This window comes from Canis lupus, chromosome 5, assembly GCF_048164855.1.
Source record: "Canis lupus baileyi chromosome 5, mCanLup2.hap1, whole genome shotgun sequence".
Lineage (NCBI taxonomy): Eukaryota > Metazoa > Chordata > Mammalia > Carnivora > Canidae > Canis > Canis lupus.
In genome coordinates, this window is record NC_132842.1 from 4,295,000 (window position 1) to 4,439,178 (window position 144,179).

Sequence of the window (144,179 nt, forward strand, 5' to 3'; positions counted from 1 at the left end):
GGGCTGGCAGGATATATTCAGGGTCCTAAATGAGAAGAACATGCAACCAAGAATACTTTATCCAGCAAGGCTCTCATTCAAAATGGAAGGAGAGATAAAGAGCTTCCAAGACAGGCAGGAACTGAAAGAATATGTGACCTCCAAACCAGCTCTGCAAGAAATTTTAAGGAGGACTCTTAAAATTCCCCTTTAAGAAGAAGTTCAGTGGCACAATCCACAAAAACAAGGACTGAATAGATACCATGATGACACTAAACTCATATCTGTCAATAGTAACTCTGAACGTGAACGGGCTTAATGACCCCATCAAAAGGCACAGGGTGTCAGACTGAATAAAAAAGCAGGACCCATCTATTTGCTGTCTACAAGAGACTCATTTTAGACAGAAGGACACCTACAGCCTGAAAATTAAAGGTTGGAGAACCATTTACCATTCAAATGGTCCTCAGAAGAAAGCAGGGGTAGCCATCCTCATATCAGATAATCTAAAATTTACCCCGAAGACTGTAGTGAGAGATGAAGAGGGACACTATATCATACTTAAAGGATCTATCCAACAAGAGGACTTAACAATCCTCAATATATATGCCCCGAATGTGGGAGCTGCCAAATATATAAATCAATTATTAACCAAAGTGAAGAAATACTTAGATAATAATACACTTATACTTGGTGACTTCAATCTAGCTCTTTCTACCCTCGATAGGTCTTCTAAGCACAACATCTCCAAAGAAACGAGAGCTTTAAATGATACACTGGACCAGATGGATTTCACAGATATCTACAGAACTTTACATCCAAACTCAACTGAATACACATTCTTCTCAAGTGCACATGGAACTTTCTCCAGAATAGACCACATATTGGGTCACAAATCGGGTCTGAACCAATACCAAAATATTGGGATCGTCCCCTGCATATTCTCAGACCATAATGCCTTGAAATTAGAACTAAATCACAACAAGAGGTTTGGAAGGACTTCAAATACGTGGAGGTTAAGGACCATCCTGCTAAAAGATGAAAGAGTCAACCAGGAAATTAAGGAAGAATTAAAAAGATTCATGGAAACTAATGAGAATGAAGATACAACCGTTCAAAATCTTTGGGATGCAGCAAAAGCAGTCCTAAGGGGGAAATACATCGCAATACAAGCATCCATCCAAAAACTGGAAAGAACTCAAATACAAAAGCTAACCTTACACCTAAAGGAGCTAGAGAAAAAACAGCAAATAGATCCTACACCCAGGAGAAGAAGAGAGTTAATAAAGATTACAGCAGAACTCAACGAAATCGAGACCAGAAGAACTGTGGAACAGATCAACAAAACCAGGAGTTGGTTCTTTGAAAGAATTAATAAGATAGATAAACCATTAGCCAACCTTATTAAAAAGAAGGGAGAGAAGACTCAAATTAATAAAATCATGAATGAGAAAGGAGAGATCACTACCAACACCAAGGAAATACAAACGATTTTAAAAACATATTATGAACAGCTATACACCACTAAATTAGGCAATCTAGAAGAAATGGACGCATTCCTGAAAGCCACAAACTACCACAACTGGAACAGGAAAAAATAGAAAACCTGAACAGGCCGATAACCAGGGAGGAAATTGAAGCAGTCATCAAAAACCTCCCAAGACACAAGAGCCCAGGGCCAGATGGCTTCCCGGGGAATTCTATCAAAAGTTTAAAGAAGAAACCATACGTATTCTCCTAAAGCTGTTTGGTAGATAGAAAGAGATGGAGTACTTCCAAATTCGTTCTATGAGTCCAGCATCACCTTAATTCCAAAACCAGACAAAGACCCCACCAAACAGAGAAATACAGACCAATATCCCTGATAAACATGGATGCAAAAATTCTCAACAAGATACTGGCCAATAGGATCCAACAATACATTAAGAAAATTATTCACCATGACCAAGTAGGATTTATCCCCGGGACACAAGGCTGGTTCAACACTTGTAAAACAATCAATGTGATTCATCATATCAGCAAGAGAAAAACCCAGAACCATATGATCCTCTCATTAGATGCAGAGAAAGCATTTGACAAAATACAGCATCCATTCCTGATCAAAACTCTTCAGAATGTAGGGATAGAGGGAACACTCCTCAACATCTTAAAAGCCATCTACGAAAAGCCCACAGCAAGTATCATTCTCAATGGGGAAGCACTGGGAGCCTTTCCCCTAAGATGAGGAACAAGACAGGGATGTCCACTCTCACCACTGCTATTCAACATAGTACTGGAAGTCCTAGCCTCAGCAATCAGACAACAAAAAGACATTATTAAAGGCATTCAAATTGGCAAAGAAGAAGTCAAACTCTCCCTCTTCGCCGATGACATGATACTCTACATAGAAAACACAAAAGCCTCCACCCCAAGATTGCTAGAACTCATACAGCAATTCGGTAGCGTGGCAGGATACAAAATCAATGCCCAGAAATCAGTGGCATTTCTATACACTAACAATGAGACTGAAGGAAGAGAAATTAAGGAGTCAATCCCATTTACAATTGTACCCAAAAGCATAAGATACCTAGGAATAAACCTCACCAAAGATGTAGAGGATCTCTACCCTCAAAACTATAGAACACTTCTGAAAGAAATTGAGGAAGACACAAAGAGATGGAAAAATATTCCATGCTCATGGATTGGCAGAATTAATATTGTGAAAATCTCAATGTTACCCAGGGCAATATACACGTTTAATGCAATCCCTATAAAATCCATGGACTTTCTTCAGAGAGTTAGAACAAATTATTTTAAGATTTGTGTGGAATCAGAAAAGACCCCGAATAGCCAGGGGAATTTTAAAAAAGAAAACCGTATCTGGGGGCATCACAATGCCAGATTTCAGGTTGTACTACAAAGCTGTGGTCATCAAGATAGTGTGGTACTGGCACAAAAACAGACACGTAGATCAATGGAACAGAATAGAGAACCCAGAAGTGGACCTTGAACTTTATGGTCAACTAATATTCGATAAAGGAGAATAGACTATCCATTGGAAGAAAGACAGTCTCTTCAATAGATGGTGCTGGGAAAATTGGACATCCACATGCAGAAGAATGAAACTAGACCACTCTCTTTCACCATACACAAAGATAAACTCAAAATGGATGAAAGATCTAAATGTGAGACAAGATTCCATCAAAATCCTAGAGAAGAACACAGGCAACACCCTTTTTGAACTCGGCCACAGTAACTTCTTGCAAGATACATCCACAAAGGCAAAAAAAAAAAAAAAAAAAAAAAAAGCAAAAATGAACTATTGGGACTTCATCAAGATAAGAAGCTTCTGCACAGCAAAGGATACAGTCAACAAAACTCAAAGACAACCTACAGAATGGGAGAAGATATTTGCAAATGATGTATCAGATAAAGGGCTAGTTTCCAAGATCTATAAAGAACTTATTAAACTCAACACCAAAGAAACAAACAATCCAATCATGAAATGGGCAAAAGACATGAAGAGAAATCTCACAGAGGAAGACATAGACATGGCCAACATGCACATGAGAAAATGCTCCGCATCACTTGCCATCAGGGGAAATACAAATCAAAACCACAATGAGATACCACCTCACACCAGTGAGAATGGGGAAAATTAACAAGGCAGGAAACAACAAAGGTTGGAGAGGATGCGGAAAAAATGGAACCCTCTTACACTGTTGGTGGGAATGTGAACTGGTGCAGCCACTCTGGAAAACTGTGTGGAGGTTCCTCAAAGAGTTAAAAATAGACCTGCCCTACGACCCAGCAATTGCACCATTGGGGATTTACCCCAAAGATACAGATGCAATGAAACGCCGGGACACCTGCACCCCGATGTTTCTAGCAGCAATGTCCACAATAGCCAAACTGTGGAAGGAGCCTCGGTGTCCATCGAAAGATGAATGGATAAAGAAGATGTGGTTTATGTATACAATGGAATATTACTCAGCTATTAGAAATGACAAATACCCACCATTTGCTACAACGTGGATGGAACTGGAGGGTATTATGCTGAGTGAAGTAAGTCAATCGGAGACAGACAAACATTATATGTTCTCATTCATTTGGGGAATATAAATAATAGTGAAAGGGAATATAAGGGAAGGGAGAAGAAATGTGTGGCGAATATCAGAAAGGGAGACAGAACGTAAAGACTGCTAACTCTGGGAAACGAACTAGGGGTGGTAGAAGGGGGGGAGGGGGGGTGGGAGTGAATGGGTGATGGGCACTGGGGGTTATTCTGTATGTTGGTAAATTGAAGACCAATAAAAAATAAATTAAAAAAAAGATATTTGTTCCCTGTTTTACAGGATGAGATCCTTGAGGATAAGGGTAACACCTATTCATTTCATTGTTTCTAATACCCTTACAAAGACTTATACCTGTTAGAGACATAAGTGGGTTTATTTTTTTTTGTAAAGAATGAATAGCATAAATAATTTTTCCAATCTTAGAGGTTAAGCTAATGTGGAGAAACATCTTTGTATGATATTTCTGTTATCAGAGCAGAGTGAGATTTGGAATAATTTCTGTATTAAACTAATAATTGATGCAGTATTTCACAGTATGCAGAGAGCAGGGTGGTCAACTGCATAATTCAACTCAAACTGTGGTGCACATATTTATATTACTTCATTTCTTTTTCTGGAAGGTGTCAAGTTAGTGGCTTAGGGAGTATTAAGCATTTTACATATTTAAATTTGGATCTTCCTCTTAGATCCTTTAAACCCCACCCACATGGACAAGAAAATATCCCTTGTCACTTCTTCTGGAATTGTCATGGCTACATCCTATAATTTTGGGGAATTGAGGACTTGCTACATGTGGCATTTCAGAGAGGGATATCACCAAGGAGAAATATGTTATTGAAAATATTTTGGGGGGATTTCATACTATAAAGTTATCCAGAAAATTAATATTGAATATATTTAATCATATTTTCTGAGAGTGGAACTTCTCAGTTGAGGTTGAATGGGTGAAGGCATTGTACAATATTGATGACCTAATATAATTTGTATTTCAAATTATGTTTCCTTAATTCTTTCCTTTCTTCCCCTTTACTTAAATTTTCATTCCTTTCTTCCTCCTCTTTGCCTTCCTTCACCCACACCTCTCCCTCTTCTAACTCTTCATTCAATATATTACACAGATATAAAATATATATAGTTAGGTATCCAGAGGGTACATGAATTAGCAATTTGACAATTGATGTAAAAAAGCAAATGAAAAAAGCATGGGTTTCTCTGCTTTTCACCATGACTTCTGAACAACTGCCTCAGATAATATTGAAATAAGTATTTTGGTGAATTGAAATGTGAAGAATCACTGTGAAGGGAAAAAGCAGAATAAGTCTCTATGGATGATTTAGATTTCCTATCTGTAAGTACAAAAACTACTTTGGTTAAATATTTTCTGGTTATCCTTGATGATTGATTGTTTACTGGTTGATTAAAAAATGTTGCCCTCAGCACTCAGGAAGGATCATTTCTTAGGACTCACATTCCTTAGTAATACCAACAATTCACTTCTTTGCTTCATAGTTGTGCAAACTTGACTTTCATTGTAGGCTGGGCAAACAAAGCATTAACATTGGTTTAATGTTTCAACAGAGACTGAGTTATGAGATGGTGTTGGTGCCTCCAGGATGTCAGAAAATGTGTTAGCCAAAGACACATCAAATTCAGGTAGTAAAATTGTGAGTTTGAGGTAACTCAAGAACATGAGACCCCTAATAAACTATCTCAAGTATCAATTACACTGGGGTTAAAGAAACATCATTATTATTTTTAAAATCTGCTAATTTCAGAAAGTCAACGAAGTAGATAAAGAAGATAAAATAAATTTGGAGTGGATAAAATTCAACCAATAACATTTAGTGTACAGATAGGTATGCAGGACTGAATAGTGAGATGCTATAAACCTAGCTTTTGACTTCAAGCATAATGACAATTTGACTAATTAGAAATTTTAAGTGATCATGTGATAGTTAAGACATATTTGTTAAAGAAAAGCATAATCTTCCACTGATTGAGGGCCAAGAGGTATTTTGTTCAGAGTAAAATTAATTTTATAAAATAAATGTAAAAATAAAATAATTAATATAAAGACAAGCATAACTAGTTTTGCTGAAGTTGCCTAATAATATTTCCTTCCTGAGGGACCAGAACACTTTCTGTTTATTGATTACATTAAACATCAATCTAAGAGTCAGAATTATATTCTAGGAGATAGAATAATTTAGCTTCTCTTGAGTTCTAAACCTCTGGATGACAGCCTCAATTGAGGGTATAAGAATTGAGGGAACAAGGAGTCAGGAAGTAAACTATTTTCTTATTTATTTAATGAAAGCAGGTTTTGTGATCATTTCTAGACATATTATGGAAAAAACAATAGAACAAAATGTGTGTGTGTGTGTGTGCGTGTGTGAAGCAGTGAGGAAGATAGAGTTACTCATATCTGTGAAGTCCATTCCACCTATTGCACCTCTCCCTTAGCTTAGAGAGTCATTCAAAGGACACAGAAACTCCTCATGCTGCCCATATTTGGTGGTGTCACTGAAAAGATTGCTGACTCTGCATCTGGGTCATGGTTTAGAAAGCTCTAATAAGTTCTATTGTAGATTTATAATGATCATATTTAATTTTGGATTAAGGTCTTCTGACAAATACAAAAATTTGTTTTCAAATTATATATGTTTTCCTATTTTCCTGTGTTTCTTGTATATGTGTATATAAGCTTATGGGCACATATATTTATACTTTAATCTTTATTTTTTTTTATTTATTTTTTACTTTAATCTTTAAATGCATGACTTTTATCATTTTATATTTTTATGTCTTTATGGCATTGGAGAATCATGAAGATTAACTCCTGGGCCAACCAATAACAGATGGATCACTGTTTAACTGCCTGAAATGTAAATGACTAATTTTAAATGAACGTATATTTCCTTCTATTACATGTAGTTTACAGCCTGTGGCATATTGTAGTTTTTTTGCTCATGTATTAAGGCAGATATAATTTTTCTCTCTCTCTCTCTCTCTTTTTCCTTCTCAATTCTATTATATAGTCCCAGAAAAAAAATTGTTTATCTTTGCTTAGATGACATAATGCTCTCTGAACCAGCTGCTGATAGAATTTTAGGACTCTGAATGGTTCAGCATAGATTGTATGCCTGGCCCTAAGGCCAGTCAGAACTATTGGAAAAGTGATGGCTAAGTCCCCTAGAGAAAGACGCTTTGACAAGCATATTTATTTCCACATATACTCTTATAAAAATATTTCTACCTAAAATTAGAAATTATCCTGTATTCAATAAGAAATGCAATCTTTCTTTTACCAAAACAAAACAAAGAAAAACAAACAAAAAAAAAAAAAACAAAAGAAACCACTCAAACAAAACCAAAAACAACTTGACGCAGATTTTATCTAGTATTTTTTCTAAGCCAAGATACTGAGTAACACACATCTTTTGAGTCAGGTCTAGATGTGGCTTCTCATGATTTAGTAACTTGCAAATAAATGACCCAGTTTACATCCTCTAACATATTCAACATATCTCCATTAGAAAGGGAAATCTGGAAAGTTACTTACCACTTCTTGACAGTGTAAAGATTTCTTGGTTAACTAGTCTGGTCATCTCAGTTCTCCTACCCATGTCCCTAGCCACAAGATACTATCAATGATCTTAACCATATTGGATGTGCAGGTGAGTGTGTGTGTATGGGGATGTAACACTTGAGTCAGGCAGAGAATTGATAACAGGAACTGTACAATTTCCTCATTCCCTTTATTTAACTGAAGTTCCACTTGTCTTACTTTGTGTTTTGCTATCTCTCAGTCTTTGTTAGTATCCAGGTTATCTTGAAGCAAATAATTCATCTTTTGCAATTTTTTAAATTCATTGGATGAGGTAAATTGAAGATATTTAAGTTATAATAACCATGGTAATATAAATTTATTATCTAATATAATTTTAATATATTATGCTATCATTTTTGTAAGCAAAATTGTGCTTTGTGTTTCAGATATTCTAAGATGTCACATTTACATTTTATTTCTTATAGTTCTTGATTTCTCTGATGCATTTGATAGTGTTCTCTTTTTACTCCTCTTCACATGAGGTGCCTGATACTTGCCTTTGTTTTTTCAACACTTGTCTTCAAATGTTTCTCCCAACTTACTGATCACTATTCTTGGTCTCCTTGGCTTTTTATTTGTACCTATTTCATATTGTCTATCCTTAGGGTACTGTCCCGGACCCTCTTCTCTACTCAATCAATGCAATCTCCCTCAGTGATATCATAAAATAATAATTAAAAAAATTATCAGAGCCAACTTTTCATTGACTGCTCCAAAGCTTCTCAAATGTAACATGTTCTGCGTCTTAGAAAACACTATCCACCATCTTAGAAAATATTATCCTATTTACCAAGTCAGAATGTTGGGAGCTGTGCCTGCTTTCTCCTCACTCCTCTTACTCCTCACTGCACATGTCTACACTAAGAGCTGCTGATTTTACCAACTAAACACACCGGAAATTTTAAATATTTTTCTGTAGCCACTACAACTACAATAATTGTTTATTATTTAAATGCCAATGTTTCTTAGCAGTGTCCCATTAAAAAGCTTACCAGGAATTAATGAAAATTTACATGGATGTGGCTATACTATAAGTACAAACAATATTTTATGAATATTACAAAGAAACTATTTTGTTTTTGGTTCAATGACATTTTTATGGAGCAAAACCTGAAGTCTGATAAATTATGAGAAAACCAAGTCACTCATCACAAACAGAGGGTGTCTAATTTCTTTTATACAACTTTGTTCACTTCAACAAAGAAAACCACAAATTATTGATATTATTGAGCCCTACTTAAAGGATTTTCTTTATAATAATTATATTGTTTTTTCCAAAATGAAATTCTAAAACCACTCTTATCTTGAAATAAAAACTTAGATAGATTAATTTTAAAAATGACCCTTTGGGTCAATTGGTAAGACTTCAATTTTTTAAAATTTATTTTATATATTGTTAATGCTAATAGTTATCAACAGTCCTTTTGGAGCCACTAATAATATAACTTTAATGTGAAGAAAGTCAGCAATGGGAGCCATTTTATCAAGGGCCATAGCAAGCTTAATGGCAAAATTCTACATCTGAAGATATTCTTCTCTAGTTTAAAATCAGCTAACTTTAGTTCATTCATTGCTATACAGGTCTGGTAGCTGAGATTTGAAAAGGATATTTTTATTATGATTACAATAAAGCAGGAAGAAATATATCTTCCTAGCCATTTATAAGGAAAAGCCAGCCACTAAAATTAAGCACATGATGTGGAGGACCAGTATGTACTAAGACAGTTGTCCCACTACTTCTTTTGCTGCTTTTGCCTTGTATGACTGTCTTCTACTGTCAATACTATTTTCTTGACAACCAAAGCATAGCGTCTCATTTGTAGGGAAAATTGTTCTACTCTTGTAGTGGAGGAGAATTGGAGATTATATTTAAATTTTTCCCGGTGTCAGGGTGCCTGGATGACTCAGTCAGTTAAGAGGCCTACTCTTGGTTTTGGCACAGGTCATGATCTCATGGGTCTTGGGATCAAGCCCAATGTCAGACTCCATGCTCAGTGGTGGAGTCTGCTTCTCTCCCTCCCCCTCTGTACCACCCTTACACACAGACACTTTCTCTCTTTCTCTCAAATAGATAAATCTTAAAAATATATAAACAAATTCTTCTCATTATCAAAATTAAAGAAAAGATATATACACTTCTTCAATGGTGTATTCTCTAATATTTTTGAGGATATACTAAATATCCCTTAATATTCATTCAAGGAAATTATCTTAGCAAATGTAGTGCCTATAAGTCCAATGTTTTGTTTTGAATTACTTGTTGAGTATTTTTTTGCTCTTCATTTGTTTCCAAAAGAGTCAATAGACTTATTAAAAAAAAAAAACATAGAAAAGAACAGTAAAAAACATAATAATTGACAAAGTAAGCAACATTATAGAAAATAGTGGAAAATACATGATCTTAAGTAAGTTGATTACTGACTATATGTTCTAAGTAAGTTGATTATTGACTATATGTTCTAATTTAATTCTAAACTTTCTGGCAAACATTGACCGTTTGCCATCATTCTATTCTCAATGAATTGCCTCTCCTTCAGCTCCAAATGAAAGCTGCTATGTTTTTACTTAATCATCCAAAGTCTTTGGACTAGAGAAAGGCTGATCAAATTTATTCTGTGTGTGTATGTTTTTGTTTTAACTGACATAATTAGTTTGGTGGTTTTAGCCATAAAATATAAGGTTGATAGTAATAAATGTTCATGTTTTCCACAACATGAAAGAAGTAAGTGTGGAAAAAAATGGAGGTTGACATGCCAAGAGAACCCAATCAGGAAGAAGGGACAACAGCACTCAGCATTTGAGTCCATAATTCAAGTCTTCCCTGAGTTCCAACAATCCCATTTTTCTTGTTTTTAGTAGTTCAACACTTTTTTGAGATTCTGCAGGTCAATAAATTTTCCTTTTTAACTAAAGTACATCTATTTGAGTTTCTGCCACTGCCAACCACAAGGATTATGGCTGATAAACAATGTTTTGCATAACCTTAAATTTTTTGTGGATATTTTAATTCCCAATCTGCTATATATTTCTACGTCCCAAGACGCCATACACTTCACTTCAAACTTTTCCTAGCCTTCTTTAAAAATATAGTGATTGGAAAGGAAACTAGACATAAAAGAATGTAAATAAAAGTGTCTTGTTCAGAGCATTTACTAGACCTCATTCCAGGAGGCACTCACTTCCAATCCCATTCACTCTTCCACAGACCAATGCACACCCCTTATATGCTATTTATGACATTTGGGTGTGCTTGTTTTACTTATACAAGAGGAAACTAAGAAGAATTTTTTTAATCCAGAAAAGAGCTATATTACTTTCAGTCAGATTAACTTCATGAGCAGAGTATTTTTTCTTTTGTTTCTTTTCGTACTTCTAGGTCAAACCAGGGGGAAAAAAAGTGTGAACATTTTTATCAGTTTGAAAAGGGATGTCATTTTTTATCACACTTTTTATGTTTTCCTTTCTCCTTTTATGTGAGCCCCCTTGAGATTTCAAAACCCAATTCTCTTCCTGCCTGCAATTCTGTTCATGGTGACATGGCATTTTGCCTAAAATGAAACATCAGTGTAAGTTTATGATACTGGGAGGAACAAAGGAAAGAAAAGCATGTGTAAAATATGGGAAGACTGTGAACATGTTCACTCATTCACATATTGTTTCTGTATTTAGATGAAAACATTGGGGTTATATTTATATATTGTCTTAAGTTCTTGAAATTTTCCTTGCTTCCTCCTAATGTATTTAAATTGTATTTTCACTTGTATAATCTCTTTTTAAATTTAATTTAAGTAACTCTACAAACTCAAAGCATTCTTGTAAAACTAGTTCAGACACACCTAAAAGAAAAAAAAAACATTTTTATTTGCTTTGAACTTGCAATATTTTAGTACAGACTTTATAATTAATTTCTAGTTATTTTCCACTTTCAAGTGATCTAATAATATTTCATATGTGTGATTTCCATTTAAAAACAAAAGATAGGTGATGTCACCAAAATGGTGAATTCCCACCCTCCATCCCCTGATAACAATCAACAGGTAGATAGCTATCCATAAGCAAAAGCAGTTCTGAGGAATCACAGGAACCCACTTGAGGAAACTTGAGCAACATTGTAGAACAAAATAACTCCTGAAGTTAACCACACAAAATGGAAGGAAGAGCAGCTTCATTTAACTTGAATCATCTCTTCCCCAAGTGGGCACTATTCAAAACAAAGAGAGAACTCCCCAGATAGGAGATCCTCTTGCTAGAAAAATAAGATTGTGGTGAGCAACCATCTTCCCCAGACTTTTGGGGCACCCCTAGAAGGACCTAGTTCAGTTTTACCCCACTAGATTAGCAAAACTGAGACATGTCGAGATATCAAGTAATAAGAAAGAAAAGCAGGGGCTATAAGTATCAGGCACATAACACGAGTAGCAATAGGGGGTTTCTGGGTGGCTCAATCAGTGAAGCATCTGCCTTCTGCTCAGGTCATGATCCCAGCATCCTAGGATTGAGCCCACATTGGGATCCCTGCTAAGTGAGGACTCTGCTATTCCCTCTTCTGATCCACATGCTTGTACTCTTTTTTTTCTCTCTGTCAAATAAATAAAATCTTAAAAAAGAAGAAGAAGAAGGTAACAGTGACCTGTTCTGCAGAGGACTCAAGATGTTTTGCCAATAAAGATACCAATGCCCAGCAGAGCTGTCAAGGATCTCCTACATATTTTGTTTGTTGCCCCTCAGTATTCACAGTTGCAGAAGCCTGAGTCTTTTCCTGCTCATCATCTGCCTCTGAGAGTTGGGAATCTACACTGGTAGCCAACCTCAGGCTTAGTGACTGCATGAGTACAACATAAGTGTTGTTGTCAACACACCTGTTGACATATCCTGCCATGTACATGCACCTGTACCCCCTCAGCCTGATTTCTGTCACTGGTCTCCACTGCAGTGAACTCTACCATAGGAAAACCATGAACTAATATGGTGTATATAAACGTCCAGGGCCCCTATAACTTCCAGTGTAAGTGTGGTTAACACTGGCCCTTCCATGGGGATCCCTGGGTGGCTCAGCTGTTTAGTGCCTGCCTTCGGCCCAGGGCGTGATCCTGGAGACCCAGGATTGAGTCCCACATCAGGATCCCTGCATGGAGCCTGCTTCTCCCTCTGACTGTGTCTCTGCTTCTCTCTCTCTCTCTCTCTCTCTCTCTCTCTCTCATGAATAAATAAAAATCTTAAAAACAAAAACAAAAAACATTGGCCCTCCCTGATGGCACTGGCCTCAAATACTATGCATATGTTTGCAACCAGCACTTGCCACTCCAAAGCAAATGCACCTGGTCCCTACAGTTTATCATGTGGACACGACTAGTCTACTCACCATCACTGCCAGCACTGATATATAGTCACTGAATCTGGAGGTTCTGTTGTGGATCCAATCACTTCTTGCAACAACTGTAGATACCTTACACTCAGCACGCAATTGTCAATGTTCTAGACACAGGCAGACTGAAACAATGACATATTATGCCTTCTCAGATCCACCAGATGCTTCCATACTTGATGCCCTGCAGAACTAGACCCAGGGCCACAGTATGATCTACTGTGATTCCACATATGCAGTCAACTAATACCTGAGAAGGGAATCAAAAATAGTAAATGGGGAAAAGATAGTCTCTTCAATAAATGGTATTGAGATTGTTGATAGGAATGCAAACTGGTGCAACCACTCTGGAAAACAGTTTGATGTTTCTTTAAAAGATTAAAAATAGAATTACCCTACAACCCAGCAATTGCACTACTATATTTCCTTAAAGGATACAAAAATACAGATTCAAAGGGGCACATGCACACTGTTGTCTACAGCAACATTATCAATAATAGCCAAATTATGGAAAGAGCCCAAATGTCCATTGACTGATGAATGGATAAAGATGATGTGGGATATATATATATATTATATATATGTATATATAATGGAATGTTATATATATAATGTTATATATGTATCTATATATAATGGAATGTGTGTATATATATAATGAAATATGTATATGTACATATATATATATATATATATATATATACACACATATATATATAATGGAATGTTACCCAGCCATGAAAAAGAATGAAATCTTGCCACTTGTAATAATGTGGATGGAGCTAGGGTGTATTATGCTAAGCAAAATAAGTCAACAGAAGAAAGATAAATACCATATGATTTCACTCATATGTGGAATTTAATGAACAAAACAGATGAACATAAGGGAAGGGGGAAAAAGAAAAGGAAGGTAAACCATAAGAGATTCTTAACTGTAGAAAATAAACAGGTTGCTGAAGAGAATGTGGGGAGGGATAGGCTAAATGGGTGGTGGATATTAAGGAGGGCACTCATTGTGATGGGTATGGGGTGTTATATGTAAGCGATAAATCAGTACTCTTGAAACCAATAATTAGACTAAATGTTAACTAACTAGAATTTAAATATTACACCATATGTTAACTAACTAGGATTTAATAAAATTTAAATAAAAATTTGAAACAAAAATAGATAATTTTGGGAAAACTGAATATTAAAACATGCAAAAAAAAGTGAAAATAGACCCCTATTTTCTATCACTCAAAAAATTAATCAAAATGGATTAAACAGGACTAAAATGAAACCATAAAACTCATAGAAGGAAACGTAGGGAAAAACTCCTTTACATTGATTCTGGCACTGATTTCCTGGATATGACAGCAAAAGCACAAGTAAAATAATAAAAAATAAATAAAAGGACTACATTAAACTAAAAATCTTCTGCATAGCAAAGAAATGTTTAACAAAGTGAAAAGGTAACCTACAAAATATATTTGCAGACCATATATCTCTATAGGGTTAATATTCAAAATATATGAATTATGAAGAGTATATTGAAGAGTATATACAACTCAATAGCAAAAAAAGAAAAATGTATTAACAAGTGGGCAGAAGTCTGATGCTCTACCAACTGAGCTATCTGGGTGCATGAATACCTGATATGAGCACTACGTATTACATAATACTGATGGATCACTGACCTCTACCTCTGAAACTAATAATACATTATATGTTAATTAATTTAATTTAAATTTAAAAAAGAAAGAAAACATTATATGAAATTGTATACATCACATGAAAAAAATCCTATCTAATGTAGTCTGAAAGCAGTCACGTCAGCATCATTAAATTTTGTGTTGTTTTCTTCATCTGTTAGCCTTACTAAAGATAGCGTTACATCTCATTGTTAAAAAAATTAAAAAAGTGGGCAGAAGACTGAATAAATATTCTTCCAAAGAACACATTCAGGGGCAGCCCTGGTGGCCTAGTGGTTTAGCGCGGTCTTCAGCCCAGGGTGTGATCCTGGAGATCAGGGATCGAGTCCCACATCGGGCTCCCTGCATGGAGCCTGCTTCTCCCTCTGCCTGTGTCTCTGCCTCTCCCTCTATCTCTCTCTCTGTGTGTCTGTCATGAATAAATAAATAAAATCTTAAAAAAATAACACATTCAAATGGCCAACAAACACATGGAAAAGTGCTAGTCATCAGAGGAATGTATATTAAAATCACAATGAAATATTATCTTACACTTATTCTAAAAAGCAAAAAACAGAAAATAGATCTACTATAGGATCCAGCAATCTCACTTCTTGTTATACATTTGAAGAAGATGAAATCATATTCTCTAAAATATATTTTCATTTGCATGTTCATTACAGCATTATTCATAATAGTCAACACATGGCAACAATCTAAGCGTCCACTGACAGATGAATTGGTAAAGATGATGTGAGAAATCTCTCTCTCTCTCTCTCTCTCTCTTTCTCTCTTGCTCTCTCTCTCATTCTTTCTCATCTATTTAATCTATATCTGTAATGGAATATTATTCAGCCATTAAAAACAAGGAAATTCTTCCATTTGTGACATCATAGATGGGCCTTGAGGGTGTTATGCTAAGTGAAATATGTCAGAGAAAGACAAACACTATATGATAGCAATTATATGTGGAATCTAAAAATCAGCAAGCAAAATGGTGATTTCTAGGGGTGGAGGGGCGGGGGAAAAGGGGAGATGGTCAAAAAGTACAAACTTTCAATAAATTCTGAGGGATCTAAATACAGTATAGAGACTATATTTAACAATACTTTATTGTATGATTGAAATTTGCTATGAGTGTAGAGTTTTAATGTTCCCACCATCTAGAACAACAACAAAAATAGTAATTATGTGAGGTGAAGGATGTGTATCTAACCTAATATATATCTGCAATATATATTTGTATCAAATCATCACATTGTACACCTTAAACTTATACAATGTCATATATCAAATATATTTCAAAAAAGCAGGAAAAATAAACTAGGTTTGTTGGAACAATTTATCTTAAGATATATTGTTTTATTGTCAAAATAGTGACATTAAATGAAGTGTAAGAATATGTATTTCAAAACCTTTGAATAATTGTAATACAAGGTCTACAGAAATGATTTCTGCTTAACAACAATATGATTGTATTTCCATGTAAAATGGAGTATGGTTTAGGTTTTAAAGGAAAGTGGGGTGGATGATCTGAAGATGATAGTAATCAAATGATGATGAAAGTATATGCTGGAAAATATGCTTAATGCATTATACTCATCCCTTTTAAATGTCTAGTGCTCTAAAAAAACACAGGTTTTTCACAGTTTTTTGATAATCCATGCTCATTTACTTCTCTGGAAGACTTTCTCCTTTGCATAATTCCTTCCTCTATGCAATATAGGTGAGGCATCATGATAGAATATAAAGAACATTGGGTGAAAGTCTGCATATATTATTGTAATATTAGCTCTGCTACATCTTTCTGTGCAACCTAGGTCTTTTCACTTTCATTGGCATAAGGGTAATGGCATATGTAATATGTTACTCGGTAATTATTTATATATTTATTAATCATAAATACCAGATACTAAGTATATTGAATAGGACAGTCTCTATCCTCATAGAATATGCACACAAGTAAGAGAGATGAACATTTTATTTTATTTTATTTTATTTTATTTTATTTTTTTTTTTGAGATGAACATTTTAAAGAATTCAAATATATATTTTGTAATAAAATTTAGAGAGCTGTGATACCATAATGATCCTAGGGAACTGAAAATGGTCTTCCTGGATAAATTATTCTTTGTATCTAAAAACTAGTGTAGATTTAGGTAGAGATGAAATTGCATGGTAAAGTGGAAAATGCAGAATATTTTTATGCATAGTAAATATAATATGTAAGAATCAGAGGCAAGAAGAAACTGGACACTTTTCTAGAAATTATGGTCCTTTCAACTTCCAAATTTTGTTAGGTCTTACAGATACAACTCAAGTTCTAGACTTTTTTCTCTGAATCTTGCTTCTACAAATCCCTAGCCTACATCAACCTTTCTCCTTCCTGAAATTCCATTTGAATGGAATCATTTGAAAAATACACTTATAGCATTATTTGCTTTGCCTTATCAAATTATTTAACATATACAAACACTGTCTTCCTTCTGAGATTTGTACATTCAGTATAAATAGGGCTGTGTTTTGCACGCTTTGTACACTATAAAGTCACTTACAGCATGGGCAACCAGGATCCATTAAGAAAAGTCTTGAATTAAAAAAAAAAAAACCAAACAAACAAACAAACAAACAAAAAATCTTGAATTCATCATTTCCCTTTACCCTTAATGCAGGCTTCCTGTCATAGTGTTGAGACCAGGAATAATTCATGGATTGTAATGTTGATTTACAGAACAGTAGTATGTGTCTTAACAAGTATTTGGATCATATCATTCTCATCTGGATTTAGGAAATGCAATGATTCCACCAATTTCCTCTTGCAGTGTTTCTAAAGAAATTACTATATTATACTTAAGCATCTCTGATTGATGACCTTAACATCTTGAGCTCCTCAAGAAAATTAAAACCACATAGTACAGGAAGTTTCTGCTAAAATTGCCAATAATAGCAATGGTTTTTATTTGGGTAATACTCTCCTTTCAATATATTTAGAACCCAAATGTATAGCAACTTTTCATTCCTGAATCATGTCTCTAAACTAGAATAAAGTACTAAATGAGGTGTGAAGAAAACTTTCAGATACAAACCAGTTGTCTGTCAAAGAAGGAAAGATATGCCAAAACTCATAGTGTCAGACTATTATAATATTTTGTGTCTCATTTATGTTATTTCTGGTGGAGATAGCCAAACCTGATGGCCTAGGGATTAGCAGAACAATATTTTATTTATAGTCACATTACTAACTCCATCACTGTCTAAAATATCTCTGTGAAGTATTTTTATATCTCTATATGGAATGAAGATCTAAGTATATCATAAAAATGAGAATCATAGTTGTATCTAACATTTTACAGCTTAAGCATTATTCCATTTACCATTAAATCACTGTGCTCTGAATATGTATGTGAAACCTAATAATTTGTTGCATAAAGTTTTGAAAGGAAATAATCTTTCTTCCCAATCAATCCCAGATCCCTTTGTTTTGTATCAGGGTTTTTATATATCAAATTTGTAAAAATAAAACACGAAAGATTACTTTGTAAATAAAATTAAGTGGGTATGCTATAAATGTAATTGTAATCTATAACGTATCTGTCCTTGGGCTATTAGCACAGCTCTTTAAAAACTTTTTAGATAAATCTGACAAAGATTACCTAAACTGGATTCCACATTGCTGAAAAAAAGACAGGGAAAACAGTCTCTGAGGATTCAGATATCTGAGAAAAATTCAAGAAGTTTTTATATTTAGATAAAGTTTTAAAATATATTTATCTATTTTTCTTTGTTCTGACTATACATTGGAAGAGCTTGCAAACTATTTATGTAAGAGTATGAATTCATAAAGTTTTTAGAGCAAAGTATCCTCTGATTCTTAAACAGCTCCTGTGACTGTTACAGGAAGGACAAGAAGAAGAGGGAAGGGCAGGGGGAGGAAGAGAGAGGGAAAGAGAAAAAGAAAGAAAGAAGAAAGAAAAAGAAAGAAGAAAGAAAGAAAGAAAGAAAGAAAGAAAGAAAGAAAGAAAGAAAGAAAGAAAGAAAGAAAGAAAGAAAGAAAGAAAGAAAGAAAAGAAAGAAAGAAAGAAAGAAAGAAAGAAAGAAAGAAAGAAAGAAAGAAAGAAAGAAAAAGAAGGAGGGAGGGAGGGAGGGAGGGAGGAAGGAAGGAAGGAAGGAAGGAAGGAAGGAAGGAAGGAAAGAGAGAGAGAAATAAAGTAATTCTTTCAGAATAGTAGGAAGCTGTCAAAATCTATTAAATGGAATAATTTGTAAAGAATGTTTTTCCCAAAAAAGAAAAAAAAAAGAATGTTTTTCCTTTCTCTCCAAGACCCAATGTTTTTTGTACCTGCTGATAGCTCCCCTATCTAGAATCTGTTCATCTTCCACAATTTGAAAATTAAAATATAGAAAACTGTCCTGTACGGATGGGAGATTTGTAATTATTTGTTGTGGCTAAAATGTGAGATGTATCTTTATAATACTCACTTCCAACCACCTTCATCTTGAATTTGTTCAGTGCCTTGTGATTTAATAAATTTTGTATCCAAACAACAAACTGATTATATTACAAAGAGGAATGCATGATAGAGGATTGGATAACCAATGTCTCTTTCTCCCTCCCCTCTCCTCTCTTGTTCTCTTTGTTCTTTGAGAGAAAATGCTTCTTGGGTGATCGGCTAGAAAGTTTACTGGAAAATAGGAGTTAATTATTTCCATCATTTAGCAATAACTAAAGGTATATCACTCAAGTAAATTACATTAAAATTTATTGATGTTTTTCATCAATACTTCAGATTATACAAAACAAACAAAATGATAACTTTTAATAGATAATTTAGATATATAAATTTTGTAAAAATAAACCCCCCTTATTGATCTGGAAATTAGAATTTGGTTAATAGCTGAAAGCATAAACAATATTTTAAAGATGATTATATTTTTAAGTAAACACTTTTAAATAAAGCAAAACATAACCAAATTCAAGAAAATATATAAATTGTAAGTGTGCAGTTCAAATAATTTTTACAAAGTGACACACCTATGTACACTGCACAGATTAAGACACAGCATTAAGCTCCCTCTCTTTTCCACCCAGCTTCAACCTCTGCCTTTCTCCAAAGTTATATCCTGATTTCTAACACCATAGGTTTATTTTGCCTGTTTGAAATTTCTTAAAAATGAAAACTTACAACGGTATTCTTTCATACCTGACTTTCATATCTTACAAACATTTTGTTTGTAAAATTCATTAGTGATCCTATGAACAGTTAATAGTTTATTTTCATGGCTGTTTGATTTTTCATGTGAATATAGTTTATCCGTTGTCCCCTAATGAATATTTAGGTAGTTACTGGTTTCAGGTTGACACTAACAGTTCTTCAATGGTTATTTTAACATATTTTTTTGCCAAAAATATGTACATATTTCTCTCGAACATTTTCCTTAGACTACTCTGGGACTAATTGCTGGGTTAGGACATGTTTAGTGATATTTCTAATAGTTATCCAAATTTGTACTCCTACAAATAGCATATATGATTTCAGTTACTTCACCACCAAATCAACCTATTATATGATTTTTCAAAAATATTGTCCATTCTGATGATAATGCAGATATATTGTATTTGAATTTGCATTTTTCCTGGTAGCTAACAAAATTGAGTATTTTTTTTATATGTATACTTGCTATTTAAATATCCTATTTGGTAAGTCCTCTTCAAATCTTTTGTCTATACTTCCATTTAATTGTCTATCTTTTATTGAATACTTTAGATATTCAAAATTTCTTACATTCTCTAGCTTTTGTATTTGTTATCTAAATAGTACCTTTCACAATCAAAAATTCTCAATTTAACATATTCCAATTTGTCAAATTTGTTTTGTTACAGTTAGGTTCCTTTATGTCCTCTTTAAGAACTATTTATCCCCGGGGGAGAGTTATATTTATTTAAATATTAATTATATATCAAAATATACAAAAAAGATGTTTAGCTAAGTAGTCTAATAATGCTACATCCACTGTTATAAGTTCAAGGTATATAAAGTTTGATCAGGGTGATATGCATTGAAAAAAATTGCATTTCCATAGAACTGTGAATTAAATATAAATTCCTCTAGAGTGTAACCTACTAGGATATTAGCAATTCCAATGTCAGTCATTTTAGTTTTTTCTTATCCCCTGCATATAATCATACATGAACTCTGGGTTTAAGGGGTACCAGGGAAAGACTGTGAGTGGTACAGACTATCCACAGGAGGCTATCTTTGCTTTTGTTTTACTCACAGGAAGTTATGGTGGAGTGCTAGGCCAACTATCTGTACTTGGGTGCTATTATTCAAGGATGACACTCCCAAAAAAAAAGAATGACAGTCTCATCTTATCCAGTTAAAGTATCAACTTCTACTACCTTGCTCCTAGTTTCTCTCCAGTCTCAAAAAAAGCTCAGAGCATCTCAGATCCAGTTGACTTCATCTTGGCCAAAGTGCTTTCTTTCCTTCATAATAATGTATTTTGAGATGACAGCACCAGATCCTTCTATAGATATTATACCAGATACAGAGATTTTAACCTTTCTTCTAGAGTGAGATTGGATAATGATGGTAAAATAATTTATTTTTCTTAATAACATATGCTATTATAATAGAAAATTCAAGGTACAAAAAGACTAAGTTATATTTAGGAATAAAATTAACTTTAGTATTTAGATATTCATAGGTAAATAAATGTTCAGGTTCTAAAGTTTATCAATAAACTCCTTTCCAAAGAAATGATATCTAATATCAAAAAGCTAATATATTAGTAACATATATTTGATACATAAAATATAGAGCTTAAAATCAGATTTTTTTCCTCCTTTCCTTGAATGTGGATATCACCTTGAGCCAAAGAATCTTTCACTGGTTAATTAAAAAGAAATCTCAGATTTTCAGTTTTTCCTTAAATAGTTGCCAGGCTATATATAATATTGAACTGGAAATATATATTGTTTTTCTTACTTTTATTTTTAAAAATTTAACATATATATATACACATATATATTTAAATTAAAAATAGTAAGATTTTCTTAAAATTATAGGATGGGATGAAGTAATGCCTGATCTGTTCACTCCTCATTACACCACCAGACTGAAGTTATGGTTATGAGCAATAGGTTACTATGATAGTCCTTAGGAGAAAAAAAATAAAATTTGGCTAAAGTCTCTGGTGTCAGTAGGTTAATAGCTTTCCATTACTGTGTGTTCTCTGTACCAGAGCAACTCCCTGTTTCTTGCTTAAAAAGCTTTGGGTTTTCCTTCTGTCCAGGCATGACTCAGATCATTTTATCTCCTCTCCCTAATATCTACTCTAATAATTAATTTAGAAAATCTCATTAACTTATTTTATTTTATTTTATTTTTTTATTTTTTTTAAACTTTTTTTTTATATTTTTTATTTATTTATGATAGTCATACAGAGAGAGAGAGAGAGAGAGAGGCAGAGACACAGGCAGAGGGAGAAGCAGGCTCCATGCACCGGGAGCCCGATGTGGGATTCGATCCCGGGTCTCCAGGATCGCGCCCTGGGCCAAGGGCAGGCGCCAAACCGCTGCGCCACCCAGGGATCCCTCATTAACTTATTTTAAATAAATGTTATTTTCTAGAAGAACTTGAAATTTTTAAAAACTTAACTTGATAAATTAAACCTAATTTGGCAGGACTTGTAAATAGGACATATAACAAGACAGAAATGAAAACCCCACAAATATCCAGAGAAAATTATAAAGTTTTTTAAGTAGTTTACAAGTTGGGGTACCTGGGTGGCTCAGTTGTGTCTACCTTCAGTTTGGGTCCTAAACACAGGGTTCTGGGATTGAGCCCCAAATTAAGATCCCTGCTCAGCAGGGAGTCTGCTTTTCCTTCTCCCTCTGCCCTTCACCCCTGCTTGTGCTCTCTCTTGTTCTCTCTTTCAGATAAATAAATAAAACCTTTAAAAAAATGGTTTACAGATTGAAAAAGATAAAGCTATAGTATTCTTTGACTTTCCCTTTCCTTAATTCACTCACTATTTTTGGCAAATAATAACAGTCTTTTTTTCTTGTTTTAAGGTTTTTATTTGAATTCCAGTTAGTTAACAGTGTAATATTTTTAAGTGATTCAACACTTACATGCAACACCCGGTGCTCACCACAAGTGCATATGGCAGGGAAATGTGGTCTCTTGCAGTTCTCAGGTATTTTTCATCATGTTTAGTGTAACAAGATGAGATCCGGAAAACGTTCCACTAGTGATTCTGGAAGTGCTCCCAAAAAGTAGAGAAGTCATGACATTATAAGAAAAAGTTGAATTGTTTGAAATGTACTATATAGATTGAGGTGAGGTGTGCAGCTGGAGCTGCCTGTCATTTGAAGATAATTGAATCCATGAATAAAGGTCACTACAAAAAAAGAAAAGGAAATGCATGAAGCTGTCACTGCAGCTATGCCAACAAGTGTGAAAACCTTGCACTTTTCATGAAATATCATTTTATCTTGTATTGAAAATGCAGTTTTTATGTGGGTACAAGAACATGTATTTTTAGACTCTAATGTGATTTGAGAAAAAGCAGAGCCATTTTATGACAACTTAAAGCAAAGGAAAGGTGACAGATCTAAATTGGAGAATTTGATGCCAGCAAAGAATGGTTTGATAGTTTTAGAAAAAAGTTTGGCTTTAAAAAATAATGTCAATTGGAGAAGCAGCTTCTGTCAACTAAGAGGCAGCAAGGCATTCCGTGATGTCATTAAGAAAGTCGTTGAGGGTAAAGGATCTCCACCTGAACAGGTTTTTAATGCAAATTAAAATACCTTATACTGGAAAAAAGGTGCCGCAACCGGCATTTGTTAGTAAGTAGGAGAAACAACAATCAGGATGTAAGACAGGAAAAGGATAGGCTACCTCTACCATTTTGTGGAAATGCAGTCAGGTTTATAATGATGACCATCCTCATCTGTAAAACCAGGAAACCTTGAGCCTTAAAGGAAAAAAATAGAGCTACTAATCATTTTGTTATACAACAAGGCCTGGATAACAAGAACCATTTTTCAGGATTGATTCCATCTATGTTTTGTCCCTAAAGTTAAGAATTTCCTTGCCAGTAAGGAATTGCCTGTTAAAGTTCTTTTGATATTGGACAATGCCCCTGGAAACCCAGAACCCTATGAGTTCAACACTGAAGGCATAGGAGTGGCCTACATGCCCCCAAACATGGCATCCCTAATTTACACTCCAGATCAGAAATTCACAAGGACCTTTATTTAAGGTTCATTACATCTGGTACTCTAAGGAAAGGGTTGCCAATGCTATGGAAGAGAACCCTGATAAAGACAACATCTTGAAATCAGGAAGGATTATACCATTGGAAATGCTATCCTTGTTAAAGAAAAGCCTTGAAAGCCATCAAGCCTAAAATAATAAATTCCTGCTGGAGAAAACTGTGTCCAGATGTTGTACATGACTTCACAGGATTTACAACAGATCCAATCAAGGAAATAATAAAAGTGATTGTGGATATGGGGTAAAAGGTAGGGAATGAAGTGTTTCAAGATAGGGATCTTGGAGAAATTCAAGAGCTAATAGACACCACACCAGAGGAATTAACAGACAATGACTTAAGGGAGACTCATGCATCTAAACAAGTGCCAGATAATGAAAAAGAAGATGTAAATGAAGCAGTACCAGAAAACAAATTGATGGTAGACAATCTGGCAGAAGGGTTCTGATTATTTAAGAATGCTTTTGACTTATTTTACAACATGAACACTTCTATGATACAGGCAATCAAACTAAAGCAAATGACAGAATAAGGATTGGTATTGTATAGAAACATTTCTTGAGATGAAAAAGCAAAAAAGTCGGACAAAAATTGCAATGTATTTCTGCAAAGTTACACCAAGTATGCCTGCCTCTCCTGCCTGCCCTTCCACCTCTTCTACTTCTGCCTCTGCCACCCCTCAGGCAGGAACAACTTCTCATTCTTTTCATATTATTATTTTTATTTATATATCTTTTCATTTTTGCTTTGTTTTTATTGAAGTTTGACTTGCCACCATATAACACCCCGTGCTCATCCTCTTTCCATTTTTAATGCTTAGTGTTAGTAATCTATATAACATCTAGTCTTTTGTGTCATGTAATTACAATACTGATTTAGGTACTGACAGATGATTCATCTTGTCTGTTTAGATGAATATAAAATATAACTTATGTATCAATAAATACACTATAGGATGCCTGGGTGGCTCAGCGGTTGGGCACCTGCCTTCTGCTCAGGTCGTGATCCCAGGATCCGGGATGGAGTCCCACATCAGGCTCCCTGTGAGGAGCTTGCTTCTCCCTCTGCCTATGTCTCTTTCTCTGTCTCTGTCTCTGTCTCTCTCTGTGTCTCTCATTAGTAAATAAATAAATCTTAAAAAAATAAATAAATACAGTATAGTATTATAAATGCACTATCTTCCTTATGTTTTCTTAATAAATATTTTCTTTTCTCTAGCTTACTTTATTGTAACAATAGTATATAATACATATAACATCCAAAATATGTGTTGATCAACTTTATATGTTATTTTAAGGCTTCCAATCAACAGTAGGCTATAATAGTTTTAAGTTTTTGTAAATTCAAAAGTTACATTTAAATTTTCAACTGTGTCAAAATCCTGAGTTGTTTAAGGGTCAATTATATATTTTTCCTTTGGGTTAATTAAAATATATTAAAATATTTTATTACATTCATCATAGAAAGTTTTAAAACACTTTAATCAAGTGTTTCCTGTTCATTTAGTAACAGTATGTAATTTTATCTTAGTTACTAATTATGAAACACTATTTCCACTTAGATATGATGTTTGGAAATATATGTATATAACATACATATATTATTATTTTTAGGTGCAAGCATATATCTGAATTGTCTCATCCAAGATAAGGAAGAAATTTATCATCTTTGACTTTCAACGGCTCTTGGATTGATTCTGACATTGCTATGAAATTTTAATTAATTTGTTTTAATAGGTATATCTTTTCCTTAGATTTTCCTGTTTTAGAAAGTTGACAGAAGATAAAAGGTTACTGCCATACTGTTTGATTCTAATTCATTATAGCTACATCTTTTTCTATTCTTCTAATACTTTATCTTGTAATTATTATGTACAAGGACATTGAGACTATATTGATAGGACAATGACTAAGGAAAATAGTCACAATTTATAGATTTTTAATCTGTTTTAAGCAATATAATGGTGTGTGTATGTGTATTTAAATCTAGCACTTAATGTGAGGTGTTTAAAACACAAAGGAAGATGGAAATACCATTTTTTCAATTAAATTAATTAACATATATTATTTTCAGAGGTAGAGTTCAGGGACTCATCAGTTGCATATAACACCTAGTGTTCATTACATCATGTGCTCTCTTTAATGCAGCATTCAATTATCCATCCCTCCACTCACCTCCCTTCCAGCAACCCTCAGTTTCTTTCCTATAGTTAAGAATCTATTATGGTATGTCTCCTTCTCTGATATCACTTTATTTTTCCCTCCCTTCCCTTATGATCCTCTGGTTTCTTAAATTCCACATATGAGTGATATCATAATTGTCTTTCTCTGATTGACTTATTTTACTTAGCATAATATTTTAGAGCCAGTCAGTGTTCTTTACATTCCTAGCACAGCGTTCTGTTTCCTTTATCTGTCATGATGAGGGAGCAGGGTGCAGAAAAATAAGTCATGGGCTTGAGAACTGCAGAAAAAGAAGATAATTGATTTATCAAATACAAACAGATCACCAGATGATAAACAGATCACCTTTTCTGTGTTCACTGTTAGCTAGTGATTGCTTAGGAGCACATCCAAAGCATAATGCATGTTTATTTTGAATTTTTCTTCAGTGAAAAATAGAATATTAACTGTAATTGCCATATGTAATCCCATTGAAAAGAGGAATTGCTTCTGCAGAGCATCATGACACATGACATTTTTAAATGAATACTCACAGCAGTTGAACTTACCACAACAGAAAAAAAAAGGTGGCTACAAAACTATTACAGTAGTACATATAGTTAATTTTATCCAGTTATGATTTAATACTGCATCTTTATTTGTTTACATTTCTCTCAACTGCAAATGACACCATGTCTGTGTTTGTGTGCATAAGTTTTGATTCATTTTAACTTTAGATAATATATGTGAGTATATTTTTTATGAGACTAAATGAAAAAACAGACTAGTATCTACATACATTTTATGCATTTAAGGCATAGCTAACTTTTTTCTTCTTTTCTTTTCTTTTCTTTTCTTTTATTTCTTCTCTTTTTATATCTCAAGGCTATGTGACTCATCTGTTTTTTTCAAACTGTTGCAAACTTCCAAAAGTTTTCCAATGTATCTATTTTAAAAATTCCCATATGATTGGACCCACTCAGTTCAAATCCATGTTTTCAAGGGTTTACTATATTCAATTTTTAGGTGATAGCAAGTAAAATAAGCCTTCCCCATTTTGTCTTGAATTACTTTTCCATAATAACTATTCAAGAACAGTATATTACATAAGTGGGCAGTCACACTGGCCTTCAGACATTATTTGAGAATTTATTCTCCTCTGTGTAAGAAAGTTTATTTTGCCAGAAAGTCTTTCTACTCTCTCATCTAAGCAAAATATTTTTAGATTCTTCAGGGCCAAAATTAATATAATATAAAAAAGCATAAAGCTATAGGAAGGAGGCAATAGCTCTCCCTATGAACACCTATAGCAATCTCTTTTGACATGTTGTGATTTAGTACAGTTAAAAGAGTACCTTCACAATGTGAAGTAATTAATGTTCTTTGTGAATGATTACTATTGATGGAACATCAATAATTATTATAATTAAAAATTTTTATATTTTAATACTTTTCTTCCATGTGAAATCTTTCCTTTATCAAATTTGTTCATAGTTATGGCAATATAGTGAGCATATAACGGCATTTCTCTTGTGCATCATAGAAGGAAAAGATTAAGAACAAAGCTCTAGATATAATTCTCCCAGGCTTAGGTAAACTTGTATAACTGGCAGCTTGATGTGTTACCAAGTTGAATTTCCAGAATTTTCCTTCTTCTTTTTTTTTTTTTCTTTTCAGAATTTTCCTTCTTCTAATCTATGTTGCCATACACGTTTCTAGCTCCCAATTCCATTTCTGGAAATTTGTTAATTCCCCTCTACTGAATCATTACAAGCATTGAAAGCACCAGCTTTGTGGTTTAATTACTAAGACAGTAACTATGCCCATATTCACTTACAAATTTGCTTTTCTTTATTTTTTAATTAGTTTTCTTGAGGTCTTGATGTTATAAAGTAGCTCAAACTTTTTTTTTAAGGGGGGGGCACAGTTATGGTTACTGGATTCTCTCTTTTTTAAAATATTTTATTTATTTATTCATGAGAGACACAAAGAGGAGAGGAGAGAGAGAGAGAGAGAGAGAGAGAGAGAGAGAGAGAAGCACAGACACAGGCAGAGGGAGAAGCAGGCTCCACGCAGGGAGCCCAACGTGGGACTCGATTCGGAGTCTCCAGGATCACACCCTGGGCTGAAGGTGGCGCTAAACTGCTGAGCCACCCGGGCTGCCTGGTTACTGAATTCTTAAATGATAGTTTCAGTAATTGTCTAGTAAAAATAAATTCATATTGTGGTAGAAAAAAGAAAAAGGGAAGAAGGAAGGAAGGAAGGAAGGAAGGAAGGAAGGAAGGAAGGAAGGAAGGAAGGAAGGAGAAAAGAAAGAAAAAGAAAGAAAGAAAGAGAAAGAAAGAAAGAAAGAAAGAAAGAAAGAAAGAAAGAAAGAAAGAAAGAAAGAAAGAAAGAAAGAAAGAAAGAAAGAAAGAAAGAAAGAAAGAAAGAAAGAAAGAAAGAAAGAAAGAAAGAAAGAAAGAAAGAAAGAAAAAGAAAGAAAGAAAGAAAGAAAGAAAGAAAGAAAGAAAGAAAAAGAAAGAAAGAAAGAAAGAAAGAAAGAAGAAGAAGAAGAAGAAGAAGAAAAAGAAAGAAAGAAAGAAAGAAAGAAAGAAAGAAAGAAAGAAAGAAAGAAAGAAAGAAGAGTGAGAGGTATTTGAGTATTTGGATTTTCTATATACATAGATTACATTTACTGAATAATCTGTCTCTTTTTTATGTTTCCAATAGAAATAAAAAAATTAACTTTTGTGTATATATTTGTAAAACTGAAAGCCTCCCTAGGCTGTTTCCCCTGCCCTAATAGAAGTCAAGTATATTCCTGAAAATTAGAAAGACATATTAAAATAAAAATGTCTATTTAAACACAGATAATAGGGTTTCTGGATAATATAATGAAAAAATCGGCTGCTTCAAAGCCAAGTAACTGAGAATTAAGTGCATAAGATAATGTTTAATAATTTAAAGATAAAAATAAAAGACACTGTACGAGAGAATTTGTTGGCAAGAAGGAGGATTTAAAATGTTAACCTGAGTATACACAAAGCAATAGCATTGATTTGTCACCTACAATTATCTTGAAACATAAATAGACCCAGCAGAGGAAAAAAAAAAAAGCCAATTAAACAATAAAGTCGTGTATTAAGCTTTAAAATAGGAATAAACAGTGAACTTGCTAATTACTGTCTTACAAATCAGACATTAATACTTTTTGAAATAATAGAACACATATTAACAAGATATTTAAGAAAAGTTTGAAAACACTAGAATTTTGAGCTGCATACAAAGTAAGTGATAAAAACCTCAACTTGTAAAAAAATAATCTTTCCATAAAGAGGAAGGTATATTTAATGGGAAAAATAAACACATAAATGAAATATAATCTTGGTTATTTACAAAGCACATTTTACCTAGGAATACAAAACTCTTTTTTTTCAAGTTTTTATTTAAATTCCAGTTAGTTAACATACAATGTAATATTAGTTTCAGAAGTAGAATGTAGTGATTCATCACTTACATATAACACCCAGTGTTCATCACTATTGCCCTCCTTAACATCAATCACCTATTTAACCCATTCCCCCTACTCCCCTCCAACAACTCTCAGTTTGTTCTCTATAGGTAAGAATCTGTTTTATGGTTTGCCTATTTTCCCCTGTGTTCCTTTGTTTCATTTATTAAATTCCACATATGAGTGCAATCATATAGTACGTCTTTCTCTGATTGAGTTATTTTACTTAGGATAATATTCTCTAGCTGCACCCACATCATTGCAAATGGCAAGATTTCATTCTTTTTATGGCTGAATAATATTACACCATGTGTTCAACACATATGTGTTTAAGTGTTTCTTGCTTGACAAAACAAGAAAGAATATCCAAAGGAAAAAAAACAATCTCTTCAACAAATGGTATTGGGAAAACTGGACAGCAAAATGCAGAAGAGTGAAACTGGACCACTTTCTTTCACCATACACAAAAGCTAATTCAAAATGGATGAAATACCTAAATGTGAGACAAGAAACCATCAAGATCCTAGAGGAGAACACAGGCAGAAACCCCTTTAACACAGGCCATAGCAACTTCTTACTAGACACATCTCCCAAGGGAAACAAAAGGAAAAATGAATTATTGGGACTTCATCAAGATAGAAAACTTCTGCACAATGAAGGAAACAATTAACAAAACTAAAAGGCAACCTCCTGAATGGGAAAATATATTTGCAAATGACATATCTGACAAAGGGGATAAATGGTTAGTATCTAAAATTGTATCAAACTCAACTCCCAAGAAACAAATAATCCAGTTAAGAAATGAGTAGAAGATATGAATAGGCTTTTTTTTTTCCAAAGAAGACAGACAGATGCTTAACAGATAAATGAAAAGATGCTCAACACTACACCATTGGGGAAATACAAATCAAAAGTACAATGAGTTATCACCTTACACCTATCAGGATGACTAAAATTAACAACACAGAAAACAACTGATGTTGGTGAGGATGCAGAGAAAGGGGAACCCTCTTTCTTATACTTTTGGCGTGAATGGAAACTGATGCCTCTCTGAAAAGCTTATTCTTCTTTAATACATTCTGTGAAGGAAAGTTTCATTGTTTGTTTGTTTTAAATTCTGTTTTACAGAAAATACTCAGGACATCTGATACCTACATTATATTTAATTAAGTTTTATCTATTCATTGACCTATAAGGCATAGTCACTCCTTCTTCTAAACATTTATGTTTCTTCCATTCAAAGCCTCTCCTTCATGAAGTTGCTAAAATCATCCTGAGTCATTGTAATCTACTCCTCCCCTTTGCCTTTAAGTCTGTATGTACAAATTTGGAATTTTAAGCTTTATTTCATATTCTATGAAATGAGTATATCATAAAAAATTTTTAAAGTCAGTATCATAGGTTTTTTTTTTTTTGTGCCTATACCTTCTGTTCAGATGTCTCTAATACTAGGTAGACAATAAAATTTTAAAATGCAAGGAAAATTTATGGATAACATGGTAAAATTTGCTAGGTCTGATTTTTTTTTAATCCTTGATTTCTGATGATTCACAGCCTTTTTCACTGAAAACATTATTAATAGTGCTTGGTTTAACACACATTGTAAGAAGATTGAATTCACATGAAATATTGCATGGGTCCCAAACCCAGTCTTAAAAAACTATGCAAAAGAAGAACATAAAAGTCATGGAAATGGGCAGCCTGGGTGGCTCAGCATTTAGCACCGCCTTCAGCCCAGGTCGTGATCCTGGAGACCTGGGATCAAGTCCCATGTCAGGCTCCCTGAATGGGGCCTGCTTCTCCCTCTGCCTGTGTCTCTGCCTGTCTCTCTCTCCCTCATGAGTAAATAAATAAAAGAAATAATTCTCCATATGTTAATTGTAGTACTAACAATAGAGTTGAATGGAAGCAAAATTAGTGATAGAAGTTAGTTGATAAGGAGGGCAAAAAAAGTGCCTGTAAAATCAGGAGCTTCCTTTTCCTCTTAGTCCATACCTGCATATTTATTTCTGGCTCTTCCTTCCTGCAATTCAGGAGAGGCTACAGTTCTTCTGTTCAAGGCATGTCTTTAAGCCTTTGCTATTAATATAATTTCTATTTCTTTCAAGGACTTTGATCTACTGGTACTCTTTTCCCTGTAACATTTAAGTTCTTCCTTTTTACAAACTTTGTTTAAGAAGTCAATAAAAATGTCCTTAGAAAAATTATCTAAACTTGTCCTGCTGCTTCCCCTTTATTTCCGTCTTTATATAACATTTAGGATTTTATCACTGCAGAACTTTAAACTGTCTGGCTGGCATAACAAGTACCTATCAATTGATAATCCAATGCATTATTTTCATTTCTATTCCTTAGGTTTAATGCAATATTTTATAAGTAAATATTTATTAAAATATAACACATATATAGAAAATTGTGTGAGTCACAGATATAGAGTTAAATGAGTTTTTTATGTAGTAAAAGTTATATCTTCCTTCTTCTGTTTATTCCTTCCTTCCTTCTTTTTCCTTCCTTTCTTCTCTCTCCCTCTTTTAAAATTCTCTTCTTTTGGAATCCCCCTTCATAGTTTTCTTTCTTTTCAGGTTCTATTGTTCTCTTTCCATATTCTTGCACTTAGGTTCTTACCTACAGATTCTATCCTTGGATCTTTTTCATAAAAACCTAAATATTCTTCAGAGTGATCTTCTCCATTTCCACAACTCTAATTTTCAAAGCTCGCTCTAACTTGATCTTTCATAAATACCTTAGACATAACACAGCCAAACTAACAACACAATGCTATGAGTTTTAGAAGAGACTGCCTGTATTTAAGAGTAGCATTGGAGGAGGGGCAAGATGGGGGAAGAGTGGGGTCCCCAAATCACCTGTCCCCACCAAATTACCTAGATAACCTTCAAATCATCCTGAAAATCTACGAATTCGGCCTGAGATAAAGAGAGAACAGCTGGAATGCTACAGTGAGAAGAGTTCGCGCTTCTATCAAGGTAGGAAGACGGGGAAAAAGAAATAAAGGAACAAAAGGCCTCCGAGGGGGAGGGGCCCGCGAGGAGCCGGGCTGAGGCCGGGGCGAGTGTCCCCAGGACAGGAGAGCCCCGTCCCGGAGGAGCAGGAGCTGCACCGACCTTCCCGGGCGGAAAGGGGCTCGCAGGGAGTTGGAGCAGGACCCAGGAGGGCGGGGATGCCCTCGGGCTCCCCGGGACAGTAACAGGCACCTGCGCCCCGGGAGAGTGCGCCGAGCTCCCCAAGGGCTGCAGCGCGCACGGCGGGACCCGGAGCAGCTCGGGGGGCTCGGGGGCGGCTCCAGGAGAGGAAGAGGCTCCGCATGGAGGGGGCTGTGCGGCTCCAAACTAGAAGTCCCAACGACGAGGGTTAACGAGGTGGAAGAAAGAGTGAGTGACATAGAAGACAAGTTGATGGCAAAGAGGGAAACTGAGGAAAAAAGAGACAAACAATTAAAAGACCATGAAGACAGATTAAGGGAAATAAACGACAGCCTGAGGAAGAAAAACCTACATATAATTGGGGTTCCCGAGGGCGCCGAAAGGGACAGAGGGCCAGAGTATGTATTTGAACAAATCCTAGCTGAAAACTTTCCTAATCTGGGAAGGGAAACAGGCATTCAGATGCAGGAAATAGAGAGATCCCCCCCTAAAAACAATAAAAACCGTTCAACACCTCGACATTTAATACTGAAGCTTGCAAATTCCAAAGATAAAGAGAAGATCCTTAAAGCAGCAAGAGACAAGAAATCCCTGACTTTGATGGGGAGAAATATTAGGTTAACAGCAGACCTCTCCACAGAGACCTGGCAGGCCAGAAAGGGCTGGCAGGATATATTCAGGGTCCTCAATGAGAAGAACTTGCAACCAAGAATACTTTATCCAGCAAGGCTCTCATTCAAAATGGAAGGAGAGATAAAGAGCTTCCAAGACAGGCAGGAACTGAAAGAATATGTGACCTCCAAACCAGCTCTGCAAGAAATTTTAAGGAGGACTCTTAAAATTCCCCTTTAAGAAGAAGTTCAGTGGAACAATCCACAAAAACAAGGACTGAATACATATCATGATGACACTAAACTCATATCTGTCAATAGTAACTCTGAACATGAACAGGCTTAATGACCCCATCAAAAGGCGCAGAGTGTCAGACTGGATAAAAAAGCAGGACCCATCTATTTGCTGTCTACAAGAGACTCATTTCAGACAGAAGGACACCTACAACCTGAAAATAAAAGGTGGGAGAACCATCTACCATTCAAATGGTCCTCAAAAGAAAGCAGGGGTAGCCATCCTTATATCATATAAACTAAAATTTACCCCGAAGACTGTAGTGAGAGATGAAGAGGGACACTATATCATACTTAAAGGATCTATCCAACAAGAGGACTTAACAGTCCTCAATATATATGCCCCGAATGTGGGACCTGCCAAATATTTAAACCAATGAATAACCAAAGGGAAGAAATACTTAGATAATAATACACTTATACTTGGTGACTTCAATCTGGCTCTTTCTACCCTTGATAGGTCTTCTAAACACAACATTTCCAAAGAAACGAGTGCTTTAAATGATACACTGGACCCGATGGATTTCACAGATATCTACAGAACTTTACATCCAAACTCAACTGAATACACATTCTTCTCAAGTGCACATGGAACTTTCTCCAGAATAGACCACATACTGGGTCACAAATCGGGTCTGAACCGATACCAAAAGATTGGGATCGTCCCCTGCATATTCACAGACCATAATGCCTTGAAATTAGAACTAAATCACAACAAGAAGTTTGGAAGGACCTCAAACATGTGGAGGTTAAGGACCATCCTGCTAAAAGATGAAAGGGTCAACCAGGAAATTAAGGAAGAATTAAAAACATTCATGGAAACTAATGAGAATGAAGATACAACCGTTCAAAATCTTTGGGATGCAGCAAAAGCAGTCCTAAGGGGGAAATACATCACAATACAAGCATCCATCCAAAAACTGGAAAGAACTCAAATACAAAAGCTAACCTTACACCTAAAGGAGCTAGAGAAAAAACAGCAGATGGACCCCACGCCCAGCAAAAGAAGAGAGTTAATTAAGATTCGAACAGAACTCAACGAAATCGAGACCAGAAGAACTGTGGAATAGATCAACAGAACCAGGAGTTGGTTCTTTGAAAGAATTAATAAGATAGATAAACCATTAGCCAACCTTATAAAAAGAAGAGAGAGGAGACTCTAATTAATAAAATCATGAATGAGAAAGGAGAGATCACTACCAACACCAAGGAAATACAAACGATTTTAAAAACATATTATGAACAGCTATATGCCACTAAATTAGGCAATCTAGAGGAAATGGACGCATTCCTGGAAAGCCACAAACTACCAAAACTGGAACAGGAAGAAATAGAAAACCTGAACAGGCCGATAACCAGGGAGGAAATTGAAGCAGTCATCAAAAACCTCCCAAGACACAAGAGTCCAGGGCCAGATGGCTTCCCACCCAAGGGAATTCTATCAAACATTTAAAGAAGAAATCATACCTATTCTCCTAAAGCTGTTTGGAAAGATAGAAAGAGATGGAGTACTTCCAAATTTGTTCTATGATGCCAGCATCACCTTAATTCCAAAACCAGACAAAGACCCCACCAAAAAGGATGATTACAGACCAATATCCCTGATGACCAGAGATGCAAAAATTCTCAACAAGATACTAGCCAATAGGATCCAACAGTACATTAAGAAAATTATTCACCATGACCAAGTAGGATATATCCCTGGGACACAAGGCTGGTTCAACACTCGTAAAACAATCAATATGATTCATCATATCAGCAAGAGAAAAACCCAGAACCATATGATCCTCTCATTAGATGCAGATAAAGCATTTGACAAAATACAGCACCCATTCCTGATCAAAACTCTTCAGGGTGTAGGGATAGAGGGAACATTCCTCAACATCTTAAAAGCCATCTACGAAAAGCCCACAGTAAACATCACTCTCAATGGGGAAGCACTGGGAGCCTTTCCCCTAATATCAGGAACAAGACAGGGATGTCCACTCTCACCACTGCTATTCAACATAGTACTGGAAGTCCTAGCCTCAGCAATCAGACAACAAAAAGACATTAAAGGCATTCAAATTGGCAAAGAAGTAGTCAAACTCTCCCTCTTCGCCGATGACATGATACTCTACATAGAAAACCCCAAAGCCTCCACCCCAAGATTGCTAGAACTCATACAGCAATTTTGCAGTGTGGCAGGTTACAAAATCAATGCCCAGAAGTCAGTGGCATTTCTATACACTAACAATGAGACTGAAGAAAGAGAAATTAAGGAGTCAATCCCATTTACAATTGCACCCAAAAGCATAAAATACCTAGGAATAAACCTCACCAAAGAGGTAAAGGATCTCTACCCTCAAAACTATAGAACACTTCTGAGAGAAATTGAGGAAGACACAAAGAGATGGAAAAATATTCCATGCTCATGGATTGGCAGAATTAATATTGTGAAAATGTCAATGTTATCCAGGGCAATATACACGTTTAAGGCAATCCCTATCAAAATACCATGGACTTTCTTCAGAGAGTTAGAACAAATTATTTTAAGATTTGTGTGGAATCAGAAAAGTCCCCGAATAGTCAGGGGAATTTTAAAAAAGAAAACCATAGCTGTGGGCATCACAATGCCAGATTTCAGGTTGTACTACAAAACTGTGGTCATCAAGACAGTGTGGTACTGGCACAAAAACAGACACATAGATCAATGGAACAGAATAGAGAATCCAGAAGTGGACCCTCAACTTTATGGTCAACTAATATTCGATAAAGGAGGAAAGACTATCCACTGGAAGAAAGACAGTCTCTTCAATAGATGGTGCTGGAAAAATTGGACATCACATGCAGAAGAATGAAACTAGACCACTCCCTTGCACCATACACAAAGATAAACTCAAAATGGATGAAAGATCTAAATGTGAGACAAGATTCCATCAAAATCCCAGAGGAGAACGCAGGCAACACCCTTTTTGAAGTCGGCCACACCTACTTCTTGCAAGATCCATCCACGAAGGCAAAAGAAACAAAAGCAAAAATGAACTATTGGGACTTCATCAAGATAAGAAGCTTTTGCACAGCAAAGGATACAGTCAACAAAACTCAGAGACAACCTACAGAATGGGAGAAGATATTTGCAAATGACATATCAGATAAAGGGCTAGTTTCCAAAATCTATAAAGAACTTATTAAACTCAACACCAAAGAAACAAAGAATCCAACTATGAAATGGGCAAAAGACATGAAGAGAAATCTCACAGAGGAAGACATAGACATGGCCAACATGCACATGAGAGAATGCTCTGCATCACTTGCCATCAGGGAAATACAAATCAAAACCACAATGAGATACCACCTCACACCAGCGAGAATGGGGCAAATTAACAAGGCAGGAAACAACAAATGTTGGAGAGGATGCGGAGAAAAGGGAACCCTCTTACACTGTTGGTGGGAATGTGAACTGGTGCAGCCACTCTGGAAAACTGTGTGGAGATTCTTCAAAGAGTTAAAAATAGACCTGTCCTACGACCCAGCAATTGCACTGCTGGGGATTTACCCCAAAGATACAGATGCAATGAAATGCCAGGACACCTGCACCCCGATGTTTCTAGCAGCAATGGCCACAATAGCCAAACTGTGGAAGGAGCCTCAGTGTCCATCGAAAGATGAATCGATAAAGAAGATGTGGTTTATGTATACAATGGAATATTCCTCAGTCATTAGAAAGACAAATACCCACCATTTCCTTCGACGTGGATGGAACTGGAGGGTATTATGCTGAGTGAAGTAAGTCAATCGGAGACGGACAAACATTATATGTTCTCATTCATTTGGGGAATATAAATAATAGTGAAAGGGAATAGAAGGGAAGGGAGAAGAAATGTGTGGGAAATATCAGAAAGGGAGACAGAACATGAAGACTCCTAACTCTGGGAAACGAACTAGGGGTGGTGGAAGGGGAGGAAGGCGGGAGGTGGGGGTGAGTGGGTGATGGGCACTGAGTGGGACACTTGACAGGATGAGCAGTGGGTGTTATTCTGTATGTTGGTAAATTGAACACCAATAAAAGTTATTTTATTAATAAAAATCTTTAGTGCCTCTTATATAATTTGCTTTGTTGCTGTGCATTCGGTGTCATATTCCAAAAGTTCATTGTCAAGACGAATGTCCAGCTTTTCTCCTATGTTTTCTTCAATATGTTTTACAAGATGCGTCTTTTGTTTAAGTTTTAATTAATTTTTAATTAATGCCTTTGAGTTGTATATATAGGGACTCAATTTCATTCTTTGGCATGTGATTATTTAACTTTCCTAACACCATGTATTAAACAAATTATCCTTTCTCCATTGAGTATTATGTGTGTCTTGTCAAATGTTAGTTGACCATATACGTAAAGATTTATTTCTGAGTCCTTTATTCTGTTCCATTGGTCTATCTGTATATTTTTGTGGCAATTGCACATTGTTTTGATTAATATATATATATATATATATATATATATATATTAATATAGTTTAACATCAGGAAATGTGATGCTCCATGCTTTATTTTTTTCTCAGGATTCCTGTGGTTATTCAGTCTTTTGTGTTCACAAAAAAATTTTAGGATTGCTTTTTCTATTTCTGTGAAAAAAACTATTAGAATTTTCAATGTATGCATGGCTTTAGATAGCATGGATATTTTAACAATATTCAATCTTCTGATTCATGAACATAGGAAACTTTGTACTTATTTCTGTGTTTTTCAATTTTTTAAATATCTATGTCTTACAATTCAATATATAGATATTTTACCTCCTTGGTTTCAAGTTGTTCAATTCATTCCACCAAAAATATTTTATTCTTTTTGATGCTATTCAAACAGGATTTTTTTCTTTCTTTCTTATTTAGATAGTTTATTTTTAGAGTATAGAATTGCAAATGACTTTTGGATGTTGATTTTATAACCTGAAAATTTACTATTTACTAAATTTATTATTTGTAACAGTTTTTTGATAGTTCAGGATTTTTACATACAAGATCATGTTATCTCAACAAAGATAATTTTACATTCTCCCTTCCATTTTAGATGACTTTGAATTCTTTTTCTTGCCATATTGCTCCAGCTAAGGCTTCCAGTGTATGTTGAATAAGAAAAGTGAGGGTAAATGCTCTTGTCTTGTTCCTGATCTTAAAAGAAAATTTTTCAATCTTTCACCATTGTGTGTGCCTTTTATTATGTCTTATGTCTTTTATTATGTTGAGTATATTTCCTTTTCACCCAATTCATCAAGAGTTTTATTTTAATGGAATGTTTATTTTATCAAATGCTTTCTGTGAATCTATTGAGATAGTCATGTAATTTTTGTCTTTCATTCTATCAATGTGGTGTATCATGTTTATTGGGTTGCATATATTTAAATATCCTTGTATTCCAGGGATAAATCCCACTTGATCATGGTATATGATCCCTTTAATGTGCTGTTGAATTTTGTTTACTGGTATTTTGTTGAGAATTTTTGCATCTATATTCGTGAAGTCATTGGCCCAGTGTATTTTCCCCTTTACTCCCACCCTCCTTTTCCTTCTTTCTTTCTTTCCTCTTTCTTTCTTTCCTCTTTCTTTCTTTCTTTCTTTCTTTCTTTCTTTCTTTCTTTCTTTCTTTTTTCTTTCTTTTCTTTCTTTCTTTCTTTCTTTCTTTTCTTTCTTTCTTTCTTTCTTTTCTTTCTTTCTTCTTTCTTCTTTCTTTCTCTTTCTTTTTTTCTCTGATTGATACTGTTGCTTCATCATTCTTCCAGATCATTAATTCTTTTTTACTTAAGTCTGTTGCTGATGCTTTCTATTGAATTTTTCAGCTCAGTCAGTCTATTATCCTGCTCCAAAATTTTGATTTGGTTCTTTTACATGTTTTCTATTTCTTTGCTGAAATTTTTATTTTGTGGTTGTATGGTCTTCCTGATTTTTTATTGTTCATTTGTATTCTTTTATAGCACCTTTAGGAAATTTGGTTTGAATTCATTTTGGGCAATTCATATATCTCCATTTCACTGGAATTTTATTGTGTTCCTTTGATAGTGTCATGTATCTGTGATTGTTTGTGATCCTGGTAAGCTTGTGGAAGTTTGAGCACATTTGAAGTAGCAGTGACTTCTTTCAAACTTTATGGGCTAATTTCAGTAAGAAAAGATGTTTATCTGTAGTAGGAGGCAATGTGTAGCATTCTGTGATCCCAGGTCTAATGGTGAAGAGCCCCAAGTGCAGGGGCATTTAGCAACTCAATGTCCAAAGCTATATGATTTCTTTTCTGTTCAGGTTGCTAGAGTCCACAGCATTGACAACTTCATGGTCCTTTGTGTTAGCTTGATGATTTGCAGAGGCTACAAGAAATTTGAAGTCTTCAGCAGTCCTCCAGATCCTATGGTAATGGATCAGGATAGACAGCAGTGGTGACCAGAGCTAGTGATATACACACACTCAGCTGTAAAGACCAGCAGCATTTTCCCATAGAGTGACAGGGCTGGTTGCAGGGCCAAACTGGGCCTACAGGCTGTGGTGGCCTTAACCACAGTGTGCACTTCTGTGGCTGCAGTGTTTTGCCTTAGAATCCAGTGATATGGTTGGGTCAAGAGCATACAGATGCACAGCTAGAGGGGTTAAATGTAGACCAATGCAGGGGTACAGACCAGTGACAAGAGACAGGGCAGAATCTGAGCTCACAAGCAGCTGTGAGGGTCTTGGCTGTTGTCATGCACTTCTGTGGCTGCAAGATCTCCCCACAGTCACACCCACAGTATTAGAAGGTGGTAACTCAGGGTCAAGCTGGCAAATACGCAGTTGAAGGAGCTAGTCCCAAGCACATGCACAATGGTGTGGTCAGCCACAGGAGTCTAAGCTGGTGTCTTACACTTTTGCAGATGCAGAGATCTCGGCTTACTTACAGTGCAAATGCCAGACTGCTGCTAGGGCAGAGGAGAGAAGGCAGGAAAGAGCAGGGAGGGACTCAGTCAGCTGGCATTTTCAAAGACAAATATCTGTAGGGTGAAAATCAGTGAAATCTGCAGGGAGTTTGTGGCAACTACGCTGGCTTTTAGTTTCTTCAATGGTAAAAACTCCTGGGGTCATCTGAAAAGCAGGTCACTGGGGATTATTGTCACTCTTATTCTGTGGTCAGTGCTGGTAGCCCTGACTCTTCTTCCTTTCTCTCAGCTATCTCTTTATGTCTCAGCTTTACTAGTCTCTGGGGAAATGAAATCAAAGGTGTTTTGTTTTGTTTTGTTTTGTTTTATGAAGTATTCTGAAAGACTGGGGAAGCTGGATGCTCATCTGGCTCTTCTTTCCTTGGCCAAAGGAATTCTTTCCTGGCTAATAGCAGTACAGCTTGGAGGATGAGATAATCCAGGCAAAATGAAGCTGTTTATTTTTCTTTTTTATGAAGTTATTTTCAAACATTTGTTTGTTTGTTTTCCTCCTTCTGTGTAGTTCAGAAGTTTCTAAATGGGCTCTTGAGCTCTCCTAGGCCACTTTGTTCATGGGTAGCTATCTAATTGATCTTTGTGAGAGGATAGAAGATGGAGTCTCCTACCTCATGATCTTGGTGATGTCTCCACCTATTATTGATTTTATGTTTTTCTTCTTTCCTAATGCTTGTATTCACCGTTAATTTACTTTTGAGCACTGCTTTAGCTGCATCCCACACGTTTTGATAAGTTGTATTTTTCTTTTCATTTTGTTTTACATATTTTGAATTTCTCTTGAAATTTCTGAGTCACATGTTATTTAGAAGTGTGTTGTTTGCTCACTGAGTTTTTTTCAGCTTTCTGTTACTGATTTCTAGTTTAATTCTATTATGATCTAAAAGTATACTTTATGTAATTTCTAATTTTTTAGGTGTTAAGGTATGCTTTATGACCCAGAATGTGATCTTAGTGAATATTCCATGTAAGCTTATCAAGATGTGTATTGTGTTGTTGATGAAAGAAGTATGTTGTATATGCCAGTTAAATACAGTTGGTTGATGATACTACTCAGACCCACTCTGTTCCTCCTGATTTTCTGATTGCAAGACTTGTCAATTACTGATAGGTCTTTAGCGTAATTGTGGATTTATGTATTTCTTTATTGCATTTTTATCAGTTTTTGTCTCATGTACACTAATGTTCTTTTTTTTTTTTTTATATTTTATTGGTGTTCAATTTACTAACATACAGAATAACACCCAGTGCCCGTCACCCATTCACTCCCACCCCCCGCCCTCCTCCCCTTCTACCACCCCTAGTTCGTTTCCCAGAGTTAGCAGTCTTTACGTTCTGTCTCCCTTTCTGATATTTCCCACACATTTCTTCTCCCTTCCCTTATTTTCCCTTTCACTATTATTTATATTCCCCAAATGAATGAGAACATATAATGTTTGTCCTTCTCCGACTGACTTACTTCACTCAGCATAATACCCTCCAGTTCCATCCACGTTGAAGCAAATGGTGGGTATTTGTCACAAAAAGATTAAAACTAAATGGATAGAGAAGAAATACCATGGTAATAATAATCAAAACAAAGCTGAAGTAGCTATATTAATTTAGAAAAAAGTATACCCAGAATAGGGAAGATTATCAGGAATAAAGACAAAGCAGTACAAAATAATACAGAGGTCAAATCTCCAAGAAGATCTAACAATCCTCACTGTGTATGCACCTAGCATGTCTTGGACATGCTAGGAGACATGCTAGGAGGACATGTCTTGGAGATTTGACCTCTGTATTATTTTGTACTGCTTTGTCTTTATTCCTGATAATCTTCCCTATTCTGGGTATACTTTTTTCTAAATTAATATAGCTACTTCAGCTTTGTTTTGATTATTATTACCATGGTATTTCTTCTCTATCCATTTAGTTTTAATCTTTTTGTGTCTTTATGAAATTCTGTCATTATTGCTTCAAAAATATATATTTTTTGGTTCCTTTCTCTCTTCACCTTTTATATTTTTATTACATGTATGCTACATTTTTTTTGTAGTTGTCCTACATTTCTTTGCTATGATGCTCTTCTTTCTTTCTTTCTTTCTTTCTTTCTTTCTTTCTTTCTTTCTTCCTTCCTTCCTTCCTTCCTTCCTTCCTTCCTTCCTTCCTCCCTCCCTCCCTCCCTCCCTTCCTCTTTCTTTCTTTCTTTCTTTCTTTCTTTCTTTCTTTCTTTCTTCTTTCTTCTTTCTTTCATTTCCCTTTGCATTCCAGTTCAGGAAATTTCTATTCACATTTCTTTACGTCCTTCTTCATCTGTACCCAATTCACTGGCGATTTCATTACATTTTTATTTATGTTTCAGTGCTTTTTATTTCTAACATTTCTTTTTTGACTCTTTCTTAGAACTTTCATCTCTCCCCTTATATTACCTGTCCTCTTTCATGCTGTCCATCTTTTTTTTATTAGAGTCCTTAACTTATTTTTCACTTTTAAATTCCAGGCTTGATAATTTCAACATCATTGCCATCTCTGAAACTGGTTCTGATGTTTATTTAGTATCTTCAAATTGTGTTCTTTTAATATGACTTATAATGTGTTGTTAGAGACTGAATATGACCTACTGAGTAAAAGGAACTCAGGTAAATAGGCCTTTGGTGTGAAGTTGTATGCTTATCTGGCTATGTTAGGTAGCAGCTAGATATGAGCAGCAGAAGGAACACCCTGAGGAAGACTCTTAAGTCCTTGAGGGGAGAATGATTTGAGCTGGAGGCAAAGATGGTGATAAATAGGTTACATCTTAGAAGCCTGGGGGCACAACACCCTGACTTTGTGGCTTCCGAGACTTTGGAACTGACCGACCAAGAGCCACAGGTGCAGAGCACGCACTGTTCTCTTCTACCCATGCTCCAGGGTAACCCCTAGGCTCATTATAATGCACTTGCATTGCAGTTATAGCCTCTCCATGGAGAAAGGCTACTATGATGGTTCTAGTACAAACTTTATAGGGTTAAACTCCCCACAGACACCTGTGGGAGAATATCCTGAATGATTGGAAGCAGCTTCTGTAGAGACTATCACACTGTATGTCACAGTTCGTTGCAGCCCAGAAAGACTTAATAATATCTAATTCCAAAACAAGCTAGTTCCACAAGGTAGAACCTGTCCACTCTTCACCTTGAGAGTATACTTTTGCTTTAACAAATTCATGTTTTATTTTTCTTATTTTTAGTTGTTCTAACAGATGACAACTTGTTTAAAGTAATATTAACAACAATGCTTTTGGTAGTTATAGCTATGGATATGCTTTGTACTTGCTACTTTCTTTCTGGCTGTTTTTCATTTGACCATGGAGCCTCATGTAAATCTTTTCATGGGGAATCCAAGATCTGGGACCTCCATTCACACAAGGCAGACTTTCTCACCAGTAACAGCTGGATGTTGGGCTATGTTTATCGTGTGCAGTTACTGTAGGTATTAGTGGCTACATTTTCTTCTGGGGATATTTTTCTCTCCTGTATGATCTTTGGGGTTTCCTAGAGGTTTCTTAAATAAGGTCTGAGAAGTGCAGTTATTTCCAGTGCATTATCCTGTTATTATAGAGATGCCCTGCTGATGTAGTGGTTTGGTTTAGAGGAGGGAAGCATTCCAGTCTTGGGATTAGACCTCAAACTTTCTGTGAGCTTGTGCCTCTGGGCTGTTACCTTAATAAGTTATATTTGGTGCCCTTCCCACCAGCCATTGCTTTGGGTGAGACATAAAGACTAAAGCAGGTTGGAGTTGCAATTTCCCTTCCCCCAGGTCAGTTAAGCTCTGATAAAACCCCAGTTGGTTAGGCTCTGGTAAAACTGTTTCTTTTGTTAATAGGACTTGTTAAGAAAAACAGAATGCTTTGGATGTATTTTAAAATGGCTATTTTCCCCTTTCCTTGCTAGTCCCACAAAGAGATCAAATCTCCACCCTGAGAATCTAGTAGGACTCTTAAAAATAAAACTAAGACTGAGTTCCTCTGGAATTTTTAACTCTCAAATTTGTCTGCACTGCGACTTGAGAAATTCATCCATTATACCTCGTTTTCTTAAAATGATACAGATTTTCCTAGAGATTTCTTCTCCAATTAATTGTGATTCTCTCTATCCAACACTCTCTCTAATTTCAGGGGCAGTGGTTTTGCCCTGTGACCTCAGTTTTCTGGTAAATATAAGGAATACTTGTTGGTTTTTAGTTTATTCATTTCTTTTTTCCTGTGTAGATGAGATGATGATTTCCAAAGTCCTTCCACACCAGATCAAAAACCAGAAATTTCTATTGACTTTTTAAATTTTGGCTCTTGTATTTTTGAGTCCTAAAATTCCCCTTTATTTTTCCTTATATCATATATTAATTTGCTGAGAATTTCTACCTTTTTTTAAAAAAAAAAGATTTTATTCATTTATTGATGAAACACACACACACACACACACACACACACACACACACACACACAGAGGTAGAGACAGGCAGAGGGAGAAGCAGGCTCCATGCAGGGAGCCCGATGTGGAACTTGATCCTAGGACTCCAGGATCACGCTCTGGACCAAAGGCAGGCACTAAACCGCTGAGCCACCCAGGGATCTCCTACCTTTTTTAATGTTTTAAGCATTTTGTAATTCTCATTGAAACATTTTTATACTGCTGCCTTAAAATCTTTGTTAGGGAGTTCTAACATCTTTGTCATCTTGATGTTGGCGTTTGGTCTCTTTCTCTCTCTAATTCAATTTGGAGCTTCCTGGTTATTAATGGTACAAATTATTTTCAGTTGAAACTTTGACATTTGGGGTATTATACTATGAGACTTTTGGTTGTATTTACACTTTCTTTTTCAAAGCTGGCTTCCTTTTACACTGCTGTGGTGAGAAGAGAGTGTCACCATCATTTTACTATGTTCCCCACTCACCCTCTGTTGGCAACTGAGGGGAGTTTCATGTTAATGGCAGGCAAGGGTAGGAGTTATGACTCCCCTTTAGGATCTACTGATGACTCCCTGGTTGCAAGAGTTAGAAGTATGTAATTACTGTTTCTCCTATAGGCTCCATTGACCTCATGGAAAAAGAGGTTGTCTGGTAATACTGAGCAGTGGTGAAACCCTGACTGTCCATTAGATCTCTGGTGCTACCCAAAAGAGATTGTTAATTTACCTCACTAGTATAGTGAGGGATTAAGTCCAGTCTCCTCATAGCTCCCACTGATACCATAGCGTTGGAGAAATCTTATTACCTCATGAGAATAATCTCCTTACTGAGCTTTCTTTGATATAAAATTTAAAGGGGTTCAGAGAGATGAGTGGAGTGGGCTGAGATGTCCATTATACCCTAGCAAGTTTCTGTAATTTGTCTCTGTTGATGTGGTTGGGGCTGGGGCCATAGGTTGTTTTTATTATTATTATTATTTTTGGATATGGATATACAGGGTTGCTTTTTGTGTGAGGTCATTGAAATTTCTAGGGTGCTGGGATTCTTTGGCTGTAACTCTGGGATACATCAGGCAAAAAAGGAAATACAAGGAACTTAACTTCATATGGTTCCTTAGACCCTGAGTTCCCTAAACAATATACCATCTTCTCTCTGCCTTTTAGATTATTTTCATATTTTACATGTTACATCCAGGATTTTAGTTGTATTTAATGGGAAGGCTAGGGAAAAGTACATCTATGTCATATTTCCAGAAAAGAAAGTATATCTTATATCTTGCCTTCAAGTTTGAATGTCATTTTCTCTGGGTGTCAAATTCTTTTTTAAAAAAAGATTTTATTTATTTATTTGAGAGAGAGAGCAAGCAGGGAGGGGGGAGGGGAGAGAGAGAGAGAGAGAGAGAGAGAGAGAGAGAGAGAGAGAGAAGTAGACTTGCCACTGAACAAAGAGCTCCACATAGCGCTTGATTCAGAACCCTGTGATCATGACCTGAGCTGAAGGCAGATACTTAGCTGACTGAGTCTCCCAGGTGGTTACTTGCTTGGTTTCTGACAAGATGTCTTCTGATTTTTTTTTTCCCTTGTATATATGCCTTATTGTCAGGCTCTCTTGAAGATTTATCTTTTATTGCCTAGATGTGTGTGTGTGTGTGTGTGTACCCCACTTAATGGTCTCTGAGATTCTTGGATATATGGTTTGATGTGATCATTAATTTTGAAAATTATCAGCCATTATCTGTTCAAATATTTTCTATGTTCTATTCTTTTAGCTTTCATATTCTGGAATACCAGAATATAAATTATACTATTTAATATTATGCCACAGATCTTGAATAATCTGTTCTTTATCATTACTATTATTATTCTTTCTTTACTCATTTTCTTTTTATGGCTTATGTATATAATTCATTTAACTTAGTTTATTTAACAATGTATATAAGTATGATTTCTATAAGTTATGTATCTTCACATTTACTGATTTTTTGAGGCTCTTTTGAGTCTTTTGGTGAGCTCATCAAAAGTGTTCTTCATTTATAATCCTGCATTTTCAAATCTAGTATTTCTATTAATACTTTTTAAATAATCTGTTTCTGTTTTCATAAATTACACTTCTCACCTTGCATGTTTTTATCTTTTATATTAGAGTCCTTCAGGATTAATCAAAAGTAATCCAAATTCATTGTCTAATTAATATCTATGTCATATCTGATTCTTGTCGATTGTTTCATAGTGTCTCTTTTTAAATTGCTTCTTTTTAAGATAATAAAATAAAATAAAAATAATGGTATTATGAATTACTATATGTTAATAAAGTAGATAGCCTTTATCAAGAGTGGGCAAATGTTTTCTGCAATGTGCCAGATAGTAAATATTTCAGTCTCTGTGAGGCACATACAGTCTCTGTTCATATTTTTTCCCCATTTTTTTTACGAACCTTAAAAAAATTCAATCTATTTTTCACTTACAAACCGTACAAAATGAACATCAGGCTATAGTTTGCTAATGCCCGACCTGCATGAATGGGTAAATTCCTGGAACAGTATAAAATTTTTACATTTTATATGTAAATATTGATAAATATTTATGTATAAATCATAAGTCATGATCATATAAATAATGATAGAAAAATGGAAAACCTTAGTATATCATTAATATAAAAATTAAAATATTAGTTACATACAAAATAATGTATGCTTTCTAATAACATATAAGCAAGGTACACTTTGAGTACATTTATTAATTCATTCAGCAAATAATCATTGAGGTCTTACTATATTCCAGGCAGTTCTAAGTTTTGAGGAGGAAATGAGCAAAATAGGCAGAAATCCCAGGCATCAATTTTTCTCTTTCTACTCCATCATGCTCCATCATGCTCCATTTCTACTCCATCTGAATAAACATTATTTATTCAGATATACATAATGTTTCCATATGTTTTTAAGTAACTGATTCTCTTTTTTAACTGCATCTATTGTGCAGAGCAGTTTGAATTATCATTGAATTTACGTTTTTTAATTATTAGTTTTTTGGGGTCAATTTTTGAGGCATTTCCTTGGAATCCTACCTGTTGGAGTCCTTTGAAGATAGTGTTGTAATTCTTTGCCTCTTGAAATTATTTCACTTTATATATAATAATATATAACATATATGTATATGTATATGTCATATAAACTGAATATATATTTATTGTATGTATAATAAAGTGAATAATACACTATATAGTATATAATTATAAAGTATGTATATATATATATATATATATATATATATATATATATATATACACACACATACATATCCTTGCCTGATGCCTAAGGATGTTAACTCTTATCCATGGTAGTTATTGGTATTTTTAACTTGATTTACTTGGTTTAGATTTTTCCATGATCACCACCACTTACCTACTCATGCTATCTAGGAGCTCATAGAATTGTATAATAATCCTAGGAGAGAAGGAATACAAAATAAGATATTAAAGTATCGTTAAAAACTGGCAACTTGAAGTGTGAGAAAGATGTTACTGCTGTTTTAAATGTCAATTTAGAAATGAGCACTGGGTATTTATGCTGTATGTTGGCAAACTGAACTCCAATAAAAAAATTAAAATTAAAATAAAAAAATGAAAAAAAAAAACTGGATTCAGTACACACAGTTAAATAAATTAAATTTAATGATTCCACTTAAAAAAAAAGAATGTTGATGGCTTGTATGAATCCAAAAACATAAACATAAGTACCCATGCTTCACAACATTGGATTTGGTATTGATTTTTTTGATATGATGCTAAAGGCACAGGTGATAAAATAAAAATAGAAAATTTGGACTTTATGGAAATTAAAAGAAAACTGTGCATCTAAGGACACTATCAACAGAGGAAAAGGCAACCCTTAGAGTGGTAGAAAATATTTGCAAATTATGTATCCAATAAGGAATAAATATTCAGAATATATAGAGAATTCCTAAAATGCAACAAGAACAAAAAATCTGATTCAAAAGTAGGCAAAAGACAAATAGATATTCTTCTAAGGGGATATACAAATGACCAGCACTATACAAGATGCTCAAAATCAATAGTCTTTAAAAAATGCAAACCAGGGATCCCTGGGTGGCACAGCGGTTTAGCGCCTGCCTTTGGCCCAGGGCGCGATCCTGGAGACCGGGGATCGAATCCCACGTCAGGCTCCCAGTGCATGGAGCCTGCTTCTCCCTCTGCCTATGTCTCTGCCTCTCTCTCTGTGTGTGTGACTATCATAAAAAAAAATTTAAAAAATGCAAATCAAAACTACAATGAAATACTAACTCATACCCATTAGAGTGATGAATATAAACAAAAAACAAACAGAAAACAATCAGTGCTGGCAAGGATGTTGGAGAAATTGGAAGCTCTGTGCACTATTGGGGAAATGTGAAATGGTACAGGTGCTGTAGAAAACAGTAAGATGGTTCATGAAAAATTTAAAATAATAGAATTACCACATGATCCAGCAATAGTATTTCTGGGTATATATTCAGAAGAACGGAAAATAAGGTCTCAAAGAGATATTTACATATATGTTGATAGAAGCATTATTCAAAATAGCTAAAATGTGGAAGAACTTCAAGTGTCCACTGATGGGTAAATGAATAAGCAAAATAATTGTATGTATGTATACATACATATATTCATATATGAATATAAGGCATATATTCAGCCTTAAGAAGAAAGGAAATTCTGACATATGCTTCAATACAGATGAATCTTAAGCACTTATGCTAAGTGAAATGTGCAAGTCACACCCACAAACAATATACTGTATAATTTGACTTTGTTAAGGACTTATGTAGTCAAAATCATAGAGACAGAAAGTAGAATGGTGATTGACAGGGCCTAGGAAAAGGCAAAATGAGAAATTATTGTTTAATGGGTATAGAGTTCAGTTTTGCAAGATGAAAAAAGTTCTGGTGGTTGGTTGCATGCCAGTATGAAAGTACTTAATACTATTGAACTGTACTTTTTTTTTAAGATTTTATTTATTTATTCTTGAGAGACACACAGAGAGACAGGTAGAGACATAGGTAGAGGGAGAAGTAGGCTCCCTGAGGGGAGTACCATGTGGGACTTGATCCTGGGACTTGGATCACGACCTGAGCCAGAGGCAGATGCTCAACCACTGAGCCACCCAGCTGTCTCGAACTGTACTTTTAAAGATGGTTAAGGTAGAAAATTTTATGTATGCATATTTTAGAACAATAAAAATATACTCAATCTTTTAGTTTTAAGTTGTAAAAATCAGAATTTGTAATTTTATTATTTATTAAAAATTAGTATATGCAATTCTAATCTATTCAAAAGTGATTACTATTAATTGCTTTTAATAACACAAAGACCATACATCAAAAAACATACACATAAAAAGTGATATTTCTTTTGCACAAAACTTACTAGAAATAACTTTTCAAGTGAACCTTCAGGACTCGTGTCAAGAATGATTTAATTTGATTTTGGTTTTTGGAAAGAGATGAAGTCATTCAGGGTTGAAAGTGAGAATGCGAAAACAATCAAGTTGAAAATCACTATTTTTGGTACAAAAGTCTAATTTAGAAGTAATTTTCTAATAATATTATAAATTAGGATTCCAAAAATGATCTTTTCAACTTCAAAACCTTTGCAATAATAGTACAGTCCTCAAAAAAAGTTATTTTGAATGTCAATTTAGTTTGATGTAGTTATCCTTTTTAAATTACCCAATTGGAATTATGATTGTTTTGGAGCCATATTTTACACTAATAATATTTTATTTTATTATTTATATTTATATGTCATACAATTAAAATTATATATTTAAGCTTTAAATTTTAATCTTTAAAAGCATTTAAACTTTAAACTACTATTCCTTTGAATTGGCAAGCCAATACAACACAGAGGGGCAAAATACTATGGTTTCAAATTTTTATTTCTTCATTCTCCTATTTTCTGTATCACCACCATTATGGGTCCCTAAGGACTTTATTGGATACCCCTGTCAATTTTCTTTTATGTATATTTTTACAAGATTCTCTTTCATTTTTAATATTTTATTACGCTTTCAAGATTCTCATTCATCACTTATGAAAATATATTCAGTCTTTCAAAATAGGTGAATTTTGCCAACCCATTAAATTAAAAAAAACTCCTTTTTATATTTTATAGAGAATTATCTTAATATCACACAAATTATACACACACATATGATTAAATTATATATGCACTCTTTGCAATCAAAATAATGTTAAATGTTAATATATTGATATACACAAGAAGAAAACAAATTAAAATATACATTCCTTTTAAATGAATCTTCTAAAAGAGAATCAGGCTAGAATATTTAAGCCTAGTTAAAGAGGCATGAAAGTGAAAATAAGTTTTAACATATAGATTATAATCCCAAGGTGAAATGAGGAGATAAGGCTAGAAGTATTCCCCACAGTCTCTAATATCAGAAAGACATAAAACAACATACTTTATACTACTACTGATCCTTGATAAGTCCTTATACTGAGACAAAATTATAAAAGACAAAATTATAACCAGTGCTCAAGTTGTGTTGGTTTATTAATTTTCAAAAACAATTTATTTCATCACAATTTATATTATTTTTATAATTTATTTAATTTATTTATATAAATGCATATGTATGTATCTCGTTAGATTCCATTCTTGTTAGAAAAGGGCAATTTTAAACAGATATTACGTTTAATGATTTTGTCTATTCCTTCCATTGGTAAGTGTATTCAATCTCACATATAAAGCATGGCTATCATTTTATAACAAAGCTGGTTTCTTCTCTTTCTTTACTTCAATTCCAGCTATGTTCTAACTCTTCATATCATTTTCTTTTTCTTTTTATTTTTATTTATTTATGATAGTCACACAGAGAGAGAGAGAGGGGGGCAGAGACACAGGCAGAGGGAGAAGCAGGCTCCATGCACCGGGAGCCCGACGTGGGACTCGATCCCGGGTCTCCAGGATCACGCCCTGGGCCAAAGGCAGGCGCCAAACCGCTGCGCCACCCAGGGATCCCTTCTTATCATTTTCAATGCTTGTTTCTGGGCATGTCTATGCCATGTCTTAAAAGTTATTCCTCGACTAGTTCTGTGAAGTAATAATAATGACTTTGTGTCATTCAACAAATATTCTATCAATTATATTTCATATGCTAGACTTTGCTATTTATTAGTAGCATCATTAATCAAGGCAACTGCAATTACAGGAGAAGTTGCCGTGTACAATCCTTACTGTAGAGCATCTCAAAGAATACAGGTTTTAGAGAATGACTACTTTTGGGGAACTTCAAATGGACTCAAGGCCGACATTTCTACATCACATGTTATTTGTGAAGGAAAAGATGACAAAAAAAAAGCCAACCTCACTAAAAATTTACTAACAATGAAAAATGTTTTTAAACAAAATCAATCTGCTTTGATTACTTGAGAAAAATACTGACCCTCCATTCTTTTCTTTTTCTGTGCTATCATAGAGTACATTCTTTCCATTTTAAGCCTTGACCTCTACATGTAAGAAGTGTGAAAATCGGACTAATCAACACAATAAACAATCGGACTAATCAACAATAGACTAATCAACACAATCAACACAACACAACACAATAATGGCTGATTATTAAATCTAAATCTAATAATCTAAGATTATTAAATCTAAGATTATTAAATCTGTGTATATGTTTTTAAAAGTCTCTTTATGTAAAATGTGTTATTTCATAACAGAAAAATGATTAGGGCAATAAATAGTAGATATAATTTAAAATATTTTTCAGACATCTTTGCTTTGAATTTAATTCTTAAAGACAACTTTCCTGGCCCAATTAGGGTTATTTTTATTTAGTGCTGCTTGATATAGAGAGAATCTTTTATTAAATGCTTTGTCTTTAGAAACAAAGGAAAGCGAAGTACAAAATTCCTAGAATCACAGAAATCACACAAAAAACCAACAATTATTTTTTCTATACCTTACTAGTACAGATTTTAACTTTATTCAAAAATTCCATGTACTATAGAGCAGCTTAAAATAGCACAAATTAGAATTTAGCTCACTATTGGATGCATTTGCTTTTGCCTTTTATTCCTTTTTTCTCTATAAATGTCTCTTTGATATTATTCTGTTCCCATTTCTTGTAACTTTACTTAAAAAGAAAGTATGTATACTATATAATTTCCTTTTAAAATTTATAATATTTCCTTTTCCTTAAATTAGGTGATGGCATTATTATTTATTATTGAGGGGAATGGATTATTTTAGACTTTTTCTACAAGGAGTTAAACTCTAATAAACAGCATTTTACTCAAAACAGGTCTAATTTTGCATACTAAAAACAGCAATATTCAAACCAAAACATTAACTCATTTGTTAAGCATATATTGGATATCTTCTGTATTTTCTGCTAAGACCTGAGAATATGAGAAGTAATAAGACATAGATCCTTTCCTTAAAAAATTTTGGGTTGTAGAGAGAGAGAAGGGAATTAAAATATATACGTGTGTTATATATTCTGGCAATTTCCAGATTTGTATCCTCAGCCTACACTTCTACCACGAATTTCAAACTTATATGTTTGACCACATATTAAATATTTCTACCTGCTTTTGGAACATCTGGGTGGCTCAGTGATTGGGCGTCTGCCTTTGACTCAGGAGTGGTCTCGGAGTACCAGGATGAGTCCCACATTAGGCTTCCTGCAGGGAGCCTGCTTCTCCCTCTGCCTGTGTCTCTGCCTCTCTCTCTCTCTCCATGTCTCTCATGAGTAAATAAATAAATCTTTAAAAAAATAAATATTTCTACCTGCAGATACAATAGTTATCCCCAGTCAAGCAAAACCACTGAATCTAGAAACCTGAATATCTATCTCCCTCTTTTTCTGTCCTTCTCCAAACCAGTTAAATAATCATGAAATCTTACTGATTACATCTATTAAAAAGTTCTTAATACATCCCTCCTCTTCATCCCTGCAACTTTCTAAGTGGTCTCCTTATTACTTATCTTGTCCCACTGTAATGCAACTATCACATAGCTACCATTTTAAATAGGATCTTGTTTCAGAATTTCAGTGGCTCTTGTAATCTATAGGATAAAGTTCAAATTCTTTATAAAAGGAAATATTGTTTTATATGATCTGTTCCTAACTTTATCTCCAATTTCATTGGTGGATATTCCTGACAAAATTTCAGCAGTACCAAAATGCATGTAGTGTCCCAAACACTTCTTGCTTTCTTACCTACTTTGGGTCTTATGTAATGTGTGTTTTCTTTCCATCAGTTTGGAAACTGAGTAGATCAGTTTCTACTCAATTGAGAGCTTCATTTCAGCTAGTACTTCTTTTAAGAAGTGTTCCTAATTAGTTTCGCTTCCCTACCCATGATGATTTAGGAATTGCATGCTGATCTCCATTGCACTTCTGCTTTGTTTTATTAATGTCCTAGGATTGCTATAACAGACTGTTACAACATTGGTGGTTTAAAATAATTTAAAATGTATTTTTGTTCACAATTCTGGAGGCCAGCAATCCAAAATTGGTGCCGGTAGGGCCATACTCCTTTCAGAAGCTCTAAGTAGAATCTGTCTTTTGATTCCTCTAGTGTCTGGTGGCTGCCTGTATTTCTTGCTTTCTCTTGCTTTGTCACTGCATGACTCCAATCTTTATTTTCATGTTCAAATTGTGTTCTTCATGTGTGTCTATTTTAACCTTCTGCCTCTCTTTATAGGAATACATGGTCCACCCAGGTAACACAGAGTAAACTCCTCCTCTCAGGATTACACACACACACACACACACACACACACAGAGAGAGAGAGAGAGAGAGAGAGAGAGAGACAGAGACAGAGACAGAGACAGAGAGGCAGAGGGAGAAACAGGCTCCATGCAGGGAGCCCGATGTGGGACTCCAGGGTCATGCCCTGGGCTAAAGGCAGAAGCTAAACCGCTGAGCCACCCAAGGATTCCCTCCTCTCAGGATTCTTTTTCTTTTTAAATCTTATTTATTTATTAAGACACAGAGAGAGAGAGACACAGGCAGAGGGAGAAGCAGGCTCCATGCAGGGAGCCTGATGTGGGACTTGATCCCGGGTCTCCGGGATCACGCCCTGGGCTGGAGGCGGTGCTAAACCCACTGAGCCACCAGGGCTGCCCTCCTCTCAGGATTCTTAATCACATTTTTAACAATTTAAGATAATACTCATGGTTTCTAAGGATTAGGTAGTGAATATATCTTTGGTGGTCTATTTTTCCACCAACCACAATTGTTTTTTGACAATCTTACCTAATAGACTATGTCTCATTCTCTTTGTGTTCTCAGTGCCAATCATACACTGATTGGTTTGTGAAATAGATGCTTTGTGGAATAAATGTTATTATGTCTATTAGAAGTTTAGTAAAAGTATGTTAGGCAGAGAGAAGTAAAAATTCTTGGGCAATGTAACGTCTAAAATTAATCTTGGATTCTGATTGCAGTCAGGCAAGATAGGGGGTAGAACATCCAAACTAAGACAGTGTGGAAACTGTGATAAAATTGGGAAAATAGAATGGGCCAGAGAGAATGCCAAAAAAGCTGTTATACGGAGGACAATTATGACCAGTCTTTATTTTAGACATAGAACTCCAACAATAGGTGGAAGGAGAAGTATGAGGTAAAGTCAGTATGCTATATATTAGAGGCTTATAAGTAAACTAAGTCAGAAGAAATGAGTTATTATTTAAGTTATTATTAAGGAGATGAGATTGATAAAACATGATCATAGACTTCGTATTAGGTGGCTTACCTTGAGAAAGGGACTCTGAAAAAAAGGAAATGTGTTAGAATAATAAAAATAACTAACAGTGAGTACTTACTCTGTTGAAGTATTGTTCTAAGTTTTATATTTGAAATTATCTTTTTAATATTATGACAACTCCATTAGGTAGTTGCTGTTATCACTTATAGTAGGTTGAATAATGCCCCCCAAATAAAACAAAATAAACTCAGCTGTATAATCAATCATTTTAAAAAGGATATGCTAGACTTAGAATAATGATGTGCACAAGGGCATCATGTTCTAATCACCAGAATCTATGGATATTACCTTACTTTGAAAAAGATCATTTGGATATGTGACTGACTTAAGGATTTTAAATGGGGAGATTATCCTGGTGGACCACAAATGCCATCACATTTATTCTTATACAACAGAGGCAGAGGACTTTCAACACAGAAGAAGTAGTGTGACCATGGAGGCAGAGATAGAAGTGATATGGTCACTAGTTAAGGAATGCCAGCAACCATCAGAAGCTGAAAGAAGCAAGAACCATATTCTCCCAGAGAACCTCTGGAAGGAGTTAAGCCATGCTGACACACTGAGTTTGTTTCAGTGATAGTGATTTTGGACTTCTGGCCTCTAGATCTGTGAGGAAATAACTCTTTGTTTATCTTAAGCTACAAAGTTTATGGGAATCTTTTACAGCAGCATTGAGAAAAAAAAACATAATATGTACTTTTAGGAAAAAAAAAACACACACATTGATATCAAATGACCTATTCAGGGTCACATATCTAGTCAATAAATGGTACTCTTTTTTTAATAAATTAATTTTTTATTGGTGTTCAATTTACCAACATACAGAACAACACCCAGTGCTCATCCCATCAAGTGCCCCCCTCAGTGACCATCACCCATTCACCCCCACCCCCCGCCCTCCTCCCCTTCCACCACCCCTAGTTCGTTTCCCAGAGTTAGGAGTCTTTATGTTCTGTCTCCCTTTCTGATATTTCCCACACATTTCTTCTCCTTTCCCTTATATTCCCTTTCACTACTATTTATATCTCCCAAATGAATGAGAACATACACTGTTTGTCCTTCTCCGATTGACTTACTTCACTCAGCATAATACCCTCCAGTTCCATCCACGTTGAAGCAAACGGTGAGTATTTGTCGTTTCTAATAGCTAAGTAATATTCCATTGTATGCATAAACCACATCTTCTTTATCCATTCATCTTTCAATGGACACCGAGGCTCCTTCCACAGTTTGGATATTCTGGACATTGCTGCTAGAAACATCGGGGTGCAGGTGTCCCGGAGTTTCATTGCATCTGAATCTTTGGGGTAAATCCCCAGCAGTGCAATTGCTGGGTCGTAGGGCAGGTCTATTTTTAACTCTTTGAGGAACCTCCACACAGTTTTCCAGAGTGGCTGCGCCAGTTCACATTCCCACTAACAGTGTAAGAGGGTTCCCCTTTCTCCACATCCTCTCCAACATTTGTGGTTTTCTGCCTTGTTAATGTTCCCCATTCTGACTGGCCTGAGGTGGTATCTCATTGTGGTTTTGATTTGTATTTCCCTGATGGCAAGTGATGCAGAGCATTTTCTCATGTGCATGTTGGCCATGTCTATGTCTTCCTCTGTGAGATTTCTCTTCATGTCTTTTGCCCATTTCATGATTGGATTCTTTGTTTCTTTGGTGTTGAGTTTAAGAAGTTCTTTATAGATCTTGGAAATTAGTCCTTTATCTAATACACCTTTTGCAAATATCTTCTCCCATTCTGTAGGTTGTCTTTTAGTTTTGTTGACTGTATCCTTTGCTGTGCAAAAGCTTCTTATCTTGATGAAGTCCCAATAGTTCATTCTTGCTTTTGTTTCTTTTGCCTTCGTGGATGTATCTTGCAAGAAGTTACTGTGGCCAAGTTCAAAAAGGGTGTTGCCTGTGTTCTCCTCTAGGATTTTGATGGAATCTTGTCTCACATTTAGATCTTTCATCCATTTTGAGTTTATCTTTGTGTATGGTGCAAGGGAGTGGTCTAGTTTCATTCTTCTGCATGTGGATGTCCAATTTTCCCAGCACCATTTATTGAAGAGACTTTCTTCCAATGGATAGTCTTTCCTCCTATATTGAAAATTAGTTGACCATAAAGTTGAGGGTCCACTTCTGGATTCTCTATTCTGTTCCATTGATCTATGTGTCTGTTTTTGTGCCAGTACCACACTGTCTTGATGACCACAGCTTTGTAGTACAACCTGAAATCTGGCAATGTGATGCCCCCAGATATGGTTTTCTTTTTTAAAATTCCCCTGGCTATTCGGGGTATTTTCTGATTCCACACAAATCTTAAAATAATTTGTTCTAACTCTCTGAAGAAAGTCCATGGTATTTTGATAGGGATTGCATTAAACGTGTAAATTGCCCTGGGTAACATTGACATTTTCACAATATTAATTCTGCCAATCCATGAGCATGGACTATTTTTCCATCTCTTTGTGGCTTCCTCAATTTCTTTCAGAAGTGTTCTATAGTGTTTAGGATAGAGATCCTTTATCTCTTTGGTTAGGTTTATTCCTAGGTATCTTATGCCTTTGGGTGCAATTGTAAATGGGATTGACTCCTTAATTTCTCTTTCTTCAGTCTCATTGTTAGTGTATAGAAATGCCACTGATTTCTGGGCATTGATTTTGTATCCTGCCACGCTACCAAACTGCTTCATGAGTTCTAGCAATCTTGGGGTGGAGGCTTTTGTGTTTTCTATGTAGAGTATCATGTCATCGGCGAAGAGGGAGAGTTTGACTTCTTCTTTGCCAATTTGAATGCCTTTAATGTCTTTTTGTTATCTGATTGCTGAGGGTAGGACTTCCAGTACTATGTTGAGTAGCAGTGGTGAGAGTTGACATCCCTGTCTTGTTCCTGATCTTAGGGGAAAGGTTCCCAGTGCTTCCCCATTGAGAATGATATTTGCTGTGGGCTTTTCGTAGATGGCTTTGGTTATTCATTGGTTTAAATATTTGGCAGGTCCCACATTCGGGGCATATATATTGAGGATTGTTAAGTCCTCTTGTTGGATAGATCCTTTAAGTATGATATAGTGTCCCTCTTCATCTCTCACTACAGTCTTTGGGGTAAATTTTAGTTTATCTGATATAAGGGTGGCTACCCCTGCTTTCTTTTGAGGACCATTTGAATGGTAAATGGTTCTCCAACCTTTTATTTTCAGGCTGTAGGTGTCCTTCAGTCTGAAATGAGTCTCTTGTAGACAGCAAATAGAGTGTCAATAGACTTTTATCTAGTCTGACACTCTGCGTCTTTTGATGGGGTCATTAAGCCTGTTCACGTTCAGAGTTACTATTGACAGATATGAGTTTAGTGTCATCATGATATCTATTCAGTCCTTGTTTTTGTGGATTGTTCCACTGAACTTCTTCTTAAAAGGGAATTTTAAGAGTCCCCCTTAAAATTTCTTGCAGAGCTGGTTTGGAGATCACATATTCTTTCAGTTCCTGCCTGTCTTGAAAGCTCTTTATCTCTCCTTCCATTTTGAATGAGAGCCTTGCTGGATAAAGTATTCTTGGTTGCATGTTCTTCTCATTTAGGACCCTGAATATATCCTGCCAGCCCTTTCTGGCCTGCCAGGTCTCTGTGGAGAGGTCTGCTGTTAACCTAATATTTCTCCCCATCAAAGTCAGGGATTTCTTGTCTCTTGCTGCTTTAAGTATCTTCTCTTTATCTTTGGAATTTGCAAGCTTAACTATTAGATGTCGAGGTGTTGAACAGTTTTTATTGATTTTAGGGGGGATCTCTCTATTTCCTGCATCTGAATGTCTGTTTCCCTTCCCAGATTAGGAAAGTTTTCAGCTAGGATTTGTTCAAATACATATCCCGGCCCTCTGTCCCTTTCGGCGCCCTCAGGAACCCCAATTAAATGTAGGTTTTTCTTCCTCAGGCTGTCGTTTATTTCCCTTAATCTGTCTTTATGGTCCTTTAATTGTTTGTCTCTTTTTTCCACAGTTTGCCTCTTTGCCATCAACATGTCTTCTATGTCACTCACTCGTTCTTCCACCTCGTTAACCCTTGTCGTTAGGACTTCTAGTTTGGATTGCATCTCATTCAATTGATTTTTAATTTCTGCCTGATTGGATCTAAATTCTGCAGTCATGAAGTCTCTTGAGTCCTTTATGCTTTTTTCTGGAGCCACCAGTAGCTGTATAATAGTGCTTCTGAATTGGCTTTCTAACATTGAATTGTAATCCAGATTTTATAACTCTGTGGGAGAGACGACTGTTTCTGATTCTTTCTTTTGAGGTGAGGTTTTCCTTCTAGTCATTTTGCTCAGTGCAGACTGGCCAAAAACAAGTTGTATTGGGAAAAGGAGAAAAAGAGAGAGAAGGGAACAAAAGAGAAAAAGAAAAAAGGAAGAAAAAAAGGAAAAAGGAGAAGAAAAAGAGAAAGGAAAAGAAAGGTAAAAAAAAGGGTGGGGGACGCAATCAGAAATAAAAAAATAAAAAAATAAAAAAAACCACGGGGGAGTATCTTCTGATTTTGTATACTTTAAGTCCCTTGACTTCCCCTGGAACTTGTCCGTCTAGCTGGTCTTCTGGGGGAGGGGCCTGTTGTGCTGATTTTCAGGTGTTAGCACTTGAGGGAGCTGCTATGCCCCCTGCCTGCTGCAGGGCTCAGTGGGGGTTGTTCACCCCGTGAGGCCCCAGGAGGAACAACCGCAGTGGCGGCGGCCAGCTCTGGAGCCCTGGAGGCAGCTCCTGCAGTATCTCCAGAGCTCTCTGTCTGCAGGGCCTGGAGGCTCCGGGGCGGGGCCGCTGATATGTTCAGCTCAGGCAGGTGGGTCCTCGCTGTCCTGGGCCCTCCCGGCCTCTGCCTGTCCCGGGGGGAGGCCGGATCCTGGGCTGTGTCCCGGCGCCCAGTGCTCCGGGGCCTGCACTGTTGGATTCACGCTCCCACCCTGCAGACACCTCCGGGGAGCCGCCCCCGAGCCCCCCCGAGCCCCTCCAGCTGCTCCGGGTCCCGCCGTGCGCTGCAGCCCTTAGGGAGCTCGGCGCACTCTCCCCGGGCGCAGGTGTCTGTTAGTGTCCCCGGGAGCCCGAGGGCATCCCCGCCCTCCTGGGTCCTGCTCCAACTCCCTGCGAGCCCCTTTCCGCCCAGGAAGGTTGGTGCAGCTCCTGCTTCTCCGGGACGGGGCTCTCCTGTCCTGGGGACACTCGCCCCGGCCTCAGCCTGGCTCCTCGCGGGCCCCTCCCCCTTGGAGGCCTTTTGTTTCTTTATTTCTTTTTCCCCGTCTTCCTACCTTGATAGAAGTGCGAACTCTTCTCACTGTAGCATTCCAGCTGTTCTCTTTTTAAATCTCAGGCCGAATTCATAGATTTTCAGGATAATATGAAGGTTATCTAGGTAATTTGGTGGGGACAGGTGATTTGGGGACCCTACTCTTCCACCATCTTCCCCCTCCTAAGTGGCACTATATTAAACTAAAAAGGTGCGCACAGCACAAGGAGCAATCAACAAAATTAAAAGTTGCCTATAGTATGGGAGAAAATATTTGCAAAACGTGTATCCTTTAAAAGATAATATTCAAAATATATAAAGAATTTATACAACTCAATAGCAAAAAAAAAAACAAAAAAAACCCACAAACAATCTGATTAAACAATGGGTAGAGGAACTGAATAGACAATTTTCCAAAGACAACATACTAAAGGTCAACAGATACATGGGAAAAAAAGTTTAACATCAGGAATTATTAGAGAACTTCAGTTCAAAACCACAAACGTGACATCACCTCAGATTTGTTGTTTAACTATCATCAAAAAGGGAAGAGATAGGAAGTGTTGGCAAGGATATGGAGAAGGGTGGATGAATCTGCACTGGTTGTGGAAATATGATTTGTATAGTCATTTTGGAAAACAGTATATAGGATATCATTTATATATTATATATGAAATATAACAACATTGAACTGATAGAATTGGAGAATGGGATGGTGGTTGCCAGAGGCTGAGTAGTGGGGAAAATTGGGAGACATTTTTCAAAAGGACAAACTTTGAGTTATAATATGAATAAGTTCCAAAGATCAAATGTACAGTGTGATGACTATAGTTAACAATACTATATTGTATATTTGAAAGTTGCTTTAAGGATAGAGCTTTACTGTTCTTATCATAACAATAACAATAAAATGGTAATTAAGTTAGATAAAGGCTGTGTTAGCTTACCTAATTGTAGTAAACATTATTCAATGTATCATGTATCTAATTATTTCATTGCATATTTTAAATTTGCACAATTTATGTGGTGACTATATTTCAATTAAAATATATATTTATGTTACATAATATGATATACATATCATATTATAATATGATGTACATAAATATATGTATATATCAGTAATGTAAGCTTCCACCATAGGAAATTAAAAAAAAGAAGAACAAATTAAACCCAAAGTAAGAAGAAAATGAATAATAAAAATTAGAGCAAAAATCAATGAAATTGTAAGCAGGAAGTATATATTCAAATTCTGTGAAATAAAAGGTGATTGAAGGAGATCAGTACAATTAATAAACTTCTAGCCAGTTAAGTAATAAAAGAAGAGAGAAGATACAAATTCACAATACAGAAAGAAATGAAACAGGGACTACTGATCTCCTACACAATAAAGGACAATGAAAGGATCTTATAAGTAATGTTATGCTCACTAATTTTGTAACTTAGTGTAAATGACAAAAAGTCCTTAAAGAGCACAATATATCAAAATGCATAAGAAGAATTATATAATATGTTTAGGCATATATACATTATAGAAATGGAATCTAAATTAATTTTTAATTGGTGAATTCCACCAAATACTTTGGAAAGAATTTATAATAATTTTTTTACAATTCTTCCAGAACATAGAACTGAAAATACTGCCTAACTCATTCTGTGAGGTCAACATTACCTTAGTAACAATACCAGATAAATATCTTACAAGAAAAGAAAATTACAGGTAATATCACTTAAAAACATAGAAGCAAAAATCCTTGGCAAAATAATCTAACATACATTTATGATAAATATTTTAAATAAACTAGAAATAAAGAGGAACCATCTAAACTTAATAAAAGACATCTATGGATAATTATAGCTAACATCATACTAAATGACAAACTTTGAAGCTTTTCTGCTAAGATGAGTTCAAGGCAAGGATGTCCCCTCCCACCACTCCATTTCAAAATCATGCAGGAATTCCTTACTAATACAATAAGACAAGAAAAGGAAATAAAATGTGTACAAATTGGGAGGAAATAAATAAAACTGTCTTTGCAGATGAAGTGATAATCTACATATAACATCTGAAAGAATTAACTAAAAAAATTATAAAGCTAATAAGCAAATATAAAAAGGTTCCAGGATACAAGGATAATATACAAAAGTCAATTGCTTTCCTATGTGGCAGCAATTAACAAGGGTAATTTAAAAATAAAAATACAGTATCATTTACATCTGGACCCTTGAATAGAAATACTTAGGTATATGTCAAAGTATGCACAAATCTATATGAGGAAAACTACAAAACTCTGATGAATAAAATCAAGAAGAAATAAACTAATGTAGATATATGACTTGTCTATAGATAAGAAGACTCACTATTGTCTAGATGTTCTTTCTTCCCAAGTTGATCTATAAATTCAACAGAGTTGCAATCATAATACTATCAAGTTGTTTTGTGGATATTGACAAACTAATCTCAAAGTTTATAAACAGAAACAAAACAAAGAACCTTAATAGCCAGCACAATATTGAAGGAGAATAAAGTGGGAAGACTAACATAACTTAATTTCAATGCTCACTATAAAGCTACAGTAATCAAGGCAGTGTAGTATTTGTAAAAGAATACACAAATATATCAATGGAATAAAGGTAGACTTGTATAAACTGGTCCTTGATAAAGTAGCAATGACAATACAATGGATCAAAAATAGCCTTTTCAATGAATGGTTACTGAAACAACTGGACATCTATATACAAAACAATCTAGACACAGATATTACACTCGTCACAAAAAACAAGGATGGATGGATCCCTAGACCTAAGTGTAAATGCAGCACTATAAAATTTCTAAAAGATAACATAGGGTAAATGCTCAATGACCTTGGGTATGGATATGACTTATTAGATACAACATCAAAGGCATAATCCATGGAAGAAATAATTGATAAGCTAGACTTCATTAAAAATAAAAAAAAAAAACTTTTGCTTTGCAAAATAAAATGTTGACAAAATGAGAAGGTGAGCCACATACTGGGGAAAAAATGTTTGCAAAAAAACTACATGTGATAGAAGGCTTTTATCCAAATTATACAAGAATCAAAACTCAACAGTAAGAAGACAAATGACTCAATTAAAAATTAAGCCAACATCTTAATAGACACCTCAACAAAAAAGATATTCAGATGGCAAGTAAACTATGAAAAGGTACTCCACATCATTTGTCATCAGGCAAATGCATATTTAAATTTGCGGTAACACTACACATCTACCTAAATAGCTAAAATCCAGAAAACTCTGATGGTGAGGATATGAAGCAACAAGAATTCTAATATGTTGTTGGTGGGAATGCAAAATGGTATACCACTTTAGAAAATGGCTTGGTGATTTCTTATAAAACTAAACATATTCTTACTGCATGATTCAGCAATTGCTCGCCTTGGTAGTTATCCAAAGACGTTTATGCCCACAAAAAAAAAAAAAAAAAAAAAAAAACCTGCACATGGATGTTTATAGCAACTTTGTTTATAATTGCCAAAACTTGGAAGCAACCAAGATATTCTTACTAAGATGAATTGATAAATACACTTTGGTACATCCAGACTATACAGTATTATTCAGTCCTGAGAAAAAATGAGCCATCTAACCACAGAAAAAACATTGAAGACATTTAAATGCATATTATTCACTGAAATAGGGCTATTACAGAGAACTATACATGGTATGAATACAACTATATGACAATCTGGAAAAGGCAAAACTATGAAGACAATAAGAAAATTCAGGGGTACTGGGAATTTGGGAGGAGAGGAGGAAGATAAAAAAGATGGAACACAGATGGTTTATAGAGCAGTAAAAATATTCTGTAAGATACAATAGTGGTGGATATGTTTTTATACATTTTCTCAAACACATTAATGTACAACAAAAGTAAGCCATAATAAACTATGGACTTAGGGTGATTATGATGTGTCAGTATAGATTCATCATTTGCAACAAATGTACCACTTTTGGTAGAGGATGTTGATAATAGAAGAGGGCATGCATGTTTGGAGTCAGAGTCCATTGGAAATATGTACCTTTACCTCAATTTTACTGATAACCTAAAATTGCTGTAAAAAATACAGCCTTGGTGAGCATGGGTGGCTCAGGCAGTTAAGTATCTGGCTTTGGCTCAGGTCATGATCTCAGGCTTCTGTGCTGGAGTCTCACATTAGGTTAGCAGTCAGTGGAAAATCTGCTTGGCCCTCTGCCCATCCCCTTGCTTGTGCTCTCTCTCCCTCTTAAAAAAAAACCACAAATCCTTAAATTTCAAAAAAAGAATAAATTTAAGAAATAATCACATGAACTAGAATACTTAAGCCCTTACTTAACAATAATTACATTACCTCTAAATGGTCTAAATAATTAACATAAAGAAATTGGCAGAGTAGATTATATTTTTAATTTTTTTAAAATAACTTTTTTATTGGTGTTCAATTTGCCAACATAGAGAATAACACCCAGTGCTCATCCCATCAAGTGCCCACCTCAGTGTCCGCCACCAGGTCACCCCCACCCCCTACTCTCCTCCCCTTCCAGCACCCCTAGTTCATTTCCCAGAGTGAGGAGTCTTCCATGTTCTCTCTCCCTTTCTGATATTTCCCACTTATTTTTACTCCTTTCCCTTTTATTCCCTTTAACTATTATTTATATTCCCCAAATGAATGAGACCATATAATGTTTGTCCTTCTCCAATCGACTTATTTCACTCAGCATAATATCCTCCAGTTCCATCCACGTCAAAGCAAATGGTGGGTATTTGTCGTTTCTAATGGCTGAATAATATTCCATTGTATACATAAACCACATCTTCTTTATCCATTCATCTTTCAATGGACACCGAGGCTCCTTCCACAGTTTAGCTATTGTGGACATTGCTGCTAGAATCATCGGGGTGCAGGTGTCCCGGCATTTCATTACATCTGTATCTTTGGGGTAAATCCCCAACAGTGCAATTGCTGGGTCGTAGGGCAGGTCTATTTTTAACTCTTTGAGGAACCTCCACACAGTTTTCCAGAGTGGCTGCACCAGTTCACATTCCCACCAACAGTGCAAGAGGGTTCCCTTTTCTCCGCATCCTCTCCAACATTTGTGGTTTCCTACCTTGTTAATGTTCCCCATTTTCACTGGTGTGAGGTGGTATCTCATTGTGGTTTTGATTTGTATTTCCCTGATGGCCAGTGATGCGGAGCATTTTCTCATGTGCATGTTGGCCATGTCTATGTCTTCCTCTGTGAGATTTCTCTTCATGTCTTTTGCCCATTTCATGATTGGATTGTTTCTTTGCTGTTGAGTTTAATCAGTTCTTTATAAATCTTGGATACTAGCCCTTATTCTGATAGGTCATTAGCAAATATATTCTCCCATTTTGGAGGTTGTCTTATAGTTTTGTTCACTGTTTCTTTTGCTGTGCAGAAGCTTTTTATCTTGATGAAGTACCAATATTCATTTTTGCTTTTGTTTCTTTTGCCTTCGTGGATGGATCTTTCAAGAAGTTAGTGTGGCCGACGTCAAAAAGGGTGTTGCCTGTGTTCTCCTCTAGGATTTTGATGGAATCTTGTCTCACATTTAGATCTTTCATCCATTTTGAGTTTATCTTTGTGTCTGGTGCAAGGGAGTGGTCTAGTTTCATTCTTCTGCATGTGGATGTCCAATTTTCCCAGCACCATTTATTGAAGAGACTGTCTTTCTTCCAATGGATAGTCTTTCCTCCTTTATCGAATATTAGTTGACCATAAAGTTGAGGGTCCACTTCTGGATTCTCTATTCTGTTCCATTGATCTATGTGTCTGTTTTTGTGCCAGTACCACACTGTCTTGATGACAACAGCTTTGTGGTCATTTCAACCTGAAATCTGGCATTGTGATGCCCCCAGCTATGGTTTTCTTTTTTAAAATTCCCCTGGCTATTTGGAGTCTTTTCTGATTCCACACAAAGCTTAAAATAATTTGTTCTAACTCTCTGAAGAAAGTCCATGGTATTTTGATAGGGATCGCATTAAATATGTAAATTGTCCTAGGTAACATTGACATTTTCACGATATTAATTCTTCCAATCCATGAACATGGAATATTTTTCCATCTCTTTGTGTCTTCCTCAATTTGTCTCAGAAGTTTTCGATAGTTTTTAGGGTATAGATCCTTTACCTCTTTGGTTAGGTTTATTCCTAGGTATCTTATGCTTTTGGGTGCAACTGTAAATGGGATTGACTCCTTGATTTCTCTTTCTTCAGTCTCATTGTTAGTGTATAGAAATGCCACTGATTTCTGGGCATTGATTTTGTATCCTGCCACACTGCCAAATTGCTGTATGAGTTCCAGAAATCGTGGGGTGGAGTCTTTTGGGTGTTCTATGTACAGTATCATGTCACCTGCAAAGAGGGAAAGTTTGACTTCTTTGCGAATTTGAATGCCTTTTATTTCTTTTTGTTGCCTGATTGCTGAGGCTAGGACTTCTAGTACTATGTTGAATAGCAGCGGTGGGAGTGGACATCCCTGTGGTGTTCCTGATCTAGGGGAAAGGCTCCCAGTGTTTCCCCATTGAGAATGATATTTGCTGTGGACTTGACATAGATGGCTTTTAAGATGTTGAGGAATGTTCTCTCTATCCCTATACTCTGAAGACTTTTGATCAGGAATGGATGCTGTATTTTGTGAAATGCTTTCTCTGCATCTATTGAGAGGATCATATGGTTCTTGTTTTTTCTCTTGTTGATATGATCTATCACGTTGATTACTTTGCAAGTGTTAAACCAGCCTTGCATCCTGGGAATAAATCCCACATGGTTATGATGAATCATCTTAATGTATCCTACTGGCTAGTTGGATCCTATTGGCTAGTATCTTGTTGAGAATTTTTGCATCTGTGTTCATCAGGAATATTGGTCTATAATTCTCCTTTTTGGTGGGGTCTTTGTCTGGTTTTGGAATTAAGGTGATGCTGGCCTCATAGAACGAGTTTGGTAGTTATCCATCTCTTTGTATGTTTGGAGACAGCTTTAGTAAAATAGGTATTGTTTCTTCATTAAACATTTGATAGAATTCCCCTGGGAAGCCATCTGGCCCTGGAGTTTGTGTCTTTGGAAGTTTTTGATGACTGCTTAAATTTTCTCCCGGATTTTTGGCCTCTTCAGGTTTCTATTTCTTCCTGTACTACTTTTGGGTGTTTGTGGTTTTTCAGAAATGCATCCATTTCTTCTAGATTGTCTAATTTATTGGCATATAGCTGTTCATAATATGCTTTTAACATCATTTGTATTTCCTTGGTGTTGGTAGTGATCTCTCCTTTCTCATTCATGATTTTATTAATTTGAGTCTTTTCTCTTTCGTTTTTCGTAGGGATGGCTAATGGCTAATGGCTAATCTATCTTATTAATTCTTTCAAAGAACCAACTTCTGGTTTGGTTTATCTGTTCTACAGTTCTTCTGGTATCTATTTCATTGAGATCTGCTTGAGTCTTCATTAACTCTCTTCTCCTGGTGGGTGTAGGTTTTATTTTCTGTTCTTTCTCCAGTTCCTTTAGGTGCAAGGTTAGCTTTTGTGTTGGATTTTTTCCAATTTTTTGAGGGAGGCTTGTATTTTGATGTATTTTCCTCTTAGGACTGCTTTTGCTGTATCCAAAGATTTTGAACGGTTGTATCTTCATTTTCATTAGTTTCCATGAGTCTTTTTAATTCTTCTCTAATTTCCTGGTTGATCCTTAATCTGTTAGCAGGATGGTCTTTAACCTCCATGTGTTTTAATTTCTTCCAAATTTCTTCTTGTGATTGAGGTCAAGTTTCAAAGCATTATGTTCTGAAAATATGCAAGGGACAATACCAATATTTTGATATCAGTTAAGACCTGATTTGTGACCCTGGTCTATTCTGGAGAAAGTTCCATGTGCACTTGAGAAGAATGTGTTTTCAGTTGTGTTGGGATGTAAAGTTCTGTAAATATCTGTGAAATCCATCTGGTCCAGTGTATCATTTAAAGCTCTTGTTTCTTTGGAGATGTTGTGCTTAGAAGATCTGTCATTTGCAGAAAGTGCCTTGTTGAAGTGTCCCAGGACTAGTGTACTATTATCTAAGTATGTCTTAACTTTGGTTATTAATTGATTGATATACTTGGCAGCTCCCACATTCGGTGCATAAGTATTCATGACTGTTAGGTCCTCTTGTTGGATACATCCTTTAAGTATAATATTTTTCCCACTTCACCTCTTACTACAGTCTTTGGGCTAAACTTTAATTTATCTGATATGAGGTTTGCTACCATTGCTTTCTTTTGTGAAACATTTGAATGGTAAATGTTTCTCCAACTTTTCATTTTCAGGCTGGAGGTGTCCTTAGGTTTCAAATGAGTCTCCTGTAGATAGCAAATAGATGGGTCTTGCTTTTTGATCCAGTCTGAAACTCTGTGCATTTTGGTGGGAGCATTTAATCCATTCACGTTCAGAGTTACTATGGAAAGATATGAATTTAGTGTCATCATAATATCTATTTAGTCCCTGTTTTGTGGATTGTTTCTTTGCAGTTCCTTTCTTTTACAGAGTCCCCCTTAATATGTCTTGCAGAGCTGGTTTGGTCACATATTCTTTCAGTTTCTCCCTATCTTGGAAGCTCTTTATCTCTCCTTCTATTCTGAATGAGGGCCTTGCTGGATAGAATATTCTTGGCTGCATGTTCTTTTCATTTAGGATCCAGAATATATCCTGACAGCCCTTTCTGCCCTGCCAGGTCTCTGTGGATAGGTCTGCTCTTCATCTAATATTTCTCCCCATATAAGTTAGGGATCTCTTGTCTCTTGCTGCTTTAAGGATTTTATCTTTGGAATTTGCAAGTTTCACTATTAAAGGTCCAGGTGTTGAACAGTTTTTATTGATTTGGGGGGGGGGATCTCTATATCCTGTATCTGAATGCCTGTTTCCCTACCCAAATTAGGAAAGTTCTCAGCTATGATTTGTTCAAATATGCTTTCTGGCTCTCTATCCCTGTTGGTGCCCTCTGGAACTCCAGTTATATGTGGATTTTTCTATCTGAGGCTGTCATTTATTTCATTATTATTTCCTGTCATTAAACTTTCCTCATTGTCTTTTAATTGTTTTTCCTTTTTCCTCAACTTCCTTCCTGCCATCAACTTGTCTTCTATGTCACTCACTCTTTCTTCTACCTCATTAACCTTCATCATTAGGACCCCCAGTTTGGATTGCATCTCATTTAATTGATTTTTATTTCAGCCTGAGTAGATCTAAATTCTGCTGTCATGAAGTCTCTTGAATCCTTTATGCTTTTTTCGAGAGCCACCAGTAGCTTTCTAATTGTGCTTCTGGATTGGCTTTCTGACATCGAATTGTAATCCAAATTCTATAACTCTGTGGGAGAGAGTACTGTTTCTCATTCTTTCTTTTGTGGTGAGTTCTTCTTTCTAGTCATTTTGCTCAGTGCAGAGTGTCTGTATGAGCGGGCTGCGTCAAGAATATTAAACACGATGTAAGCAAATTTCACTCTAGATTTTGCTGAGGTCAGAGACCAGAAATTGAAAACAAAGATCAGAATGAAATAAAACAAAAAGACCACCAAAGTGAAGGAAAACTTTTTAAATAAAGTAGTAAAAAATAAAACACCAGGAATCCTAAAGAAGAGAAAAAAATTATAAAATAAAGGAAGAAAAAAAGGAGAAGAAACAAAAGGGAGGGGACTGGGAGATGGTGGTGGTGAAGAAGTTGTAGTAGAGGGAGAATGTAGTCTACCTGAGTAATTTTAGAGGGTGATCCTCTTGTTTCTGAGTATATTAAGTTCTTGTTTCTGAGTATATTAAGTTCTGCATTAGAAGATGCTTAGTCCCAAATGTATATAAACCAGAAATGTTTGTAGAGGGCCCCAACCTTGACCACCAAAACATACATGAGATAAAATAGGGGGACAGAATTGAATGAGGAATCTCTCAAAATGAACCAGTATGGAATATCACTTGGTTCTGGGTGCATACTGGTCATGTTTCTGAAAGTATTAACTTCCACCACTGTAGAACAAAATGAGGCAGAGAAAACACAAAACACAAAACAAAACAACAACAACAAAAAAAAAAACATATCTTGTATATCTCCCAAAATTAAGTTGAGTATTTTGAAGGGAATCTAGAAGTGGAAAATATATCTAGGACCTGTAATTGTAAAAATATGAAAGTCGAAGAGGAACAATCTTAAAAATGAATAGGTGGTAAATTATTGTAGTTAATGTGGGAAAAGAGAAAAACAATTGGAAATTTATAGTCTGATATAAAAATGAGTTGTACTGGAAAAAGGAATTTTAAAAAAGGAGGGATATCCTCTGGTTCTATATACTGTAAATCCCTCTACTTCCCCAGGAGCTTTCCAGAGTTGCTTAGCCAAGAACTTGCTCTTCCCTTGCTCTTTCAGCTGGTCTTCTGGGGGAGGGGTCTGCTGTGCTGATTCTCAGGTGTTTGCACCAGGGGGAGTTGCCCCGCGCTCCACCGCATGCTGGGCTCAGTAGGTGCTGTTTATCCTATGAGGCCCCTGTTCCCTGGCGGCCCTGCTCTGTCCCAGGCAGAGGGTGACACAAGGAGGAATAACAACACTGGCGGTGGCCAGCTCTCCAGCTCTAGTCAGCTCCCACAGTATCTACCACAATTTCCCAGTCCACACCGGCCTGGATGCTCTGGGGGCAGTGGGTGCTGATCTGCACAGCTTCGGGGTGCCCAGCAGCAGGAGAGTTCTTGCTGTCCTGTGTCCTCTCCACCTCTGCCTGTCCTAGGGGGAACACAGGATCCTGGGCTTGTCCCCTGGCGCCCTGGGATCTGGGTCTATGCTGCTGGAATCCGGCTCCCAGAGCACAGCCCCTTCCATCCAGAGCTGCCGCCTGAGCTTCTCCCGAGGTCCCCCTCGGCTGGCACTCCAGCCCTTTACTGAGATTGGCCCACAGTCTGTAGCAGGTTCTCCCCTGGGGTGCACTTCCTCTGTTAGTGACTGAGAGACTAGAGGCTCCACTGCCCCTCCTGCGATTCTGCCCGAGTTCCCTGCTAAGTGCCTTTCCATTCAGGAAGAATCTGGTGTGGATTTTTATTTTTTATTTTTTTAAAGATTTATTTTCATTTATTTATGATAGACAGAGAGAGAGAGAGAGAGAGAGAGAGAGAGGCAGAGACACAGGCAGAGGGAGAAGCAGGCTCCATGCCGGGAGCCCGACGCGGGACTCGATTCCGGGACTCCAGGATCGCGCCCTGGGCCAAAGGCAGGCGCAAAACCTCTGAGCCACCCAGGGATCCCCTGGTGTGGATTTTTAAAGTTCTTGCTTCTCCGGGACCGGGCTTTCCTGTCCTGGGAAGTTTTTGCCACCGAGCCTTAGCCCGACTCCTCGAGGGGGTCCCTCCCCCACTTGATTTTTTTTTTTCTGCTTTCCTACCTTGTTAAAAGCGAAAACTCTTCTCTCTGTAGCGTTCCAGCTGTTCTCTCTTTAAATCTCAGGTCTAATTTTTAGGTTTTCAGGATGATTTGAAAGTTATCTAGGTAAGTTTGTGGGGGCAGGTGACTTGGGGACCCTACTCCTCTGCCATGTTGCCCCGCCCCCAAGATTTTATTTATTTATTCATGAGAGACACAAAGAGAGAGAGAGGCAGAGACACAGGAAGAGGCAGAAGCAGACTCCATGCAGGGAGCCCAATGTAGGACTCAAATCTCAGGACTCCAGGATCACGCCCTGAGCCAAAGGCAGATGCTCAGCCACTGAGCCACTCAAGCATCCTGGAAAGTTGTTTTAAAACCTTATTTGGGGGCACCTGAGTGGCTCAGCGGTTGAGCTTCTGCCTTCAGCTCATAGCATGATCCCAGGGTCTCGGGATTGAGTCCTGCATCAGGCTCCCTGCAGGGAGCCTGCTCCTCCCTCTGCCTGTTTCTACTCTTTCTGTTCGCCTCTTATTAATCAATGCAATCTTAAAAAACAAAACAAAACAAAACAAAAACCTATTTTATTCTGAATGACACTGATAATACATGTAAAATTTTGTGATGCAGGTAAAACACTGTTCAGAGAGAAATTTATGGTTTGATGTATTTTTCTTATATAATATGAAAGGTCTTCAATTAGTAAGGAAAGTCTCCTTTTAAAGTAACTAATAAAAGAAGAGGTAATTAAAATAAACTGAGAACAGAAATATAGTCATCAATTGTTGAAATTGTAATCAATTAAATTTTCAAAAGATAAAAGACAAAATCAGTGAAATAAAAAGCTGATTCTCTGAAAAAAATCAATAAAATTAATAAAAGCTTAGCCAAGGTAACTGGGGAAAAATAGAATGAGAGAAGACACAAATGACCAATATCTGAAATAAGAGAGAAGGTAAGAGGTAAGATGGCATAGAAGTGAGATGACTCTAAGCCTGCCTCCTCACTAGAACACAGCTAGATAAATATAAAATCATTCTGCATACCCATGAAATCTATCAGAAGTCTTGGAAAATGAGGCTAAATATCTACAAACCAGAAAAGCAACCTATGGAAGTTTCTGGTAAATAGAAGACCATAACATAATACACCTAGGATCTAGCTTCCCATATGTATTTTATTCATCTTATTCTTTTTTCATTTTTTGTATTTTAATTTTGTTATCTTATTTTTAAAATCTTTTTCTTTCTTTTTTTTCCCCTCCAAAAATTACAGGACTAGGGAGGATTGACAATAACTAAAGAATAGGAAGAAATAATGGCCAGGAAAAAAAAAAAGAAAGAAATAATGGCCAGGGATTTAATTAATACAGATATAAGTAAAATGTCTGAACTATAATTTAAAACAACAATTATAAGTATACTAGCTGGACTTGAAAAAAGCAAAGACACTATACAATCCCTTACTGCAGTAATAAAAAGGTAAAGTCTAGTCAGGCTGAAATTAAAAATGCTATAACCAATATGCAAACACAAATGGAGATAATAAAAATGAGGATGGATGAAGCAGAGGAACTAATCAGTGATATAAGAGTTAAAATTATGAAAAATAATTAAGCTGAAAGAAAAGAGAAGCAAAGGTATGGATGATGAAGGTAGACTTAGGGAACTCAACAATTTATTAAAATGAAATAATATTCATATCACAGGAGTCCTGGAAGATGAAGAGAGAGAAAAAAGTCAGGTTTATTCAGGCTAATTATAGCTGAAAAACTCCTTAATCTGGGAAAGGATACAGACATCAAAATCCAAGAAGCACCAAGAACTGCTATTAAATTAAACAAAAACCTAACATCACCAGGCATATCATAGTCAAATTCACAAAACACACAAGATAAAGAGAGAATTCTTTTTTAAAAAGATTTATTTATTTATTTATTTATTTATTTATTTATTTATTTATTTATTCATGAGAGACACAGAGAGAGGTAGAGGCAGAGGGAGAAGCAGGTTCCATGCAGGAAGTCTGATGCGGAGCTCGATCCCAGGACCCTGGGATCATGACCTGAGCCAAGGAAGATGCTCAACCACTGAGCTACCCATGTGCCCCAAAGAGCGAATTCTGATATCAGTAAAGGGAATAAAACCCTTAACCTAAAAGGGAAGACAGATATGATGTGCAGTAAATCTGTTCACAGAAACTTGACAGAGCAGAAGAAAGTGGCAGAATATATTTGATGAGCTGAATGGGAAAATATGCAACCAAGAATTCTTTACCCATGAAGACTGTCATCCAGAATAAAAGGAGAAATAAAGAATTTCCCAGACAAACCAAAATTAAAGGAGTTCATGACCACTCACCTAGCCCTTCAAGAAATATTAAAGGGGACTCTGTGAGTGGGAAAAACAAGACCTAATGCAACAGAAACTAAAAAAGACCAGAGATGAAAGGGATTACAGGGAAAAGGAGAGAAAATGAGTGGGAAAAATTAGAGAGGATGATAAAACGTGAGAGACTCCTAACTCTGGGAAATTAACAAGGGATAGAGGCAGGGGAGGCAAGTGGAGGATGGGGTGACTTGGGTCATGGGCACTGAGGAGGGCACTTGATGGAATGAGCACTGGGTGTGTTATACTATATGTTGGCAAATTGACCTCCAATAAAAATATATATATAATATATATATATATATAAAACTTCTTTTAAAAAATTAAAAGGACCAGAGAACATCACCAGAAACACCAACTCTAAAGATAATACAATTCATACCTTTCAATAATCACTCTGTAAATGGACTAAATGTTTCAATCAAAAAACAGGGTATCAAGTTGGATTTAAAAAATGGTTCATAGATATGCTGCCTACAAGAGACTCATTTTAGACCTAAAGACCTCTACAGATTGAAAGTGAGGGGAGGGAGAAACAGAATGATCTATCATGCAAATTGATGTTAAAAGAAAGCCAGACTAGCCATACTAGGTTCTATAAAAAAACTTATCAAGCAACACCTGAAAAACAAAAATCCATTCAAGAAATGGGCAGAAGACATGAAGAGACATTTCTCCAATGAAGTTATACAAATGGCCAATAGATACATAAGATGCTCAACATCACTCATCAAGTAAATAGAAATAAAAATCAGGATGAGATCCACCTCACACCTGTCAGAATGGCTAAAATTAACAACACAAGAAACAACAGGCATCGACAAGGAGATGGAGAAGGGGGAACCCTCTTACACTGTTGGTGGGAAGACAAACTCATGCAACCACTCTGGAGAAGATAGGGAGGTTCCTCAGAAAGTTAAAAATAGACCTATCCTAAGATTCAGCAATTGCACTACTAGATATTTATCCAAAGGATACTAAAATACAGATTCAAAGTGGTATGTGCACCTAGAGGTTTATAGTAGCATTATCAATAATAGCAAAACTATAGAGAGAGCCCAAATATTCATTGGCTGATGAATGCATAAAGAAGAGGTGATATATATATATATATATATATATATATATATATATCAGAATATTACTCAGCCATCCAAAAGAATTAAATCTTGTCATTTGTAATGACATGGATGGAACTAGAGTAAATTATACTAAGTGAAATAAGTTAGAGAAAAACTAATATATGATCTCACTCATATGTGGAGTTTGAGAAAGAAAATAGATGAACATAGGAGAAGGCAGGGAGTAAGGAAGAGAGGTAAATAAACCATAAGGGACTCTTAATGATAGACAACAGACTGAGGGTTGATGGAGGGAGGTGCGTGATGGGTTGGGATAGATGGGTGAAGGGTCTTAAGGAGGGCACTTTTTGTGATGAGCATTGGGTATTTTATGCAAGGGATGAATCACTGAATTCTACTCCAGAAAACAATATTGCACTGTATGTTAACTAAGTAAAATTTAAATAAAAATTTAAAAAAAATAAAAGAGGGAACATTATTGTAAAATACAAAGAAATTAAGAGGATATTTTGTATAACTTTATACTGACAAAAACAACAATTTAATTTGAAAAACCCAGGAAGATCTTGAAAAGTACAAATTGCTGAAATTAAATCAAGAAAAGATCACCTAAAAAATTTTAAAAAAAGATCACCTAAATAGATTTATATCTAGTAGAGTATATGAATCTGTAGGTAAAATCATTCCAATATAAGTATTTCCAGAGCCAGATGACCTTATTGGTGAATTCTACTAGGCATTTAAAAAATAAAAATAAAAATAAATAAATAAAATATATATATATAATACCAATAATACACGATCTCTTTAGGAGTTAGAGGAAAAAGAAACATTTCCAATTCATCTAATGAGGCAAGTACTTTATACTAAAAGCAGACAAACCATATTAAAATAAGAAAAAAAAACTACAGGCTACATGAACATAATTGCAAAAATCCTTCACAAAATATTAGCAATCAAAATCCAGCAATACATAAAAATTACCATGAATAATCACCAAGTGGGTCTTAATTAAACAATGGAAGACTGGTTCAATACTTAAAAACTGGTTGATGTGATTTATCTTATTGAAAGACTGTATTAGAAAACAAACATATGGGGATCCCTGGGTGGCGCAGTGGTTTGGCGCCTGCCTTTGGCCCAGGGCACGATCCTGGAGACCTGGGATCGAGTCCCACGTCGGGCTCTCGGTGCATGGAGCCTGCTTCTCCCTCTGCCTGTGTCTCTGCCTCTCTCTCTCTCTCTCTCTCTCTCTGTGACTATCATAAATAAATAAAAAATTTAAAAAAAAAGAAAACAAACATATGATGATACAATAAATAAAGCATTTGAAAAAAACATCTATTCATGTTAAAGTTTCTTAGCAAATTTCCTAATTCAGGAGGAAAATGTCATGTCATCCTGCAAAGGAGGTACATCTTCCCTCTACACAGGGCCCAACCTACTAGTGCAAGGTTATAATAAAAGCCCTAGGTAGTATGGGTGATCCAAAAACAGAGAAAACCTCAGAATTTCTTCCTGGAGACCAAGACTCTAGATTTTACCTGAGAACTGAAGTGATACTAGAAACATTGAGAAATAAAAAGGAGAGAGAGAGAGAGAGAAAGCTGTATGAATTTTCTTAATCAATTGGTTATGACAAAATGTCATACAAAGTTCTATCCCCAAAGAAAATGTGAGAGAGTGGAATATTTTCTTTCCTCAAAGTGGAGGACGGAAATGGTGAAGCATCTTAGATAGTCTCTCTCCGTCTTCCAGACTACAAAATAACGTGGGAAAGTAGAAATGTCTCCTGTGAGCATACAATGGGGGTGGGCTGGAAAAGAGCCAAAGTTGAAAATATTGAAGTCAGAACCAAGGAGAATGTCTGGGTGTACAGCTCTGGATCCCACAATAGGAAAAAGACTACGAGAAGGTGGGCAAATATTAGGATCCTAATGAAACGGCCACAATTTCAGATTAGGTCAGTTTAATTGGTAAATTCTTGGAATGTAAGCCAAAAGCTTCTAGATAAAATTTAAGTGGGAGGCTATAGCCTGCTGGACTCTTGAAGCCCCAGCTTCTCTAGAAACTACCAGGATTAGATAAGTGAGCTATTTCTGACAGTTGAGTGAAGCTCTCAATCCAATATCAGGCTTCATTCTCATTGTCTTGGAAATTGAATAAACTTAATGTTCTTAATACAGCTGACTCTAACAATGTGGCATCTAGGGGCACTTAGACTCGCACAATTAAAAAAAAATCAATGACAAAGAATCCATGAATAACTTTACTACTGATGACCTACTATTGACCAGAAGCCTTAATAACATAATGGTTATTGGTTAACACATATTTTATATGTTATACATGCTGTATTGTTATAATAAAAGCTAGAAAAATAAAATGTTATTAAGAAAATGAGAAAATACATTTATAGCTCGTTACTCTATTCATCAAAATATATATGTACTTTCAAATAAAATATATATATGTATATATATAATCTGTTTTTAAGTGGACTAACACAGTTCAAATTCTTTTTTTTTGTTATTATTTTTTTTAATTTTTTTTTATTGGTGTTCAATTTACTAACATACAGAATAACCCCCAAGCCCATCACCCATTCACTCCCACCCCCCGCCCTCCTCCCCTTCTACCACCCCTAGTTCGTTTCCCAGAGTTAGCAGTCTTTACGTTCTGTCTCCCTTTCTGATATTTCCCACACATTTCTTCCCCCTTCCCTTATATTCCCTTTCACTATTATTTATATTCCCCAAATGAATGAGAACATATAATGTTTGTCCTTCTCCGACTGGCTTACTTCACTCAGCATAATACCCTCCAGTTCCACACAGTTCAAATTCTTGTTGTTAAAGGATTAACTGTATTTCTAATTGGATGGGTTAAGGGCCTCAAGACCTGGAGTAATTATATTTGCTATTCTAACTTCCAGGGCTACTGGTTCCCCAGCTACAGTGAGATATGAACTAGAGGGTGGTATTTCTTTAGCAGTGGGAGTTCTCCATCTGCTACCCAGCTCTCTTTTAATGTTGAGGTTTTCCGTCATTAAAAAAAAAACTTAGAAAACTTCTTGTGTGTTAAACCAGGGGACATTTAAGGAAAACCATCCTCTGTTGTATCAGAAATACCTTTTAACTTAAAATCTCTGGTATAGGCAAATAATATGTTTCCTGACTAATCCCTGCTTTCATGGGTCAAATTCTCCCCCAGGTAGTTGAAATGTTTTCTCTCTTGGGTCTGGAGTATACACTCTTGTTTACTAGTAAGTTAATTCAGCAAATATTTATTGAGAACCTATGATGTGATTTGAGATACAGGAATGAAGAAAAAAAGACAAAAATCCCTACTTTTGTGAGTGTTTTCACAGTTTCTTGTATAGGACTACTGACATTCATAGTATACTAGAGAGTGGAAGGGAAAAATAATAAGACAGGAAATAAGGATAGCAAATGGCAGAAGAAGACTTTTGAGATTTTGATAAGACCATCTGGCATTCTCAGGACAGCAAGCAGGCCAATGTCACACAAAATGTAGAATATTGAAATATGAAGTCAGAGAGGTAATGGAGGACCAGATGTCATGGAGGACCCTATAGGCTTTTCTAAGAACTGGACCTTTTACTGAGGCTGTAAGAGGACCCCTGTAAAATAAGAATCAGTCAATCAATCAATTAATCAAAAAATCAATTTTTTCTGTTGGTTCCTGACAAAGGGATCCTAAAACCCTTGTTTCCTAAGTTTTCTGAAGTTATAGGAGTAGTAGGAGCATCTTATGTTCTAATGTTTGGTCATTGACCCTGATTTCTGACAAAGAGCTTTTAAATTCCTTGGAATTTCCTGGGTGATAGTACCATCATTTTTCTAAGAAGTGATTCTGGGTGGGCTCCTGGATGACTTCTGGATGGGGGCTGGTGATAGACCAAGACATAATTAAAAGCTAGGAATATTCATTCTCACCCTCCATTCTCCAGAGATGGAGGGAGGCTGGCAATGAAATTATTAATTGATTATACCTACTTGATGAAGACTCTCTACAAATCCCAGTAGAGTAGGTTTGAAGAGCTTCCAAACTGGTCAACACATCCAGTTATCAAGAGGGTGGTGCACCCCATCTCTATCAGACAGAAGTTCCTGTAGTTGGGACCCTTTCAGACTTTTATCTTTTCATCTAGCTGTTTAATCGCATCTTTTATCATATCCTTTATTATACAATAAACTGGTAAACTTAAGTGTTTCACTGAGTTCTCTCAGTTGTTCCAGAAAATAATTGAATCCAAAGTGGGAGAGGTCATGAAAACCTCTTATTTGTAGCCAAGTCAGTCAGAAGCTGTGAGTAACTGGCGGACCTATTATTTATGACTGACATCTGAAGTGGAAGGCAGTCTCATGGGAATAAGTCCTTAAATTATGGGCTCTGCACTAACACTGGTTAATGTCAAAATTAAACTGGACTGTAGGGCATTTAGCTGAGATTACGGAGAATGGTTTTGTGGGGAAAATAAAAAACTCACAAATTTAGTGTCCAAAAACGTTATGAGTATGGTAAGTACTTTATAGATTTTGCATACTAACCTTTTATCAGATATGTCATTTCCAAATATCTTTTCTCATTCCAAAGGTTGTCTTTTAGTTTTGTTGATTGTGTCCTTTGCTGTGTAGAAGCTTTTTATCTGGATGAAGTCCCTATGGTTTATTTTTGCTTTCATTTCCCTTATCTCCAGAAATGTGTCTAGCAAGTAGCTGCACCACTGAGGTCAAAAAGGTTACTGCCTGTGTTCCTTTCTAGGATTTTGATGGTTTCCTGTCTCACATTTAGGTCTTTCATCCACTTTTAATTTATTTTTTGTGTATGGTGTAAGAAAGTGGCTCAATTTCATTCTTTTGCATGTTGCTCTTCAGTTTTTCCCAACACCATTTCCTTAAAAGACAGTCTTTTATCCATTGGATATCCTTTGTGGTTTTGGTAAAGATTAGTTGACTCGATAGTTGCAGGTACATTTCTGGGCTTTCTGTTCTGTTCCCTTGATCTATGTGTCTGTTTTTGTGCCAGAACCATACTTGATGATCATACAGCTTTGTAATGTAACTTGAAGTCCAGAGCTGTGATGCCTCCAGCTTTGTTGTTCTTCAAGATTGCTTTGGCTATTTGGGGTCTTCTGTGATTCCATACAAATTTTAGGATTATTTTTTCTACATCTGTGAAAAATACTGATGTTATTTTCATAGGAATTGCATTAAATGTGTAGATTGCTTTGGGTAGTACAGACATTTTAACAATATTTGTTCTTCCAATTCATGAGCATGGAATGTTTTCCCATTTCTTTGTGTCATTTTCAATTTCATGCATAAGTGTTGTATAGTTTTCAGAGTACAGATATTTTACCTCTTTAGTTAGGTTTCTTCCTAGGTATCTTATGGATTTTGGTGCAATTTTAAATGAGATCAATTTCTTGATTTCTCTTTCTGCTGTTTCATCATTGGTATATAGAAATGTAATGGATTTCTGTATGCTGATTTTATATCCTGTGACTTTGCTAATTCTTGTATCAATGCTAGCAATTTTATGATGGAGTTTTTTTATTTTTCTACATAGAGGATAATGCCGTCTGCAGAGTGTAAGTTTGACTTCTTCCTTGCTGATTTGGATGCCTTTTATTTCTTTTTGTCGTCTGATTGCTGAAACTAGGACTTCCAGTACTACACTGGACAACAGTGGTAAGAGTGGACATCCATGTAATGTTCCTGACCCTAGGGTAAAAGTTCTTAGTTTTTCCCCATTGAGGATGATATTAGCTGTGGATCTTTTGTAAACAGCCTTTATGACGTTGAGGTATGCTCTTTTTATCTCTACTCTCTTGAGAGTTATTACTGAGAATTGATGCTGTCCTTTGTCAAATGCTTTTTCTGCTTCTATTGAGAGTCATATGATTCTTGATCTTTTCTTTTATTAACGTGGTGTATCATGTGGATTGATTTGTGAATATTGAACCATCCTTGCAATCCAGGAATAAATCCCACTTGGTCATGGTGAATAATTCTTTGAATGTACTGCTGGATTTGACTTGCTAGTTTGTTGAGAATTCTGGCATCCATGTTCATTAGGGGTATTGGCCTATATTTCCCTTTTTAGTGGGGTCTTTATCTGATTTTGGAATCAAGGTAATTCTGGCCTTATAGAATGAGTTTGGAAGTTTTCCTTCTACTTCTTTTTTTGGAACAGTTTAAAAAGAATAGATATTAACTCTTCTTTAAATGTTTTAGAGAATTCTTCTGTGAAACCATCCTGTTCTGGACTCTTGTTTGGTGGGAGATATTTGATTACAGATTCAATTTCATTGCTGGTTATCAGCTTTTTCAATTTTTCTATTTCTTCCTGTTTCAGTTTTGGTAATTTATATATTTCTAGGAATTTATCTATTTCTTCCAGATTGCCTAATTTGTTGGCATATAATTTTTCATAATATTCTCTTATAATTATTTGTATTTTTGTAGTCATCTGTCCTTTCTTATTTGTGATTTTATTTATGTGGAACCTTTCTCTTTTCTTTTAGATAAATCTGGGTAGGGGTTTATCCATTTTAATAATTTTTTCAAAGAACCAGTTCCTGGTTTCATTGATCTATTCCACTGGAGTTGTGGGAGGGGGTTTATTTCTATATTATTTATTTCTGCTCTAATCTTTATTATTTCCCTCCCTCTGATGGCTTTAGGCTTAATTTGGTGTTCTTTATCTAGCTTCTTTAGATGTAAGGTTATGTTATGCATTTGAGATTTTTCTTGCTTTTCAAGTAGGCCTGTATTGCTATATATTTCCCTCATAGGACTGCTTTTGCTGCATCCCAAAGGTTTTGGACCATCGTGTTTTTATTTCCTATTTTTCCATGTATTTTAAATTTCTTCTTTAATTTCCTTTCATGCTTTAGTAAGATGTTCCTTAATCTCAATGTATTTGTGGCTTTCCAAATTTTTCTTGTGGTTGACTTCAAGTTTCATTATGTTGTTGTCTCAAAACATGCATGGTGTGATCACAATCTTTCTGTGCTTGTTGAGGCCTGATGTGTGACCCAGTATGTGACCTATTCTGGAGACTGGAAACTTTTAAATTTGTGGTTTTCATTTACTGAGAAAACCACTCTGTCTCTATTACAGTGCAAGATCACCTTTGTCATAAATTTTATGGGATATATATGTAATATATATAAATCTATTTGGGTACCATTACTTTGCATTAGCATATTTCTGTTTCTTTCATTCACTCATTCATTTCTTTTTCTTTTGTTTTGTGCTAGTAATTGTATCACTCCATCATACTTTACTTGAGGATTCATCTTGATATCATGTAGAATAACTCCTCCATTTTTATTATTTTTCTCTTGATATCATGTAGTATAACTCCATTTTTGTTCCTTTTCTCAAGACTATCTTGACTATTCTCAATTTGTTGCATTTCCTCTAGATTTTAGAATTAGCTTCTCAATTTTCACTATTGTATCTCCTGTTATCTTGTTTGCAATTGCATTACATTCACATTGTTCTTTGGAACTACATAACAACTTTATAATAATCAGTTTTCTGATACATCAGCAGGTTTTACTTAATTTCTCTTGATAATGTACATTTTTTAGACTAGAGTATATAGTCCCCCAAGTTTTCTCCTGAGGGTCTGTTGGATCATTTCCTTTAATTATCAAGATTCTATGAGAAATTCTAGTCTTCTTCTCAGATTTTTTTGTTATTGTTTTGTTTTTGTTTTTAATTATATATTTTTGCACTACATAGCCTCAGAATTTGCAAATATCTTGCTGGCAAAACTTATAATTTGATCAAGGCCCCATAAATCTCTGAAATTAATAGGTGGACATTGTGTGACTGCTGAAGTTTCTGCTGGTTTTTCTTTTCCCAATGAGTCCCATCTTCTGATGTTTAATTCCAGATTCTGAGCCTCCAGTTACTTAAAATCAGGAAGTGCTCTCAGGAAAACAACTTCAGATAATGATACAAGATCATGATTCTCTCCAGGACTTTCAACTATTGTGTGGTACATCCTTAGCTATTCTTCCATCTAGTGAATTTTTGTTTCATCTGCATCTTTAGGCATTGAGATGTTGCATTCTGATTTGCAGATGTTTTGTCTTAACTCTTTATCCTCTAATCTCTCAAGCTTCAGAATTCAGAAATGGTGAGAGAGAAAAATGAGCCATATATTGAGGACATTGAATCTCCAAAATTTTATTACTAGTCCCTCACAATCACCAACAGCTTTCCTGGTTCTTCAGTAGCTGCCTCTTTTTGAATGAAGCCAGAACCTGAGCCCAAAGCTACAAGTAGACCTAAAGAAAGAGCAACGTCTAGCTATGTATCCTGTTATCCAATTTGTTTTTTATTTTTTTCTTTTTCAGGATCGTCAGATTGATGAATATTTGATAAATTTATCTTTGATAAATCTTTGCCCTCCTTATAGTTGTTTTCTTGACCTATAAAAAGAAATTGGCAAATGTTGGAAGATTAAAAAAAAAGTATTGAATAACAGTTCATTTTTTCTTCAGTTCTATTTTTCCTTGCTCTCAAATCTTCACTGCCACTGAAACAGACTTCCACAGGGTCCACAGTATCCAAAGTTCACTGGCAGGACAATCTGTTTATTTATGGGGCCCATTGAAAAATGAACGTAAGGAACCTCCTATTTAAAAATTATTAACACCAGCAGAGCTTAACTTAGTGCAGAGAATTTCTAAATGTGGGGTCCTATGCAACAACATAGTAACCTCTTGCCCCTGGCTCTTATCACTGGATTCAGGAAAGATTGAGAAGCAGACTAAATAAATCTATTTTAATTTTCCTTCTTTTCATTCTTTTTTTTTTTCATTCTTTTTAAAATTGTAACTCATTGAAGAGGTATGAAATATCTCATATATTTGCAAAAGCATAACTATTTATTTTTCTTTTTAATGCCACTATATATCTACATTTCAATTTTACATTTTGTAAGCATAGAGCTGTTGATTAAAATGAGAAAACACAAGTTTTTAATATCATGTTTGAAACAATTTATATTAGGTGTTGTCATCTCTATGTGTTAACTGGGAAAATATGAAAAATGTTAGTCCTCAGAAGAATGGGAATAAAACCTTCAAAATATTAGAATGTGCAGCTATGAAATTATGCACATACAACAGAACATAAGAGACATCTGTGTCTCATCAACTCTTTGCCTTGCTCTGGAAAAACCTCCATAGTAATTTTTCTACGGTTATTGTTGTCCACAATTTGTAAGCTGTTAATGTCAGCATTCAGACTACAGATGCCTCATGCTTTTAACAACTTGAGGGAGGTTTCCACTGCTCCACCAGTAAATTGCACTAATTTGTAAGATAATAAGATGGGCTAAAAGGCACACAGCCTGACATATTTGCATAATTCTTTGAAATGCCTCATGTCTCTTTTTATCTAATGGGAAACCTCTCATGTTACTATATTAGGGTTTTCTCCACATTTGCCTTAAATTTGGGAACTGTAGCTTCCTACTAGAAAGATCTTCAGGGCCTGTTTTCAGAAATCATGTGCCACTGAACAAAACACTATAATAAAGACCTTCATAAACTTATAAAAATAAGACTAGTTAGAGAGGACCTGAGGCTAATGCTATTCATATGATCTCAACACTACAGTTTAGTAGTCCCTGAATTTGTGATACTGAAATAAACATGAGTGAGGCTTTTTATCCCTAATACCTAAAGAACTCTGTGTTTATCATCACAATTTAAATATTAGTGCTTAACTATTAAAGTTAAATAACACATGCTTCTGTGGAAACCCTAATCAAATAGGACTAGGAGAAAGTAATAACCACCTCATCTGTGGATACTGGGGTAATGGTTGTTTCTTTGTAGCATTGAGGATGTCCAGATCAGAATAGGTGAGGAGAGATGGGGTAACTGGGTGATGGGTATTAAGCGGGAACTTGATGGAATGAACACTAGGTGTTATATGCAGCGGATGCATTTCTAAATTCTACATCTGAAACCAATAATACACTATATGTTAATTAAATTGAATTAAAAAAAAAAAAGAAAGGAGTAGAGAATTGACGGATTCACCTACCTTACTCAGGCAATTTTCTATCACAAGAAATCATGACATCACCTTAACCATGATATCTTCAATTAACCAAATCCTAATCCTTTTAGCACATGAGATCTAAAAATGTTAAAAAATAAAATGGCTGCTATGCACCGGTATAGAATTAAAGATCAGGAATTCTTTAATGTATTTTCTTAGCTTTACTCAGTATTTTAAAACTTCTTTGGCAGGAATATAGGGGTATACATAATAGTAAATATCTAGACATTTGAATTGATACATGCAGAAATGTATCATCTAAACTATATGCAAAAAGTTTTTATGAAACCTATCACATTTTCCCTATGTTGATTTTAGTGCATGATAAGAAGTACACTATATAGAATTAATGAAATTAAAAATTATTTCTATCCTTTGGGTAATAATTTCAACAGCAACAGGTATAATAATAGTAGCAGCTAATCTACCTCATGGGGAAATATTTTTTCATTATTGCTTCAAATCTATCGCAAATCTTATAAATGAAAAACAGAAAATTATTTCTTATCTACCTCTAACTCAGTGAACTGTTCTGGGCATTACTTGTTGACTTAGTTGAAATCAAGTGGCTAAAATACTATTTAGGGATCCCTGGGTGGCGCAGCGGTTTAGCGCCTGCCTTTGGCCCAGGGCGTGATCCTGGAGACCGGGGATCGAATCCCACATCAGGCTCCCGGTGCATGGAGCCTGCTTCTCCCTCTGCCTATGTCTCTGCCTCTCTCTCTCTCTCTCTCTGTGACTATCATAAATAAATTTAAAAAAATAAAATAAATAAAAATTTAAAAAAATAAAATACTATTTAATATTCTGAGTGCTTAATTATAAAGAACATGAAATGCTAAAGCAAAAATGAGCTATCTTTAGTGTTCATCACATATGCTTTAGATGGAGGACTTAGTGAATTGAGGACAGTTTTAAATATTTAATCATTTAATTGCTGATGATGAGATGACTGGGTAGCTCAGTGGTTGAGCATCTGCCTTCAACTCAGGGCATGTTCCTGGGATCCAGGACAGAGTACCACATGGAGCTCCTTGCAGGGACCCTGCTTCTCCCTCTGCCTTTGTCTCTGCCTTTCTCTGTGTGTCTCTCATGAATAAATAAATAAAATATTTTTTTAAAAATGCTGATGATACAATTTATTTTATTTATTTTTTTTTAAATTTTTGTTTATTTATGATAGTCACACAGAGAGAGAGAGAGAGAGAGAGAGGCAGAGACACAAGCAGAAGGAGAAGCAGGCTCCATGCACCGGGAGCCCGACGTGGGATTCGATCCTGGGTCTCCAGGATCGCGCCCTGGGCCAAAGGCAGGCGCTAAACCGCTGCGCCACCCAGGGATCCCTGATGATACAATTTAAAAGTGATTTTTTTTTTCCTCTGAAGGATATTATACATTTACTTTATGGTAGAGATATTCTGGGTGGCATCTTTTTGTGTCTTTATTTTAATTTTTTAAAAAAGGTTTTATGTATTTATTCATGAGAGACACAGAGAGAGGCAGAGACAGGCAGAAGGAGAAGCAGGCTCCTTGTGGGGAGCCTGATGTGGGACTCAATCCCAGGACTCCAGGATCATGACCTGAGCCAAAGGCAGAGGCTCAACCACTGAGCCACCCAAATGTCACTTGTGTTTTTACCTTTAGACTGCCGTTTGTTAATAGTGTAATTACTAAAAGATTTTAATGAAAACAATAAAAAAAAAGTTCATTTGAACTTTGGGTATTATTGATTTGTTAATCAACTAGCATCTTTTAAAGATTAAATGATCAAACTCCTTAAATAGTTACACATTAGTAAAAAATACCATAAATCTGGATACATTTAAAAGGCTGAAATTTCCCTACCTTTTATGAAATTACTGTGAACATAATCACTTTATTTTTTTTATGAAAATTACAATTCAAACACATATTTTCCTAAATGCTTTAGCATCATAAAAGCAGACAAATCACAAAAACGTAATTATAAAACTGAAATATTTATCACAACATAATTTAAAAATACCATTTATAAATAACTATTAAATAACTATTACTTATTTAAATATCTTTGTCACCATTGTTTTTATTCCTTTCCAACTTCATCATCATATGGTCTTAATAATCTTAATAAAATTTTTTTAAAACGTTGTCTTAGACGAGTCAATAGCTAAAACTCTGGGTTAGTAATCAATTATTTATTTTCATGGCACAGGTAAGTCCTTGTGAGCACTTCAAAATTACTTAAATACACATCACTGATCCTCATGCTAAATTTCTAATTGATTGTTAAATTGTGCCAAATCAATAATATTTTACAACCAAGCCTTCACATTTTAGCTTTCCTTTTATGCAATCCATGGTTCACTCTTAAGTGGTATACATCTGTCATTTCCCATTTTCTTATAATTACATTGATATGCTTTATTATAAGTATATATTTCATTTGTAAAGTGAATCATTTTATAATCATTTATAAAATCCCCATACAAATGAACACTCCAATTCATATTTCTATTATATCTACTCTTATTTTATATCACAACTCTTTTTTCTAATAATTTATACTAATATTTCTTTTGAGGATTATTATGAGTGCATAGTCTTAAAAATTCAATTTTTCTAATTAAGTGTTTTATCAACAAAATATTATGCTATTATCAAATAAAACATAATAAAACTATTACTATCTAGGAGAGGCGGGGCAAGATGGCAAAAGAGTAGGGTCCCCAAGTCACCTGTCCCCACCAAATTACCTAGAAAACCTTCAAATCATCCTGAAAATCTAGGAATTCGGCCTGAGATTTAAAGAGAGAGCAGCTGGAATGCTACAGTGAGGAGAGTTCGGCTTCTATCAAGGTAGGAAGACGGGGAAAAAGAAATAAAGAAACAAAAGGCCTCCGAGGGGGAGGGGCCCCACCAGGAGCCGGGCTGAGGCCGGGGCGAGTGTCCCCAGGACAGGAGAGCCCCGTCCCGGAGGAGCAGGAGCTGCACCGACCTTCCCGGGGGAAAGGGGCTTGCGGGGAGGTGGAGCAGGACCCAGGAGGGCGGGGATGCCCTCGGGCTCCCGGGGACACTGACAGACACCTGCGCCCCGGGAGAGTGCGCCGAGCTCCCTAAGGGCTGCAGCGCGCACGGCGGGACCCGGAGCAGCTCGGGGGGCTCGGGGGCGGCTCCCTGGAGGGGGCTGCGGGGCCCCGGGAGCAGCTGGGGGGGCTCGGGGGCGGCTCCGCGGAGTGGGCTGCGGGGCGGGAGCAGCTCAGGGGGCTCAGGGGCGGCTCCGCGGAGGGGGCTGCGGGGCGGGAGCAGCTCAGGGGGCTCGGGGAGCTCGGGGGAGGGGGCTGCGGGGCGGGAGCAGCTCGGGGGGGCTCGGGGGCGGCTCCGCGGAGGGGGCTACGGGGCGGGAGCAGCTCAGGGGGCTCGGGGGGCTCGGGGGAGGGGGCTGCGGGGCGGGAGCAGCTCGGCGGGACTCGGGGGCGGCTCCGCGGAGGGGGCTGCGGGGCGGGAGCAGCTCGGGGGGCTCGGGGGAGGGGGCTGCAGGGCGGGAGCAGCTCGGGGGGGCTCGGGGGCGGCTCCGGGGAGGGGGCTGCGGGGCGGGAGCAGCTCGGGGGGGGCTCGGGGGCGGCTCCGCGGAGGGGGCTGCGGGGCGGGAGTGTGAATCCAACAGCGCAGGCCCCGGAGCACAGGGCGCCGGGACACAGCCCAGGATCCAGCCTCCCCCGGGACAGGCAGAGGCCGGGAGGGCACAGGACAGCGAGGACGCTCCTGCCCCGAACTGAGCAGATCAGCGGCCCCGCCCCGGAGCCTCCAGGCCCTGCAGACGGAGAGCTCTGGAGTTCCTGCGGGGGCTGAATCCAGGGCTGCAGAGCTGCCCCGCCACTGGGGCTTTTCCTCCTGGGGCCTCACCGGGTAAACAACCCCCACTGAGCCCTGCACCAGGCCGGGGGCAGAGCAGCTCCCCCAAGTGCTAACACCTGAAAATCAGCACAACAGGCCCCTCCCCCAGAAGAACAGCTAGACAGACAGGGAGAAAACAAATTATTGACCAAGCAGTACTGGAAAGTTCCAGGGGAAGTCAAGGGACTTAAAGTATACAGAATCAGAGGATACTCCCCCTTGTTTGTTTGTTTGTTTGTGTGTTTGCTTTTTTGATTTCTGTTTCCTTTCACCCCTTTTCTTTTTTCTTTTTTTTTCCTTTTTCTTCTTTTTTTTTTCTCTTTATTCTTCCTTTTTTCTTTTTCTTTTCTTCTTTCTCTACTCTCTTTATCCCCTTTTCCCCATACAACTTGTTTTTGGCCACTCTGCACTGAGCAAAATGACTAGAAGGAAAACCTCACCTCAAAAGAAAGAATCAGAAACAGTCCTCTCTCCCACAGAGTTACAAAATCTGGATTACAATTCAATGTCAGAAAGCCAATTCAGAAGCACTATTATACAGCTACTGGTGGCTCTAGAAAAAAGCATAAAGGACTCAAGAGACTTCATGACTGCAGAATTTAGAGCTAATCAGGCAGGAAAAAAAAATCAATTGAATGAGATGCAATCCAAACTAGAAGTCCTAACGACGAGGGTTAGCAAGGTGGAAGAACGAGTGAGTGACATAGAAGACAACTTGATGGCGGGGATCCATGGGTGGCTCCGCGGCTGGTGCCTGCCTTAGCCCAGGGCGCGATCCTGGAGTCTGGGGATCCAGTCCAGCGTTGGGCTCCTGACATGGAGCCTGCTTCTCCCTCTGCCTGTGTCTTGCCTCTCTCTCTCTCTCTGTGTGTGTGTGTGTGTGTCTATCATAAATAAATAAATAAATATTTTTAAAAAGACAAGTTGATGGCAAAGGGGGAACCTGAGGAAAAAAGAGACAAACAAAAGATCATGAGGATAGATTAAGGGAAATAAGTGACAGCCTGAGGAAGAAAAATCTACGTAAATTGGGGTTCCCGAGGGCGCCAAAAGGGACAGAGGTCCAGAATATGTATTTGAACAAATCCTAGCTGAAAACTTTCCTAATCTGGGAAGGGAAACAGACATTCAGAACCAGGAAATAGAGAGATCCCCCCCTAAAATCAATAAAAACCATTCAACACCTCGACATTTAATAGTTAAGTTTGCAAATTCCAAAGATAAAGAGAAGATCCTTAAAGCTGCAAGAGACAAATCCCTAACTTATATGAGGAGGAATATTAGGTTAACAGCAGACCTCTCCACAGAGACCTGGCAGGCCAGAAAGGGCTGGCAGGATATATTCAGGGTCCTAAGTGAGAAGAACATGCAACTAAGAATACTTTATCCAGCAAGGCTCTCATTCAGAATGGAAGGAGAGATAAAGAGCTTCCAAGACAGGCAGGAACTGAAAGAATATGTGACCTCCAAACCAGCTCTGCAAGAAATTTTAAGGAGGACTCTTAAAATTCCCCTTTAAGAAGAAGTCCAGTGGAACAATCCACAAAAACAAGGACTGAATAGATATCATGATGACACTAAACTCATATCTGTCAATAGTAACTCTGAACATGAACAGGCTTAATGACCCCATCAAAAGGCACAGGGTGTCAGACTAGATAAAAAGGCAGGGCCCATCTGTTTGCTGTCTACAAGAGACTCATTTTAGACAGAAGGACACCTACAGCCTGAAAATAAAAGGTAGGAGAACCATTTACCATTCAAATGGTCCTAAAAAGAAAGCAGAGGTAGCCATCCTTATACCAGATAAACTAAAATTTACCCCGAAGACTGTAGTGAGAGATGAAGAGGGACACTATATCATGCTTAAAGGATCTATCCAACAAGAGGACTTAAAATCATCAATTTATATGCCCCGAATGTGGGAGCTGCCAAATATATCAATCAATTAATAACCAAAATTAAGACATACTTAGATAATAATACGCTTATACTTGGTGACGTCAGTCTAGTGCTTTCTACACTCATTGGTCTTCTAAACACAACATCTCCAAAGAAACGAGAGCTTTAAATGATACACTGGACCAGATGGATTTCACAGATATCTAGAAAACTTTACATCCAAACCCAACATAAAACACATTCTTCTCAAGTGCACATGGAGCTTTCTCCAGAATAGAGCACATACTGGGTCACAAATCGGGTCTGAACCGATACCAAAAGATTGGGATCGTCCCCAAAATAATGCCTTGAAATTAGAACTAAATCACAACAAGAAGTTTGGAAGGGCTTCAAACAAGTGGAAGTTAAGGACCATCTTGCTAAAAGATGAAAGGGTTAACCAGGAAATTAAGGAAGAATTAAAAAGATTCATGGAAACTAATGAGAATGAAGATTCAACCGTTCAAAATCTTTGGGATGCAGCAAAAGCAGTCCTGAGGGGGAAATACATCGCAATACAAGCATCCATCCAATAACTGGAAAGAACTCAAATACAAAAGCTAACCTTACACCTAAAGGAGCTAGAGAAAAACCAGCAGTAGATCCTACACCCAGCAGAAGAGAGTTAATAAAGATTTGAGCAGAACTCAATGAAATCGAGACCAGAAGAACTGTGGAACAGATCAACAAAACCAGGAGTTGGTTCTTTGAAAGAATTAATAAGATAGATAATATTTAGATAGATAGATCATTAATAATTAATAAGATAGATAAACCATTAGTCAGCCTTATTAAAAAGAAGAGAGAGAAGACTCAAATTAATAAAATCATGAATGAGAAAGGAGAGATCACCACCAACACCAAGGAAATACAAACTATTTGAAAAACATTTAGGAACAGCTATACACCACTAAATTAGGCAATCTAGAAGAAATGGATGCATTTCTGGAAAGCCACAAACTACCAAAACTGGAACTGGAAGAAATAGAAAACCTGAACAGGCCAATAACCAGGGAGGAGATTGAAGCAGTCATCAAAAACCTCCAAAGACACAAACGTCCAGGCTTCCCTGGGGAATTATATCAAACGTTTAAAGAAGAAACCATACCTATTCTACTAAAGCTGTTTGGAAAGAAAGAGATGGAGTACTTCCAAATTTATTCTATAAGGCCAGCATCACCTTAATTCCAAAACCAGACAAAGAACCCACCAAAAAGGATACTTATAGACCTATATCCCTGATGAACACGGATGCAAAAATTCTCAACAAGATACTAGCCAATAGGATCCAACAATACATTAAGAAAATTATTCACCATGACCAAGTAGGATTTATTCCTGGGACACAAGGCTGGTTCAACACTCGTAAAACAATCAATGTGATTCATCATATCAGCAAGAGAAAATCCCAGAACCATATGATCCTCTCATTAGATGCAGAGAAAGCATTTGACAAGATACAGCATCCATTCCTGATCAAAACTCTTCAGAGTGTAGGGATAGAGGGAACATTCCTCAACATCTTAAAAGCCATCTAGGAAAAGCCCACAGCAAATATCACTCTCAATGGGGAAGCACTGCAAGCCTTTCCCCCCTAGGATCAGGAACAAGACAGGGATGTGCCCTCTCACCAGTGTTATTCAACATAGTACTAGGAGTCCTAGCCTCAGGAATCAGACAACAAAAAGACATTAAAGGCATTCAAATTGTCAAAGAAGAAATCAAACTCTCCCTCTTCGCCGATGACATGATACTCTACATAGAAAACCCAAAAGCCTCCACCCCAAGATTGCTAGAACTCATACCTCAATTTGGTAGCATTGCAGGATACAAAATCAATGCCCAGAAGTCAGTGGCATTTCTATACCCTAACAATGAGACTGAAGAAAGAGAAATTAAGGAGTCAATCCCATTTACAGTTGCACCCAAAAGCATAAGATACCTAGGAATAAACCTCACCAAAGAGGTAAAGGATCTCTACCCTCAAAACTATAGAACACTTTTGAAAGAAATTGAAGAAGACACTGAGGTATGGAAAAATATTCCATGCTCATGGATTGGCAGAATTAATATTGTGAAAATGTCAATGTTACCCAGGGCAATGTACATGTTTAATGCAATCCCTATCAAAATACCATGGACTTTCTTCAGAGAGTTAGAACAAATTATTTTAAGATTTGTGTGGAATCAGAAAAGACCCCGAATAGCCAGGGGAATTTTAAAAAAGAAAACCATATCTGGGGGTATCACAATGCCAGATTTCAGGTTGTACTACAAAACTGTGGTCATCAAGACAGTGTGGTACTGGCACAAAAACAGACACATAGATCAATGGAACAGAATAGAGAATCCGGAAGTGGACCCTCAACTTTATAGTCAACTAATATTCGACAAAGGAGGAAAGACTATCCACTGGAAGAAAGACCGTCTCTTCAATAAATGGTGCTGGGAAAATTGGATATCCACGTATAGAAGAATGAAAGTAGAGCATTCGCTTACACCATACACAAAGATAAACTCAGAATGGATGAAAGATCTAAATGTGAGACAGATTCCATCAAAATCCTAGAGGAGAACACAGGCAACACCCTCTTTGAACTTGGCCACAGTAACTTCTTGCAAGATCCATCCATGAAGGCAAGAGAAACAAAAGCAAAAATGAACTTTTGGGACTTCATCAAGTTAAGAAGCTTTTGCAAAGCAAAGGATACAGTCAACAAAACTAAAAGACAACCTACAGAATGGGAGAAGATATTTGCAAATGACCTATCAGAATAAGGGCTAGTATCCAAGATCTATCAAGAACTTATTAAACTCAACAGCAATGAAATTAACAATCCAATCATGAAATGGGCAAAAGACATGAACAGAAATCTCACAGAGGAAGACATAGACATGGCCAACAAGCACATGAGAAAATGCTCTGCATCACTTGCCATCAGGGAAATACAAATCAAAACCACAATGAGATACCACCTCACACCAGTGAGAATGGGGAACATTAACAAGGTAGGAAACCACAAATGTTGGAGAGGATGCGGAGAAAAGGGAACCCTCTTGCACTGTTGGTGGGAATGTAAACTGGTGCAGCACTCTGGAAGACATTGTGGAGATTCCTCAAAGAGTTAAAAATAGACCTGCCCTACGACCCAGCAATTGCACTGCTGGGGATTTACCCCAAAGATACAGATGCAATGAAACGCGGGGACACCTGCACCCCGATGTTTCTAGCAACAATGTCCACAATAGCCAAACTGTGGAAGGAGCCTCCGTGTCCATCGAAAGATGAATGGATAAAGAAGATGTGGTTTATGTATACAATGGAATATTCCTCAGCCATTAGAAACGACAAATACCCACCATTTGCTTCGACGTGGATGGAACTGGAGGGTATTATGAGGAGTGAAATAAGTCAATCGGAGAAGGACAAACATTATATGGTCTCATTAATTTGGAGAATATAAATTATAGTGAAAGAGAATATAAGGGAAGGGAGAAGAAACGTGTGGGAAATATCAGAAAGGGAGACAGAACATGGAAGACTCCTAACTCTGGGAAACGAACTAGGGGTGGTGGAAGGGGAGGAGGGATGGGGTGGGAGTGAATGGGTGACGGGCACTGAGGTGGGCACCGACGGGATGAGCACTGGGTGTTATTCTGTATGTTGGCAAATTGAACTCCAGTAAAAAATAAATTTATTATTAAAAGGAAATGAAGCAATGAGAATTAGTCGTGTTCTAACAATGTGTACAATTACCAATAGAGAACAAAAATTAAATCAATATATTTGCAGTAACTACCAAGGATTTTAAATCTAAGGCAGGTAAAAAAAGATTGCATGCAAAAAATAATTTATGGCCACTATACAATTTGTAGTTTTTGATAAAACGTAATTTTTGTGTTTTATCTCAAAATGAATTTCCTCTCTAAAAAAGTATCCTCTGGCTTTTAGAGAATGATATATAAGAAAAGCATTTAAATTTTGATTTCCCCCTCAATGACAGTGGCCCTTCTGCCCTCTCCATTTTATAAATTATTGACAAAGCATCAGGAAGATTCCAATTGTGCAATAGCTAATTGGCCCCTCTGGTCATTTCTCAGTGGCCCTGAAAAGTTCACTGGTTTTAGATACAGGTTTTCTCAGACTTTAAGGCTCCAAAATTCTGAGAGTTTGAACAAGTTAGCATTCTTTATGTGTCTTTTAAATATAATATTTTGAGGTCAACGCTTGGCATTGAAGTAAGAGGTTAGATATTTGCTTACTATGGAAAAAATGAGAACACAATTGGTATTTTATATGGAATTAACCTTGAAATGTATATTTTAAAGCAAAAACTAAGCCAGCTAATTTTAAAATTGGAGAAAGATGAATGTTATGTAAAATTATTGATATTAAATGATGACCAAACTATTATAGAAAAAATTTGAATATAAGAATATTTACATAAGTATTATGATCTCAAATATTGTCATACTTTAAAATATATTTTAGAATTCCCTAAACTGGTACAAGATTTTGGTTTTCAAAATGTATTATTTCTTCCTGGCAATAAAAAATGGATTTTTGCTGTGAAATGATTGGATATAAGATTTAAAAAAACTTACAGATTTTATTTAAAACATGTTTGGAATATTTTCTAATCTCTTTTGTAATTTTGTTTTGGTTGAGAATTCCTATGTCAAACCAGGTCTGTTGACTTACTTCTAGCTTTGTATTACATCGTGACCTCTGAAATGTGCAGTGCATCTCTGCAGCTATATTAGCCCTTCATACACAAGTGTTTAAACCAAGTAGGTTAATGTTTTAGTTCACACATTGGACTCATGGTCTAACATTCGCAAGAGAAACTCTTGATGAAAAAATATATATATATGGCATAGTCATCCAAATTTATTACTAAGCAGTAATACAATTATTTTCTAGGATCTAATTTCCATTTACATTGCTTTCTCTTGTAGTACTGAGTCTTAGGTATGTGTGTGTGTGTGTGTGTGTGTACAGAAAGATGAGTATAGGAGATGGAAGCAGTTTTTCCTTCTTGCTTATCTTTGTAAATTTTATTTTTAAGGATGTTATTTTAGTTGTTTATAACAATAAGCTTCTGAGAAACTTTATTATAATAGGACATGTGAAGAAATTTTTTTATTGAATTTCTATTTGCCAACATATAGTATAACACCAAGTGCTCATCCCATCAAGTGCCCCCTCAGTACCCATTACCCAGTTACCCAACCCTCTACCTGCCTCCCCATCCACTACCCTTTGTTCATTTCCAAGAGTTAGAAGTATCTCATGTTTTGTCACCCTCTCTAATTTTTCCCACTCATTTTCCCTCCTTTCCCTTATACTCCCTTTCACTATTTATTATAATCCCCATATGAGTGGAACCATATGATGATTGTCCTTCTCTGATTGACTTACTTCACTCAGCATGAGACCCTCCAGTTCCAACCACATCAAAGCAAATGGTGGGTATTCATCCTTTCTGATGGTTGAGTGGAATATATATACACTATATTCCATTGTATATATACCACATCTTTATCCATTCATCTGTTAAAGGACATCAAGACTCCTTCCACAGTTTGCCTATTGTGGATATTGCTGCTGTGAACATTGAGATACAGGTGTCCTGGCATTTTACTGCATCTGCATCTTTGGGTAAATCCCCAGCAGTGCAATTGCTGGGTCGTAGGGCAGGTCTATTTTTAACTCTTTGAGGAACCTCCACACTATTTTCCAGAGTGGCTGCACCAGTTCACATTCCCACCAACAGTGCAAGAGGGTTCCCCTTTCTCCACATCTTCTCCAAAAACTGTTGTTTCCTATCTTGTTAATTTTCACCAATCTCACTGGTGTGAGGTGGTATCTCATTGTAGTTTTGATTTGTATTCCCCTGATGGCAAGTGATGTGGAGCTATTTCTCATGTTATTGATAGCTATGTGTTTGTTTAGTGAAATCTCTGTTCATGTCTTCTGCTCACTTCATGACTAGATTTGTTGTTTCTTGGGTGTTGAGTTTGATAAGTTTTTTATAGATCTTGGATACTAGCCCTTTATCTGATATATCATTTGCAAATATCTTCTCCCATCTGTAGGTTGTCTTTTACTTTTGTTGTCTGTTTCTTTTGCTGTGCAGAGCTTTTTATCCTGAAGTACCAATAGTTCATTTTTGTTTTTGTAGTACAGCTTCAAATTCGTCATTGTGATGCCCCAGGTATTGGCTTTCTTTTTCAATATTCCCCTGGCTATTTGGGGTCTTTTCTGATTCCACAAAAATCTTAAGATTATTTGTTCCAACTCTGTGAAGAAAGTCCATAGTATTTTGATAGGGATTGCACCAAATGTGTAAATTGCCATGGGTAGCATAGACATTTTGAAAATATTAATTCTTTGAATCCATGAGCAAGGAATATTTTTCCAATTCTTTGTGTCTTCTTCAATTTCTTTAAGTGTTCTGTAATTTTTAGGATATAGATCCTTTACCTCTTTGGTTAGGTTTATTCCTAGGTATCTTTATGCTTAATTGTAAATGGGATTGGCTCCTTAAATTTTCTTTCTTCAGTCTCATTGTTACTGTATACAAATGGTACTGATTTCTGGGCATTGATTTTTTATCCTGCCACATTGACAAATTGATATATGAATTCTAGCAATCCTGGGTGGAGTCTTTTGGGTTTTCTATGTACAGTATGATCATCTGCAGGAATATTCCCTCTATCCCTACACTATGAAGAGTTTTGATCAGGAATGTATGCTGTATTTTGTCAAATGTCCTTCTCTGCATCTACTGAGAGGATCATATATGCTTCTTGTTTTTTCTGTTGTTGATGCGATCTATTATGTTAATTGTTTTATGAGTGTTGGCCCAACCTTGCAACCCAGGGATAAATCACACTTGATCATGGTAAAAAATCTCTTCATGTACCATTGGATCCTATTGGCTAGTATCTTGTTGAGAATTTTTGCATCTGTGTTCATCAGGGATATTGGTCTATAATTCTCGTTTTTGGTGGGGTCTTTTTGTGCTTTGGAATCAAGGTGATGCTGGCCTCAGAAAAGGAGTTTGGAAGTATTTCATCCCTTTCTATCCTTTTGAACAGTTATAGTAGAATAGGTATTATCTCCTTTAATTGTTCGATAGAATTCCCCTGGGAAGCCATCTGACCCTGGACTTTTGTGTCTAAGGAGGTTTGTGATGACTGATTCAATTTCCTCCCTGGTTACTGGCCTGTTCAGCTTTTCTATTTCTTCTTTTTCCAGTTTTGGTAATTTATGGTTTTCCCAAAATGCATCCATTTCTTCTAGATTGCCTAACTTGTTGGCATATAGCTGCTCACAATATGCTTTTAAAATTGTTTGGATTTTAAAATCATTTGCATTAAGTATTGCCTAATTTGTTGGCATATATACGTTTTAAAATAATCTGTATTTCCTTGGTATTAGTTGTGATCTCTCCTCTTTTCATTCATGATTTTATTAATTTGAGTCCTTGCTGTTTTCTTTTTAATAAGGCTGGCTAATGGTTTATCTATCTTATTAATTCTTTCAAAGAAACATCTCTGTTTTTGTTGATATGTTCTACTCATCTTCTGGTCTATTTCATTGAGTTATGCTCGAATCTTTTTATTTCTCTTCTCCTTGGTGTAGGTTTTATTTTCTGTTCTTTTACCAGTTATTTTAGGCATGAGGTTTGCTTGTGTATTTGAGTTTTTTACAATTTTTTGAGGGAGGCTTGTATTGCGATTTATTTCCCTCTTAGGACTGCTTTTGCTGTATCCCTAAGTTGTTGAATAATTGTATCTTCATTTTCATTAGTTTCCATGAATCTTTTTACTTCTTCTCTAATTTCCTGGTTCACTCATTCATCTTTTAGAAAGATGCTCTTTAACCTCCACGTGTTTGAGTTTCTTTCAAATTTCTTCTTGCAATTGAGTTCTAGTTTCAAAGTATTGTGGTCTGAAAATATGCAGGGGACAATTCCAATCTTTTGGTATCAGTATGTGGTCTATTCTGGAGATAGTTCCATGTGCACTTGAGAAGAGTATGTTTCAGTTGCATTCAGATGGAAAGTTATGTACATATCTGTGAAATCCATCTGGTCCAGTGTATCATTCAAGGCCCTTGTTTCTTTGTTGATGTTGTGCTTAGAATACATGTCATTTGCAGAAAGCACCATGTTGAAGTCTCCCAGTATAAGTGTATTATTATCTAACTATGTCTTTACTTTGGTTATTAATTGATTGATATACTTTGCAGCTCCCACATTAGGGGCATAAATATTCATGATTGTTAGGTCTTCTTGTTGGTAGACCCTTTAAGTATGATATAGTGTCCTGCTTCATCTCTTACTACAGTCTTTGAGATAAACTAATTTATCTGAACTGAGGATTGCTACCTCACCTTTCTTTTGAGCATAATTTGAATGATAAATAGTTCTCCAACTTTTCATTTTCAGGCTGGAGGTGTCCTTATGTCTAAAGTGAGCCTCTTGTAGATAGCACATAAATGAGTCTTGCTTTTTCATCTAGTCCAAAACCCCTCATCTTTTGATGGGATCATTTAGCACATTCATGTTCAAAGCAACTACGGAAAGATATGAATTTAGTGTCATCATAATACCTATTCAGTCCCTGTTTTTGTGGATCATTTCTTTGGGCTTCCTCTTTCTCTTACAGGGTGCCCCTTAATATTTCTTGCTGAGCTGATTTTGTGGTCACATATTCTTTCAGTTTCTGCCTATCTTGGAAGATCTTTATCTCTCCTTCTATTCTGAAGGAGAGTCTTGCTGGATAAAGTATTCTTGGCTGCATGTTCTTCTCATTTAGGACCCTGGATATATCCTGCCAGCCCTTTCTGGCCTGCCAGGTCTCTGTGGAGATGTCTGCTGTTAATCTGACATTTCTCCACATATAAATTAAGAATCTCTTTTCTCTCTCTACTTTAAGGGTTTTCTCTTTATCTTTGAATTTTCAAGTTTCACCATTAAATATCTAGCTGTTGAACGGCTTTGATTTCTTCAGGGGATCTCTCTGTCTCCTGGGTCTGAATGCCTATTTCCCCTCCCCCTTTTAGGGAAGTTCTCAGCTGTGATTTGTTCAAATGTACTTTGTTGCCCTCTCTGGCTCTCAGCCTCTTCTGGAACCCCAATTATACATAAATTCTTCCTTCTCAGGCTATCGTTTATTTCACTTAGCCTTACCTCATAGTCTCTTAATTGTTTTTCTTTTTTCCTGTTTCCTTCCTTACCATTAACTTGTCTTCTAGTCGCTTTTTCTTCCACCTCATTGACTCTAGTTAGGACATCCAGTTTGGATTGAATTTCATTTAATCTATTTTTAATTTCAGCCTGATTAGCTCTCAATTATGCAGTAACCATAATGTATGGACTGTATGTCTACAGTCCTTTATGCTTTTTTTTCAGAGCCACTAGTAGCTTTATAATTGCTCTTCTGAATTGGCTTTCTTATATCTAATTGAAATCTATATTTTGTAACTCTGTGACAGAGAGTACTGTTTTTGGTTCTTTCTTTTGTGGTGAATTCTTCTTTTTGGTCATTTTGTCAGTGCAGAGTGGCTGTATGAGCAGTCTGAGTCAAAAATATCAACCACAACCAAAATAAAATTCACCCTAGATTATTCCAATGAAGCCTGAGACCAGAAAATGAAAAAGATCAGAATAAAATAAAACAAAAGGACCACTGAAGTAAGAAACAAATTTTAAAACAAAGTAGTGAAAAATAAAAGACCAAAAACCCCAAAGAAGAAGAAAGAAAAAAAATAAAGAGGAAAAAGCAAAAAAATAAGAAAAAAGTGGGGATGGGGGATGCTGGTGGTGAAGAAGTGGTAGTGGAGAGAAAATATAGTCTACCTGAGGGGTCCTAGTGGGTGATCTTTTTGGTTCTGAGTGTATTTTGTCCTGTATGTTAGAAGTTGCTCAATCCTAAATTCATATAAACCAGCAATAATTGTAGAAAGCCCCAACATTGACCAGCAAAACATAAGCAAAATAAAAGAAGGGGGGGGCAGAATGGGAATAAAGAGAGAATATTATCTCACAGGATTAACCAGTACGGTATTTCACTTGATTCTGGGAGTATGCTGGTCATGTTTTAGAAGGTGTTAACTTCTGCCAGTGTAGAACAAAATGAGGCAGAGAAAACAAAAAACACAAACAAAACCCCATATCTCCTCAAATTAAATTGAATATGTTAAAGGGAATCCAGGAGTGAAAACTATGTCTAAGACATGTAATTGCAGAAATATGAAAGTCAAAAAGGAAAAAAAAAACCTGAAAAATGAAGAGCTGGTAAACTATTATACTTAAGTTGGGAAAAGAGAATAAATGTTGGAAACTTTTAGTCTGATATAAAAATGAGTTGGAATGCCCGGGTGGCTCAGTGGTTAAGTATTTGACTTTGGCTAAAGGTGTGATCCTGTGGCCCGGTGATCAAGTCCCACATTGGGCTTCCTGCATGGAGCCTACTTCTCCCTCTTTGTATGCTGTCTCTCTCTGTGTCTCTCATGAATAAATAAATAAAATCCTTTAAAAAATTAAATAAAAAGAATAACAACAAGTTGTAATGGTAAAAGGAATAAAAATTTAAAGAAAAAAAAGAGGACACTCTCTAGTTTTATATACTATTTCCCTCAGTCCTGGAGCTTTCCAGCGCTGCTTGGTCAAGAACTTGCTCTTCCCCTGTTCTTCCAGCTGGTCTTCTGGGGGAGGGGCCTGCTGTGCTGATTCTCAGGTGTGTTTGCCTTGAAGGGGATGCCCCACCTCCTTCTCAGTGTGAGCTGTTTATCCTGTGAGGCTTTTTTTCCCTGGCATCTCCACCCAGTGGAGAGCCTGATTGACCAAGTGCTGTGTTAGAAAGTAAAATTGTATGTGGTTACATATATCTCAGCCTTTAGATTAGGGTTTTGTTTCTCTAGAATTCTCCAGTTAGGATGCAATTGTTTCACAGAGCCAAAAATCATCAACAATGAAACTTAGACTTATTATATGTTTTTAAGATTTCTTTTCATCATACTATACAATTAAAGTTATCATAAAACAGGAGAAAGAGGTTTGACAAAGGCAGAAAAATCCTGAAAGAAAAAGCATTAACAAGATAATGTAGGCTATAGGCCAAATGGGGGACACAGGCAGCCAAAGGGGAAAGACCCATAGGAGAGAAAGGTATTAAAAAGAGGGAACTAAATGTCAAAGAAAACGTTCATTCTATTTAGCCTAGAAAAAACTCTGATTTAAATATAATAGGAAAGAACAATTGAGTTTTGACTGTGTATGAAGGAAAGAGAGAGAGCGCCTGAGAGAGAAGGAAAAAGTGAGGAAGAGAGGGAAGAAGAGAGGAAAGGAGGAAGACAGAGAAAAAGGGAAGGTAGGGTGAGAAAAGGAAAGAAACAAAGGAGACAAAGAAAAGTTTTTCTACTTATTCATTCTCTAGGACATACTTCATGCTATTAATATTAAACTGGGTAGAGATAACACAAGATTGCCTAAAATTATCCTTAAAGGTTTTCTCATATATACTTTGTCTCACTTTGTCTCTCCAGGGATTACATTATGAATCACTAGGAGAAAAATCAAATGTTACCCCAAATGGAGAGATATGTATACTGTACATCTGAAGCTGGAATTGAATCAGGATTGTGTGCTGTGATTCGGAGGAGTGCTTTTAAGTTTAAGCTTTCCCCCTTGGGTGCCCCTCCCCTTATAATGACTCCGGGAATCTGGAGGCTTCACTGCCCCTCTTGGGATTTTGCCTGATTTTCCTACTAAACACTTTCCCATCTGGGAAAACTCCGGCATGGATTTTTAAAGTTCCCACTTCTCCAACGTTGGGCTTTTCTGTGTCAGAGGCTTTTGCCACTCAGCTTTAGCCCTGCTACTCGCAGTATCCCTCCCCCCACTTTATTGTTATTTATTTATTTATTTATTTATTTATTTATTTATTTATTTATTTATTTTTTCGGCCTTCTTACCTTGATAGAAGCAAAAACTTTTCTCTCTGTAGCGTTCTAGCTGTTTTCTCTTTAAATCTCAGGTCAAATTCGTATGTGTTCAGGATGTTTTGAAAGTTATCTAGGTAAGTTGGTGGGACCAGATGAGTTGAGGACCTTTACTCTTCTGCCATCTTGCCCCTCCCAAAACAATATTTCAAGAACTTTTTGTTTATCTCAGTATAATAGAGGCTCTGGAATGTAACTTTTTTTTCTATTTCATTATCTTTAAAACCTAGAAAAAAACCAACATTTTGTTTTGATTACCTCTCAAGTTTCTATTAACTGATAGGTAATTCATACAGATAGAAAGGAACACAAATGGGACTTCTAGGAAAAAATGAAAAATTGAAAAGAGGTAAAAACAGAATGAGTAAAGCATATTTGAAAATTTAATAAATGTATATGTCTATTCAGATCCATACCTTTTAAAAGCTAATGTTTCTCAAATATTCTTCCAGGCAGTAGATTTTCAAAACAATCATTTTTCAGACAAAAGAAAAATAAAAAGGTAAACTTTATACTAAATCAATTCCAATTCAAATAACACTAATTTTATTATATTTTTTGGAACTCTAAACAAGCATGTAAACATATTAAATTATGTTGAGAATGTATATCAGGAAAAATCAAACAGGTACCACTCATAGTCTAGTCAAGTTAAAAATAGATGCATTTAGGAAATAAAGGTAATTACCTAGTTTTAATATAGATCTCAAACTGTTATTGAGAAGCTTTGCACCATTTTCAAGCTGTCATATGCATGTGTGTTATCAAAATTTTAAGACCAGCTTCTCACTATACAGTGCAAAGTTATACATAGTACACCGTTTATTATTCTTAATTTCTCTGATATCTTTATTGCATACATCATGGCATATAAAGGACAGTTTTATTTGTTATCTTTTTTAAGCTTTAGATTAGTAATTATTGAAAGCAGACATTTATATTCCTAATATACCCTAGCATTTTAAAACTTTACAAATTTAAAATGAGGAGACACATTCATTTATGTATATTTTCAGTAAAAATAAACTCTTCGATATTCCATTTGTTTACTACATTAGGAAGTTTGGTTTTTACCTGGTTTGGTCATCTACATATCCAGACATTGCTCATATCATCACTATAAACCCTGGTGGTTGAAGATTTGTTTCTATGTTTTCTTGTAGCCAGAGATCAAAAGTAATGATTGTGTGTTCTTGCTATCTATTGTCCTTAAAAGTTGTGTTATCAGAAAGGAAGATAAGACTATCCATAAGAGAAGCTGAAATAGACTACAGCACATCTGTACGTTACTGCATGGACCTTCTAGCATCCTTCTTGTGGCAGTAAATGCACATTGCCATGTGCTCAACATGCTATTATGTCACTACACTACAGGGCTCACACTGAACTCAATCAAACACTATTTCACTTTGTACCTACTTATACAATTTTTAATATTGAGAAGTCACATATGTCATTGACAAAAAAAATCAAATCACTAGATATTGTTGCTACATTCGTTGCAAACAAATCAGTGAGGTCATTATTAGCCAGAAAGCTGGGGAAAAAACCCATAAATTTAACAAATTGCTTAATTGTATCTTAAATTGCACTGTAGTGTTGATTATTAGAAAGATAAGTATAATTACAGTACAATATCAATCAATCAATGGCATATCCGTAGTCTGAGAGCAATAATGGTATATAAATATATGGTAAATTGGAAAAATAAACATGAAATCAAAAATGTTTTTTTTTCATCTCTGATAGTGGCAGCAGGAAAATTTTTAATGAATGCTATTTTTTTATGTGCAATACTAACTTTAGATATCAATTCTAATATATTACGCTAAGAAAAACAGACTCCTTAAAGCTAGTTAATTCCTTGTTTTGCAGTAAAGAGAAATAGTCTAAATCTGAAACATTTTGTTACAAAACTTCAAATGGACTTTGCATATTTCAGGGGGAAGTATAGAAAAGTATCAATTAGGGCAGCCCGGTAGCTTAGCAATTTAGCACTGCCTTCAGTCCAGGGCATAATCCTGAAGACTTGAGATCCAGTCCCATGTCAGGCTCCCTGCATGGAGCCTGCTTCTCCATCTGTCTGTGCCTCTGCCTCTCTTGGTGTCTCTCATGAATAAATAAATAAAATCTTTGAAAAAAAAGTATCAATTAAAGGCTGTCTTAATAGTAAATTTTTAAGTCTAAAAATAAAATAATAGTAATAGTTCTTTTTTTTAATAATAAATTTATTATTTATTGGTGTTCAATTTGCCAACATACAGAATAACACCCAGTGCTCATCCCGTCGGTGCCCACCTCAGTGCCCGTCACCCATTCACTCCCACCCCATCCCTCCTCCCCTTCCACCACCCCTAGTTCGTTTCCCAGAGTTAGGAGTCTTCCATGTTCTGTCTCCCTTTCTGATATTTCCTACACATTTCTTCTCCCTTCCCTTATATTCCCTTTCACTATAATTTATATTCTCCAAATTAATGAGACCATATAATCTTTGTCCTTCTCCGATTGATTTATTTCACTCAGCATAATACCCTCCAGTTCCATCCATGTCGAAGCAAATGGTGGGTATTTGTCGTTTCTAATGGCTGAGGAATATTCCATTGTATACATAAACCACATCTTCTTTATCCATTCATCTTTCGATGGACACAGAGGCTCCTTCCACAGTTTGGCTATTGTGGACATTAATGCCAAAACATCAGGGTGCAGGAGTCCCGGCGTTTCATTGCATCCGTATCTTTGGGGTAAATCCCCAGCAGTGCAATTGCTGGGTCGTAAGGCTGATCTATTTTTAACTCTTTGAGGAACCTCCACACAGTTTTCCAGAGTGGCTGCACCAGTTCACATTCCCACCAACAGTGCAAGAGGGTTCCCTTTTCTCCCCATCCTCTCCAGCATTTGTGGTTTCCTGCCTTGTTAATGTTCCCCATTCTCACTGGTGTGAGGTGGTATCTCATTGTGGTTTTGATTTGTATTTCCCTGATGGCAAGTGATGCAGAGCATTTTCTCATGTGCTTGTTGGCCATGTCTATGTCTTCCTCTGTGAGATTTCTGTTCATGTCTTTTGCCCATTTCATGATTGGATTGTTTATTTCTTTGCTGTTGAGTTTAATAAGTTCTTGATAGATCTTGGAAACTAGCCCTTTATCTGATACGTCATTTGCAAATATCTTCTCTCATTCTGTAGGTTGTCTTTTAGTTTTGTTGACTGTATCCTTTGCTGTGCAAAAGCTTCTTATTTTGATGAAGTCCCAATAGTTCATTTTTTTTTCTTTTGTTTCTCTTGCTTTCATGGATGGATCTTGCAAGAAGTTACTGTGGCCGAGTTCAAAGAGGGTTTTGCCTGTGTTCTCCTCTAGGATTTTGATGGAATCTGTCTCACATTTAGATCTTTCATCCATTCTGAGTTTATCTTTGTGTATGGTGTAGCGAATGCTCTACTTTTATTCTTCTACACGTGGATGTCCAATTTTCCCAGCACCATTTATTGAAGAGACTGTTTTTTTTTTTCCAGTGGATACTCTTTCCTGCTTTGTCGAATATTACTTGACCATAAGTTGAGGGTCCACTTCTGGGTTCTCTATTCTGTTCCATTGATCGATGTGTCTGTTTTTGTGCCAGTACCACACTGTCTTGATGACCACAGCTTTGTAGTACAACCTGAAATCTGGCATTGTGATGCCCCCAGATATGGTTTTCTTTTTTAAAATTCCCCTGGCTATTTGGGGTCTTTTCTGATTCCACACAAATCTTAAAATAATTTGTTCTAACTCTCCGAAGAAAGTCCATGGTATTTTGATAGGGATTGCATTAAACATGTACATTGCCCTGGGTAACATTGACATTTTCACAATATTAATTCTGCCAATCCATGAGCATGGAATATTTTTCCATATCTCAGTGTCTTCTTCAATTTCTTTCAGAAGTGTTCTATAGTTTTGAGGGTAGAGATCCTTTACCTCTTTGGTTAGGTTTATTCCTAGTTATCTTATGCTTTTGGGTGCAACTGTAAACGGGATTGACTCCTTAATTTCTCTTTCTTCAGTCTCATTGTTAGTGTATAGAAATGCCACTGACTTCTGGGCATTGTATCCTGCCACGCTACCAAATTGCTGTATGAGTTCTAGCAATCTTGGGCTGGAGGCTTTTGGGTTTTCTATGTAGAGTATCATGTCATTGGCGAAGAGCGAGAGTTTGACTTCTTCTTTGCCAATTTGAATGCCTTTAATGTCTTTCTGTTGTCTGATTGCTGAGGCTAGGACTTCCAGGACTATGTTGAATAGCAGTGGTGAGAGTGGACATCCCCGTCTTGTTACTCATCTTAGGGGAATAGCTCCCAGTGCTTCCCCATTGAGAATGATATTTGCTGTGGGCTTTTCGTAGATGGCTTTTAAGATGTTGAGGAATGTTCCCTCTATCCCGACACTCTGAAGAGTTTTGATCAGGAATGGATGCTGTATTTTGTCAAATGCTTTCTCTGCATCTAATGAGAGGATCATATGGTTCTTGGTTTCTCTCTTGCTGATATGATGAATCACACTGATTGTTTTATGAGTGTTGAACCAGCCTTGTGTCCCGGGGATAAACCCTACTGGGTCATGGTGAATAATTTTCTTAATGTGTTGTTGGATCCTATTGGCTAGTATCTTGTTGAGAATTTTTGCATCCATGTTCATCAGGGATGTTGGTCTGTAATTATCGTTTTGGTGGGGTCTTTGTCTGGTTTTGGAATTAAGGTGATGCTGGCCTCATAGAACGAATTTGGAAGTACTCCATCTCTTTCTATCTTTCCAAACAGCTTTAGGAGAATAGGTATGGTTTCTTCTTTAAACGTTTGATAGAATTCCCCTGGGAAGCCATCTGGCCCTGGGTTTGTGTCTTGGGAGGTTTTTGATGACTGCTTCAATCTCCTCCCTGGTTATTGGCCTGTTCAGGTTTTCTATTTCTTCCAGTTCCAGTTTTGGTAGTTTGTGGCTTTCCAGAAATGCATCCATTTTCTTCTAGATTGCCTAATTTAGTGGCATATAGCTGTTCATAATATGTTTTTAAAATCGTTTGTATTTCCTTGGTGTTGGTGGTGATCTCTCCTTTCTAATTCATAATTTTATTAATTTGAGTCTTCTCTCACTTCTTTTTAATAAGGTTGGCTAATGGTTTATCTATCTTATTAATTCTTTCAAAGAACCAACTCCTGGTTCTGTTGATCTGTTCCACAGTTCTTCTGGTCTCGATTTCGTTGAGTTCTGCTCGAATCTTTATTAACTCTCTTCTTCTGCTGGGTGTAGGATCTATTGGCTGTTTTTTCTCTAGCTTCTTTAGGTGTAAGGTTAGCTTTTGTATTTGAGTTCTTTCCAGTTTTTGTTTGGATGCTTGTATTGCGAGGTATTTCCCCCTCAGGATTGCTTTTGCTGCATCCCAAAGATTTTGAACGGTTGTATCTTCATTCTCATTAGTTTCCATGAAAATTTTTAATTCTTCCTTAATTTTCTGGTTTACCCTTTCATCTTTTAGCAAGATGGTCCTTAACCTCCACGTGTTTGGAGCCCTTCCAAACTTTTGTGATTTAGTTCTAATTTCAAGGCATTATGCATGGGACGATCCCAATCTTTTGGTATTGGTTCATACCCGATTTGTGACCCAGTATGTGGTCTATTCTGGAGAAAGTTCTATGTGCACTTGAGAAGAATGTGTTTTCAGTTGAGTTTGGATGTAAAGTTCTCTAGATATCTGTGAAATCCATCTGGTCCAGTGTATCATTTAAAGCTCTCGTTTCTTTGGAGATGTTGTGTTTAGAAGACCTATCGAGTGTAGAAAGCGCTAGATTGAAGTCACCAAGTATAATCGTATATTTAATTCTTATTCTTTGCTGAAGCTTTCTAATTATTCATTTCTTTAAAATGTATTTGTAATTGTTTTTCGAAGTATTTCTGACAACTTTAAAAACTTTATGATATAGTTTATTTCTAGCTTCCTGTATTGTACCTACCCACACAATAGAGGGTTTGGCTTTAGAACTGCTGAGCAATGGTAAGTGTCTTGATTCTCCTATGATCCACTGCATACAGTAATATATCATGGAGGGTAAGGAATGCCTGTTCACTGCTAGGTGAGGTTGAAATTTAGGGTCCACATGTGGTCTCCTTTATCATCATGAGGTAGGAGGGTTTACTACTAGTAGGTGGGGAAAAATGTCATGGCTCACTACTTGGTCTTTTCTGATATTACCAAGGCAGGATGTTGGAGAACCTCATCACAACTCAATAAGGTGGGAAGTCTAAACTGTCCACTTGGCTTTTGTTGGTGTGGTTAGGGTTTGGATCAGATTTTTTGTTTGTTTATTTTTTATTATGTTTGTGCAGAATAAAAGGATACTATATGGAGATTTCTTGTCATAATATTTTTGTCCCTTTTGTGATCCTCTGGCTAGGAGCAGACTCTCATTAGAGCTTTTGTCTTTGTGCCTCTTGCCATTTCCAGATTACTAGCTTCTTCATGTCCAATTCTTGGTTATATGAGGGAAAAAGCAACCCAGGAACTGACCACCATGTAATTTCCTGTGTCCTGAGTTCCCTAGCTGATCAGCTTTATTTTTTTCACTTTTTGAGTCTTCTTACATTTGTTTTTTATGCAATTTCCAGATTTGTTGGATATATTTAGCATTGTCAATAGGGGAAAATATGTCTATTGAGTCTTCACAGAAGCTAAAGTCCTTTTTTTGGTTTGTTGGTTGTTTTTAGAAGCTTTTGTTATAGAGAAGTCTCTGGTGCATTTCACAAGGATTATTCTTTGCCTACCCTTTCCAGAATCAAGAAGGAATATTCCTGGCTCCTCATAAGAATTTAGTGAGGAGCTTGGGAGTAAATGAAGGGGCTCAGTTAAAACTGTAGCTTCACAGGCTTTCTACTCTCCCAGTAGTTCACACAATCTCCACCATTTTTTTTTAAATGACATTTAAGTAGTCCTACCAGTTTATGGTTCCAGTGGCTTCTGCTCTAGGAAAATAGATCTCAGATCTCAGTTTTGACTTTTGGGATGTTCCTATCTTTTCAAACTTTAAGGTGGCCATGTGCTCTGTGGCTTCTTTTCTGATGGGTCCAAGAAAACTTGTTGATACTCAGTTTGTTCAACTTTTTTTTTCTTGTTATGTAGTTGAGAGGGAGGACTTCCAATTCTTTACATCTTGAAGCTAAGACTGGAAGTCCCTGGATCTTCCTTACACCCTTCTTTTTATCTCATGCCACCTCCTTTCATATTTTTGAAAATGTAGCAAAATATATTTTGAATTATTAATTGAAGCACTCCTTCCAGTAGTTGCTTATCTCCCATGGCTTTATTCTTTAAGACTTTTCAAATTTCTAATCCAGGGAAGTAATAACAAAATAAAGAGTGAGGGAAAAAATTAAAATTTCTCAATTCTTAATTTATAATAACTTTAGAACACACTTAAAATCAAAATATTTAAGAGTATGGCAAGTCTTCCAACTTCCCTGTATCTCTGTAATACTTTCCTCCCCTACTGAGTTCTTAGTTTGAGGTAGCAGCATACAAAAGTGAGTAGGAAAGAGTAACTTTACTACTAGTAGTTTCCTGAGCTTGAGTCATGTTCTCTTTCTCAAAGTTGAGTCTCACTGACTCTGTGTGTGTGTGTGTGTGTGTGTGTGTGTGTGTGTGTGTGTGTGTGTGTATGTAGGGTTTTGGAGAGGGTATGTAAAGAAACAACAGAAACAGGCAGGCAGTAGCACAGGTTCATGTTCTCAGAAGGACTCCACACTTATTTTAATGATTTGTTGTTGCTGTCATACAATTTTTAATAATTTCTATAAACAAGACTCTGAATTTTCATTTTGTGCTGGGCCTCTATAAATTGTCCACCTGCTCCTAGAAAATATAAGCACCAAGGAACCTGATTCCTGGGATAGGCTCTGGATGGAGGCAAACTTCATAGAATTTCAGGAAGCCCAAAACATTGAGAGTGGTAGTGCAGAGATGACTGCAGGGAGTGTCCAGGCAGAAAAGCCTAGGAGAGAGTGCACAGTTCTCTGTATCTAACATTGAATGGGGAACAGCCAGATGATGATGTATAATAAAAAGGAGTATAAGTGTTACTGAGCAGAATTGGGGTAAGAGGGAGAGAGGAGGAAGAGAGAAGGAGAGAGAGATACGCACCTCTCTAATGCCCTGGTACTATGTTAGTCCTTGGAAATTAGACCCTGCCTAGGGAATGAACAGATATATACTATGAGTTGGCAGAGATTACCTAAAATTGATTGAAATTAACCTCCCACTATCTTGTAGAATTGAGAAATCAAATCAAACTCAGTGTTATGAACTGAATATTTGTATCCCTCTAATATCCATATATTGATGTCCTAACCCCCAATGTGATGATATTTGGAGATAGGGCCCTTTAGAAGTGATTATATATATTATATATATGAGGTGATAATAGTAGGTCTGATATCAGTGTGTTTATAAAAAGAGACACCAGAAATCTCCTGTGTCCCAGGGGGCACAGTGTGAGGACACTATGAAAAGGCCACTATTTACAAACAATAAAGATAATTTTCACCAGAGTCTCCCAGCTTCTAAACTGTGAGGAATAAATTTCTGTTGTTTACCCACTCGGTTTATATTATGGCAGTCCAAGCTGACTAGGTAATTCAGAGAAAAATAAAATTATACTTAATGCCCATTTTAATTTAAAGCTATTAGTTTGTGCCCACTATAAACTCTATATTTCAGCCCACTAAAGTGTTTGACATATCCCAAAGGTGATATTCTTTTCTTCACTTCTGAGTCTCTGACACAGTCTTGTCACATTGGACAAGATTCTGACTGTCCATATGTATATGCACATGTGTGCATGTATGTTTCTTTTTTATTTCATCACACCAGGGACAAGGTCTTTGCTGGCCCCAGCCTCAGTAAAACATTTAAGCCCCATTTGTTGTTGGGATGCTTTGCCTTTGAATTCCAGTTTCACACAATGAGCCAGGTTTGGATAAGTGAGGCATACACAGTCATTCATTCCCACAAAAACTGAATTCCAGACCATGTCTTTCTAGAACTGCAATACAGTAAATCTGCATCTTCAACTTCTCCTTCTGCTGTATTTTATATTCCATTTCTAGTCCACAGAGAGGATTACCCAATTTTTGAGTGAAACTGTATATTTAAAATATAGTTTTGGTGCTTCCAGGTAAAGATAAGAAACAGCAACAATAAATAAAATATTGAAGTAAAAAACCAAAAAGATATAGCATACGGATGTATTTGTGCAAGAATTTCTGTAAGGAATATAACTAGCAAAGAAATTGCTGGGGCATGGGTACAAGGCACATTTTGAACTTTCCTAGGCATTGTCACATTGGTTTTCAAATTATAACAATTTATACTTCTACTAGTACAGTTAGGAGAATTTTTATTTCTCCATGTCCTCCCAACATCACACATGGTCACACATTGCCCTCACACAACTACTATATCCAGTGGAAATAATGTAATATTTCATTGTTTTCATTTGTGTGTTCTTAATTACTGAGGTTGAAACATTTCTTTTTTTAAATTATTTTTTAAATATTTTATTTATTTATTCATGAGACACACACACACACACACACACACACAGAAGCAGAGACATAGGCAGAGAGAAGCAGGCTCCATGCAGGGAGCCCGATGTGGGACTCGATCCCGGGACTCCAGGATCATGTCCTGTGTGGTAGGCAGACGCTAAACCTCTGAGCCACCCAGGGATCCCGAAACGTTTCATTTTAAAATGGTATTTTTGGTTTCATCTGTAAACTTGCCTATTTACATATGTTACTAATTTTTCTATTGTTTTTTCTCATGTTTTTATCTTTACAGGTTCCCCATATACTTTTAAACCTACCTACAATCTAAGTTCCCTTCTGACTACTGTACTAAAACTACTTGTAAGCATCATCTTCCTATTTCCAAATCCCACATACATATCTTCATTCTTATCTCACTCAATGTCTCCACATTACTCATGGAGATGGTCAATTCTTTGTCTTTGTTAATTGCTTCTCTTTTGGCTTTTGTATCTCACTTTCTTGGTGTTTCATTGGGATTATTCATTTTCATTTATTATTTGCCAGTGCCAAGAACACAGCCCAGCAAGATCAGATTTTGGTAATGTTTAAGTGTATAGTTTCTAGTGAATAGTTTCTAGTAGGATCAAGATACATATTTCAGCCCGAGGCGGGGCAAGATGGCAGAAGAGTAGGGTGACCAAGTCACCTGGCCCTACCAACTTACCTAGATAATTTTCAAATCATCCTGAAAACCTAGGAATTCGGCCTGAGATTTAAAGAGAGAATAACTGAAATGCTACAGTGAGAAGAGTTCGTGCTTCTATCAAGGTAGGAAGATGGGAAAAAATAAAGAAAAAAGCCTCCAAGGGGGAGGAGCCCCTGCTAAGAGCTGGGCTAAGACAGGCAGCGAGTGCCCCCAGGACAGGAAAGCCCAGTCCTGGAGAGGCAGAAACTTTACCAATCTTCCCGGGCGGATGGAAAGGCACTCCCAGGGAGCTCGGGCAGGATTCCAGGAGGGGCAGAGGTGCCCTCAGGCTCCCAGGGGCACTAACAGAGGAACTGTGCCCTGAGGGAGAGTGCCCCACACACCACAGGCCAAGCGCCCAGGAGCAGCTCAGGTGGAGGCTCAGGCAGCAGCTCCGTGGGGAAGGGGCTGCGTGTCACAGAAGCAGCCTGGGAGGCGGCTCCCCTGGCAGAGGGGGCTGCGTGGCCCCGGGAGCAGCTCAGGTGGCACAGGTCCTGGAACCCAGGGCGCCGGGGGACATGGCCCAATATCTGGCGCTCCCCTGGAACAGGCAGAGGCCGGGAGGACACAGGGCACCAAGGACCCTCCTGCCGCTGGGTGCCCCTGAGCTGTGCAGAGCAGTGCCACCAGCCCTCAGGGAATCCAGGCCCCTGCAGACTGGGAGACTGTGGTAGTCACGGCTGGAGCTGACTCCAGAGCTGGAGAGCTGTCCACTGTCACTGTTGTTGTTCCTCCTGGTGTCACATTGTACCTGGACTGAGCAGGGCCACCAGGGAGCAGGGACCTCACAGGATAAACAGCTCCCACTGAGCCATGCACCTGGCAGGGGACTGGGCAGCTCCACAGGTACACACACCTGAGAATCAACACAGCAGGCCCCTCCCCCAGAAGACCAGCTGAAAGGACAGGGGAAGAGCAAGTTCTTGACGAAGCAGCACTGGAAAATTCCAGGGGAATTCTAGGGACTTAGAGTATATAGAATCAAAGGATACCCCTCCTTGTTTTTTTTGTTTTCTATTTCCCACCCCCTCTTTTTTTTCTCTCCTTTATCTCCTTTTTCCAGTACAACTTGCTTTTAGCCACTCTGCAGAGTAAAATGACTAGAAGGAAAAATTCACCACAAAAGAAAGAATCAGAAACAGAACTCTCTCCCACAGAGTTACAACATTTGAATTACAATTCAGTGTCAGAAAGCCAATTTGGAAGCACAACGATAAAGCTACTGGTGACTCTGGAAAAAAAGTAAAGGATTCAAGAGACTCCGTGACTGCAGAATTTAGATCTAATCAGGCAGAAATTAAAAATCAATTAAATGAGATGCAATCCAAACTGGAGGTCCTAATGACAAGGCTTAACAAGGTAGAAGAAAGAGTGAGTGACATAGAAGACAAGTTGATGGCAAGGAAGGAAGCTGAGGAAAAAAGAAAAAAACAAATAAAAGATCATGAGGATAGGTTAAGGGAAATCAATGACAGCCTCAGAAGGAAAAAAGTCTACGTTTAATTGGGGTTCCAGAGGGTGCTGAAAAGGACAGAGGACCAGAAACTGTATTTGAACAAATTATAGCTGAGAACTTCCCTAACTTTGGAAGGGAAAGAGGCATTCAGATGCAGGAGATAAAGAGATACCCCCTAAAATCAATAAAAACTGTTCAACACCTCGACATTTAATAGTGAAACTTGCAAATTCCAAAGATAAAGATCCCTAAAGCAGAAAGAATCCCTAACCTTTATGGGGAGAAGTATTAGGTTAACAGCAGACCTCTCCACAGAGACCTGGCAGGCCAGAAAGGGCTGGCAGGATATAGTCAGGGTCCTAAATAAGAAGAACCTGCACCCAGAATACTTTATCCAGCAAGGCTCTCATTCAGAATGGAAGGAGAGATAAAGAGCTTCCAAGATAGGAGAAACTGAAAGAATATGTGACCACCAAACCAGCTCTGCAAGAAATATTAAGGGGGACTCTATAAAAGAAAGAGGAAGTCCAAGGAAGCAATCCAAAAAACATGGACTTAATAGGTATCAGGATGACACTAATTTCATATCCTTCAATAGTAACTCTGAATGTGAATGAGCTTAATGATCCCATCAAAAGGCGTAGGCTTTCAGACTGGATCAAAAAGCAAGACCCATCTATTTGCTGTCTACAAGAGACTCATTTTAGACATAAGGACATCTACAGCCTGAAAAGAAAAGGATGGAGAACCATTTACTATTCAAATGGTCCTCAAAACAAAGCAGGGGTAGCCATCCTTATATCAGATAAATTAAAGTTTATTTCAATGACTGTAGTAAGAGATGAAGAGGGACACTATATCATACTTAAAGGATGTATCCAATGAGAGGACCTAACAATCATGAATATTTATGTCCCAAATGTGGGAGCTGCCAAGTATATCAATCAACTAATAACCAAGGAAAAGAGATACTTAGATAATAATACACTTATACTTGGAGACTTGAACACAGGGCTTTCTATAATAGATAGATCTTCCAAGCACAACATCTCCAAAGAAATAAGAGCTTTAAATGATACACTGGACCAGATGGATTTCACAGATATTTACAGAACTTTACATCCAAACACAACTGAGTGCACATTTTTCTCAAGTGCACATGGGATCTCCAGAATAGACTACAAACTGGGTCTTAACCGACACCAAAAGATTGGGATCATCCTTGCGTATTTTCAGACCATATTGCTTTGAAACTACAACTAAACCATAAGAAGAAGTTTGGAAGGATTTCAAACATGTGGAGGTTAAGGACCATCCTCCTAAAAGATGAAAGGGTCAACCAGGAAATTAGAGAAGAATTAAACATTCATGGAAACTAGTGAGAATGAAGATAGAACTGTTCAAAATCAATGGGATACAGCAAAAACAGTCCTGAGGGGGAAATACATTGCAATACAAGCATCCATCGAAAATCTTGAAAGAACTCAAATACAAAAGCTAACCTTGCACCTAAAGTACCTGAAGAAGGAACAGCCAATAGATCCTACACCCAGCAGAAGAAGAGAGTTAATAAAGATTCAAGCAGAACTCAACGAAATCGAGACCAGAAGAACCGTGGAATAGATCAACAAAACCAGGAGTTGGTTCTTTGAAAGAATTAATAAGATAGATAAACCACTAGCCAGCCTTATTAAAAAGAAGAGAGAAGAGACTCAAATTAATAAAATCATGAATGAGAGGGGAGATCACCACCAATACCAAGGAAATACAAACGATCTTAAAAATATATTTTGAACAGCTATACACCCATAAATTAAGCATCTAGAAGTAATGGACACATTTCTGGAAAACCACAAAGTACCAAAACTGGAACAGGAAGAAACAGAAAACCTGAACAGGCCGATAATCAGGGAGGAAATTGAAGCAGTCATCAAAAACTTCCCAAGACACAAAAGTCCAGGGCCAGATGGCTTCCAAGGGGAATTCTATCAAATGTTTAATGAAGAAACAATACCTATTCTACTAAAGCTGTTGGGAAAGATAGAAAGAGATGGAATACTTCCAAACTCATTCTAGGAGGCGAGCATCACCTTAATTCCAAAACCAGACAAAGACCCCACCAAAAAGGACAATTATACACCAATATCCCTGATGAACACAGATGCAAAAATTCTCAACAAGATACCAGCCAATAGGATCCAACAATACATTAAGAAGATGATTCACCATGACCAAGTGGGATTTATCCCCAGGATGCAAGGCTGGTTTAATACTCATAAAGCAATCAATGTGATTGATCGTATCTACAAGAGAAAAAACAAGAACCACATGATCCTTTGAATAGATGCAGAGAAAGCATTTGACAAAATACAGCATCCATTCCTGATCAAAACTCTTCAGAGTGTAGGGATACAGGGAACATTCCTCAGCATCATAAAAGACATATACAAAAAGCCCACAGCAAATATCATTCTCAATGGGGAAACACTGTGAGCCTTTCCCCTAAGATCAGGAACACGACAGGGATGTCCACTCTCACCACTGCTTTTCAACATAGTATTAGAAGTCCTAGCCTCAGCGATCAGGCAACAAAAAGAAATAAAAGGCATTCAAATTGGTAAAAAACAAGTCAAACTCTCCCTCTTTGTAGATGACTGTACATAGAAAATCCAAAAGCCTCCACCCCAAGATTGCTAGAACTCATACAGCAATTCGGCAGTGTGGCAGCATATAAAATCAATGCCCAGAAACCAGTGGCATTTCTATACACTAACAATGAGACTGAAGAAAGGGAAATTAAGGAGTCAATCCCATTGACAATTGCACCCCAAAGCATCAGATACCTAGGGATAAACCTAGCAAAGAGGTAAAGGATCTATACCTTAAAAACTACAGAACACTTCTGAAAGAAATTGAGGAAGACACAAAGAGATGGAAAAATATTCCATGCTCATGGATTGGAAGAATTAATATTGTGAAAATGTCTATGCTACCCTGGGCAATTTACACATTTAACGCAATCCCTATCAAAATACCATGGAGTTTCTTCAGAGAGTTGGAATAAATCATCTTAAGATTTATGCGGAATATGAAAAGACCCCGAATAGCCAGGGAAATATTAAGAACGAAAACCGTTGCCGGCGGCATCACAATACCAGATTTCAGGTTGTGCTACAAAGCTGTGGTCATCAAGACAGTGTGGTACTGGCACTAAAACAGACACATAGATCAATGGAACAGAATAGAGAACCCAGAAGTGAACCCTTAACTTATGGTCAAGTAATATTCGACAAAGCAGGAAAGAGTATCCACTGGAAAAAAAAAAAACAAACAACAGTCTCTTCAATAAATGGTGTGGGAAAATTTGGTCAGGCATGTGCAGAAGAATGAAACTAGACCATTCTCTTACACCATACACAAGATAAAAGATAAACTCAAAATGGATGAAGGATCTAAATGTGAGACAAGATTCCATCAAAATCCTAGAGTAGAACACAGGCAACACCCTTTTCAACTTGGCCACAGCAACCTCTTGAAAGATACATCCATGAAGGCAAGAGAAACAAAATCAAAAATGAACTATTGGGACTTCATCAAGATAAGAAGCTTTTGCACAGCAAAGGATACAGTCAACAAAACTAAAAGACAACCTACAGAATGGGAGAAGATATTTGCAAATGACCTATCAGATAAAGGGCTAGTATCCAAGATCTATGAAGAATTTATTCAACTCAACAGCAAAGAAACAAATAATCCAATCATGAAATGGGCAAAAGACATGAACAGAAATCTCAGAGGAAGACATAGACATGGCCAACAAGCACATGAGAAAATGCTTTGCATCACTGGCCATCAGGGAAATACAAATCAAAACCACAATGAGATACCACTTCACACCAGTAAGAATGGTGTAAATTAACACGACAGGAAGCAACAAATGTTGGAGAGGGTGCGGAGAAACGGGAGCCCTCTTGCACTGTTGGTGGGAATGTGAACTGGTATGGCCACTCTGGAAAATTGGACGTTCCTCAAAGAGTTAAAAATAGACCTGCCCTGCGACCCAGCAATTGCACTGCTAGGATTTTACTCCAAAGATACAGATGTAGTGAAATGCCAGGACACCTGCACCCCGATGTTTCTAGCAGCAATGTCCACAATAGCCAAACTGTGGAAGGAGCCTCGGTGTCCATTGAAAGATGAATGGATAAAGATGTGGTCCATGTATACAATGGAATATTACTCAGCCATTAGAACCTACAAATACCCACCATTTGCTTCGATGTGGATGGAACTGGAGGGTGTTATGCTTAGTGAAATAAGTCAATCGGAAAAGGACAAACATTATATGGTCTCATTCATTTGGAGAATATAAAAATTAGTGAAAGGGAATAAACGGAGAGAGGATGAGTGAAAATGTCAGTGAGGGTGACAAAATATGAGAGACACCTAACTCTGGGAATTGAACAAGGGGTAGTGGAAGGGGAGGTGGGCGGGGGTGGGGTGACTGGGTGATGGGCACTGAGGGGGACACTTGGCGGGATGAGCACTGGGTGTTATGCTAAATGTTGGCAAATTGAACTCCAATTAAAAATTTTTTAAATAATAAAATACATAAAAACTTTTAAACCATAAAAAAAGATACATATTTCAACTCTTGTCTTGGCTCTCTCTCGAGCTAGTAGAGACACCTGTGCAAGATCCTAACATTTTATCCATTTTTGCCTTCAATTACTCTTGACAACGTGTTGTTCCTCCTTTTCCTCTAACTGTAATTCATTATATGTTGCAATTAGCAGGATTTGAAAATGAACTTTGATCCTGACACTTGGTAACACTTATTCGAACAAGCTGGGTTGCAGAAGGCAGAAATTGTGTTGATTATGAAGAGTGTGATGTGATAAAATAGTATCTAGGAAACGTCATTGCATTCACTTTCTGTGGTGACTAATGGAGTATTTGAGGCCAATTAGTCAGAGGTAACCAGTTATTATGTTGCCTATTGGGCCATTCCCTATGCCTGAACTATAAAATAAAGTACAATAGAAATTAAGGAGGCAATATGGCAGAAGAGTAGGGGCTCTCAAAACATCTGGTCCCACAGACTTATCTAGATAACTTTCAAAGCCTCCGGAACACCTACAGATTTGACCTGAGATGTAAAGAGAGAACAGCTGGAAAGAGAGAAAGTGATCACCTCTGACAAGATAGGACGGTGGAGAAGAGAAAAGGCAGGGGAGGGGAGCCGAGGCAAGTTGGGGCAAGCTGAGGCAAACTGGGCCATGAAAGTGGAGCCACAGCAAGCTGGAGTATGAAAGCAGAGCAGCATACAATGGAGAATCTTAAAAATCTGTGCCTGAAAGAGTCTTTCTTTATTGAAAAGTGCTCAGCAGGGAAATAGGGCAGAATCATAGGAAGGGCAGTGAAGCCTCACTATTCCTGGAGACAGAATAGGGGCACCTGGGAGAAAGCTCACTGCAAACCATGGTCCATTTGCGGTAAAGGGCTGGGACACTGCAACCCTCTGAGGCATCTGGAAGGAGCCAGCTTGTTACCCAGTCAGGCACCAGAGCTGTCTTTACCCTAGAGCCCGGCAAGGTACAGAGGTGGCTTTCCTCCATTCCCATTGGGAAAGGCAGACCCTAGGAGGACATGGGACAGTGAGAACTCTCTTGCCACCGGGCACTTTTCAATTTTTGCAGATCAGTGCCCCCACACCTGCCCGCAGAAGGATCTAGGTCAGTGTGGACTGGGAGACTGTGGTTCAATACTTGTGGGGAGCGCTTGGCTCTGGGGCTGGAGATCTGGCTTCCGACATTTTTATTTGTTTTCATTTTGCCTTTCACCTGGAAGATGCAGGGCCTCTTGGGAACAAAGGCCTCACAGGGTAAGTAAGTCATACTGCGTCCAGCCACCTGCAAGGAGCGGGGCATCTCCACCCAGGGGCACACACCCGAGAATCAGTGCAGCAGACCCCTCCCCCAGATGATCAGCTGGGAGAACAAAGGAAGAGCAAGTTACTGACCAAGCAGCCCTGGAAAACTCCAGGACTGAGGGAAAATAAAATATAGAACTAGAGGTTTTTTCCTTACAATTCGTTTATCTTTCAGGTTAAAAATTCACATATCTTTTATCTTTCTCTGCCTTAACTACAATATTTTACCAACTATTTTTAACTTTTTTTCCTTTGACTTTCATATTTCTGCAATTACATGTCTAAGACATATTCTTCATTTTGAGATTCCCTTTAACATATTTGATTTAATGTTGGTATATATAGGGGTTATGAGTTTCTGGATTTTTTTTCCTGTCTTGTTTTTTTGTATAATGGTGGAGGTTAGTACCTTCTAACACACCGATCAAAATACACCCAGAAACAAGTGAAGCATGTGTTGGTTCATTCTGTAAGACTACATTCTCTTTTTCTTCCCATTCTGCTCCCCTCTTTTATCTTGTTGCTGTTTTTGTGGGTGTCTATACAAGTTTGGTGGTTTGTATAAATTTGGAATTGTATGTTCTTACATACAGAACAAAATACACTCAGAACCAAGAAGTTCACCATCTAGGTCCCCTCAGTGAGACTATATTCTCTCTCCACCACCACTTCCTCCCCATTCCTCTTTTTTCTCTTCTTTGTTTTTTTGTTTTGTTTTTGTTTTCTTATTCTTACTTTTTTAAATTTTGTTTTCACTTCTGTGCTCCATTTGTTTTATTTTGTTCTGTTATTCTTTTTCCTTTTTTTTCTGGTCTCTGACCTCTTTGGGATTGTGTAGGGTGTATTTTAAGTCATGGTTGATATTTTTGACTCTACTTTTTCATACAGCCACTCTACACTGGACAAAATGACTAGAAGGAAGAACTCACCACAAAAGAAAGAACTGGAAGTAATAGAATACTCTGCCACAGACTTGCTGGATATGGATTTAAATACCATGTCAGAGATACAATTCAGAAGTACAATTATAAAATTACTGGTGGCCCTGGTAAAACACATAAAGGACTCTAGAGATTCTCTTATTGCAGAATTGAAAGCTAAATCAGGCAGAAATTAAAAATAGTTTAACTGAGATATGCTCTAACTGCTATGGTTAATGCTCTAACTGCTATGGTTAATCAGTGGAAGAAAGAGTGAGTGACATAGAAGATAACTTGATGGGAAAGAAGGAAGCCAAGGAAAAAAGAGAAAAACAATTAAGAACCCAAGAGGAAAGGTTTCAAAAAATAAATGATAGATTGAGAAGAAATAGTATTTGTCTTATTGTGATTCCAGAAGAGGTAGACAGAGAGAGGACCACAAAGTATATTTGAACAAATCATAGCTGAGAACTTCCCTAATCTGAGGAAGTAAGCAGGCATTCAGATCCAAGAGATAGAGAGGACACCCCCACCCCAAATCAACAAAAACTGTTCAACATCTTGACATTTAATAGTGAAACTTGTAAATTTCAAAAATAGAAAATTCTAAAAGCAGCTCAAGACAACAGATTCTTAAATTATAAGAGACAAAATATCAGATTAATAGCAGACCTATCCACAGAGACCTGGCAGGCCAGAAAGGGATGGCATAATATATACAGGATACTAAATGAGAAGAACATGCATCCAAGAATGTTCAGTAAGCCTATCATTCAGAATAGACAGAGTAATAAAGAACTTCCAGGATATACAGAAACTGAAAGGACATGTGACCACCAAACTGGCTCTGCAAGAAATATTAAGGGGGGCACTCTAAGAGAAGGAGGAAGCTCAAAGAAACAATCCATTGAAACAAGGACTTAATAGGTAATACTATGACACTTAATTCATATCTTTCAATAGTTACTCTGAACATGAATGAGCTAAATGACCCCATCAAAAGACTGAGGGTATCAGAATGGATAAAAAAGCAGACCCTATCTATATGCTGTCTACAAGAGACTTATTTTAGACATAAGGATACCTCCAGCCTGAAAATGTAGAGGTGGAGAACAACTTACCATTCAGATGGTCCTCCAAAGAAACCTGGGGTAGCAATCCCTATATCAGATAAATTAGAGTTTATACCAAAGACTATAGTAAGAGTTGAAGAGGGTCTATTCAACAAGAAGACCTAATCATGAATATTTATGCCCTTAATGTGGGAGCTACTAAATATGTCAATCAATTACTAACCAAAGTAAAGAGATACATAGATAATAATATATTAATAGTAGGAGACTTCAACACAGCACTCAGCAATTGACATATGTTATAAGCAGGACATCACCAATGACACAAAGGCCTTGAATGATACACTGGATTTCACAGGTATATATATAACATTCCATCCCAATGCAACTGAAAACATATTCTTCTCAAGTGCACATGTAACTTTCTCTAGAATAGACCACATACTGGATCACTAATCAGGTTTCAACGGATACCAAAAGTTTGGGATTGTCCCCTGCATATTTTCATACCTCAATGCTTTGAAACTAGAACTCAATCACAAGAAGAAATTTGATAGAAACTCAAACCCATGGAGTTTCTATAAGATGAATGGGTCAACCAGGAAATTAGAGAAGAGTTGAAAAGATTCATGGAAACTAATGCAAATGAAAATACAACCATTCAGAATCTTTGGAATACAGAAAAAGTGGTATCCCTGATGAATATGGATGCAAAAATTCTCACCAACATACCAGCCAATAGAATCCAACAGTACATTAAAAGGATTATTCACCACAACTAGTGGTGGGATTTATCCCCAAGATGCAAGCATGGTCCAAAATTCGTAAAGAATCAACATGATTGATCAATCAGTAAGACAAAAAACAAGAACCATATGATCCTCTCAATGGATGCAGAGAAGAACATCTGACAAAATACAGCATCTAATGCTGATTAAAACTTTTCAAAGTGTAGGGATACAGGGAACATTCCTCAATATCATAAAAACCATTTATTAAAAGCCCACAGCAAATATTATTTTCAATGGGGAAAAACTGAGAGCCTTTTCCTTAAGGTCAGAAACATGACAGGGATGCCCACTCTCACCAATAATGAATAACAATTCATTTAACATGATACCAGAAGTCCTAGCCTCAGCAATCAGACAACAAAAAGAAATAAAAGGCATTCAAATTGGCAAGGAAGAAGTCAAACTCTCCCTCTTCACAGATGACATGATACTCTATATAGAAAACCCAAAAGACTCCACACTGAGATTGTTAGAACTCATACAGCAATACAGCAATGTTGCAGGCTACAGAATCAATGCACATAAATCTGTGGCATTTCTATACAGTAACAATGAGACTAAAGAAAGAGAAATTAAGGAATTAATCCCATTTACAATTTTACCCAAGATCATAAGATACCTAGGAATAAAATTAATGAACCAGGTAAAGGATCTATACTCTAGAAACTACAGAACACTTCTGAAAGAAATTGAGGAAGATATAAAGATATGGAAAAACATTCCATGCTCATGGATTGGAAGACTAAATATTGTGAAAATGTCTATGCATCCCAGGGCAATGTACATGTTCAATGCAATCCCTATCAAAATACCATGAACTGGAGGATCCCTGGGTGGCTCAGTGGTTTGGCACCTGCCTTCGGCCCAGGGCATGATTCTGGAGTCCCGGGATTGAGTCCCATGTTGGGCTCCCTGCATGGAGCCTGCTTCTCCCTTTGCCTGTGTCTCTGCGTCTCTGTCTCCCTCTCTCTCTCTCTGTCTCTCATGAATAACTAAACAAAATCTTAAAAAAAATACCATGGACTTTCTTCACAGAGTTGGAACAAATAATCTTAAGATTTGTGTGGAATCAGAAAAGACAAAGCAGGAAAGAATATCCACTGGAAAAAGGACAGTCTCTTCAATAAAGTGGTGTTGGGAAAATTGGACAGACACATGCAGAAGAACGAAACTGGACCATTCTCTTACACCATATACAAAGATAAACTCAAAATGGTGGAATGATCTAAATGTGAGACAAGAATCCATCAAAATACTAGAAGAGAACACAGGCAACACCCTTTTTGAACTTGGCCACAGCAACTTCTTGCAAGAGACAGCTATAAAGGCAAGGGAAGCAAAAGCAAAAATGAACTAATGGGACTTCATCATGATAAAAAACCTTCTTTACATTGAAGGAAACAATCAACAAAACTAAAGACAAACTACAGAGTGAGAGAAGATATTTGTAAATGACATATCAGATAAAGGGCCAGTATCCAAGATCTATAAAGAACTTATCAAACTCAACACCCAAGAAAAAATAAATCCAGTCATGAAATGGGAAGAAGACATAAACAGACATTTCTCCAAAGAAGATGTACACATGGTGAACAATCACATGAAAACATGCTCCACATCCCTTGCCAACAGGGAAACACAATACACAGTGAGATACCACCTCCCGCCAATGAGAATGGCTAAAATTAATAAGGCAGGAAACAGCACATGTTGGCAAGAATGTGGAGAAAGGGAAACCCTCTAGCACTGTTGATGGGAATGCAAACTGGTGCAGCCACTCTGGAAAACAGTGTGGAGGTTCCTCAAGAAGTTAAAAATAGAGCTACCCAGGAATTGCACTACTGGGTATTTACCCCAAAGATCCAGATGTAGTGAGGTGACAGGATACCTGCACCCCTATATTCGTAGCAGCAATGTCCACAATAGCCAAACTGTGGAAGGAGTCCTTCGACAGATGAACATGTGGTCTATATCACTCAGCCATCAGGAGAGACAAATACCCACCATTTGCTTTGATGTGGTTGGAACTGGAGGGTCTTATGCTGAGTGAAGTAAGTCAATTGGAGAAGGACAATCATCATATGGATTCATTCACACGGGGAATATAAGAAATAGTGCAAGGGACCATAAGGGAAAGGAGGGGAACTAAGTGGGGAAAATTTATAGAAGGAGACAAACTATAAGAGACTCCTAACTCTGGGAAACAAACAAAGGGTTGCTGAAGGGGAGGTGGTGAGGGGCATGGGGTAACTCTGTGACAGGCATTAATGAGGGTATGTGATGAGATGAGCACTGGGTGTTATACTATATGTTGGCAAATATAATTTAAATTAAAAATATTAAAAAAAACAATAAAACAATTAAGACTTTACAAAGCATAAAATATTTTAAACTTTTATTTTTTTAAAAAATTTTTAAAGATTGTATTTATTTATTCATAGACACAGAGAGAGAGGCAGAGACACAGACAGAGGGAGAAGCAGGCTCCATGCAGGGAGCCCGGTGTGGGACTCGATCCCGGGTCTCCAGGATCACACCCCAGGCTGCAGGCTGCGCCAAACTGCTGTGCCACCAGGGCTGCCCACAAAGCATAAAATATTTTAAAGGGATAAACTCATTTTTATTTTAAATTGGCAAAATATAGAAAATATGAAAATATATTTCCAATTTGTATTAAGTAAATGATTATGATTTACCAATATCAAAGATCTCAAAATTAGTAGTAAGGATATTGAAAACCCACATTGATGTTTCATATCATTGAATTAATAAAAAGACACAATTTTTTTCCTAAAAAAAAATTTGACAACTATATCTGGTCTGAAAGAAATAAATGTATATGTCTATTATGATAAAAACAAAGATCAATATTATTTCCTTCTTTAGAATATAATTTATTTGCAGTGATTTAAACTAATTGTAATTTAATTCTGAAGTCAAACATACAGTATAGAAATAGAATTGATAGGTATATGAACCCTTTCTTTCAAATATTCCATCTCATTTCTCCCCTCACAACTCTCAAAAGAGTGTTGAATGAAAAGTTTCTTCTTTAGTGTATTGAAAATGGTTATATATATTAGGGACATTGGAATGTTTTTTGCAGTGTTCATTAAGATAATATTCTTACACTTGCAAATTTCCTATTCTTTGGAAATAACTTTATTTTAGAAGAGCCAAATCAAATGTTAAGTAACATCCTATGAATTTTTTAGGTAACACATTTTTTATTTGTTAAATAATTGTGTAATAATTTGTGGTTTATAAAACTGACAAGATAAGTACCATTATGATTTGATTAAGATGCAGTATTTTTTTAAATTTTATTTTATTTTCTTTATTTATGATAGGCACACAGTGAGAGAGAGAGAGAGGCAGAGACACAGGCAGAGGGAGAAGCAGGCTCCATGCACCGGGACCCCGACGTGGGATTCGATCCCGGGTCTCCAGGATCGTGCCCTGGGCCAAAGGCAGGCGCTAAACTGCTGCGCCACCCAGGGATCCCAAGATGCAGTATTAATACTGAAATTAGTCAATAGAATCAGAAGGTAGATACACAGAGGTGCAACATATATTTAGTGCATGTGTATACAAACACATAGAATGTAGTAACTTTTTATTTTTTATTTTAAATTTTATCTCATTTAAATTAAATTAATTAACATGTAGTGTATTATTATTAGACTCAGAGGTAGAGTTTAGTGGTTTATCAGTTGCTTATAACATCCAGTGCTCAATATATCAAATGCCCTTCTTAATGCCCATCACCCAGTTATCCCTTCTCCCCATCCACTTCCCCTACAGCAACCCTCAGTTTGTTTCCTATACTCTCATGGTTTGTCTCCCTCTCTGATTTTGTCTTATTTTGCTTTCCTTCCTTTCTCCTATGATCCTCTGCTTTGTTTCTTAAATTCCACATATGCATGAAATCATATGATAATTGTCTTTCTCTGACTTATTTTGCTATCATAATACCATAATAACCATCTAGTTCCATTTAGGTCATTGTAAATGGTAATATTTCATTTATTTTTTGATGGCTGAAAAATATCCCATTGTATATGTACAATATTCTTTATCCAATCCTCTGTGGACGGACATCTGGGCTCTTTCCACACTTTGGCTATCGTAGACATTTCTGCTGTAAACATTGGGGTGCAGGTGCCCCTTCAGATCACTACCTTTGTATCCTTTAGATAAATACCTTGGTTGTAGGGTATCTCTATTTTTAAATTTTCGAGGAACTTCCATACTATTTTCCAGAGGGGCTGTACCAGCTGGCAATCCCACCAGCAGTGTAAGAGGGTTCCCCTTCCTCTGCATCCTTGTTAACATTTGTTGTTTTCCAACTTGTTAATTTTAGCCATCCTGCCCTATGAGGTGGTATCTCATTGTGGTTTTGATCTGTATTTCCCTGATGCTGAGTGATGTTTAACATTTTTTCATGAGTCACTTCATTTTAGTATCATAATTCAAAAGAAAAATAATTTAGCTATGTGATATTTTCTGAGGGTCCTAAGGATGACAAATAAAATGAAAACACAACATTGTACTTGCAATTCTCTTCATTAAAAATCACATTAATAAACTGATGCAAAAAATATATTTTATTTAAACCCTTAGCATGTTCCATTAATTTCACAGGTAAGGCTTGAAAACATCATTTTAGGAGCTTTTAAAAACACCTCCTAATGAAAACTCAGAGTCTAAGATTACCGTAGACTACTCTCTTTGTGCATAAAATTGGTGGTGTTAATTCTCTTGTGATTAAGGCGTGCTCTCACAGTTGTTTTTCCACATTGGTGATGGATTTATTCCAGACCTTTGATAACCTGTCTTGCCCCTTTACAACCTACAGCACACATTTTCCAGACAGCTGTTGAACAATATGTGTCTATGCATAGCAAATTGAACTACATAGTATGATGCAACAGATTGGTACTACATTTCTATAAGAATATCTGTAATGCCTATTTGGAAACAAAGTCACCACTCTTCAATAAGATTATATGCAGGTGCTTCCCCTCCTGGGATGACCAAATAGGAGAGTGAGAGAGAGAAAAAATCTATTACCCTTTAATTGAGGGATATCCAGGTCAATCATGTAAATCATGAGTTCATAAATTCATGTAAATGATGTAATCATGAATTTTTACATTATCTTTTATAAACGAGTAAGAAAATTCTTTAGTAGTGTTCATTCTTATAGTTAGCAGCTTATAGAAGAAATCCAATCAATACAAGAAATGTATTGACAAAATATTAATATTTAATAAGCATTTTAGCTATTGTATTTAATTTATCCTGTATTGAGAATTCTTTCTCAATTTATCCTTTGAATAATCTCTATAATTGTAGGTTGAGGTATTTGAGTGATTTTCCATAAAATTTAGAATTTAATGTAAAATGACATTTTAATTTTTTTTTATAGATTTTCAAAGTCCTAGTGGTACAAAACTTCATCTAAGAAATAATCTTGATTACCACTACACAATGAAATGGCAGTTGTACAGCTGGAAACATCCCCTTCAGAGAGAAGAAAAGCAAATGTCAAATTTCCTTAACTATAGATCCTTCAGGCAAAATACATCTTATTTTGCCACTGTCAAGAACTTGAATACATCAGAGATAAGTAGGTTAAAATGTCAAAACTCACTGAGGCTGAGAAAAACCTACTACTTTTCAAAAATTTAGTAAAATATTAACCATAGTATCCCCAGTTCTTCATGTATTAATACAGGGAGGAAAGTGATACCTTCATAATTACTGAAGGAGATAGTCAAATTGCTAGGAGACTACAACTATTTCATAAGAGATTAAACTGGGTGATATAAAATATCTTGCTAAAAGGTTTAAGTCTCTTGGGAATCCCTGCATGGCTCAGTGGTTTAGCCCCTGCCTTCGGCCCAGGGGCATGATCCTGGAGTTCCCGGATCAAGTGCCACATCAGGCTCCTTGCATGGAATCTGCTTCTCCCTCTGCCTGTATCTCTGCCTCTCTCTCTCCTCTGTATCTTTCATGAATAAATAAATAAAATCTTTTTTAAAAATACAAGGTTTAAGTCTCTGTTTATTTATAGAAATAATCCTTTCCCTTGTGTTTCATCAATCATTGTTTCGAAAATATTAACCTTTTGGATGACAATTTAGATTACTACTGCTTTTTAAAATATATTTTTATTTTAAATTACCAAAACGTGACTTGCTGAATTTCAATGGAAAATCATTGTCTAGATTTTGTAAGTAAACCTGTAAAAATGGGAAACTTGTTAAACCCAGTAAAACAGCCTAGGGCCAAAGACACTTTTCAGGTCATTGATCAATAGTGACAGTAAATAGTGACCTCACACTAACAGAATGTAAACTTCCAAACTCATTGATAGCATTCCCGACTTGGGGTTTGAATTTATGTTCTCTCTCTATAAACTGTTTGACTTACATGATGAATGATGGTCGAGGTAATAGCAGCATAGCTCTGATGAAAATACAATTTGGGCTTAGGTTATTTTAAGTCTTTTTTTAAAGGTCAGTATAAATGTCTTGATATACAATAAAAGTTACTAGAATGGCTTTGTTTTATTTTGGGAAGGAAAATTAATTTTTCAATCATTTAGTGAAAATAATTTTTAGCTTCCAATTTTGATTTTTTTTTAAATTTGATAAAATGTAGATTTTAACCACTTAGACTTTCCTTTACTATTCAAAGGAAAGTCAACACATGAAATATGATAAAAAGGATGTTCCCAATTAAGGTAATCCAGATTCTTCATTTTTTTAAATAATAAATATATTTTTTATTGGTGTTCAATTTGCCAACATAAAGAATAGCACCCAGTGCTCATCCCGTCAAGTACCCCTCTCAGTGCCCATCACCCAGTCATCCCCCACGCCCCGTCCTCCTTCCCTTCCACCACCCCTAGTCCATTTCCCAGAGTTAGGAGTCTTTATGTTCTGTTTCCCTATCTGACATTTCCCACACATTTCTTCTCCCTTCCCTTATATTCCCGTTCACTATTATTTATATTCCCCAAATGAATGAGAACATATAATGTTTGTCCTCCGATCGACTTACTTCACTCAGCATAATATCCTCCAGTTCCATCCACATTGAAGGAAACGGTGGGTATTTGTCATTTCTAATGGCTGAGTAATATTCCATTGTATACATAAACCACATCTTCTATATCCATTCATCTTTTGATGGACACCGAGGCTCCTTCCACAGTTTGGCTATTGTGGGCATTGCTGCTAGAAACATTGGGGTGCAGGTGTCCCAGCGTTTCATTGCATCTGTATCTTTGGGGTAAATCCCCAACAGTGCAATTGATGGGTCGTAAGGCAGGTCTATTTTTAACTCTCTGAGGAACCTCCACACAGTTTTCTAGAGTAGCTGCACCATTTCACATTCGCACCAACAGTGCAAGAGGGTTCCCTTTTCTCCACATCCTCTCCAACATTTGTGGTTTCCTGCCTTGTTAATGTTCCCCATTCTCACTGGCCTGAGGTGGTATCTCATTGTGGTTTTGATTTGTATTTCCCTGATGGCAAGTGATGCAGAGTATTTTCTCTGTGCTCTGAGTATTTTCATGTGCTTGTTGGCCATGTCTATGTCTTCCTCTGTGAGATTTCTCTTCATGTCTTTTACCCATTTCATGATAGGATTGTTTGTTTCTTTGGTGTTGAGTTTAAGAAGTTCTTGATAGATCTTGGAAACTAGTCCTTTATCTGATATGCCATTTGCAAATATCTTCTCCCATTCTGTAGGTTGTCTTTTAGTTTTGCTGACTGTATCCTTTGCTGTGCAAAAGCTTCTTATCTTGATGAAGTCCCAAAAGTTCATTTTTGCTTTTGTTTCTTTTGCCTTCGTGGATGTATCTTGCAAGAAGTTACTGTGGTCAAGTTCAAAAAGAGTGTTGCCTGTGTTCTCTTCTAGGATTTTGATGGAATCTTGTCTCACATTTAGATCTTTCATCCATTTTGAGCTTATCTTTGTGTCTGGTGCAAGAGAGTGGTCTAGTTTCATTCTTCTGCATGTGGATGTCCAATTTTCCCAGCACCATTTATTGAAGAGACTGTCTTTTTTCCAGTGGATAGTGTTTCCTCCTTTGTCAAATATTACTTGACCATAAAGTTGAGGGTCCACTTCCGGATTCTCTATTCTGTTCCATTGATCTATGTGTCTGTTTTAGTGCCAGTACCACACTGTCTTGATGACCACAGCTTTGTAGTACAACCTGAAATCTGGCATTGTGATACCCTCAGCTATCGTTTTCTTTTTTAAAATTCCCCTGGCTATTCGGGATCTTTTCTGATTCCACACAAATCTTAAAATAATTTGTTCTAACTCTCTGAAGAAAGTCCATGGTATTTTTATAGGGATTGCATTAAACGTGTAAATTGCCCTGGGTAACATTGACATTTTCACAATATTAATTCTTCCAATCCATGAACATAGAATATTTTTCCATCTCTTTGTTACTTCCTCAATTTCTTTCAGAAGTGTTCTATAGTTTTGAGGGTATAGATCCTTTACATCTTTGGTGAGGTTTATTTCCAGGTATCTTATGCTTTTGGGTGCAATTGTAAATGGGATTGACTCCTTAATTTCTCTTTCTTCAGTCTCATTGTTAGTGTATAGAAATGCCACTGACTTCTGGGCATTGATTTTGTATCCTGCAACGCTACCAAATTGCTGTATGAGTTCTAGGGATCTTGGGGTGGAGGCTTCTGGGTTTTCTATGTAGAGTATCATGTCATCGGCAAAGAGGGAGAGTTTGACTTCTTCTTTGCCAATTTGAATGCCTTTTAGGTCTTTTTGTTGTCTGATTGCTGAGGCTAGGACTTCCAGTACTATGTTGAATAGCAGTGGTGAGAGTGGACATCCCCGTCTTGTTCCTCATCTTAGGGGAAAGGCTCCCAGTGCTTCCCCATTGAGAATGATATTTGCTGTGGGCTTTTCGTAGATGGCTTTTAAGATGTTGAGGAATGTTCCTTCTATCCCTACACTCTGAAGAGTTTTGATCAGAAATGGATGCTGTATTTTGTCAAATGTTTTCTCTGCATCTAATGAGAGGATCATATGGTTCTGGGTTTTTCTCTTGCTGATATGATGAATCACACTGATTGTTTTACAAGTGTTGAACCAGCCTTGTGTCCTGGGAATAAATCCTACTTGGTCATGGTGAATAATTCTCTTAATGTACTGTTGGATCCTATTGGCTAGTATCTTGTTGAGAATTTTAGCATCCGGGTTCATCAGGGATATTGGTCTGTAATTATCCTTTTTGGTGAGGTCTTTGTCTGGTTTTGGAATTAAGGTGATGCTGGCCTCATAGAACGAATTTGGAAGTACTCCATCTCTTTCTATCTTTCCAAACTGCTTTAGTAGAATAGGTATGGTTTCTTCTTTAAACGTTTGATAGAATTCCCCAGGGAAGACATCTGGCCCTGGACTCTTGTGTCTTGGGAGGTTTCTGATGACTGCTTCAATTTCTTGCCTGGTTATCGGCCTGTTCAGGTTTTCTATTTCTTCCTGTTCCAGTTTTGGTAGTTTGTGGCTTTCCAGGAATGCGTCCATTTCTTCTAGATTGCCTAATTTATTGGCGTATAGCTGTTCATAATATGTTTTTAAAATCGTTTGTATTTCCTTGGTGTTGGTAGTGATCTCTCCTTTCTCATTCATGATTTTATTAATTTGAGTCTTCTCTCCCTTCTTTTTAATAAGGTTGGCTAATGGTTTATCTATCTTATTAATTCTTTCAAAGAACCAACTCCTGGTTCTGTTGATCTATTCCACAGTTCTTCTGGTCTCGATTTCATTGAGTTCTGCTAAAATCTTTATTCACTCTCTTCTTCTGCTGGGTGTAGGATCTATTGGCTGTTTTTCTCTAGCTCCTTTAGGTGTAAGGTTAGCTTTTGTATTTGAGTTCTTTCCAGTTTTTGGATGGATGCTTGTATTGCAATGTATTTCCCCCTCACAACTGCTTTTGCTGCATCCCAAAGATTTTGAACAGTTGTATCTTCATTCTCATTAGTTTCCATGAATCTTTTTAATTCTTCCTTAATTTCCTGGTTGACTCTTTCATCTTTTAGCAGGATGGTCCTTAACCTCCATGTGTTTGAAGTCCTTCCAAACTTCTTGTGATTTAGTTCTAATTTCAAGGCATTATGGTCTGAGAATATGCAGGGGACGATCCCAATCTTTTGGTATCGGTTCAGACCCGATTTGTGACCCAGTATGTGGTCTATTCTGGAGAAAGTTCCATGTGCACTTGAGAAGAATGAGTATTCAGTTGAGTTTGGATGTAAAGTTCTCTAGATATCTGTGAAATCCAACTGGTCCAGTGTATCATTTAAAGCTCTCATTTCTTTGGAGATGTTGTGTTTAGAAGACCTATCGAGTGCAGAAAGCACTAGATTGAAGTTACCAAGTATAAGTGTATTATTATCTAATTATGTCTTAACTTTGGATATTAATTGACTGATACATTTGGCAGCTCCCACATTCGGGGCATATATATTGAGGATAGTTAAGTCCTCTTGTTGGCTAGATCCTTTAAGTATGATATAGTGTCCCTCTTCATCTCTCACTACAGTCTTCAGGGTAAATTTTAGTTTATCTGGTATAAGGATGGCTACCTCTGCTTTCTTTTGAGGACCATTTGAATGGTAAATGGTTCTCCTACCTTTTATTTTCAGGCTCTAGGTGTCCTTCTGTCTAAAATGAGTCTCTTGTAGACAGCAAATAGATGGGTCCTGCTTTTTTATCCAGTCTGAAACCCTGCGCCTTTTTATGGGGTCATTAAGCCCGTTCACGTTCAGAGTTACTATTGAAAGATATGAGTTTAGTGTCATCATGATATCTATTCAGTCCTTGTTTTTGTGGATTGTTCCACTGAACTTCTTCTTAAAGGGGAATTTTAAGAGTCCTCCTTAAAATTTCTTGCAGAGCTGGTTTGGAGGTCACATATTCTTTCAGTTGCTGCCTGTCTTGGAAGCTCTTTATCTCTCCTTCGATTCTGAATGAGAGCCTTGTTGGATAAAGTATTCTTGGTTGCATGTTCTTCTCATTTAGGAGCCTGAATATATCCTGCCAGCCCTTTCTGGCCTGCCAGGTCTCTGTGGAGAGGTCTGCTGTTACCCTAATACTCCTCCCCATCAAAGTCAAGGATTTCTTGTCTCTTGCTGCTTTAAGGATCTTCTCTTTATCTTTGGAATTTGCAAGCTTAACTATTAAATGTTGAGGTGTTTAATGGTTTTTATTGATTTTGGGGGGGGGGATCTCTCTATTTCCTGGATCTGAATGCCTGTTTCCCTTCCCAGATGAGGAAAGTTTTCAGCTAGGATATGTTCAAATACACATTCTGGACCTCTGTTTCTTTCAGTGCCCTTGGGAACCCCAATTAAACTTAGGTTTTTCTTCCTCAGGCTGTCATTTATTTCCCTTAATCTATCCTCATGGTCTTTTGTTTGTCTCTTTTTTCCTCAGTTTCCCTCTTTGCCATCAACTTGTCTTCTATGTCACTCACTCGTTCTTCCACCTCGTTAACCCTCGTCGTTAGGACTTCTAGTTTGGATTGCATCTCATTCAATTGATTTTTAATTTCTGCCTGATTAGCTCTAAATTCTGCAGTCATGAAGTCTCTTGAGTCCTTTATGCTTTTTTCTAGAGCCACCAGTAGCTGTATAATAGTGCTTCTGAATTGGCTTTCTGACATTGAATTGTAATCCAGATTTTGTAACTCTGTGGGAGAGAGGACTGTTTCTGATTCTTTCTTTTGAGGTGAGGTTTTTCTTCTAGTCATTTGCTCAGTGCACAGTGGCCAAAAACAAGTTGTATTGGGAAAAGGAGAAAAAGAGAGGTGAGAAAAAAGGAAAGAAAAGAGAAAAAGAAAAAAGTAAAAAGGAAGAAAAAAAGAAAAAAAAAGAGAAGAAAAGGAGAAAGAAAAAGAAAGAAACGGAAAAAAGGGTGGGGGAAGCAACAGAAATCAAAACAAACAAACAAACAAACAAAAAAAACCCCGAGGTGTATCTTCTGTTTCTGTATACTTTAAGTCCCTTGACTTCTCCTGGAACTTGTCCATTGCTGGTCTTCTGGGGGAGGGGCCTGTTGTGCTGATTTTCAGGTGTTCGCACTTGGGGGAGCTGCTCTAACACCCGGCCTAGTGCAGGGCTCAGTGGGAGTTGTTTACCCCGTGAGGCCCCAGGAGCAACAACCCCAGTGGCAGGGCCAGCTCTGCAGCCCTGGAGTCAGCTCCCGCAGTAACCACAGAGCTCTCTGTCTGCAGGGCCTGGAGGCTCCGGGGCGGGGCCGCTGATCTGCTCAGCTCGGGCAGGAGCGTCCTTGCTGTCCTGGGCCCTCCCTGCCTCTGCCTGTCCCGGGGGAGGCCGGATCCTGGGCTGTTTCCCGGCGCTCTGTGCTCCCGGGCCTGAGTTGTTGGATTCGTGCTCCCGCCCCGCAGCCCCCTCCGCAGAGCCGCTGCCCGAGCCCCTCCGAGCTGCTCCTGGAACCGCGCAGCCCCCTCTGCTCGGAGCCTCTTCCCCTGCCCGAGCCCCTCCGAGCTGCTCCCGCCCTGCAGCCCCCTCCGCGGAGCCGCCCCCGAGCCCCCCCGAGCCCCCGAGCTGCTCCCGCCCCGCAGCCCCCTCCGCGGAGCCGCCCCCGAGCCCCCCGAGCTGCTCCGGGTCCCGCCGTGCGCGCTGCAGCCCTTAGGGAGCTCGGCGCACTCTCCCGGGGCGCAGGTGTCTGTCAGTGTCCCCGGGAGCCCGAGGGCATCCCCGCCCTCCTGGGTCCTGCTCCACCTCCCCGCGAGCCCCTTTCCGCCCGGGAAGGTCGGTGCAGCTCCTGCTCCTCCGGGACGGGGCTCTCCTGTCCTGGGGACACTCGCCCCGGCCTCAGCCCGGCTCCTCGCGGGGCCCCTCCCCCTTGGATGCTTTTTTCTTTTCTTTCTTTCTTTCTTTCTTTCTTTCTTTCTTTCTTTCTTTCTTTCTTCTTTCTTTCTTTCTTTCTTTTTTTTTTTTCCCGTCTTCCTACCTTGATAGAAGCGCGAACTCTTCTTACTGTAGCATTCCAGCTTTTCTCTCTTTAAATCTCAGGCCGAATTTGTAGATTTTCTGGATGATTTGAACATTATCTAGGTAATTTGGTGGGGACAGGTGATTTGGGGACCCTACTGTTCCGCCATCTTGCCCCATTCCAGGATCTTCAAAGAGAGTGTTCTATTTTTCAAGGAATTGTTTAGTTACTAATTAAAAAAAAATGCACTTAGCTACTATTCATTCAAGAAATCTTAAGAAGATTAGTTTGACTAGAAGATTAATTTTTCAGAATACTTTTACATGTTGTACTATATATATATACACATATATGTATGTATGTATACTATAATAATTATGAAGGTATCACTAACTTGCTTCTAACCCCACTATTTGTCATCCCAATAAGTGGCAGCTTTGTGTTGCTTATTCAAAAATCCTGAAACTCTTCTCTTTCTCATATATATATATATATATATATATATATATATATTCTTTAGCTTTTCCTAAAAATATATTCAGACAAGAACTGATTATCATCAATCCCTTTACACCATCACCATTAGCCAAACTATCATTTTCACTTGGACTATTGCAATAGCTTTCTTGCAGACTTAATTTCTTTCATCTGCCATCCCCCACAGTCTATTCTCTACACAATAGTTCAAAGAGATTCTCTTACAATAAGTGGGATTATATATCTTATCTGCCCCAAACATGTCAATTTTTCCTCTTACACATAAAATAAAATCCAAAGACTTTTCAATGTCTCTTTTTAAAGTTTGATTTATTTATTCGAGGTGAGGGGAAAAGCAGATTCCAAAGAGAGGGAGAAACAGATTCCCTACTGAGCAGGGAGCTCAACACAGGGTTTGATCCCAGGACCCTGGGATCATGACCTGAGCTGAAGGCAAATGCTTAACTAACTGAGCTACTCAAGCTCTCCTCAATGTCTCTTAATAAAATGAATTTTTTGATGCCTTTCACTCAGTCTGCCCCCAGACTCACTGGTTCCTTGTTCTTCCAAGAACACACCTGCTGGGCAGCCTAGGTGGCTCAGTGGTTTAGTGCCTGCCTTCAGCCCCGGGCATGATCCTGGAGACCTGGGATGAGTCCCACGTCAGGCTCCCCGTATGGAGCCTGCTTCTCCCTCTGCCCGTGTCTCTGCCTCTCTCTCTCTCTCTCTCTGTGTGTGTGTGTGTCTCTCATGAATAAATAAATAAATAAAATCTTTTTTTTTTAAATAAATAAAATCTTAAAAAAAAAGAACACACCTTCCTAGGCTTGGAATGCACTTCCTCCAAATATGTGCAAGGCCTGCTTCTTTACCATTTAGATCTCTTCTTAAATGTCATACCGTTTAGATCTCTTCTTAAATGTCACCATGTCAAAGAGTCCTTCCCTAACTACCCTTTATTAGATAATACTTTTCTGTAGATCATTCTCAGCAGGACTGTCATTTTTTAAAAAGATTTTATTTATTTATTCATGAGAGAGGCAGAGAGTCACAAGCAGAGAGAGAAATAGGCTCAATGCAGGAGCCCAATGTGGGACTCAATCCCAGGACTCCAGGATCACACCCTGGGCCAAAGACAGGGGCTCAACCGCTAAGCCACCCAGGCTTCCCTCAGCAGGACTGTCATATTTGATAATGCTAATTGTGCCTGACAGATAGGTACCCGAAGCAGGAAGAAAGCCAGAGTTGAGGGCTGCTCCTGCTCTGTTGGCCAAGTGCTATTTTGTAGCTTCATAGTAAGTCAACCCAAAGGAAGAAAACCTTTTCAAAATTTTTTGCTCTGAAAGGGAAGCTTTAAAAACCTTCCAAAGAGGTCTCGCAGTAGCTACAAATATGAAGTTAGATAGATAGATACATCCACATGTAGACACATATATACACAGATATATGTAAATATACACATATATGAAATATGCATAAGCATTTTTATATATACAAATTATACATATTATTATATATATAATTGCTTTTCCCAACTTACTGTATCTCCCACCACCAGAATGTAAGCTTAATATGAACAGACTTTGTTTTGTTCTCTTCTGGGTCACCCAGACCCTGGAATAATGCCTAGTATACAGTAAAGTTAAAAAAAAGAAAAAAGAAATATATATGTATATACATATATATAATTAACAGTTAAATCAATAAATGAATTAGTTTAATGTATATATGGGAAAGAATGTAACAAATGGATCTGAGCATAGAACTTCAAAAATTATTTAAGATTTTCATGGGGCACAATTGCAGCCACTTAACCACTGTACCTTAGAGTGTCAAGTCAGACCTCACTCTACTCCACCCCAAAAATCCCCAGGAACAAAGTTTCTTAATTTGATTGCCAAATATGTAAGTAAGATTAAGTGCATCCCACAGATTGGCATTTAAATTTTTTTTTAATTTTTTGTTCTTAAAATTTTCCTGTCAACCCCATTTTCCTGCTATATTGTATTCAGCTATCTTTTACGTGGAGAATGAGGTACATTCTTGACTGTACCACATCCACACCCATCACTGAAGAAGGACAATTTAGGTTGACACAGTGTGACATTGGGTGTCCTGACTTGCTGAGAGGTGAGCCCAGTGAACTTGAGAGTAGATACTCCCCAGCAAGAGGAATCAGATTTGGTGGCCAGTGAGTCAGATTTTGGTTTACCAATATTCTTTTTACTTCCACCAATGTTACTGGAGTAAGTTAATGAGTCAGTGCAAAGTGTTCCTTAGTCAATGGAAAACAATCATTTTCATGTTGTTGGCTTTGATGGCCATTGGAGTTGGAGTTCAGTGCCCATGAACTCCATGGAATGATTGGAGCTCAGAGCCCATGATTACTGCAAAGTGGAAGTTGAGCTCTGTGATTAATATATTCCAGGTCATTTCCAAATATATATATGTATATGTATATGTGCATGTATTAGTAGAGATGTAATGTAAAGCACACTGCATTGAAAGCCAGAAAACCTAGCTCTACTACTCACAAAATTGTGGCCTTTCTCAAGTCAACTTAACCTTTCTAGATTTCAGTTCTCTCATTTGTCAAAGGAAGGAATTGGATCAGACCCATTCTTAGAAGATAGATGAATAAATAGTTGGACCAACCACAACCTACATGACAACATACAGTTGTGAACCAAACAGAAATGGACTGTGTTTTTATAGGAACCAAAGTCTAAACAAACTTAAAATACATATGTGATTAGAGATGATTATTGTGTTATCTTTAGGTGCTATGAGAAAGGATAACAGAGTGAGCTCTCTCTAAAGAGATGATGGCTTAACAGAAATATGAAGAAGACAAAAGTTAGGCACAAAAGTATAAAAGGTGAGGAGGAGGGCCAGAGAAGCATTTATAGTGGTCAGTTTGAAGAAACAAAAAAGGTCTTTGTGTTAAGAGAATAGTAAGTGATAAAGGAGAGCAATGCAAAAAAAAAAAAAAAATACTGGAGAGATGAGGACAAATTCCTGCAAAGCTTATGATCCAGGTTAGAATGTTTGAAATATAAGCATAGCGTGATGCAATGGGAGAGTTTATGGTAGGGAAGTGTGAAGGTCCAGAGACACTTTTAAATAGAAACTTAGAGAAATTCGAAGAAAGATTCCATTAGAAGTCACACAGGGAGAATGGAGAACAAGGTTAATTAGTGGAAAGAGAATGAGTTGGTGTAAACATTTAGCCAAAAGATCAATAAAAGCTTATAGAGACAGACAAATAAGACAGCTGTTGAAATTGTAAAGTGATATTCATTTTGTCAATGGCAAAGATAAAGGGAAGCCAGTGAAATTCCAGTATCTTGAAAATTGTGAAAATACCATTACAGTTGCCCTGACAATGAGACCCCACACTTTGAGAGTGAAGATAGAACAAGAACAAAAACAACAACAAAAAAATGAAGCAAAGCTCATGAAGGAAGTATTAACTAAGAATACAGCTATATGTAGGGATCTGGCTAGCTTCCCCTCGGAAAATGTGGGTGGTTAAAAAAAAAAAAAAAACCATGTGGGAAATAAATGCTACTTTGTATAGAAAAACTAAATTGAGTCTTCAGGCTCAAAACCTGCTGGTGGTACTGTGCACCTGGTGTTTCTCAGAGAGGCTTATTCTTAACCAATGTCAATAAACCTAGGTGTTGTGATCCCCTTCACCATCCATTGCAATCCCATCTCTAATCACTCTACTGTATTGTGCAGAGGTATGAAATGGAAATTTGAAAATACAGATTCTAAGTCCATATGTTTGAATTGAGACATGAGATTCTGCATTTCTAACACACTTCTAGATATTATTGATTTTTGGTCCAGAAACCACATTCAAAGTGCCAGAGGTAGGGAGATTGAGAAGAATTGAAGAGAAAGTTAAATGGATATTAGAGTATTCAGACTGGTGATCACAGTGTTGTCTTTGACTAAGGCTATGGACATGAAGATAAATATAAACAGATTGGAAAATATTCTCTAGGTCAAATTAGCAAGATTAGTGACATTTTAGATATAGAGGAGAAAAATTAGGATAAAAGTGCTAAGTTTATAGCTTAAGCAAGTGAGAATATGTGTAGTAATGGGAATAGATCAAGTTAAATAAAGCATAAAGCCATTGGTGGTTCTAAAATCTGGAAGTCTAGGCTACCATGAGACTTAAGTACTTTCTGTGGACTGAATGTCTTTTCAGATAGAATGTTACACAACTATGAAAAGAATTATGGTGCAGTGATTACCTGCACAGTTTTGGAGTCAAGTAGATTTAGGGTTTTGTTCTAGCTCTCCCAAATCAATAATCCTCTTACTTTTCTCATCCTTATAATTTGAAGAATATACTATGTATACATAAGGATTCAGTGAGAATAAACTGAGAAAATGTAGAAGAGTTGTTACCCTACCAGCCAGCACATAATAAATGCTGTCATTATCACTATTGTATGTATAATTGTTATTTAGCTTTCTTTAGAGTATAAGAAAATCAGTTTAAAATTTCAAATTGTTTGGTAAATTTAAAGTTGAATTAAAAGATGTAAAACATGAACACGAAGAAGTGACTACATATATATTTTAAAAAGCAGATAAATACATGGTTTATCTGGATTCCTTTTAAAAATTATCCTGGTTTCCTTTTTAAAATATCTTAATGTCGGGATCCCTGGGTGGCACAGCGGTTTGGCGCCTGCCTTTGGCCCAGGGCGCGATCCTGGAGACCCGGGATCAAATCCCACGTCGGGGTCCCGGTGCATGAAGCCTGCTTCTCCCTCTGCCTGTGTCTCTGCCTCTCTCTCTCTGTGTGTGTGACTATCATAAATAAATAAAAAATTAAAAAAAATCTTAATGTCAAAAAAATATCTTAATGTCTTCATTAATGAATTGAAATTACTTAGTTTTCCATGTTACTTCATTACCAGCTGCAAAAATAAGTAGAATCAACAAAAATACTTTCCAAGACACTGATTTACCCAAATACATCAATAATAATATCACATATAACCTCTCTTAGAAGAAAAGCTTTATTTGTCAAGTTAGGTTGTTATGTCCTACAGGGTTACAGGCTTACAAGGTATCTAAGATGTTATTGAGGTATGTGGCTGAGAAAAATCTCTGAAACACTAGGATTTATTAAAGTCAATTGTTTGGTTATACCACAGGCAACTTCTAGGACTACCCCACTGAAATCCAAGTCTGCTGGAGTTTTTGTATACTTGTCACCTATAAAACTGAACTTACAGGACATTTTGTTTATCCATTGCCTTAAGAGATATTGGTTCAAGTGTTTCAATACGTGAGAAAATATCTACCATGCAAAATGGGCATCCCCTGCCCAATTCATTTCCTATGGACATAGTCAGAGGTAAAAAGGATTAATTGGTTATTCATGTGGCACTTGAATAAAGTGGTGGCACTTTTGGAATTTATGTTTGCAGAGTAAAAACATTTCTTATTAATTTGATTTTGTGATGTTTTATTTTACAATCAAATTATAGTCTGACAAGTAGTTTGGGGTTGAGGTAGAATTTATAAGCCTAGAAGTCACTACTATAAATCTGATGGTGAAGTCATTGAATACAAACAATATGGATGCCTTTCAGAGGGCTTTCCTATCACATGAAGCATTTTATAGTTTTAGAGTATTTGTTTAAACAAAGGAAACAGATGGAAAATGAGATGAAATGGACATCAATTTGAGTCTTTCTTTCTTCTCCCACAAAACCTTTTGAATTACATAGTTTAAAAATGCAATAAAAAGAAATATTGTAGGGACACCTGGGTGGCTCAGTGGTTTAGCTCCTGCCTTCGGCCCAGGGCGTGATCCTGGAGTCCAGGGATTCAGTCCCACATTGGGCTCCCTGCATGGAGCCTGCTTCTCCACCTGCCTGTGTATCTACGTCTCTCTCTCTGCTTCTGTCTCTCATGAATAAATAAAATATTTAAAAAATAATAAATAAAATTTTGTAGTAAAAATGTAGCTAGGATTCTCCCTCTTTTTATTTGTAAGTGAAATGCAATAAAATTTACTTCTCATGATATATTCTAAACACAATTTATTTGAATTTTATTCTTCTGTGTGCTCTGAAAGAAGAGAGAAGTTGGACCTTATTTTATTACATTATTAATGAATGCTGACTATCACAGAGACATTCTTAACAAAGACTGAGGTTCATTCTCATTTCGTTTTAAAGGCCCCGTGTTTCATAACAGTAATACATTATATAGGACTGCCCACATTAATGGCATAAGGGAGTTCTGTTATAAAAGCCAGAATTTGGTG